The sequence below is a fragment of the Meles meles genome, chromosome 7 (assembly GCF_922984935.1).
Source record: "Meles meles chromosome 7, mMelMel3.1 paternal haplotype, whole genome shotgun sequence".
Taxonomy (NCBI): Eukaryota; Metazoa; Chordata; class Mammalia; order Carnivora; family Mustelidae; genus Meles; species Meles meles.
Window position 1 is genome coordinate 53,232,992 of NC_060072.1, and position 109,777 is coordinate 53,342,768.

The window sequence follows — 109,777 nt, forward strand, 5'->3', positions numbered from 1 at the left end:
ATAATTTTATTTAATATACTATTTTTATTCTTATCAGTTATAAGCCTAATTGATGTCTTAATTTAAAAATTAATTCCACATATATTAGATATTTCAAACAACTATTTCACAAAGGTTTGGTTAGTATCATTTAATAGATACTGAAATTGGAACCCATCAGGTTGAGTAATTTGCCCAAGGTTTCATCTGTAAGTGAGCAATTAAACCATTAAAATATTACTTAACCATGGATGTTTGCATTTCAAATATTTGCCTTTGTAGGAGTGACTAAATTTTGCAAATACTAAACAGATGACCTTTAATTTTCTCTTTTTCATGTTCCCCTGCCACCTCCATCTCTCTGAAGGCAAAGGAGTACAGTTACTGGGTCTTTCAGGCAATATTTCTCATTGATTGCATCGAGGGCTAATAATGTTGGAGGGATATGGGATGTTTTCTGCATAGTGAGAAGATACCTCTTCTGTTCATGACAACTAGACTGTGAAGTTTGTTGTTCTTTATCAAATGTTGGATGTGATGTAAAGTAATAAGTTTTCAGTGGGCAGGATGATCGTATGTTGTGTTGGACTGAAAACAGACTGCTTACCATTTCTAACCCTGATAAATGCCACTTGCTTCATCCATTCAGCCTTACTGAGAAATCTGACAGCCCCCACATATTTCCAGATGCTCTCTGGGTGGAATGCAGTGGGAGGTGCTACCATCCACAGCTGTACGTGAGGTAGAGGAATGATGGCAGAAACAGGTACCCCGACGGATTACTGGGAAATTGTGCACTGAAGAACTTTGAAGAAGAAAGGAAAGGAGTTGGTCAGAGTTCTGACTTCTGCTTCCTAGGCTCTGGCCTGAAGAGGGCCAATTGTATTTAAGTGGATTACGCTAACACAAAGAGAAAAGGATCCTTTGATCCCTCTGCACATTTAGGACTCTGGAGGCTGCCTGTACCTATCTGGAATGTAGCTCCATTCAAAGCAGGAGTGCACAGTGGGTAGGGGTCTGAATTACAAAGGCGAAAGATGACTCTGTAATACAGGTTGTATTGGAATAGTTGCAGGATTGGAGGCAGGATGCTGTGGCAAGTTGAGAGCTGAGGTGAATGGGAGTCAGCCTGAGAGGTCTTCTGGGACTATTGGTCAAGGGGCCGAGCTGAGACAAACCAGATGGCTGATGATTCAAATGATGAAGGCTGGTGGGTGAGAAGCCAGATTAACAGCGACCAAAGAAGACCAAGAACTCTCAGATGAAAGATTCTGAGTCTTTTGCTCCACCAGGAAGGAATGAAGATCACAACCTTCTAGATCCTGTCTTGGGGAGGAACTGGGGAGAGGTAGAAGAAAAGTCTTACTATTATTGGATTTCACCAACTTTACAACTGAATAGTTTTTAATTACTCCCTGCCTCCCTGCCAGACTGGCCAGTTACCGGGGTCTCTTGCTAAAGACTCAGTAAGTTGTCAAAAAACAAAGGAGCTCTTCTTCTACATGTGTGATCTACAATATGGATTAAACAATATGTACTGTAACTATTTTTATAGTCAATGCTTTCCATCCTAAAGGACCATTCTGTGAAGGGGGGATCTGAGGTTTCAGTGTCTTCTAGTCAAATCACGCGTTCTAGGGACTACTTATTCTGTTTATGATTATGATGACCCAATGGAAAAAAAAAGTAGAAAAAAGTGAAAGAAAAAACACTTACAATTCATCTCTTATGATTGCAATTTATCTTAAGAAATGGAAGGGTAGCATTTAATGGGAAAGTCAAGGCAAAGATATAAAGAGGAGACGGAGATAAGGTGCAGACAAGGGAGGAGGGGACTTCAAGTGAGACTTAGGTTCTGCATGGTCTAAAGCACTGGTGGAAAGCAGGGCAAGGAGAAGTAGCATGAAACATGAATGAGGAAGTCTGCCTTTCTCCATAGTGAGGGGCAAATCTCAGCCACTGTATTGTGCCCAACTCCCCACCTTCAGCTGGGTCCCTGAGACATCTAAAATGTACCAGGCTTTATGTGGCTGTTTTTTCGCAAACAAGCTCCATCCCCAAGGCCTCCAGATGGAGCTCAGAATTGGGCAGAGCTTCCTGGAAAAAGGTCATTGCTCTCAGTGATTGCCTCATTACTCTCAAGTCAACCTCTGACAGGCTCTGAGGCATTTCCAGAGGATAAAATTCATATTTTAATTAGAATGAACTTTCTTTTACTTTGACAGCAAAGCTCCTGGTGGACAGCTCCTTATAAGAGATTCATCCATGTGATTTGGTATATATTGAACCAGTTGTATTTTGTCACAGTATCACACTGCTAGGTCATCATCAACCAAATTTTATGTGTCCACTCACCCAGTGATAGAATCAAGATTACCTCCACCTTCCTGATACCACAAATAATGACTTGATAAATATCTTTTTAACATGTTTCATTGGACACTTAGACAAAACTCTTTGGAGGGCACATACACAGAGGTGGGCTTTCTAGATCTGAGGCATGTTACTCTCCCAGCATGGCTGTTAACACACTATGATTCCACCAAATCGTGCAGGAGGATTTTCATATCCTCACATTTCTAATGGCAGCTGGTCTTTACATTTTGCCAAACAAAAAGGTGTGAAGTGGTATTGTATCATTGTTTTAATTTGTATCTATCTCACTATCAATGACTTCGGTTTTTGTTTTGTTTTTTTTTAGTATGCCTTTAGTTTGTAAATTGCTCCATTTCCTTTTCTTATTTTTAAAATTACAGTTGCTATGTTAGTCTTGTTGATTTCCTGAATTTTTTTGGTATAAATCTAGATACAATTCATCATCAGTTTTAGATATTATAGATACTTTCTCATCTATAACTGTCCATATTATCCTTTATTTCTTAATGTTGACTGATAAACTTCAACTTCTTTTCCTTGTGAGTTAGGCTTTTGCAGTTTGCTTTAAGATATTTTTTCCCAGCCCAAATTTGATTCTTGTGTTAACTTTATAGTTTGACCTTTTATAAGTGTATCAGCAAACTATCTGTATTCTAACTTTGCATGTAGTTTTCTTTACAGATCCATGTTTTGCGTTTTTTTTAAACTTTAATTTTCCTAGCCCCTTCTACTAACAATCTTATTTTTTTTTATATTTTATTTATTTGACAGAGAGAAATCACAACTAGGCAGAGATGCATGCAGAGAGAGAGGAAGAAGTAGGCTCCCCACTGAGCAGAGAGCCTGATGTGGGGCTCGATCCCAGGACCCTGGGACCACAACCCGAGCCGAAGGCAGAGGCTTTAACCCACTGAGCCACCCAGGCGCCCCCTAACAATCTTATTAAACCCCCTTGATTTGTGGTGCTACTTAGATGGTCTGTTAAAGTCTCATATATACATTGATCCATATCTGAACTCTTAATTTCCTACCACTGGTCTTTTTGTTCATTCTTGCACTAGTATCCTTCTCCCCTGCATATATGTAATTTGAGCTTATTCATTTCACTGCACAAGTGTTTGATATTCTTGTTTTTTTTTCCCTCTGCTGCCCCTGTCAGTTAATATTTATTTTGCCTTGCAATTTATTTCCATTTCTGTTTGTATACTTTTAATGACTCTATATTGACAATGGATGTATCTTCCTGCTTTACATTTCTTTTACAATATATAATGTCCCTCACTGTCCCTTCTGATTTATTTTTCCTTAAATTTAATTTTGGCAGATATAAGATTGCTACCTGGGTGAGCTTTTCTTTGGTTCACATTGATTGCTTTATCTCATCTCAAGCTATACCTCATTTCAAATTTTCTTTTTTCAAACTTTTTCTTTAAGTGTAGGCAACACACGGCTAGATTTTTCTCTTTTATAAATCAGCTAGTTTAATAGTTCCTCTCATTTAATTTCTAAGTTTAATGCATTTACAGTTATTGTAATTTCTGAAATTTTTATTCATCTGAGTTAAAATATATACATTCTGTTTTGTCTTATGGTTGTTGCTTTAACCTAAGATATAATTGTATTTGTTTATTCCTATGATAGTTTAGACTTTCCACATCTTCAGTGTAATAAGGGAGATATTTTAGAAATTTCTTATATATGCTTAGACTCTCCTACATCTATCCTTTTTCCCATATACTTTTTTTTTTTAAGTAATGAGTTATAGAGCTTTGTGCCAGTTACCAATTCAGTACCTTCGAAATCTATCCTTCATTGCCGACTTTGCCTTGTGGAGCTGGTGTCTATGAATTTTTTATCCTTTGCCAGGATGTTAAGCTTTTCTAATAAAGAGTTCTAGAGGGGGCGCCTGGGTGGCTCAGTGGGTTAAGCCTCTGCCTTTGACTCAGGTCATGATCTCAGAGTCCTGGGATCGAGTCCCACATCGGGCTCTCTGCTCCGTGGAGAGCCTGCTTCCTCCTCTCTCTCTCTGCCTGCCTCTCTGACTACTTGTGATCTCTCTGTCAAATAAATAAATAAAATCTTTAAAAAAAAAAAAGAGTTCTAGAGGAACAACGGAGAAGGAACAAATTTCTCTTCTTGGTTCTAAGGTGCTCTATCTCCTTCAGCAGATGTGGTTTCCGCAGTCCCGGCCTCCTCTGGTGCCTGATTCCTGCAGTTTGCATGATCTGTTCAGCACCGATCTTCAGCAGTGTGTGTGTGTGGCTTCTGCACTGCTAGGCTTCTGTGGTGCCCCATAGCTAGCAGCAATGGGTGACTTCTTGTGGATGATTTTCCCCCGTACCTTCTGAGGTGCTTTCCAGCAAGAGTGCCACCAGCCCAGCACCTTCCCTTGTCACCTGGCTTCAAAGCCTTAGTGAACTTCTCTATCATCCAGTGATCCAGGACTGCTCCCTCTCCAACAAAGTTCAGTAGTCAGCATTCTTTGTTCCTTCTTTGGATGTACTTCTGTTCTGTCTTTTCCTTGGTGCACTATTTCAGCCCGTGGGTAGTGTCTGCTCCATAGTCCTGTTACTCTTACATTTTTTAAAAGTTCTTTTTATTCTATATTAACTAATCTCACTTGGGAGCCTGGATGGCTCAGTTGGTTAAGTGTCTGACTTTTGCTCAGGTCATGATCCTGGGGTCCTGGGGTGGAGCCCTGCATCAGGTTCCTTGCTCAGCAGGGAGCCTGGTTTTCCCTCTGCCACTCCCACTGCTTCTCTCCCTGCTTGTGCGTGGTCTCTCTATCTCAAATAAATAAACAAAATTTAAAAAAATTTTCTAAAATAAATAAATAAACAATATCTCATTATCCCAATCTCCTGTTTTTGTTTATAATACTTTATATTAAACTTTCCCTCTTCAAATTATAATGTGGTTTTGATCCCCTGAGTGTACCTTGCCTGATAGAAACTTATACTTTCTCTGTTTGATTTTGAACATTGTACTCAAAGAAATTCATAATTAGCACTAATGCTTTAAAGCATTCCTTCTTTCACATCTTTTATAGCATACCCTAGTTTATGTCTCTTTTTTGTTGCAAACTTTCTCTTGAATGGTTTTCAGTGTAGGGCTCTTGTCTAGCAAAACTTCTGAGGTTGTGTATACATACAAATATTTCTTATGTTCTCACATTTGAGTCATGATTATCTTGGATATAAAATTCTTTATTTTTTATGTTCTGATTTTTTATTTATTTTTTGGATATAAAATTCTTGATGTGAAATGTTTCCTTAGTGCCTCAAACTATTTTCCATTGTAGACTTGTATCCAGTGTTGTTCTTGAAAACTTGTACTTAGTCTTTGTCTCTGGAATCATTTAGAATTTTTCTTTATCTTATACATTTAAAAAAAGTTTAATGTGTGTCCAGGTTTGTGTTTTTTAAAATTTCTCTTATGTAGTTATTTATATTTGTTTTATGTTTTTTTCCTTTTCACTTTTACTTGCTTCTCACCTGGGAAATCTAAGATGTAGATGTTCATGCTTTTACTTCAGTCTTTCATATTACTTAGCTTTCCATTTACATTTTCCATGTATTTATCTCAACTTTTCTGCTGCTGTTTTGCAAAGTTCCTCGACTTCATCTTCAAGCTCATTATTTTGTTCTTCAGTTTATACATCAGAATATTAATCTTACAAATATCAAATAATGTATCCATATCTAATATTCCCACTTTTTTGTTATGGTTTCTAGTTTTTAATTTATATTTTGTATACCTTTTATTATCTATTTTAAAATATTAGGATTGTTTTATATTATGTTTATTCTGGTAATTCTTCTTTAGGTATTATATGTTGAACATATGTGTTGAACAAACACAGTTTACTGTGTTTCTTTTATAGGACTTGAACAGCTGACATGTGATTAGTTATTTTGGCTTATGAGCCCATTATTAATGGGCTACTTTGTCCAATATATATGTAGGGGAAGAGTCAAAGATCAGATCCTTGCCTGTAATCTTGCTAGTGACTTAAAATTATGGGGAGGTAAAGAGTCCAGGGAGGGAATCCCCAGTCACCAAGGGCCACTGGTGACCACTCTTACTTGCTACATTTTTATATCTTTAGGTGACAGCAGTGAAAAGAAATCGAATCCAGAGCTTGGAGGATTGATAGGGGGAGAGAATGGAAAAATGAAAGCCTCAGGCACTGGTTATTCCACACTGGATTTGGTCCACTCTTCATACTTGCAGAGCTTTTTGGTTAATAGAATTTTACTCTAGGCTTTTGCTGCTGATTTCTGTGGTGAAGAAATAGATTGTCCCAAACCAGCTTCGAAGAAAACCAGCCACAGAACTTAAATAATCTTTCAATTTACCAAGTCAGTCATTTCCCAAATTCCTTTCTCTTTGACTGCCAACTCCCCTGCCACTTCTGCATCAGCTCCAGATTGCTTTCATTTCCTCCAGCTTTTTTTCCTAATATTTTGTTGGTTCCTACAACCTCTGTTTCTCTCTTGCTTATATTGTTTCTCAAGGGTTATCTGAAAGAAGGAAGAAACAGTCTGTGCTGATTTTCCATTTTTTAAAAAAATTAATTTTCCATTTTGTCAGAAATAATTGTTGAGTCTATTCTGTGCTTTTTTTAAACTTGTTTTTGATATTTTGTATAACTTTTTAATTCTCTTTTGCATCATGAGTAATTTTTTCAGACCTTAGTACAAAACTTTTGATTTTCATTTTATCTCTGTTAGACCTACTGCTTAAAGGATTAGTTGATTGATTGATTGATTTTCTTTCTTTCTTTCTTCCCTTCTTTCTTCTTTCTTTCAGTAGGCTCCATGCTGAACCCAAAGACCAACATGGGGATGCTCAACCCAAAGACCAACATGGGGCCTGAACTTAGAACCCTGAGATTAAGACCTGAGCTGAAATCAAGAGTCAGTTGCTTAATCGACTGAGCCTACCAGGTTCCCCTGATTTCTTTTTTATTTCAATGAATCAATTTTTTATTTCTTGAATTATTTGTAATTGTTTTTATTCATATTAACCACATTTTTCTTGCCTTATGTTTTCTGTTTTTACAACTCTAACCTTTGAAAAGTTGTAAAAGGGATATGGGTGGCTGCAGAAAATTATAGTATGTGTATTCTTGAGAGCTGACACTGCTCAATGATCTCTCTTCCAGTCGTTTTTCTGTATATAGGGCTACAAGTTGTAATTATTTTTTTTTTTTGAAAGATTTTTTATTTATTTACTTGACAGAAAGAGGTCACAAGTAGGCAGAGAGGCAGGCAGAGAGAGAGAGAGGGAAGCAGGCCCCCTGCTGAGCAGAGAGCCCGATGCGGGACTCGATCCCAGAACCCTGAGATCATGACCTGAGCCGAAGGCAGCGGCTTAACCCACTGAGCCACCCAGGCGCCCCTACAAGTTGTAATTATGAATAAGGGGAGACTATAGTGGAAACAGAAAAACACAATTGTGCAAAGTAATGAGCTGAATGTTTTTCCAAGGGAAAAAAGAGAGTATTTTTGTTTTAAAATGACTTTATTAAAATAAAAGATAAAATATTATTTCAAAATATGAAACAGAACAGTGAAAGAGAAAACCTGAATGAATATAGAACAAGGTCTGCAGGAAAGGGACTCCCCCTCCCCCTTGCCTTCATTTGTAACACTGAATCTGGAAAGAAGCATTACAACTTTTCCCATAGATGGCACATTTTTGGGGTAATTTTTTATTTAGATGTAAGTCACATAATGCTAGAGTTCCTTTTCAAGTGTCCAGTTAAGTGACTTCAGTATATTCATGGTGTTAGGCAATCATTATCATTGTCTAATTGTTACATATTCCATTACTCCCCAAAGAAATGTTGTACCTGCTCCCAATTTTTTCCTCCTCAGTTTCTCACAACTTTTAATCTATTTCCTGTCTCTATGGATTTGTCTGGTTAGACATTTCATGTAAATAAATGGAATAATTCCTTATGTGACCATTTGTGTCTGGCTTCTTTCATTTAGCGCCATATTTTCAAGGTTCATCCCTACTGTTCTGTATCAGTGCTTTACTTTTTTTTATTTAAGATTTTATTTCTTTATTTGATAGAGAGAGACAAAGAGCATAGGAGAGAGTGAGGACAAGTGGGGTGGGGAGGGCAGGCATAGGGAGAAGGAGAAGCAGCCTCCCTGAGGAGCAGGGAGCCTGACAGGGGGCTCGGTCCCAGGCCCCTGGGATCATTACTTGAGCCAAAGGCAGACGCTTAACTGACTGAGCCACCTGGGCCCCTCAGTACTTTATTTTTTTATATGGATGAAAGATATTCAATTGTAAGGATGTACCATATTTTATTTATTGTTCAGGTGATAAGATATTTGGGCTCTTGCCACTGTTTGGCTACTATGAATAATGCTGGCATGAAGAGTTGTGTAAAAGTTTCTGTGTGAACGTATGTTTTCAAGTCTCTTTGGGATGTATGTGGGAGTAGAATTGCTGGGTCACACTGGAACTCTCTGTTCAGCATTTTGGGGGAACTGCCAGACTGTTTTCCAAACAGCTGCAGCTTTTCACATTGCTGCATTCCATAAATGAGTCTTCTCTTTTCTCCACATCCTTGCCAACACCTGTCATTCTCTATTGTGTTGTTGTTGTTGTTTTATTATCCCCATCCTACTGGGTGTGAAGAGGTGTCTCATTGTGGTTTTGATTTGCATTTCCCTTAAAATGAATGATGTTGAGCACATTTTCATGAGTTTATTGATTATTTGCATATCTTCTTTAGAGACTGTTCTATGCAATTCCTTTACCACATTTTAATTTGATTGTTTTCTTATGGTTGAGTTGTAAGAGGATTTTATGTGTTCTGGATCCTAGATCAAATTCTGAAAATAGTTTTAAAATAGGGAAATGTGAGTCTTCTTTGTTCCTTTTCAATATGGTTTTGGCTAATTTTGGTTTGTTGCATCTCCAAATGAATTTCAGGATCAACTTGCTCATTTTTGAAAGAAAAGTACTTGTCATTTTGGTTGAGATTACATTTAATTCAATTCAACTCAATTTGGGAGATATTGCCGTCTTAATAATATCAATATATTAGTATAGTAAAATTTATATATATTTCATTACTCTGTGTAATATATTTTATATTAATATATGTCTTTCAGTCCATGAGTATTTGATATTTTGAAGTTCCTTACTCTACCATTTTTGTTGATGTTCCTTTTTGGCTCAATTTTGATGGGTTTATTAATTTTAAAAAACATATAAAATGCTTACTGCAAAGTTTATATTAATGTAAAGCTGAAATTAGACTTTCTCTATAAATGGTATATTGCTCTTAGAAATTAAATTGTGGTTATTTACTTGGAATATAGTAGGTATGATTATAAAGACTGTGTTTTTAAAGAATATAAGAGGGGCACCTGGGCGCCTCAGTCCTTAAGCGTCTGCCTTCAGCTCAGTTCATGATCCCAGGATCCTGGTGTTGAGCCTTACATTGGTCTGTCTGCTCAGTGGGAAGCCTCCTTCTCCCTCTTTCACTCCCCCTGCTTGTGTTCCCTTTTTTGCTGTGTCTCTCTCTGTGAAATAAATTAATAAAAATCTTTAAAAAAAAGAATATGAGAAGTTCTTTTTATTTCTTTTTGTGCTATATCTAATGCTCAATTTAGTAGGTTTTGCTCTCAACAGTGGTTGAGATTATTACTTATTTTCTTTTGTAATGTGTCCAGATAGCAACGATTCAGTGTTGCACCAGAATATTTTTCTGGGCTTTGTGCTGACTTCACAATCATGTTATCTTTCTTCTCTTATGTTAGCTTTAAAATATTTTCACTTTGATTAAGTAATAGGTAACAAAGTATTACCTAATACTTTGATTAAGTAATAGGTAGCAAAGTATCATTTTCCCTTTTTAACCTAGTTACCAGGTACAATTGAGCTACTTTCTTTTGCTTCCCTTGGGTGGAATTCTAAATTTAAAAATATTATAAAGTCAGGATTTTTTCATTGTACTTATTATTTAGCTTATCAGTGTTGTAAGACCTAGTTGGTTAGAATGATCAAATTAGAAGATATAGTCAGCCTTCCCTAGTTTCAATCTGCACAGGCAAAATATCAGTATAAATATTTCAGAAATTATACCTTTTATGTGAAGACACTGGAGATTTGTCAATGTCTTCACTGTTCATAGCATAGTCTCACTCTAAAAAATATATTTATTTACTCATTGGAGAGAGAGAAGGAGAGGGAGCACTGAAGGAGAGGCAGAAGGAATCTCAAGCAGACTCTCAGCTGAGTGTGGAGCCTGATGCAGGACTCAGTATCACGACCCTGAGATCACAACCTGAGTTGAAACCAGGAATTGAATGCTTAACTGACTGGGCCATGCAGCCCTATTGTCACTTCTAGGAAAACACTGATCAACCTGTTGTAAAATAGCTATGTGCAGTATGCCTATAGAGAAATTTGTCCTCCTTCACTGTAATGTTATTGGTTATTGTTATAAATTAGCTAATTTCACTATCACGGAGGTGTCTACTTTTTTTCTTTTACTTTTAGAATTGGGGGGTGCAGAGGGAGAGGGAGAGAGACTCTCAAGCAGGCTCTGTGCTCCATGCAAGCCACAGGTGTGGCTGGATCTCACAACCCTGAGATCATGCCCTGAGCTGAAATCAAGACTGGGACACCCAACTGACTGAGCCACCCAGGTGCCCCAGATGTTTACTTCTGGATTTTTGCTGAATGCTTCTGGAAAGTCCTCTATTAGATACTATGAACATCAGTACTTCAAAGAACAGACTTTGAATTCAGGTTTCTGAGCCGTTCTTCCTTAGACAACTTTCAGGTGGTGCTAATGGATCAGTCAAGGTATGTAGGACTCTTTTTTAGTTTAGAAGCAAGTAGTGCAAGAATGCTTGGCCTAAGATCAAACAGAACAAGAATCACTAGGATTGAATAAACCAAGGAGGGAAATTAAAATGTGGTTATCTCTTTGAATGTGGTTAAGTATTATTTTAAATTTTGTGTTTTTAACAAAAATAGGACAAGTATTTTTCTTTCTTTTTACATTGTATCTAACCCCTAATTTAGTAGATTTTGTTTCTGTGGATGAAAATGAAACATTTAAAAATCATATCTGACTCCCACTGATTCCCTTGGAGTTCAAATACATACTGTCACTGAATTTTTACACTTTGCATGGCAAATGTTGCATGGTTTAATAAGAATCTGTTGTTTGCTTTTAACATGGATATAATTGGACAGATCAATTGTGTAATCAAGGTCTACAATTATTTGAAGATAATTCGCATTTATCATCGAGCATGTTAAGGTCACTATTGAGAAATATCAGTGGAGTCAATGCCTACAAAGTTCTCTCATGAAACTGACCTGGTGCCTAACTTACAGGGCCTCAGTCTCACAAGTATAAATAAGACCACTTTTGTGCAAGCCAAGGACCCTGGGATTTGGGGGACTTTTAGATAAGAGGCATTCATCTATCTTTGTGGCATTCATCTATCTTGTGAACCAAGATTCAGGCTTATGAAAGCTGCTGGACAGAAGTTAATTATGTTGCTTAATACTGAAGGCTCAAGATTTGCAGACAAAATCAAGGAGGGCTACATGGCTAATTAATCCTCCTACCACTTATGAAAACAATCATACAGACCTCACTCACGAGACTGTCACTTCTCTTTTTCAAAATTAAGAATAATATTTGCAGAGGGGAGACTGCCAGAAAAATGACCAGAAACTCAGTAATAAGGCAAAAATATGGAGTAGTACATTCTTTCAATACAACTTGGGGGCAAGGGCCACTTAAAGTTTATCAAGGGGAATATACTTAGTTCATCATAATTTACTACAACTGAAAGGCTCCAGACTCAGTGAAGTTACTTGTGGATTTTTCTCAGATAAACATGCAAATAATTTCTGTCCAGTGGAAAAGATAACCCCAAGGATTTTATGACATATTTTACATTATTTAGTTTTATACACAACCCATCCTTCTTATCTTAACAGTTTTGTTAAATTGTCTGTAAATATCCTAGATTTTTGGATGTTCTTTGAAGTGGTTATGACATCTTACTGGCTAGTTAATCAATAGGTCAAATAAAATCTTTGACATGTTTATGTTTTCTTGAGAATATAATTTTTGTATATGTGAATACATATTTTCTTTTTGAAAATTATACTTATATGAACAACTAGTTAAAATAAGAAGATCCCATATTTAATAATATTCATCTATGAGTCTTAGTACATATTATAAAAAATTTATAGAAGGGAGGAATCAGGATGGTGGAGAAGTAGCAGGCTGAGACTACATCAGGTAGCAGGAGATCAGCTAGATAGCTTGTCAAACCATTGCAAACACCTAAAAATTCAATGGGAAATCAAAGAGAAGAACAGCAATTCTAGAAATAGAAAATTGACCACTTTCTGAAAGGTAGGACCAGCAGAGAAGTGAATCCAAAGTGACGGGAAGGTAGACCGTGGGGGGAGGGGCCGGCTCCCAGCAAGCGGTGGAGCAATGGAGCACTAAATCAGGACTTTTAAAAGTCTGCTCCACTGAGGGACATCGCTCCAGAGGGTAAACCGGGGTGAAGCCCACATGGGGTCAGCGTGGCCCCAGGTCCCGCAGGGTCACAGATGGATCGGGGGTGTCTGAGTGTCACAGAGCTCTCAGGTATTAGACTGGGGAAGCCAGCTACAGAGAGAGAGCTGAGGAGTGAGCTCTCAGCTCGGGGTTACCTTGAACTGGTCGCAGGCTGGGTGAGCTCCGAGTGCGGCCGATGGCCAGGGAGTCGGGAGAGATTGAATGCTTTCCTCTGAGGGTGCACTGAGGAGTGGGGCCCCAAGCTCTCAGCTCCTCCAGGCCGGAGATTGGGAGGCCGCCATTTTCATTCCTGTCCTCCGGAACTCTACGGAAAGCGTTCAGGGAACAAAAGCTCCTGAAAGCGAAGCAGAGCGGATTACTTAGCCCAGCCCCTAGTAAGGGCGGTGCAATTCCTCCCCGAGCAAAGACGCTTGAGAGTCACTACAACAGGTCCCTCCCCCAGAAGATCAACAAGAAATCCAGGCAAGACCAAGTTCACTTACCAAGGAGAGCAGCGGAATTCCAGAGGAGGAGAAAGCAAAGCACGGAACTCATGGCTTTCTCCCTATGATTCTTTAGTCTTGCAGTTAATTTAATTTTTTTAAATTTTATTTTTTTCTTCTGCTAATTTTTTTTAACTTTTACCCTTTCCTTTTTTAACTTTTTAAAACTAGTTTATCTTAACAATACCTTTCATTAAAAAAAATATTTTTGAACCTTCATTATTATAGTCATATTTTATCCTTCATTGTATTTAACTTTATTTTTTGTATACACATAGGGTTTTTTCTTCTAAAAAATTTGGGGTACAACTTCTTCTAATAGATCAAAATATACCCTAAATCTAGCTCTGGGCTTGTTCTAGTCTCTAGCCTGAGCAAACTCTCTCCACTTTCTTTTTCTTTATTCTCCCAACCAACTTACTTTATCAACTCCTTTTTTAGAAATTAAAAAAATTTTTTTTCATCTTTATAGGTGTATTCCATATCTTCATTGTGTTTACCCTTATATACATTTTAAATTCTTTAAAATTTTGGGAGGTAGTTTCTTCTAAGAGACCAAAATACTCCCAAAATTAAGTGGGTGACCCTGTTCTAGTCACCAGTCTAATATATATATATATATATATTTTTTTTTCCTTTTTATATTTGCTTTATCTTTTTAATTTTTTTTTGCCTGAATTTCTTTTTATCCCCTTTCTCTCCCCCTCATGATTTGGGGTCTTCTCTGATTTGGTTAAAGTGCATTTTTCTGGGGTCTTTGCACCCTTTTAGTATTTTACTTGCTCCTTCATATACTCTTATCTGGACAAAATGACAAGGCAGAAAAATTCACCACAAAAAAAAAGAACAAGAGGCAGTACCAAAGGCTAGGGACCTAATCAATACAGACATTGGTAATATGTCAGATCTAGAGTTCAGAATGACAATTCTGAAGGTTCTAGCTGGGCTAGAAAAAGGCATGGAAGATATTAGAGAAACCCTCTCTTGAGAGATAAAAACCCTTTCTGGAGAAATAAAAGAACTAAACTCTAACCAAGTTGAAATAAAAAAGGTATTAATGAGGTGCAATAAAAAAATGGAGGCCCTTACTGCTAGGATAAATGAGGCAGAAGAAAGAATTAGTGATATAGAAGACCAAATGTCAGGGGCACATGGGTGGCTCAGTGGGTTAAAGCCTCTGCCTTCGGCTCAGGTCATGATCTCAGGGTCCTGGATTGAGCCCCACATCGGGCTCTCTGCTCAGCGGGGAGCCTGGTTCCTCCCCTCTCTCTCTGCCTGCCTCTCTGCCTACTTGTGATACCTCTCTCTCTGTCAAATAAATAAATAAAATCTTAAAAAAAAGAAGACCAAATGCCAGAGAATTAAGAAGCTGAGCAAAAGAGGGACAAACAGCTACTGGACCAAGAGAATTCGAGAGATAAGTGACACCATAAGACAAAACAACATTAGCATAATTGGGATTCCAGAAGAAGAAGAAAGAGAGAGGGGAGCAGAAGGTATATTGGAGAGAATTATTGGAGACAATTTCCCTAATATGGCAAAGGGAAGCAGCATCAAAATCTAGGAGGTGCAAAGAACCCCCCTCAAAATCAAAAAGAATAGGTCGACATCCCATCATCTAATAGTAAAATTTACAAGTCTCAGTGACAAAGAGAAAATCCTGAAAGCAGCCCGGGAAAAGAAGTCTGTAACATACAATGGTAAAAATATTAGATTGGCAGCAGACTTATCCACAGAGACCTGACAGGCCAGAAAGAACTGGCATGATACATTCAGAGCACTAAACGAGAAAAACATGCAGCCAAGAATCCTATATCCAGCTAGACTATCACTGAAAATAGAAGGAGAGATAAAAAGCTTCCAGGACAAACAAAAACTGAAAGAATTTGCAAACACCAAACCAGCTCTACAGGAAATATTGAAAGGGGTCCTCTAAGCAAAGAGGGAGCCTAAAAGTAGTAGATCAGAAAGGAACAGAGACAACATACAGTAACAGTCACCTTACAGGTAATACAATGGCACTAAATTCATATCTCTCAATAGTTACCCTGAATGTTAATAGGCTAAATGCTCCAATCAAAAGACACAGGGTATCAGAATGGATAAAAACCCAAAACCCATCAATATTTCCCTACATGAAACTCACTTTAGACTCGAAAACACCTCCAGATTTAAAGTGAGGGGATGGAAAACAATTTACCATGCTAATGGACATCAGAAGAAAGCTGGGGTGGCAATCTTTATATCAAATCAATTAGACTTTAAGCCAAAGAGTATAATAAGAGATGAGGAAGGACACTATATCATACTTTAAGGGTCTGTCCAACAAGAAGATCTAACAATTTTAAATATCTATGCCCCTAACATGGGAGCAGCCAACTATATAAACCAATTAATAACAAAATCAAAGAAACACATCGACAATAATGCAATAATAGTAAGGGACTTTAGCACTCCCCTCACTGAAATGGACAGATCATCCAAGCAAAAGACCAACAAGGAAATAAAGGCCTTAAATGACACACTGGACCAGATGGACATCACAGATATATTCAGAACATTTCATCGCAAAGCCACAGAATACACATTCTTCTCTAGTGCACATGGAACCTTCTCCAGAATAGATCACATCCTGGGTCACAAATCAGGTCTCAGCTGGTATCAAAAGACTGGGATCATTCCCTGCATATTTTCAGACCACAATGCTCTGAAGCGAGAACTCAATCACAAGAGGAAAGCTGGAAAGAACCCAAATACATGGAGACTAAACAGCATCCTCCTAAAGAATGAATGGGTCAACCAGGAAATTAAAGAAGAATTGAAAAAATTCATGGAAAAAAATGATAATGAAAACACAATGGTTCTAATTCTGTGGGACACAGCAAAGGCAGTCCTGCAAGGAAAATATATAGCAGTACAAGCCTTTCTCAAGACACGAGAAAGGTCTCAAATACACAACATAACCCTACACCTAAAAGAGCTAGAGAAAGAACAACAAAGAAAGCCTAAAACCAGCAGGAGAAGAGAAATCATAAAGATCAGGGCAGAAATCAATGAAATAGAAACCAAAAAAACAATACAGCAAATCAATGAAACTAGGAGCTGGTTCTTTGAAAGAATCAATAAGATTGATAAACCCCTGGCCAGACTTATCCAAAGGAAAAGAGAAAAAAACCCAAATAAATAAAATCATGAATGAAAGAGATCACAACCAACACCAAAGAAATACAAACAATTTTAAGAACATATTATGAACAACTCTATGCAAAGAAATTTGACAATCTGGAAGAAATGGATGCATTACTAAAGACACATAAACTACCACAACTGAACCAGGAAGAAATAGAAAACCTGAACAGACCTATAGCCAGTAAGGAGATTGAAACAGTCATCAAAAATCTCCAAACAACCAAAAGCCCAGGGCCAGATGGCTTCCCAGGGGAATTCTACCAAACATTTAAAGAAGAACTAATTCCTATTCTCCTGAAACTGTTCCAAAAAATAGAAATGGAAGGAAAACTTCCAAACTCATTTTATGAGGCCAGCATCACCTTGATCCCAAAACCAGACAAAGATCCCATCAAAAAAGAGAATTACAGACCAATACCCTTGATGAACACAGATGAGAAAATTCTCACCAAAATACTAGCCAATAGGATCCAACAGTACACTAAAAAGATTATTCACCACAACCAAGTGGGATTTATTCCAGGGCTGCAAGGTTGATTCAACATCCGCAAATCAATCAATGTGATACAACACATTAATAAAAGAAAGAACAAGAACCATATGATACTCTCAATAGATGCTGAAAAAGCATTTGACAAAGTACAGCATCCCTTCCTGATCAAAACTCTTCAAAGTGTAGGGATAGAGGGCACATACCTCAATATCATCAAAGCCATCTATGAAAAACCCACCGCAAATATCATTCTCAATGGAGAAAAACTGAAAGCTTTTCCGCTAAGGTCAGGAACACGGCAGGGATGTCCATTATCACCACTGCTATTCAACATAGTACTTGAAGTCCTAGATCCAGCAATTAGACAACAAAAGGAAATTAAAGGCATCCAAATCAGGAAAGAAGAAGTCAAACTATCACTCTTTGCAGATGAGATGATACTATGTGTGGAAAACCCAAAAGGCTCCACTCCAAAACTGCTAGAACTTGTACAGGAATTCAGTAAAGTGTCAGGATATAAAATCAATGCACAGAAATCAGTTGCATTTCTCTACACCAACAACAAGACAGAAGAAAGAGAAACTAAGGAGTCAATCTCATTTACAGTTGCACTCAATACCATAAGTTAGCTAGGAATAAACCTAACCAAAGAGGCAAAGAATCTATACTCAGGAAACTATAAAGTACTCATGAAAGAAATTGAGGAAGACACAAAGAAATAGAAAAATGTTCCATGTTCCTGGATTGGAAGAATAAATATTGTGAAAAATGTCTATGCTACCTAAAGCAATCTACACATTTAATGCAATCCTTATCAAAATCCCACCCATTTTTTTTCAAAGAAATGGAACAAATAATCCTAAAATTTATATGGAACCAGAAAAGACCTCGAATAGTCAAAGGAATATTGAAAAAGAAAGCCAAAGTTGGTGGCATCACAATTCCGGACTTCAAGCTCTATTACAAAGCTGTCATCATCAATACAGTTTGGTACTGGCACAAAAACAGACACATAGATCAATGGAACAGAATAGAGAGCCCAGAAATAGACCCTCAACTCTTTGGTTAACTAATCTTCGATAAAGCAGGAAAGAATGTCCAATGGAAAAAAGACAGTCTGTTCAACAAATGGTGCTGAGAAAATTGGACAGCCACGTGCAGAAAAATGAAACTGGACCATTTCCTTATACCACACAAGAAAATAGAATCCAAATGGATGAAGGACCTCAATGTGAGAAAGGAATCCATCAAAATCCTTGTGGAGAACACAGGCAGCAACCTCTTTGACCTCAGCCACAGCAACATCTTCCTAGGAACATCGCCAAAGGCAAGGGAAGCAAGGGCAAAAATGAACTATTGGGATTCCATCAAGATCAAAAGCTTTTGCACAGCAAAGGAAACAGTTAACAAAACCAAAAGACAACTGACAGAATGGGAGAAGATATTTGCAAATGACATATCAGATAAAGGTCTAGTATCCAAAATCTATAAAGAGCTTAGCAAACTCAACACCCAAAGAACAAATAATCCAATCAAGAAATGGGCAGAGGACATGAACAGACATTTCTGCAAAGAAGACATCCAGATGGCCAACAGACACATGAAAAAGTGCTCCACATCCCTCGGCATCAGAGAAATACAAATCAAAACCACAATGAGATACCACCTCACACCAATCAGAATGACTAAAATTAACAAGTCAGGAAATGACAGATGCTGGCGAGGATGTGGAGAAAGGGGTACCCTCCTACACTGATTTTTCCCCATTTCTATAATTCTTTCATTTCCAGACTGTTAGATAAAAGGAATCATACCGTGTGACCTTTTGAAATTGGCTTTATTTTTTACCAAGCATCATGCTCTTGAGATCCATTCAAATTGTTGTGTAGATTAATAGTTCGTTTCTTTTTACTGCTGAGTAGTATTCCACAGCATGAATGAGCCACAGTTAGTATAATCATTCACCTGAAATGGACATTTTGGTTGTTTCTAATATTTGGAAACATTGTTTTCTTTTGCCTAAATTTCTGTGGATTACTTGAACAGTATTTGGAATTCCATTTTGATTTATCTGTAGTGCATTTAGCTTAGCTTTTTAGATAACTTCTATAGTGTTTGTAAGAATGCTGCAGAGAATAGACACATACTTCAGAAAGGAAATCTTCTATAGATAAAGAACAAAATAAATGGTAGAAGTGTATATGTCATAAATTTATTCAACATACAAATTTCATATATTTCCAATTCCTGTCCCCTATTTCTCCTACTATTTTCTCTCTTCTGATAAGGCTTCGTTGCTGGAGAAGATCATCTAATGAGGTCCACAAGTTTCCATTTTCAAGCATTTCCGTGTTCAGATTCTAAACAGTAGAATAAATGACAGGAAAGTTAGGGAAATCCTGTCATCTACTGAAGGAATAACTTTTCATACTTCAAACATAAATATTTGATCTTAATAAATTTTAATTATTTTTAATGACAAGGCTATTTTTGTTTTTTGTTTCCTATTTTAGAATGGAGAATTGAAGGTGTCAGAGTGAGTGTTCTATTGTCAAAATGAATATTGTGGACTGGCCTAAAGGAAAATCTTGTAGATCACATCTCTCATGCTGTGCTATATAGAAAACTACAGGGAAAATTTTCCTGACCTCAACTAGTGTAAGTTTAGAAGTATCCTGAAAAGGTCATAGGTGATAAACATGTCACGACTGGGTACAGAATATAAACTAAATATTAGATGATTTAGTTTTTATATGTTGCAAATTCCTGGGCTCATCTACAAACAAGACTCCAGACCCAGTAATTATAATTTACATGCATTTTTAAACCGAGAAATTCTAGAATATATTTGAAATAGTTTAAATTCCTAAATAATACACCATGGACTTTATAATACGATAAGGATATACTCAAGAAGCAACCTTATATGGACAACTGATGTTTATTTATTTTCCTTATGTTGGCATTAGACTTCACTGTTTATACTTTACCAGCACTGCAGGGATCCCTGTATTCTTCAATAGTGAATTCCTCTGAAACAGAATATATAAGACAGAAGGAGTGAAGATATTCAGTAATAGGCATATGGGAAGTTAACTGTAAATAACCCGTGTAAACTAGGAAAGAAAGTATAAAGACAGTTATGGAGCCAATGGAAATGAATGACTTCTGTACTCACGCATCCAGGACTAGTGGAGGGGGCAGTGAGAGAGAATTGAGCTTGGATACAGAAGTCAAGGGCAGGTTTTAAAGATGGAAGTTTGTCTATTGATGGGATACTCTATGGCCCTCTTCACAGCTGTGTTCTCTTCATTGGAATTTAACTTCCTCTCTGAACTCTTTCTCACTCCAGGAAGGAGTAAAATTTTACATTACCAGCATCTTAGGATGCTGGCAAATTTCTAGTTCTAAGTCATGAGCAAATGGAAGAATTTCCTGCTATATTCCAGAGTTTCTCAAATTTTGTGAGACTACTCAAGGCATGAGTCAACAATGGATCAAATTTGGGGTACCTGGGTGGCTCAGTCATTTAAGCATCTGCCTTCTGCTGAGGTCCTGGGATCTTTATACTTTCTTTCCCAGTTTCCTCCTATCCAACTCCTTGCTCAGGGGAGATCCGCTTCACCCATTCCCTCCATCCCTCCTCCCAGATCATGCTCTCTCTTGTGCACACACACACTCTCTCTCTAATAAGTAAATAAAACATATTTTTTCCGATTTTATTTATTTTTTTTCAGCATAACAGTATTCATTGTTTTTGCACAACACCCAGTGCTCCATGCAAAATGTGCCCTCCCTATTACCCACCACCTATTCCCCCAACCTCCCACCCCTGACCCTTCAAAACCCTCAGGTTGTTTTTCAGAGTCCATAGTCTCTTATGGTTCGCCTCCCCTCCCCAATGTCCATAGCCCCCTCCCCCTCTCCCAATCCCACCTCCCCCCAGCAAAAGATCAAATTTTAGGTCTCATATCATAAATCAGTACTTATTTTTTTTAAGTTATTGCTACTCTACTTATATTTCTGGAATATTTCACTCCAGAACAAACAACTTTATAAGAGGATTTAGAAAGAACTGATCCTTTTATTGCTTTATAAGAACGGTTCAGGACTCATTTAGGGGGCACAAGATTATCTAATGACCACAAACTCATTTTTTCTTCTGGTGAAAGATTGTGGAATTTTGTTTGAGTTAGGGTCACCCTTTATCAGGTTCATCAGTTTTTCCCTTTCAAAGCTCAGCATGTCTGAATCTCACTCACCTGTCTCGTAATAATCATAGGCTTTTACAGTGGCTGGTTTTAAATTGTCAACTTGGATGTCTTGTTCCACTGAGAAGGAGAAACTCAGGGTTTGATTGGTTAGCTGGAGAGACAGGAAAACTGAATTGGAATCAAAGATTAACTTAGTTTTTATTTACCATTCTCTCTTCCTGTGGTATTATCCAACCTTATGGTTATGCTATTCAACTGTATCAAAACCTATGGAAAGAATGGGACATTTTGAGACTTGCAGAGTACACTCAATGGCAGATATAAGATACTTCTCCATATACCTAATCAATGAGATGATTCTATGGATAGACAAATGTAGTAAAATGAGCCTTGTTGATCAATCCAGGATTCATTTCCCTCTATCGCTATTTTCTTCTCCCTCACTTGTATGTGTGTGCAAAACTTTATCCAGAATCTGGATTGGTGTGTTGGAACCTCTAGTAGTTTCCCCAGATCTAGCAGAGTCACAGAATCTTACCTCTTCAAAGTAAATCAGGACATGGTTGGTGCTCACTTCAGTCCTTTGAATCTGAGGTTTTTGTTGGAGCTGTTGACCAAGAATATAAGCCAGATATAGGGGATGAAGAAATTCCAGGCTAAGAGCACTTTTCAGGTACTTATGATCTAACTGGCTGTTCAGAAACATCCAAATGGCTAATTGTGATTTCTTCGAGAATTACAGTAATATTTATTAAATACTTTCCTATTATGTATCATCTCTATCATCTATTTATACCTACATATCTCTGAATCTATCTGTCCATCTGTCTATCATCTACCTAATCTATCTCTAACATACACATTTTCCTTATTTTTTAAGGATTTTATTTATTTATTTGACAGACAGAGATCACAAGTAGGCAGAGACTCAGGCAGAGAGAGAGAGAAGCAGGCTCCCCAATTCAGAGAGCCCCATGTGCGACTTGATCCCATGACCCAGGGATCATGATCTGAGCTGAAGGCAGAGACTTTAACCCACTGAGCCATCCAGGCACCCCCACATTTACATGATATATGAGTCTCATCCTTTATATATAAAAAAGAAGAAAGGAAGACTATCACATATATCATATATATGTGTATATGTGAGATATATTTTTATATCCTACATATGTCTATATTTTCTCATCTTTAAAATATAGGATAATTGAATATCTCTCCATATACCTAATGTCTCAAGGGATGCTGGAGCATTATTAACCATATCTATGACTTATGTCTTACACTGCAGACCGCATAACAGCCACACCCACTATTGAAATGACTTAAACACTCTAGAGAAGAAGTGTGAGGGAGTAAACCCCTTGAAAACCCAATAAAACTGACAGGCATAAATGTCAGCTTTTATCATGATTTTGCTATCTGTAAGGGACTTAGGGTTTACCTTTTTCACTGATGATTTCACAGGTATGAAGCCTGATATCATCTTCACGTCAACGATGACCATGTTGGAGCTTGGTCGTTCCCCAGTGTAACTATGAAGACAAGGCACAGGAACAAGGCATTCAAACAAAATTCTTTAGCATTCATTCAAGACATAAACTCCCCCTTCTCTTTCATTTGTGCCATTCCCTATCTTTAACTACCACTCAATTCCCCATCTATTCTATTTGTGTTTGCTATGCTTGTTTGGAATTGTGAAGTCACACTCTGCAGGTATGGCAACACCATATGCTCAGTGTTAAGGTTTTTCAGTTTGGGTGAAGAAAATTTTCTGGTTAGTAAATATTGCAAGAATGCCATATTCATAGTTTGTGACATGCTCCCCTGCAAAAGAAAAACACTTTCTCCATGTTCTATAAAAGGTCTTACCAACAAAAGGATTTACCTAATGTTGATGTGAATCTGGAATTTCCTGTGAGCATGTACTCCATCACAACTCTTGGGGAGCATATCAACCTTCAGAGTGAAGGGGACTTTCCCTTCCTTCTTGGGCAGGATGTTATATCTCAAGGATGTCTAAAACGAATGGAAAAAAATCCTTTATCATTGCCCTCAAATAGTCTGTTCTCCTTAGCTCACACATCTTTTTCCATTTGGAGATTCATATCCAGTTCTTGAAGCTTTCTCCCCACATTTGTAGCACCCCCTAAACCCTGGAAGTCTCACCTGGAGGTACACACATCCTGACCCTGACACGGTCGTGCTGTACTCCCCTGGAATCTCTGGCAGCCCAACCTCCTGCAGCAACAGACGATTAGCATCGTGGACATGGAATTCTTCAGAGAACATCTCTGAAGACTTGACCGTGACTACAGAGGATTTCTCCCTTTTACTGAAAGTTGCCGCTCCATATTTGGACAGGGCTTGGAGAGCTACCACCGTATCCTGAAAAAAGATGGGGCAGAAGTCACGGGAGTGAAGGTAACAGAATCATACTGGATGTAGATCACATCAATACTACTCTCTCTTAGAGTGGTTTCATGACAAACACAGACCCGTTATTAACCACAAACTATTCTATGTACTTTAGGGGGGACATTAAAACATTTCCCCATTCAAGTAGTCTACACTATACATGTGGAAATTAGATCCAAACATTGACATAGAGCAGAGGCTATTTCAATAATTTAGAAATTTATATAATAATGTATAATAATAATAGAAATTTATATAATAATATTTGTTGTAAACATTCAGGGAAAGGGGAAGAAAGCAGAGCTAGATTAGTAAGAGAACACTTCCTAATGAGAAGGTAAGTAAGAAGACTTACTTGAAGAAGGTACTGTGAAGAAGAAATAAAATCATGTATGAATCTTGAGAAAGATTTATACAGACAGAAAGAGAGGCATCACACGCTACCAGGGTGAGAAATATGTGGAGACATAGAAAAAGGAGAGAGCCAATTCCCGAAAAAGTGAAGAGATTAACGTAATCAGAAGGGAGTATTTGTGTTTAGTGGGGAAGAGTAAATACTTTGAATAACATTAATAGATTGTTTCAGTCTCCTTATGGATGAGAAAAATAAAAAAGCTTTGCTTTACCAGGGAAGTCATTTTATGAAATATTGCTTTAGGAAGATTGATCTATTTTACATTTATGGGCTGACTAAGGAGAGAAGAGATGAGAGATTGTACAGAGGACAGAACAATAATGAATATATAAAATAATGAGGCTGGAACCTTTCTGGTGATGGAGAAACAGAGAATGCATGAATTAGAAATACTATCTGATTATTCAACTCCTAGAATATGCTTGTGTCTACATATGTATTAACATATTTATCTTTCTTCCTAGAGGCTCTCCACAGACCTGAGTAGAGGAAAAGCCCCCATTGGGGTTTTGTTGCTTCGTGATCCATTTCACAATACGTGAAGCCACAGACAGGTCTTCTGAAGATGGGACAGGCCAAGCAGTCAGATAGGCAAGGAGCACGTATGAAGTCATCTCCACTTCAACAGAAGGAGCCCGAGGTTGATAATAGAATGTTGTAACTTCTTCAACTTTTCCAGGACGCTGCCAGTGGATTGAGTCCTCTTTGAAATGGAAAAGGATATGATCTTAAGCTTAAAGAGTGATCTTATTTAATTAGTTGTCAAAGATTTTATTTTTTATTTGAGAGAGAGAGTGAGAGATCATGAGCAGGGGGAATTGGTAGAGGGCGTGGCAGACTCCCCACTGAACGGGGAGCCTGATGTGGGACCCGATCCCAGGACCTGGGGATCATTACCTGAGCTGAAGGCAGATACTTAATAACTGAGCCACCCAGGCACCCATCAATCACTGGTGATTCTGGAGGTAAATTTTGCAGTAGCAGCCCTTACCTTCTTTTATGGCATCTTTGTCCAGCGATTCAAGAAGCTCACTTCGCCTGGCCTGGTTTCCTGCTAGGGCAAAGGCATAGGCCAGTAAGGCCTTGGTGTAGACAGGATTTCCTTGGCCCTCTGAGATGGATCTCCAGGCATTTTCCAGGCAGAATAGAGCATTGCGGACAACAGGGTGCTATAAGGTAGATAAAAAATCTTTAGATAGCACAAGCAGGCTAATGAATTGTCCACAGGCTAACACCAGATTAAAAGGCACAATGTGTCATGTTACATCATGGTTCTGACCGGAGAATAATTTCCTTGGCAGCTTCCAAAGGGATTTAGTTTTTTATGGTCTAGTGGAATATACCAAAATTAAATAACAGGACAACCACAACTTATTTTCCTTACAGAGTCACAGCTACAGGATTAGTATTCCTTGTATCTGTGAGGGAGGTAGAGGGACTGTTCTGGTACATACAGTGACAGGCAGTGGCATCTCCAGCAGAGCAATGGTGATGTAGGCAGAGAGCGTCAGTTCATCATCTACCCCACCCTGTACAGAGCAGAAGCAGAGACACTCAAACACTCCAATAGTCATTAGGCAGAGCTGGATCATTCTACTCCCCCACCCTCCCTACTCCACACACTTTTCACTAGAAGCATCTTTTCTTGTGCAATATTGTTGATTTCCCCCCATTCCCCTCCACTCTCAAATTCTCGAATCAACTTTAAATTATTTCCCCTCACTTTTAGTAATATATTGGGTTTTTTTTGCACCCCATTTTATAATTCAGTAAAAAACGACTATTTTATTGTCAGATTTCAGAAGCTTTAGAGAGTACCATCCTTCCTTAAAGATATGTCACTAGGACAGGAGGAATCAACAGGAGTGTCTTTGCCCCTACATGTCTCTGTTTTCAGGGACCAGAACAAAATGAACAGCATCCACCTTAATGGCGTTGTTTAGAAGCGATCCGGAGCGTTGGAAACAACCATTTTCTTTTTGTCTCTGTGAGATCCAGGTGAGGGCACTCGTGATGTGTGACATCTCCACAAAAATGTGTGACTGGGCTTGAGCAAAGGACTTGAGCACAAATGCAGTGAGCCTGTCCAGTACAGGAGAGACAGACATGAGGATCATCTCACATTTAAAGCCCACTTTGGGCAACTGCATTCAGACATTCGTCTTTGCCATCCACGGGAGGAAACTGTTGGGGAGAATTGGTTGGGGTTGCGAGACTTGTGCACTACATATTCTTGTTTGTTCAGCAAGTATCTGGATTCTTTTTAAAATCTCAACTTTATTGGTTTCCTCCGAATTGATGCTTTTCACTTTTTCTTTTTTTCCTCTCACAAAATGTTTGCTGGAGCCTCCAAACCTTCCATCACCCATGCTGCCATTTCCTGGATGATTTTAAAAACATCACAGCCTCTTTCTGTCCTTTCCCTCTTCCTTTCCATTAGTGCACAGTATAGAACTTCTACTACCATTTCACTTTATATCACCTTCTGCCTTCTATTTCCTTTAGGGGGAATCTTTATTTTACTGCTATTTACTGTGCTATCACAGCTGGCATGCCTTCATACAAGAAATGATGCAGTCACATAGTAGTGATGACAGACATATGGATTTTTAAAGGATAACCCATTTCCCTGAAAGAACCCCATGTATCAGAGAATCATTATTTCTAGAATTTGAGAATAGAATGGATCTATAGCAAGCATATGAAAATAATGATCTTACCACGTGTTTCCTTGACTTCTACCACCATGATCCCCAAAGGTGCTATATGAACCATCTCTGTGCTTATAATTCAACTGCCTTTGGTACCCTGAAGAGGAAGTTTTTGTGGATTTATGAAATAGAAGAGATGTTGGAGAAGTAATTAGTTTTTTTCTTCAGAATGTGGTTGGGAATCATAGGAAAACTCCTATTTTGTTAAGATGTCTCCAAGGCTTGATATGCCATTGAATTGCCTGGTATCAGAGTGGGACATTTTATTGGATGTCACAGCAACAGTGATTATTAAATCTTAACCAAAGGGATGCTGATTTGAGTTCACTGACAGAGATATTTAGGGAATCAACTAAGATTTCTCCTTTTGGGATTATTGCTCACCACTGATGAGGTAACCGATGGCTTTGGACTTGATAGTCTCTGTCAGCTGTCGGGTCTCATTCAGATAGTTCAGAACATAGATGTTAGGGACAAAAAGGACCATATTTTGCTCTCCACAACCATACGGCATCTGGAGAAGATTCTGAAGATTTTGCATTGCAGAGCCTAATATGTCACCTGGGGAAAGAAAGACATTAAAAAAATCAGAGGAGGGGTGCCTGGGTGGCTCAGTCAGTTAAGTGTCCAACTCTTAGCTTCTGCTTAGGTCATGATCTATCTCATGGGTGGTGGGATTGAGCCCCGCCTTGGGCTCTGGGCTCAGGGGGGAGTCTTCCTAAGGATTCTCTTCCTCTGCCTCTGTTCCTCCACTTGCTTGTATGGGGGCTCTCTCTCTCTCAGATAAAGAAATAAACCTTTAAAAAAAACAGAGGAACTCAGAGCTGGTTTCTACTGGGATAAGAAGATAGATTACTAGCTAAACAAGAGATCAAATCATGTATGGAGAGTAGGACAAGAAAGCATAAGAGGTGAAGAAAAGAAACAGAAAGGAGAGAAAAAAGTGGGAGAAAAGTCGATGAATCCAGGATGGAAAAAAAAAAATGGGTGGGCATATCTTTTCTGATGAACCACATGCCTGGTAAAAACCAACTGTTTTCAAATCTATTAGGAAGCCTCACCACCTAGCCAATCTCTGAAGATAAGGGCACAGAGAGATGACACTTTTTACTCTTTTGAGTATGTCAAGGTATAAAAAGTAGCACAACATCTCTTTAACCCCATCCTGACTAATATACAATGCAATTCTTAGCTTAGCGCTCTTTCTCTCAACCCAGTGCTTACAGCCAAAGTCTTCACTAACCATGGATGGTGAGGCTGCATGCACTGGAGTAATGAGATGGACAGTGGCTTGCCTTGGGCTGGGAGACTCACCCAAAACCGAAAATGTCGCTCTGGCAGATCCTTTAACCACATCTGAAGGAATTTTCAGTGACAACTTTTCAGATACACCAGTTTCTAAGGAAAGAAGACAAATATATATATAAGGGAAGGGAAAAAAATGAGAGAAATATTCTAGCTTTTCTTTGAAATTTTTCCTCTTTGGATCAAATTTCAACCTGTCATGTCTTTTGATCATTCTATACTTTCTTTGATGCAATCATTAGTTTCTCCTAATGTTGTGATTCATCTCACAGTGAAATTCATATTATGTTTGTGCTAAATTTTTACAGATTTCCTTACAAGCATATACCTTATGTTATGCTTATTTCTTTCCCTTCATTGTTTATGTTAATATTTATTGTAGTGTTTTTGAAAGTAACATTCATGTCATAAATATGTGTTAAGTGCATGCTATGTGACGGGTTCTGTTTTAAGTGCAATGACAAAATGATACTCAAAAAAATTCCCTGATGTCCCAGAGTTTTCATACTAATGGGAATAATAAGATTCCAAATAAATATTTATTATGATAGATGCTAGTAAGTTCTTAGAGAAAATTAAAGTGGAGTGTTTGTATGGGTGAGCTAGGTAAGACAGAGCAAATCAGAAAGTGTAGGGTGAGGGAAGCGGGTTCCCCTCTCTGATAAGACAAAAGCATAGGTGACTGGAGACTTTAAGTATGTCAAGGTGTAAGATTTATAGATATCTGGGGAAAGAGACTTCCAGAAAGAAGGAACAAAAGCAAATAGAATCCAGAGATGAGAGCATGCTAGCTGTGTTACAAGACCAGACTAGGAGTCCTGTGTGACTGGAGGAGGGTAAGTGAGGGAGCTAGTAATAGGATATGAAGTCATGGTAGTAGCAAGGGTTTGGAGGAGACATTGGAGACATAGCCTTTAACTTTCAGGGACATGGGAAACTCTTGGAAGGTTTGGACAGAAGAGGCACATGATCTGAAACGTGCTTTAAATGATCCCTTTTGCTGTGGGATGTAGGGAAAGATGGCCAGGTGACCAAGTAGGAAGTTACTGAGATGATCCAAGAGAGAAAAGGCTAGAGTAGAAGTGGACATGGTGAGAAGTAGGAAGATTCTGGATATAATGTGAAGGTGGAGCCAACTACATTTGAAAGTAGATTGGGTGTGGAGTATAAGAGAAAGAACATACTAAAGGATGACCCCAAAGTTTTATTTCAAGCAGGTAGAATAATGGAATTTCCATCCTCTGAGATGGAGAAAACTGTAGGAGGTGTGGGTTTGTGGAGACCAACAGAAGAGAAGTTTTGATCATGCTAGGTTTGAGATGTCTATTTGTCTACAGGCCTGTAAGTGGAGATGATTCATGGGCAACAGAATACACAAGTTTGAGTGAGGAAAGCTGTGTGGACCCAAGTTGTTTATTTTGTGATCTCCATTACAAAGTTGTTATTTAAGTTCTGTGACTAAATGAGATTATCAAGGGATGCTTCTAGAGAGGAGAGATCTCACCCTGAGCATTGTCCTCAAGATGATTCTAGATGGTGCAGAGTTGAATATTTTAAAGGTAATTTTGATATGATTATATTAATGGTATTAGTAAAATATTGGTTTTCAATATATGTCAGTGACCTGAAGTTCTTCTTCAAATAATGGACACAAGTAAATTAACCTTGAGTACCTTTAAACTATTTATTGAATAATAAATATTACTATTTATTAGATATTTTACATGTAGATATTTTAATACTTTGAAAATTGTTTAAAAAGAAGTTTGAAAAACACAGGGGTATGGAAAAGAATCCTGTTCTATGGTCTTCGACTTTAGTTCTCATTATCAGCCAGGAGCTTCTAGGTAAGTCTTTTAACTTCTTTAAGCCTTCACCAGGAAAAGACTTCTGAATCAAATATCCTTAGATTTTCACACGGGAGAGTACACTAATTTTTTCCCCCAGAGGAATACATACCCCGAAGAGCATTCTAAAACTATATACTTTGGCAAGTGGCTTAACATGCAAATTTTGTCTCTTTTTGACATTTACCTGCACAGAGGAGTGTGTTGAAAGTTTCTTCCTGTTCTATTCCTTCAGGCTTTATATTGGGAAAAAAAAAGTGAAAAAGAAGGTCATACTGAGTGTATAGGAAAAAATCAATCACTTTAAAATAGAGGAGAAAACATTAGTAAGAAACTGAGTTGTGGCTACATCTATATTTTTGGGAGTGAAATGTCACCGTCACAAACATATTAGATCATGCTGTATAATATAATAAGTCTTCTGAGACACAGAGAAAGCTTACTAGCATACCTCAACTAATAAGGGCTTGATTACGGTATCCTTCTGTCCAAGTTCTGGAACTCTTGGCACCTCCTTGCCGCACAACTCCTGAGATTGCAGAGCTTCCACAGTAGCTGTGAAATTCATCTTTCCTGGGGAATAAGATTCTTACGGAGTTAAATAGTGATTCTATATTGCATGGTTTGTCTTTTCAAGTTTCTCCTACACTGCATATATTGCAACATATATATGTGTGTGTGTGTGTGTGTGTATACATAATCATATATATATGTATATATATGTGTATATATATACACATATATATATATCTTTCAAGGCTGACAGAATAAAATCACTGTTGGAGGAGGAGAAAAAGACATGTATCTGGATCCGAGTGTGGAAAGCAAATCATTACAACATAAGAAGTAGGATCTGTCAACAGATTTACCACTTACCCAGTGACTTTGGAGTCACAGCCCAGGACATGGTTTCCTGCTTATTTCCACAGATACAGGGAGTGTCTTCATTCTTTTTCACTAAGTCGGCTGACTTGTCAGGGAAGGCTTCCAGCTGCACACTGACCTATCCCCATAACCATGCATAAGTTTGAGAAAGAACACAGGTAGAGGGACAATAACAGGGGCAAGGAGCTTCAAGGGACAATGGGAACTAATTGAGAGGCTTTGAGAAATTGTTCAAACAAGGTAAATCCTGTCCAACACTTTGTAGTTAGATGTTGCCAATAGGGAGCTGAAAAACTGACAAGAACTGAGATAATTCCCAGGGTTTAGGATTGTGCCAGCACAACGAAGAGGTGTTTGCTTTAGTCAGAGCAGAAAAAAAAAAATCAGGTGGAAATGAGGTCTGAATTTAGGAATACACAGAAAATACAAAGTCCCAAATGAATATAACCTTTCCACCTTGGGCCAGTCAGGGAGCTTTGCTCTTAGCAACTATCCCATTGCCAAATTAGGTTACATCATTCTTCAGCTATGATTTGCTGGGACATTACCTAGAAGACCTGCCTATTAAACGGCGACTGGGTGTCTCCCTTCCACTTTTGCTCTCCTCCAGAGAAGTGTCCTTACCCGAATACAATGGGCCAAATAGTTGAACACGGTGGCTTTCAGTGTAAAGGCTTCTCCTCGCACCACAGAGTAGGGGAGAGTGAGTTCCAGGAAGAAGGGCTGGAACACTTGAAGAGAGATGATGGGGGAGAGGCCCAGCCCTGTGGTTCCAGACAAGCAGAGTGCGCTGGCCTTCCACTCCGTGATGGTGTCAGGGACCTTTACTGCCAACTCACTCCTACCTGATAAACTAGAGAAGGGAATAAGAGGAAGCTTTGCGAGGCAATCTTTTTTTTTTTTTTTCAGCACAGAGCCTAGCTGATAGTGTGCTAACCTAGTAACCCAGTATGGTTAACGCTAAACCTGATAACTAGGTTTGGCACTCCTAGCAAAGTCTCTGAAAGGTTTTCCTTTCCTTTTAGGGATAAGAGTAGTTTCCTACTTATGATTTTAGATATCTCAGGACCAAATTAGAAAAAAAATTGCATTGTTGAGCTATGAGATCAATGAACTATGAACCTAAAAGTTTATCAGGAAGAAGTGGAACAGAACTGCAAGGCTCAGGAACACCAGAATCATAGATGGTGAGCCACATCTTTTCCTCAACGAAATTCTGGGCAACACACAACTTACCTGAGTGGCACCAAGTCCCAGATCCAGGTCTCAGGGAAATATTTCCGGACCGTCTCTTTCACTTCCACAACTGGAGAGTTCTCTCTCGGGAGCACTGGAATAACTGGTCTTGCAGTACCACTTGCTAGAGGAAGGACTGTGGCAGGACAATATGAGGGCCCCGTGTAAACCTCATTTTTACATGAATTTCTTAGTGTTGCCTAGTTTCTTGAGTAAAATGAGGTCATTTGCTCAGGGAATGTTTATTATTGGAACGGCCTAATCTACCAGCTTGTGACTTTGTTCATTTATCTATTTGTCTTCTAGGAAAGTGAATCTTTTCTTCTTCAAAGAGTCTGGAAGTAAATGTATTTTTCTCTGGACATGAAAGCAAATGTAGCTCTCTAGAGGTTAAAGGGGTAAAGAGAAGAATAAAGAGTAATTTAACACACTAAATACTGCTTTGATGCTGAAAGGATGATCACATGTTCTCCATTTGCAGTGAGAATCAAACAAGAAGACTGAATAGTAGCTACAGCAAGAGGATTTCAGAAATGTTTTTGTTGTTGTTGTTGTTGTTTTACAGTGGTTGAGATACGGAAACTCTAGGATATAGTAAAGTATGTATTACAGACAGCAGAGACTCAATAAAGGGCAGAAAATGAACTTGATTGGCCAGAGAAGACTTCACTGAAGTAGACTTTTAGATGATCACTGAAGGATGAGAAACAGAGGAGAATGGAGGAGGTATTTGATGGAAATGGCTCTATGAACACACACGCAGAGGTCAGAAGGGATGCTCTGCAGGGAAAATGGAGGAAGAGTCTATTTTAGGGCTGTGTTGAGTAAATAGTAGGTGTATATAATGAAACACCATGAAGATTAGGACAAAAAATTAGATCTGTTAGGGTAGGAGTTAGCTTGATTTAAAAAAAAAAGGGATACTCTAGAGATCAGAAGATAGAGATCACAGGTATAAATATAGAAATAGAAATGTGATATATATATTTACATATATATATTTACATATATAAAAAATAATATCATGGGATATACTTTTTTAGAAACTTAAGGCAGTAATTCTAGAAATTCTGAAAATAGCAACCATCTATTTTGAACTAAGTGACATGATAAAAGTAGTATTTAAGGGTGATAATGCTTTTCACAGTATCCAAGACAGATTGAAATGGAGAAGGACTGGAGGCAAGAAGGCAATTTAGGATGGTTTTTAAATCATTTCCTTAGGAAATAAGGAGGCACAAGACTAAGGTGGAAATGAAAAAGAAAGGATGGATAGGTGACAAATACAAATGCAGAATTTGCATAGAGCCTTAGAGAATATGTGGGATAAGCATACAACGACTGGACCTCTGGTGGTGGGGAAGAATTGGTTAAGCATTCAAATCTTGGTCATCATTCTGCTCAGATTGTGATCTCAGGGTTGTGAGATCCAGCTGTGCTGGGCTCCACGCTCAGCAGGGAGTCTGCTTCTCCCTCCCCCACTGCCCCTCCCCCTGCTCCAGTGAGACCTTTCCCTCTCTCTCTCTCTGTCTTGCAAATAAATAGATCTTCTTTTAATGATGGTACTCTGCTTTCAGGTTTTCTGGATCATTGTAGGAATGCATTTTCTCTTAGGACTGGAAAGAAAATACACCCTTGGTATTAAGAGGGATATGAAAATAATGTAATAGTGCTTTCCAATTATTTTTTTTTAAAAACATACTATTCATGGAATCATAATTCTATTTTCTTCTTTTATGCTCACACATATGCTCAGTAACTTTGATGTTGTCACTCTGGTTTTAGATAGGAAGAAATTGAGCCTTTAGAAGTTTAAATGAGTCTGAATTTTCAAAGCTCCATATGCCCTACCACACAGGAATATGACGAGAACATGTCCTATTGCTCTCAGTACAGTGCTCTTTTTTCTGTACACAGAATTTTCTTTTCCTTTCTCTTTCTTTCTTTTTTTTTTTTTTTTTGTATGCAGAATTTTCTTTCTGTTGAGGGAGTATTCTTAGTTACTCCCCTGTTGTCAACTAGAACTTTATTCTTTGTCTTCTTAGGTAAATAATTCCTACTCTATTAAAGTATTTCTACTATACTACAGTATGTGTTTATTTTTTTTATTTATTTATTTTTTTTATTTATTTGACAGAGAGAGAGATCACAAGTAGGCAGAGAGGCAGGCAGAGAGAGAGGAGGAAGCAGTCTCCCTGCAGAGCAGAGAGCCCGATGCGGGGCTCGATCCCAGAACCCTGAGATCATGACCTGAGCCGAAGGCAGCAGCCTAATCCACTGAGCCACCCAGGCGCCCCAGTATGTGTTTATTTTTAAGAAACACTTTATACCAGCCCATTTCTCATTAAGAAGTAGGAGTAGTAGATATCCAAACATGCAGTGAGAAAATTCTCCAGGCCTGACAGCAATCAAAAAGATTACTCAGAATCTTTTCAACTTTCCCTCATTTCCAGATATACTTGAAACCCACAAGGAGACTTGTGGTATTTCTGCTGAAAGTTGGATTATTCTATTTTGTCCAATACATCAAAACCTCTTTGTTTTTTATAACAGAATATGACACAGACAATAAATGTCTGTAGGATCCTTCGCATTTTTCAGCTTCCCTTGCCATAAGGGAAGACGTGATATATGCCACTTCCACAGCTGGCCAAAAAAAGTCATGTGGAAACCAACTCCTTTCCCATGGTAATGACCTTAAGTGTCACATTGGAGATGGAGTCATAGGTGAAACCAGAATGGGTATCCCAGACTCACTGATTGGTAAGGAGCTGCTCCAGAGAGCCACCGGACTCAAAAAGCAGTTTTGTGTGAGCAGAAAATAAAACTGTCATATGCTTAGTCACTGAGATGTGTGGGTTTGTTTTACTGTGGTATAGTCTGTCTTACCCTGACCCATGTAGGTGCTGAAACCACCCTGGATAAGAAGGATTCGAAATAGCAAGACTGTTGAAGGCTGAGACAAAAAGACAGTCAATTTTGATTTCAGAGAGAGAGAGAGAGAGAGAGAGAGAGAGAGAACAATAATTGTTTTAAAATTCGTATTTTTGGGGGGGAGGGGATGTGATTTGGAGAAAACTTACCAAGAAGTTGCTCCAGAGTCACAACATTTATATTCAGAAAAACATCATTTCCCCCCCTATTATCGTAGCAGGCAAGTAAATCTCATCATTACCTTTTGGATAGGTCATAGGCATTCCTGGACGTGTCATAGGCATTCCTGGATACGGCAAAAATGACTGACAAAAATGCGGCTTGCGGATTTTTGAGTTGGTAAAAATATTTAATCCTGCGGACTGGACGAAAATGAATTATGAAAGCATACTGGCAAACCAATCTTGAGAGTGGAATATTGTCTTACATTTGGACCGTAGGGGCCAAGGGCAGTGTGCCCCAAGATATCCCACATGGCGTTTGATTATTTTGAGTTGAAGTTATTTGGGGGACAGCTGGTACAGGGACACTCAGTCCCTTCTCTGTCCCTCTCACAGCAGTAACCACATCTCCCACGTGAGAGCTACACTCCCTGTACTAAGAATGAAAAAAAAAATCCTTATCACCAGAGGTAGAACCTTTAAGCCAAGAAAGTCATAGAAACAAGCCCTGTTATTTTTGTTTTCTAATTTGTGACCTCAAGCCAAATTCCACTTAGAATCCTAAAGCTCTGTTTTCCTTATTCTGCCAATTTCTCACAAATAGATTATGTCTTTGTCTAAAAAGTGTAAGAACTGGGGGCTCCTTCATTTCTGTAGGCCTCGGTTTCATTATTGGACCTTCATAAACACACAATGACACTGTTTTTTGTTTTGTTTTTGTTTTTTATCTCCAGTTAATCTGTCACATGTAAATGTAATTCTTAGTTCAGCAGGAAGATCCTGAAGGAGGGTAGAGGAAGAATTTTTCCTTCCCTACACTATCACACTTTCATTATTATTATGCACAGAGCTTGTCCTCATGAAAATTCTGCACAATAGGGAACGGAGCTATTTTACAAGTAGGAAAACAGAGTCACGGAAAGTGGAGTTCATCCAGTTAGCAAACAGAAGTTGGGATCAGAACTCATGTCTTCTGATTCCTATTTCTGAATTTTGTGTGCTGTAAGCTGATGGCCCTTTAACTATCTTTTGCATCCAAGGAGCTAAATAAACACACTTGGATGTTTATCTTCCCTTTCTTTTCTCCCCCCAAACAAATATAACATAGGCAGATGCCTACAGGATAGCCGGATTCCTACAGTCCACCTGGTCCCAGACATCTTTCCCTTCAATACTAGTCACAGGCAAATACTACTTGCTGTCTTAGCTCAGAGTATCAGCAAATTGTGGGACACTGAGGCACAGCTGTCTGTGGTGGCGGCCACATGGAACAGGGAGAAAGATGTCAGAAATATGTGTTTAAAGATGAAACAATAGGCTAGTAGACCTAAAAAGTCCTCTTTCTATCTCTGCCACCAAAGGAGTGATGATTCTGGAGGCTCCAGAACAGGGAGATTCAAATTGCTGTCTGCCCGGCTGCAGAAGAATGACCTGTTTTCCTCAAAGTTTAAAGAGAGTTGTTCATCCTTTTGGTGGTTTGGTGATAAGATTTAATCTCACAAGCTGGATAAACTCTCCTTGCATAACATTGCCTCCTTACAGTTAATCTCAAAGACAAGCATTTTATCTAACAGACCTGTAAAATGAGCTTGATTACCCAAGTTTTGTCAATCTTTTCTTCCTGAAAGGCTGCTTTCAAGTTTTCCTCAAATTCTGCTGCACTGAAGATGATGAAAGGTATTAGACTTCATTTTCAGTCATTGATTCATTCAATACGTATTTATTGTGCTAAAGGCTGCTAAAATGGCTGCCCATAAGGTACTCACTCCCCTTACCTCAAAAATACTGTAAATGTCATCATCATCCAGGATCCTCCTTGGTGTGTACATGATTCCATTCTGCATGATGTCCTCTGCATTGATACACTGCTCGCCATCTTCGGGGGCAAGGGGATTCAGGGGATATCCATATCCAGGGCGGAGGACATTCTTTACTGGTAGCAACTTATAGACCTAAAAAATCAAGAGAAGAAAGGGAAAACTCTTGTTTTGTTTCTTAATTTTATTTTGAGTGATAATGTTCAATCTGGGACTTAAAAGATCATGGTGTTTCTTTAATACTCCCATGCCAACACTATTAAAAGGAACACAATCATGGGAAGATCATAAAAGTTATGGATCCTAATCCTCCTGTTGTACAAGGGAAATTTATACATACAGAAATCAAACTGATCGATCCAAGTCTCAGAGCCCATTTTGGTTGAGTAAGAATAAAACTCAGGTTTCCTGTGTCCCAGCCCAAATCCACCCTTTTTTTTTTTTTAATAAACATATAATGTATTTTTATCCCCAGGGGTACAGGTCTGTGAATCGCCAGGTTTACACACTTCACAGCACTCACGATAGCACTTACCCTCCCCAATGTCCATAGCCCCCTCCCCCTCTCCCAATCCCACCTCCCCCCAGCAACCCCCAGTTTGTTTTGTGAGATTAAGAGTCATTTACGGTTTGTCTCCCTCCCAATCCCATCTTGTTTCATTTATTCTTCTCCTATCCCCCTACCCCCCCATGTTGCTTCTCCATATCCTCATATCAGGGAGATCATATGATAGTTGTCTTTCTCCGATTGACTTATTTCACTAAGCATGATACGCTCTAGTTCCATCCACGTCGTCACAAATGGCATGATTTCATTTCTTTTGATGGCTGCATAGTATTCCATTGTGTATATATACCACATCTTCTTTATCCATTCATCTGTTGATGGACATCTAGGTTCTTTCCATAGTTTGGCTATTATAGACATTGCTGCTATAAACATTCAACAAAACCAAAAGACAACTGACAGAATGGGAGAAGATATTTGCAAACGACATATCAGATAAAGGGCTAGTATCCAAAATCTATAAGGAACTTAGCAAACTCAACACCCAAAGAACAAACAATCCAATCAAGAAATGGGCAGAGGACATGAACAGACATTTCTGCAAAGAAGACATCCAGATGGCCAACAGACACATGAAAAAGTGCTCCACGTCACTCGGCATCAGGGAAATACAAATCAAAACCACAATGAGATATCACCTCACACCAGTCAAGATGGCTAAAATTAACAAGTCAGGAAATGACAGATGCTGGAGAGGATGTGGAGAAAGGGGAACCCTCCTCCACTGTTGGTGGGAATGCAAGCTGGTGCAACCACTCTGGAAAACAGCATGGAGGTTCCTCAAAATGTTGAAAATAGAACTACCCTATGACCCAGCAATTGCACTACTGGGTATTTACCCTAAAGATACAAACATAGTGATCCGAAGGGGCACGTGTACCCAAATCCACCCTTTTAAAAAAGGAACTAAGGGGCTCCTGGGTGGCTCAGGTCATGATCATATCAGGGTCATGAATCTGCTTGAGATTCTCCCTTTCTCTCTGTTCTCCTCCCCTACTTGCATGTGCACTCTTTCTCTTGTAGTAAATAAATCTAGTAAAGAAAGGAAGTAGAAAATGTGAACAGTACAGAGAAGTGTGATGAGAGAACAAAAGCCACTCATAATCCCATCACTCAGAAATAATCACTGTAAATTCTTGATTCATTCCTTTTTTAAAAAGATTTTATTTATTCATTTGACAGAGAGAGATCACAAGTAGGCAGAGAGGCAGGTGGGGTGGGGAATTGGGGGAAGCAGGCTCTCTGCTGAGCAGAGAGCCAGATGTGGGACTTGATCCCAGGACCCCGAGATCATCACCTGAGCCAAAGGTAGGGGCTTAACCCACTGAACCACCCAGGCACCCCTCGTTCTTTTTTCCACTTTATAAAATGATTAAGTTGTTTTTAACTCTTACCAAGTGTTTTGTTTGTTTGTTTTAGTCTACTGTGTTAGGACCAGCTTTAGCTTGAGGAAAAAATAGGTGCACAGGCATCCTGGAAATCCGCTGCAGTTCAGTTTTTGCTCAGAGCCTAGTGTGGGGCCACCTGCTGGGTCACATAGCACCCGGGGGCATTAAGCAAACACTGCCTCCGTGCAGACCTCCTCATCTGGCTGCCTTGGTCTCTTATGTATGCTACTAAAATAATCTACTAACCATTTTCATCTTTCTTTCTTGCTCTCATCCTCTCAGCAGCAACAGAAGCTCCTTAACAGATGAATCTGAATTATCACTCTGCTGTTTGAAACGCTTTAGCTTTGGGACTCCTGGGTGGCTCAGTTGGTTAAGCATCTGTCCTGGGCTCAGGTCATGATCCCGGGGTCCTGGGATCGAGTCTCACATTGGGCTCCCTGCTCAGTGGGGAGTTGATTCTCCCTCTGCCTCTTCTACCCTGCTTGTGAGTTCTCTCTCTCTCTCTCTATCTTTCTGTTAAATAAATAAATAAAATCTTAAGAACAAACTCCTGAGGTTTACCATAGGTTTACTGTCAACTCCAAATTCTGTTCCACGCTAACAGAGCTAGTCACAATTTTCCTTACTTTCCATTTTGCTTGTGGCCTCTACCATCCTTTTCTCTCCCCACTACATATTAGGTCATTACCTTTTCCTTTTAGAGTGCTCCAGTCTTAGCCTGACCCCAAGACTTCGGGGATGTTGCTCTCATTCTTTGACATGCCTGCCCCTACCCATTCATTCCCCGACCATCTAAGAAGACACTCCTAATCACTATTTCAAAAAATGTCCAACTCCTTTTTTCTTTATGTCATCATTTTTTGTTCTTTTCATTATATTTAGCAAAATTTGGAACTATTCCATGTTTTTATGTTTCTGTTGCTTGTTTGTTTATTTTAATACTGCATAAGACTGTAAGTCCAAGATGGTCAAAGAACCACATCTGATTATTCACCAATAGACTCCTGTTCCCAGAGGAGGCTCCAGCCTCTAGTCAAGATGCAATGAACATTTGTTAAATGAATAAGGGACAATGAAAGTAAACTACAGGGCCTTTTGGAAAGTGCTTTGGTACAAGAGGCATCTCTAAAAGACGAGTTTGAATGAGAACTTTTTTGTCCATACTTCAAACCAGTGAGTGAGGGCCTAGATTTTTTGTTTTTTGCTTTTTTTTTTTTAAAGATTTTATTTATTTATTTGACAGAGGGAAATCACAAGAGAGGCAGGCAGAGAGAGAGGAAGGGAAGCAGGCTCTCCGCTGAGCAAAGAAGAGGGCCTAGATTTTAAGGAAAACTTAAAAATCAGGCATTTCACAGACTGTCTTGAAAATGTGGTGCATTAAAGGTGGCATCGAATGAGAAATTTGATTCCAATTCTACCCTTCAGTTTTATTTTTGGCCTGCTCTTCCTGTAGGGGCTTGATCTATCCATGTTATGTTTTCTTCATTCTTAAAATTAAGGTAATAATACCCACCTTCAAGAATTATTCTTCATGTATTCATTCATGGAGCATGTGTTGAGCATCTTTCATACATGAGGTACTGGGCTAGGCAGGGAACGTGGCAGGGAGCCATGTTGCTCCCTCACTGAGAACGTATTATAACAGAGCATGAAGCAAGATGAGACATGTGAAGCAGTCTGTGCAATGTCTTCTGTGGAAATGAAGTTAATTTCATCTCACACATAACTTAGTACAGTGTGCCCGACACTCAGAAGAGCGTGTCCTCTCAGTCACGACCTCCATTTTCTCAAACTGGTCTTCTCATGTGTGCATTTTCTGACAGGCAAGACTGAAAGGGGACTCACCGACTGAGGGGAGAGCTCAGCTTCAGGCTTCATCAGCAGAACGCTCTGGTCTACCGCACGGAGGGCACAGAGGGAGTGAGGACTGGCGGTGACCTCCAGGTTGTTGTGTGAGGCTGGCAGGCTCTGGGCTGAAGAGAAGCTCAAATTCACCTGTAAAGAGGATATGATTATGGCAGCAAATTTTCAAAGTATTGCAACCTCAAACATTCTCTTCTACTCCAGGCTAGGACTAGTTCTTTCTACACTCGGCTTCTCTTCTTCCAATTTAGGCCAGGCTTAAGAGGTGCTTACACCTTGGAACTATGTGGTTAACTCCCTCTGGAATAAATTGGAAATGTGGTTCCAGTTATCTCACGTTTCCTGCTCCTTTTATAACTGGTGAAATGTAAATTACTTTTGGTTACATTGAAACAGAAACCTGAATGGGAATAAGAACACGCATGCTAACGAAGTTACATACCTTGCTGTAGTTGACCTCTCTCTGTGCAGTGCTTTTGTGGTGAATGTGTGTAGTTTGCGTGGCGGTGTGAAGAGTCATGCTCTGCCTCTGAGACCAGCCACCTGAAGTCCTTTCCCGGCGGCAGTCTTAGTCATCTGACATTCTACAGGAGTGTGCTACTGTTTGTCGGGATTGGGGATTTATTGGGTCATTAAAATATTGAACATCTAGTATACATTCTAAGCAGTGACTGGTTGAGAAAATTCAAAGAACCATGAATAAAGAACAAGAACTACAAAACAATGGAAAACTGTGCCTAATTTCTTCAGAGATTTGATTCTGCTTTGGCCAGTAGAAATTCAGTGATAAGTGAATCGATCAGTTCCCGATGTTTGTGTAAACATTTCTTGAGTAGAATCTGAGTTTTATTTTATATTTGAAATATAAAATAAAATCATTTAGAATTTAGGTACTGTAGTAGCATCAGGTAACTTCCTAGTTCTTGATCTGCAAGTTGATTTGGATTGGAATGAAATGTCAGTATGTTTAATTAAATAACATTTGACTTGTATTGCTGAATTTAACTATGATAATCCTGCTGTGTGATCTGTGAATTAATGTAACAGTTGGATTCATGTATCATGAGACCTATATGAAAAATATTAATTGATTTACTCTCAAAATGAAAGAATATTCATCTCTAGGGGCTCTTGGGTGGCTTAGTCGGTTAAGCGTCTGATACTTGGTTTCAGCTCAGATCATGATCTCACAGGTCATGAGAGGAACACCTGTGCTCAGCAGGGAGTCTGCTTGAAGATTCTCTCCCTCTATCCTCCCTTCCCTCATGCCACTCTCTTTCTCTCTCAAAATACATAAATAAATCTTCAAAAAAATGAAGTAATATTCATCTCTAGAGTTCAATAAATTATGAAAACACTGCTTATGAAGAATTCTGTTTTAAGCATGTTTGTTTTTATTTTTAGAGAATTTAAGTTTGTTAAATATGTTTGTGAGTGCCTATTTCAAATGAACCCATGAGTTATTGGGGATTATGATCAACTGAAAATACTGTTCATCAAGAAGTGGCTGTGCTAGAAAGTGTGAAATGTTTTATTGATATGAGAACAAAAGAGAATTTGAAGATATACTTTGAGAGTCTTTGCTTACTCATATTTATCAATGTTATCCTTAATAAATAATCATATCTGGTCAAGAAGGACAGGCAATTCAAACCCTTACCTTGTATTTAACATGTATACTAAATCTGTTATTTTTAAAAATTTTTATAACTTTTTAATTAACATATAATGTATTATTAGCCCCAGGGGTACAGGTCTGTGAATTGCCAGGTTTACACACTTTACAGCACTCACTGTAGCACATACCTTCCCCAATGTCCGTATAAATCTGTTATTTTTAAAGTAAGAAAGAGGGATATGAATTTAGAATGGAAAATGGTTTAATAAACTAACTACACACGATTTTCAGGAAGAGCATGGAAGTTCAAGACAGGAATGTCTCCCAGGTTCCTAAGTAACACACAGAATATTAAAACAGAACAGAAACTATGCTCTTGGACACCTGTCCAGATTTAATAGCATTCTTACTAAGATGGAATGAAAAATTAAATCAACATCCATTGGGTATTTTTTGGATCATTATTTATGTGGATCATTAAATATTTACAAAGGATACTCTAATACAGTTTTCCCTACAGAAATGTTCACTTGCTATGAATGCATAATTTCGATCTCCAAAAAACTCATGTTAAAGAGTCTTTCTAGGTATATATATATATATATATATATATATATATATATACACACACACACACACACTATATATCATATATGTATATGATATTTATAATGTGTATATATATATATATATTAGCTTTAAAAAAAGATTTAGTTATTTATTTGACACAGAGAGAAATCACAAGTAGGGAGAGAGGCAGGCAGAGAAAGACGGGTAAGCAGGCTTCCTGTTGAGCAGAGAGCCTGATGCAGGGCTTGCTCCCAGGACCCTGAGGCCATGACCCCAGCTGAAGGCAGAGGCTTAAACCACTGAGCCACCCAAGCGCCCATTTAGGTATACTTTAAAAAATATATGTGAAGGTCAGTGAATGTCATCTGATTGTTAATGTTACAGTTACAGCACAAAATTCTCTTATTTATATTTCAGTGGGCTTCTTATTACAACTGTGTATTCTTTGGAAATACAAGATCCCATTTGAAAATATGTTTGATTTTTCTGCTGTGGTCCTTATTAGAGAGCCCAGGCTATTTTTCTCAACATGGGGCACATACATACATCTCTGTTCTGTATTACAGAATTTAACTCACAGTGAGTTACTGGCTTCTGTGATAGTACATGGACGTGTGTTGGGGGTGGATATGGTGGGGTAAAATGCCACATTCTTGGGAAGCATCATTTTTAATTGAAAATTTAGGGAACAAAACACTGCAAAATTAAGCTTTATAACAGAATGTAGTCTGGATTCCACATGAATTTCAAGATAAAACAAGAAATTTTTACAACATTGTGCTTATGACTTTGCTTTGGATGTCTTCACTAGCCCTCTCAGGCTGGGTATGGCATCACTGTCTGCCTTTGGAGGACATCAGAGGATGTTTTAGGAACCCTATGCAAGTAGTTTAAAAAACAGACATAATTTCCTTCTTTTCCATACTTCAAAAGGGAAGATGAATAAAAGAACTGCTTGCACAAAAGACCCACCTTATTGGCAAAACAGTTTTCAATCTTGAGTTTCTCAGTATCGGCAATAATTTCTCCATTGGGTAAAATGGCATAAACCAGCAACTGGGCGGCAGGAGCGATGTCTGAGTCCACTCGAAAGGAGAAGGAAAATACCCCTTTCCCTGGAGAATAAAGAAAGTCCAAGATAATTGGTTAGGAAGAGGGAAGAGTTCTCAACTTTAGGAAGAAGAGGCTCTCCAATTATTTAACTTACTCACATTTGGAGCACACTAAAGTAAGAGAAGATGTGCATGTCTACCATTGTGCATGTACACTGACGTGCTGAACCAATGACAGTTTTCCTTAAGGATGTAAGATAAATTGTTCATTTCTTTTGCTTAAGTAGAGAAAAACATTTAAGGCACATTTTTGTTTTAAAATTAAAAAAGAAAGATCTCTTAAGAAAGAAGTCAAGAGAGAAGAATGTCTAGACATCTTTAATTATCTCTATTTATGATCCAGATCAACACAATTCCTGTCATAGGCATGAGGATAACTCAGAGAACGCAGCCCAGGGTCTACCTTCAGGCCGTTCTCAATACTGCAGAGATTCAAGTACAAATAAACCCATACAAATCCAGCTGTGTCTCTGATTTTTTTTAAAGATTTTATTTATTTATTCGACAGAGAGAGATCACAAGTAGGCAGAGAGGCAGGCAGAGAGAGAGAGGAGGAAGCAGGTTCCCTGCCGAGCAGAGAGCCCAATGCAGGACTCAATCCCAGGACCCTGAGATCATGAACTGAGCTGAAGGCAGAGGCTTAAACCACTGAGCCACCCAGGCGCCCTGTGTCTCTGATTTTTATCAGAGAGGTCCCTGTATTTATCTCAGTGGTTTCTCTCTGTGTGAGTACATAGTGCTTATAGGAATACCCACTTAATTTTCTCATAAATGTTCTAAATTCTGTGTAGCATAAAATGCTTTAAAAATTGTAGCAGTCCTCTATATTTAGAAAATTTGAGGACAGCTTGTGGTGAAAATATGCAGGAACCACAGGGTCAAAATATATTTGAAACTTCTGACTTATGTCATTTAGCGTAATACCCTCTAGGTCCATCCATGTTGTCGCAAGTGGTATGATCTCATGCTTTTTTCCTTTATGACTGAGTAGTACTGGGTAGGGAAAACAGTAAATTAATAAGTAATAATGTTGTATGGTGATAGATGTGACTATATCTTTCATGGTAGCACTGAGTAATGTATAGAATTGTCAAGTCAATATATTGTACACCTGAAACTAATATAACATTGTGTTAATTATACTTCAATAAAATAATTTGAAATGATAGTACTAAAACCATACAAAGAGCACATAAGAAGTGTAACATCTTGAGGGCATGGGCCATATTTTATTAATGCTTTTATCCAAAAGTCTTAATATTGAGCTATATGAAAACAGGAAAATATATTATCTTCAAATTCAGTTTTCGTCAAGGATAGTTCAAATACATAAACCTCAAATGAAGTTTAGCTATCACAAATTATAAACAAAGAGATATTCTATCCTTCATTTATGAATTAGTTTAAAAATATTTAGTGTGTACCCAGTGTGTGCCAAGGACTAACAGAAAAAATGGGGTTTTGAAGACAAAAGACAAACACTTTTTAATCTTTGCAACATGTATTCTTCATTTTTCCTGGATATTCTGACGCATTTCAGGTAAATGAGGTTTTTTGATCTGTCTAAAAATACACTGTCAAGAAAACATTTTTATTTTATTTTTATTTTGTCTTAGTAAAATGATAGCTTGTCAAATAATGACATTGTCATTATTCAAATGAATAGAAAAAAGGGAAGCTACTTATGAGATTTAGACTGGGGACATGTAACCAATAAATAGACTAAATGTACTCATCTTTTTGTATCAGACCCTTTTTTGAAAAGTTAATTATTCTTTCATCAAGAGATGTAGATGATTCAAGAAAATCCAAAAGGAAAGCATGCTCTAAGTTATAGAAATGCTGTGAACCAACTTGACTTAAATGACATTTAGAACACACTCCACTTCTGAGCAAAGAACAGAAATGCTAACATTTACCAAAGTAGATCATATTTGGGGCCATAAAATGTGTCTCATAAATTTATCTTTTTTAATTTTTAAAAGATGGTATTTATTTATTTGTTTGTTTGTTCGTGTAGAGCATGCCAGAACAGGGGATTTGAGGGAGAGAATCTCAAGCAGACTTCACACTGAGTCTGGAACTGACTTGGGGCTTGATCTCATGACCACGAGATCATGACCTGAGCTGAAATCAAGAGTCAGACACTTAACTGCCTGAGCAACCCAAGCTCCCCAAGTCTCAGTAAATTTATAGCAAATGATCATAATGGCATTAAATGAGAAATCAATAAGAAAAATTCTGAAAAAATCTCAATATTTAGAAACTAAATAACATATTTATTTTATGAATCCCCTGTAGTCCAAAGTAGACATTCAAAGGGAAATTTGAAAAAAAATTATTTTTTTAAAAGATTTTATTTATTTATTTGACAGAGAGAGCGAGAGAGAGAGATCACAAGTAAGCAGAGAGGCAGGCAGAAAGAGAGGGGAAAGCAGGCTCCCTGCTGAGCAGAGAGCCCAGTATGGGTCTCAATCCCAGGACCCTGAGATCATGACCTGAGCTGAAGGCGGGGGCTTAACCCGCTGAGCCACCCAGACATCCCTGAAAAGGTTTTGAACCAAGCATAAATGAAAATGTCATGCAGATACTGGTAAGATGCAGAAAAAGCAGTATCTTGAAACCTAATGTTATTTTCCCAGCCCCTTTCAAAATTTCTTTGTCATCCTGGGAAGGACTATACCCAAGGCCCCACCAGTACCTAATTTAGATAATTGAGATGATGATATTTGGGCCTTTTGAGCTGATGAAACTTACATGAGACATTTGGACTTGAGTGAATGCTATAAAAGATTGAGTCTTTTAGGGTTGTTGGAATGGGGTGGATGGATCCTGTTGTATATGGGATGGATGTGACTCTTTGGGGCAGAGGGCAGTTTGGATATGTAGACTAATGTTTCCGAAAGGCAGCCTAATCTCAAAAACATCTATGTGTCATGTTATTAGCAAAAGGGACTTGGCAAATGTGAATTAGTTAAGGACCTTGAGATGCGAAGATTATCCTGGGTTATCCAAGTGAGCCCAATGTAATCACAGAGATCTTTAGAGAGGGGGCAGAAAAGCAAGAGAGAGTTTGAAGATGATGTACTTCTGGCATTGAAGACAGAAACCGAGGAAAGCAAGAGGTCCTTGGGCAAGGAAACAGATAATTAATTCCTTAGAGCCAGAAGGCATGCAGTCCTACCGACAGCCCGATATTAGCCTAGGGAGACGTCTGACCAAAGACATAAACTGATAAATTTGTGTGGTTTTAAGCCAGAAAGTGGGTGGCAATCTAATACAACAACAATAGGAAATGAATACAAAGACCTACACAGTAAGATTATTCTTTCGTGATTCTCTTTTTTTTTCTTTCATGATTTTCTGTGCTTCCAAATTATTTTATGTGTTTTAAAACATTTAATTATAAAATGAATATATTTTACTTTAGGAATAAAATTTAAAATATAGAAATGCTATAAAATGAAGAAAGAATACTAAATGGACTAAAGTGAACCTAGTATGCTTTCTTTTCATATTAGTTTCCTCATCTTTGGTTGATGGGAGAAGGTTGGTGACCATCATCTCCATAAAATGTACATGTAAAATATAAGATGTAAAAATAACTCCATCTTGCTACAATGTTCAGGATTGAGTATATGAGAGAAAAAAATTCAGAAACCCTGGAAGTACTCACTGTCTCCTTGTTCAATGAACAACACGTGGGTTCCTGATTGAGAGATTCTTCCTCTTGCTTTGATCTGAAGAGAGAAATGCATCCTCTATCATTCTAAAGGGTACACACATACTAAACTTACATAAGCATATTTAAAAGAGATAAGTAAATTGTCACACTACTCCAACCCTGAAGTTTCAAATACTCAAGTTCTCTTTACACATTTAGGAAGAGCTGCAGTGGTTTCCATTCTTACCAAATAATAGAAGGTTAATTCTTTTTCATCCTTCAGAATCTGTCCATTCAGGATGTAGTGTGCCCGGATATCCTGGATTTGTCCACAGGGCATGGTACCAGCGATAAGTTCAAGGTGAACATAACTCTTGCTCGGGGAGAAAATACGCTTTACAGTGTGCTGTGCTTCTGTATGAACTTCTTCAAGCCACCAGTTATCAAAACAGCGGTTACTTTGTTTGTAAGTGACCTGGTGGAAAGAATAAAGGTCTTAAAAAGGCTATTGGTTAATGTACATTATGTATACATTCGTCACTCTGAAAAGTCATTTACTGAAGATTTTACGTGAACCATGCTTATTTGGTTCCATCATAATCTGCTTTCCCAAATAAAGCATAATCTGTGTGTGACTTTTCCTTAACTTTATTTAAGGTTGTTCTATACTATTTTGGTAGATCATATTCACTCACAGTCAAGATCAGTTATTTTCCTTAATGCCCTTATGCCTATAAACTGCATAAAGATATTTTAATTTTTTACAGAAAACAAAAAATGGCGGTACACCAAAGAAACCAAACAAAATCTAATCTGTAATAAAATTGTAAAAATATAGAATTTTACAAGGGAATATCAAGATGATCTAATACGTGTTTTCTGAAACTAGACCACGCCACAAATGGAGTCTATCTAAAGCCAAAGTTTTTTGGGAAATAATGTTTTCTTATAATTTAGGTCTCCGAATTGCTTAATTTCTATTTTACTCTTTATTGCCATTTCTTTTCTCCTTAGAATTTACATGCTTCCCATATATCCTTAAATTACGTGACCTCAGCAATCTCTCTGTAGACCTGGATGCCCCTTCCCACTTACCCTAACTGTAAAAAGAGATGTGAAGTTGGTGGTATCAATGGAAATGTTCACCAGACCGTGCTCATCTGTGGTAAGGCTGGAATGGTATGCAGTTACATCCACACTGACGCTTACTGTTTTATTGGGGATTGGTTGATCCTTCTCATCCACAAGAAGAACCTAGAAATGTGGAAAGGATAGCTCGTGTTACATATCAATGGCATCTTACCCTTTCAGTTGCGTTCACCTCTTAACCTCATGGTCACTGTCATTGACTGAAGATTTTAGAATCAGTCTGAAAATAAGATTTGTTTTCTGGGCTCTAAACTATTTTTCTTTTTGACATTCCTATATAAGTATTCTGTGAGCACAAAACAATTGAGAATATCCAAGAAATGGACTCAGGATATCACCCTTCCCTATTTTCTTCATTCCCAGGGTTCTCTGTCTCAGTATATGGTGCTTTTATCCATCCCATAGATTATGCAGCAATATCAAGGGCCTTTTAAAAAATCATTTTCTCTCTTTCACTGACTCATGCTAACCCATGTCCAAGTGCTATCTATTACTCTGTTAAGCACACTTCATTGATTTCTATCCCAGTTAAACCTGTTTCAGGTGAAATAAAATGCGATCACTTATCAAGGGGTTTCCAATGGAGCCGGGAGGCCATTAAGGAGATGGGCCTTCTGACATCCTCACTGGAGGACCCACAAACTTTTGAACTGGGCCCAAACTCACAGAAACACCTGCAACCTGCTGCAGAAGCTTTTACCTGGTGGTAGCCTTAGCAACCAATTATATTCAGTTGAGATTAGTTTTCTGCCAACAGCACCAATCAAAATTCCTTATGAATAACGTGTCCAAGAATTCTCTTTTGTCTTCAAAAACCCTTGTTATTTGTTCTTGGCGACAGGGGCCACTATTTGAAATGCTACCCAAATCCATGTTTTCTGAATTGCAAGTCTGAGGGCCCAAATAAAGGCTTTGTTTTTATCTTAGCTCTACCTCTTTTCTCAGCTGACAAAACACAATATTTTTTCCCTACCTGATTTGCAATAGCTTTTTATTTAACCTTACACAGTTCACCCTTTTGCTGCTTCAGGCTTACTTCAAACCATTCTCTCTACAGCCTGAGTTAAACGGATCATGTTATTCTCCTTCAATCCTTCAGTAACTTCTAAGTCCAAAATTCTGAACTTAACCTAAAAGGCCCTCAAGATCTGCTCTGGCTTACCTATAGCTCTCCAGCCAATCCAGTTAGCTCTATCTTCTACCTCAGTCAGTCACACTCTTAGTTCTCTGCTCTTTAAAAGCTGTTTAATACCTAGGGCCTTGGCTATTCTCCCCTCTTTCTTAAATTTCTGGCCAAGTCATATTCATCTTTAAGTCGTCAGTTCTCTCAGGTTCTTCTCTTGATCCAAAATGGCCCTGCCCCAACATATCTATACATTTATTAATCTCTTGCTTATTTGATACAAAATGCTGTAATAAATGAAGAAGATAGAAAATTCATAATGTCATCAACTGTGAAATACTTAGGAATGTCCCAGTTGACAAAGAGATTTTGCCTATTGTCTGCCAATTGCTTATCAGCTGTCAATTGCCTATCAACTGTCAATTCAATGATACTAAAAAAGGAAATTTAAAATGGCTGGAAATCTATATCTCTTATACAACAGAAAACTGGGAGTTCACTAAGTTGGATATCAGTCTGGAAACATCAATAGTTACCAATATTGAGCTTTGAAGCTAAGAAAAACTTTTAAAAACTATCAATATAAAAAATCATCTAGATGAGGAAGCATCTTTAAAAATTATATTACAAAATCATTGTTTATAAAGAGGCAGTAAAAAAGTATGCAGCTAAACTACACAGGAAAAATGTATTTTAGAGGTGTGTTAGGAAGTGAATTAATAAAAGCGTGCTTTGATTTTCTGGATGTGATGGTATTTGCCCTTTAAGTTTGTCATTGGCTATAATTTCTTTCCTCATTCTAAATAAATATTTTTATAATCAATTGTACTTTTGTGGTATAAAAATTTGTTTTCTTAAAGTCCACATCCCCTAAATTATAGAAATTATGATTCTGTTGAGAAATTATTTTACCTGCCCAAAAAAAGGGAGCCCAGGCCTATAATGTGCATCCGCTTTTGTAAATTTCAGTTTGCTTAAAGTATTTGTGATTTCACACGATCCATGCCCAGTTAATTCCAACTCTGAAAAAGAAATAAGTGAAGTTGAATTGTTCTTTAGATTCTACTCGCCTCCCACACCCACCTCAGCCTCACTTCCTCCTGGCAAAGTACTACCCCTATTCTATTTCTTATCCTTTTCAGAATTTTTCACACCTAGAAAATACAATCGACTTGACATTAGCTTCATTTTCATACAAAAGTTGTTATACCTAATTCCCCAGTTCCCCTGGTTTCACAAGTATCTTACTGGTTCCATCTATGTTCTTAGGTTCTTCCCATGTCCTCCATGAGCTTGCTCCATTTTCGTTTCTGTGTCTCCCAGATCCCTCCCCTCTCCCCATGACTTTTTGCATACAACATGAGTTTTCACATTGGCTTCAAAATATACTTAAATGTCTATCACAAACTACTTCCCCAGCAAGACACTTCTTTTCACTGTATGGCTCTTCCAGTGTGTTTGGGCTTCATCATCTAAAGCTTTATTGTTTCCCCCATCTCTATGACTTCTAATTTTATTATTGCTGTTTTATTTGACACTCTGTCCTAAATGTAGTTGTTTCTGTCCTTGGGTCTCTCCTTGTCTGTCTCTAGTCCCTAACTGGCAATGTTAAGTGAGTTCACTTTCAGAATAAATGCATTTACTCTTAGAAGGATATAGATATGGTGGGAATTGTTTCAGATTTATATTTCTGGTCTTGATTTTGCTCTGGTTTTCCTTTAAAATTATTTTTAAAGCAGAATGAGTCAACTTATATCTGGATATTCCAGATTACAGTTGATTATCTTTGACACATTCTCATCATAATACTTCTTTCTCATCTACTCTTAATCTTGGTTACTGGCATTTCCCTTTCCCAGGTCCCAGATTCGTAATCTTTGGAACCATTTTGAACAGGAATCTGATGTATCACATTGTAACCTCTTAAAATCGCTTCATGTAGCCTGTCCTCTTTATGTCTGCTAGAATTGTATTTTCAAAAATCAGTTTATTTAGAACATCTCCTTGAATCTATCTGCTGATATACAAGGTTTTTCATAATAAAGTCTAATCTTTGTAGCACACGATTTACTTTTTTACACACCTTAGCTCCAACTTACACTTTCAGATTCTTCTGAGACCAAACACATTTGCTTTATGTGAATCATGTGTCCTCAGTCCATCACGAGCTTTCAGAATTTTAGCCATTCTACATAAATCAGCTCATGTGGTACTTTATAAACTTTCTTTGTCTCTATAGAAGAATTAATTCTCTCTCTTCATACTCATTTGGACTTTGGTTTTTCCATTGCTCATGGAAATTTTGTTATGGTTATAAACATATATATATATATATATACACACACACACACATACAAGCGTATATCCATATACACATACACATACATCTAAGTAATTTCTTTTTAGATTTCTAGATCCTTGATAGAAGAACTGTGTTATTTTATAGTCCCCAGAAACTACGAAGTGTTTCACATGAAATGGGCATTTGATAAATGCTTAACATATTGGTGAATTAATGAAATAATAAATATTTCAAAATAACATGAACCTGTTCCATCTTCTTTGACTTTGGCTTCCACTTGTATCCTCATGTCATACCCCTTCTGTCTCAGCTGGAATACTTTAGTCTTCACAAGTTGTGTGAAACAGCCTTCACTGTCTGCCTGAAGAGGAAGAAAGAGAGTTCCTGGGTTCTCTGGTTTGCCATCAAAAAAGTCATTTATCAACCTGTGAATGTTTTTCATTGGCCAAAGGAAATTTTACAAAGTTCTGACCATCTTGTAGGTGCTGATCCTTTCCCAAGCCAAAAATGACATCAGATGTCTTCATTAACCATTGAGTTACTCATTGCCAACCTCTCCCTTCCTCCTTCTCTTCTGAAAGTCTATCCCGTCTCTTCCAAATTAAACTAACTAGTTTCCAAATGTGCCATCGTACTCTCTCTGCATACATAGTTCCTCAAGTTATAACATTCTTTTTCTTCCATTCTTATCATGTCTTACAGTTATTGCTCTTCTAAACACAGCTCAGACACAACACCTCGTCTGTGATCACCTTCATCTTCATCTACACATGAACTAAAGATTACATTTTCTTAACTGTATTTCTCTATGCCTAGGACATTAATAAAAACATATATATTCTTTGAGTAGATGAATCATTATAGTCATTAGATTTCCAAACTAAACATTGGGAACCACATCTTAAGAAAGATTTTTTTTCATTTTTTTAACTTATTTACATGAAAATATGCATTGCATAATAAAGCTTAAGCATATTTAATGTACTTATATTTACTTATAATTTACTTACTCATTTTTTAATTTTTTCACTTGAAAATAAAAATTAATTCCCGTGTCCTTGATATATTAGAGTTTTGGCAACTAATTTCTCTCATGTTCATCCTTCTTATTGATGTTTATTTTGACATTCATCATCATATTTGCCACCCTTGCCTTTCATTCATTTGCTCTCTGCAGGTTTTTGTTAGTTTGTTTTAAGAGAAAGCGGGCAGGCAGATATGAGTCTGGGAGGAGGTGTGGGGAGGGTTGGGGAAGAGGCAGAAGAGAAAATCTTATGCAGGCTCCACACCCAGCACGGTGCCCAAAGTGGGGCTCCATTCCACCATCCCAAGATGATGACCCAAGCTGAAAGCAGGAGTTGGGTGCTTAACTGACTGAGCCACCCAGGCGATCCTCTCTGAAACTTTGGTCACTTTTCTTTTCCATACCTTTATAGTCTCCACTCACTGCCACTCCCTGGGCTTTTATGTTATATTTTTATTCTTCCATATGAAGTTTAGATTCCATAGCATGTCATTTGATTCTTCCACTAACCAAAAAAAAATTTTAAGTAAGCTCTTCACCCAACAGGGGGCTGGAACTCATGAACCTGCATTCAAGAGTCGTAGGCTCTACCAGCTGAGCCTGTCAGTTGCCCCCTCCCACTAACCAAATTCCTAACATCTGTCACATTCTTTTTCTATTATCGTTTGAGAAAGGCCAACTTTGGATACTTCCATATTATTTTATGCCTTTACACCTGGCATGCTGATTGCTCTCAGAAAGAAGTTACAAAACTGGCCAAATAAATACCACTATAAATTCACGAACCCAACTCTCCAGTGGGCTCCAAACATTACCAGGCAATCTTACAATGTTTCCCTTACTCCACACTACTTTCTGTTGTACTGTTTCCACCATACAATATTATAATTTTTTGTATGATATTCTTTATTGCATTATAATCCATGAAAAAACAAGATCTGGTGTTAGTGTCTGGGGAGAACTGTTTCCACATACCTGTTGACTGAATTTTTCACAGATACTTTGTGAATGTCTTCCATGGCAGGTCGAATGGAATTGTGAGTGTTTTCTGCATACATTAATTGTCACCAGACCAGAGACAGGCTTTCCATATGTGTATCTATAACAGTAAAGCAGTTACACAAAAGGATATTTGATATAAACAACTCCTATATTTTTTTACATGATTTGATCCATTCATATATCCATCTTGTTCATATAACAATCATATTTCCTTCCGTACCATTTGTACTTGAGGAGCACTTATTCTGAAACTAAGTCTTAATTATCTAAGTGGACCTACATCTACAACTCTAAGAGAAAATACTTACTGAATCTCCTTTAAACACCTCTAAAGAGAAAATTAACAATGTAGTATTTCTCAGATCTTTCTTCCCTTTCAGTTGAGGTTTTACTATAAGACTATCTTATTTCCTTCTTTCCCTGCCATCAGATGATCTAGGTTATAATTCCAGCTTTGACATGACCTAAGTTGTTTTAGGGAAAAATGTAAGGATATGCAGACAGGGTATTTTTAAATCTTTCCTAATTTGTATGTATTTTAATAGGATAAATGAGAACTTAAATGGGAATTTAAATATTCAAAAACACTACTTACATATCATTTAACATATCTGTTATAAATAAAGAGAATCAAAATGACTTAGTCCGATTCTGCCAAATCTAATGGAGGGATATGCTATGGTATGGTCTGAATGTTTGTATCCCCCCCAAATGTATATGTGAAAGTCCTAAACCCCAAGGATGATAGTGTTAGGGGATGAGGTCTTTGGGAGGTGCTTAGATAGTGAGGCTGGAGCCTTCATGAATGTGATTGGTGCCTTTATAAAAGAGGCTCCTTTTATGTCCTCTTATGGCCCCTTCTGCCCTAAGAGGATATGCCAAGAGGGCACCAGCTATGAACCAGAGAGAATCTTCACCAGAACGTAACCATGCTGGCACCTTGATCTTGGATGTTTCAGCTTCTAGAACTAAGAGTAAGAAATTTCTGTTGTTTATAAACTAACCATTCTGTGGTATTTTGTCATAGCAGGCTGAGTGAAGTAAGACATGATGGGAAGCCAAACTTCACCGGTTGTTTCTCAGAGTATGCTTAACGGACCACCTACATTGAGATTACCTGACATATGTATTAAGATTCAGAGTCCTGAATCCTTCCTCAGATTTATGATTGGAATCTTTAGATGTGGGGGTCAAGGAATCTACATTTTAATCAATCACCTCCACAGATTCTGATGTTTACCTAAGTTTGAGACCTATTGCTTTGGTCCAAACTGTGAGGTAGATGAGTTTTGGCTTTGATGACCCTGATCCTCCCCTTTTTAAGGTTTCTCCCAGCTAATTTCTAGGAGGGCTGATAAAGCAATAAGTCACTACCTGTATTTCACTTCGTTGAATGTTATCTTTAAGTGTCACTCAAAGGGCTCTCCCTTCTGAGAGAAAAATCTAAAGCATCAAAACTGGTAAGAAAGATGAAAATATGATCCTCACATTGTTTTCAAAAGCAAGAGATAAGGTGTCCTCAGGGCATATGGAGAATGTTCGACTGAACTAAAAAGCAATCAGGGAAGAAGTAACTATGACACGTCTTTTAAATTCTGCATTATATATCTATATATCTATTTAAGAAGGTCTGCTTCATTTCCCCCCCAATTTTCCATAGTTTATTAAATTGAGAGCAATAAGAAAATGGGGATCATAGGAGACACAGAAGTTATGAACATGAGCATGAGCTTGAGCTGGATGTCCTGTGTTCAGTTTGGCACAGTGTTGGGCATGTACAATGTTTCATGAAACTAGATTTTCTTTTTTTAGTTGCAGAGGCAATTGTAGGGTAGTGGTGAAGAGTTGAGGGTCTGGAGCCAGACAGCTGGAGTTAAATTCTAGTCTCCCATTTACTTGAACAAGTTTTTTATCCCCCATGTGTTATAGTTTCCTCATTTGCAAACTAAGGATAACTATCTCCATCTCACAAGGCACTTAAAACATTTTCTGGCACATTTTAAGTGTTCAGTAAATGCTTTTGTTTGTAGTAGTAAGAATGTCCTATGCTGCTACCCCTGCTCTCTAGCTGGAGCTCAGGTGTGCTGGAGAGAAGTTATTCTCTAATTAAAATACTTTGAAGTCCACTAATGATTAATTGCAATGAACATAGAGTAGGAGACAAAAATGGATGAAAAAATGTAACTCACAGGCCACAGGCAGATACCGTAAATTCTTCATCTAGAAAACTGATAGTCTTGGGCATTTTCACTTGGACCTCGAACTTGGGCAAAACTGTTGTCAACAGAAGGAAGAAAGAGGTGAAGGTGGGTGGGCAGGATATCTTGTAAGTATTTGTAATGATTCTATTACAGAACCTTATAACATTGAAACACATGAAATGATTTCAATTACATTAAGAAGCTGCAGGGTCTCTACCAACCACAAAAATGTGATTATGACCGTGGGTATTTGTACCATGTTTATTTATACGGTGGTACTACATTTCCTAGAATCCCTTTTGAACTTGGTTGAGACTTAAAGATGGAAAGAAAGAAGCATCGTTAGATGCTGAAGATTAGAATCATGAAGATCATCATGATAGTTTGATGTGGTGGCAGGTACAGAGAGATGAGGAAATTCCAATTTGTCCTTCTTCTTTCCCTCTGTGTCCAATTCTTCCCAACTTCTTGTCCTGCTGACTAAAAGAGGCCCCAGACCCACCACCAGACACTTATTACAGAAATAGAGAAGTGGTAGATACGAAGATCCGATACATCCAGTCTTCCATAGATTCTTCTGTCCATTTCCCTTTGTGGTCCACCTTGGGATCTGAAGGTACCCTCGAAGGTGCTAATTTATTCCTCCCCACCCACGGTTCAGGAGAACTGGTTGGTAATTTCCTATGATTTAGCTCCCCCTCCTGGACCCATACTTTCCCATTCTCTCTCACAGTTGTGTAAGGCTCGCTGTTCCTGTAATATATCCCTGTTCTATAATCCTCAGAGCAGTTCAGGTGAATTTAGGGAATGATGTTTTTGTGAGCAGTCTCTTCATCCATGGCATGAAATACTTCATTTTCATGAGAAAATCCACATGGCTAATAACTAATAAGATGGCTTCAATGTCTGACCATTTTGAATAGAGTAGTCTAGGTGTCGATCATAGACAGCCAGGAGATATAAGATACAGATCAACAGATGCGTGCAGATATTTGTTGCGTTGGTTAACAGTTTTGGTTTGAATAAGGTAATGGACTTATTAAAATCTCTCTTACCTCTTACTGGCTCTGTGATTTTGGTAAATTCCTAACTGTTCTAGTATTGATGTACTCATTTGTAAAATGGAGACCGTAGAGTATCTGCCTCAGATGGTTGATACGAGGATTAAATAAGATAGTACATGAAAGATTCTTAGTGAATATTTGGACAAATAAAAAAAAAACTTGCTAATTTCCAACTATTATCTGTTAGATTTTTGCTTATATCTATGTGTCAAAACTCCTAAACTCTTAAGTAATGTCATAAATGTCTTGGAGAAAGGCAAAATTCTTACCATATTCATTCACTTCAAAGGGGTGCTCTATTTTTTCCCCTGACTCCCTCTGAAGCTTGACCTTATAAGCACCCAGAGTGGGCTCCACTGAGAGTGGGAAGGACAGCTGGCTGAGTCCTCCTTGCAGTCTGAGACTTTGCCATTGGAAAATTCGGTTCCTCTTGGGATTCTATAGATAAAAATACTATGAGTTCATAGAAACAACTGAAATACATAATCTGAGTAGAGGAAAAGCTTTTTAGGGAGGGCACATTGAGAGTTGGGTAAGAGATGGTTATGAAGTTGACACCAAAAGTACTGAGCCAAGTTTTCTAGGAATTCCACACTGAGGAAAGGGCAGCAAGTTTACCAGCAATGAGATATTACAGATCAGAGTACCTCTTTTTGAAATTATGCATATCCAGTTTGGTCAGAAATATTGGAAGGGTCATGAACTTGTATCATCTCAGGGGATTTTTTCCCCTTCATTTACATCTTTTCCACTCTCCAAAGGATTGAAGATAGACAGGGAAAACTGTTTAGTTTTGGTGAAGTGCTAGTGGGGATGGCGGGGAGAGGTGGCAAGGGACAATGGAACTTAACTTGTAGTAAGTCTTCATCCCAACTGAGATGCATAAGATATTACTTACCTCAATATAAACCAATGGGAACTGGAAAGAAAAAAAAATAGAATGAGTATGGGACAGAGGTCAGACTAAGAAAGACATTTCATCAGCATTGATACGTTATCCAGATGAGAGGAAGTGAGTCTGTATATTTCTTGTCCAAACAAGGAAATGTGCCCCAGTTTGGTTTACATGTTTAGTTTGGGACATATAGCTCTTGAGAAGTCATGACTTTATGAAATATTGTACAATTGAGGAAAGTTATGCTAAGGTAAAAAGGTCCAAATAAAATTATTTTGCAGATGAAATTTATCTCTGAGAAATTCTGCATTTCTCTTAGGGAGAAATCAAATGCACTTACTTTCTTTTGTTCAATAAAAATTATTGTGATCTTTAAAAGCATAATTTCAACTGAATATTTTATTTTAATAATACGGTTGGTGAACTGATTTCTCTATTCTCTAGCAGTGGTACCCTTAGGAGATCGTACTGGTCTCAGGTTCTGCAAAAAATGGGCTTGACATTATTCCTATTTCTCCCAGACTCATCCACTGTAATGAGACTTACCGTGTCATTCAAAGGGCGAAAACTTACATCCACAGAGACAATGCGGAATCTCACTGAAACATAGAGATTTTCCCCATTAAACTACCCAGTGGGAGATTAAGAGTCATTTATGGTTTGTCTCCCTCCCAATCCCATCTTGTTTCATTTATTCTTCTCCTATCCCCCTAACCCCCCATGTTGCTTCTCCATGTCCTCATATCAGGGAGATCATATGATAGTTGTCTTTCTCCGATTGACTTATTTCACTAAGCATGGCGGGTCAGGGGTGGGAGGTTGGGGGAACAGGTGGTGGGTGATGGGGAGGGCATGTTTTGCATGGAGCACTGGGTGTTGTGCAAAAAGAATGAATACTGTTACGCTGAAAAAAAAATAAATAAAAAGGGGAAAAAAAAAGAAATTGGAAAGACTGGGAAAGAACACTTGAGATCTGGGATTCTGGCAGTGTTCTGTTTCTTGAACTGGGTGGTATTCACATCAGTGTTCAGTTTTTTAAAACTACACACTAACATTTTGTACTTTTACATGTATTTTATAATAAAATAGACAAAAGCTGTCAGTAAAAAAACAAACAAACAAACAAACAAACAAAAAAAAAACTACCCAGTGGGAATCGAGGGTAAATAACACAGATAACAAAAAAAAAAAAATAACACAGATAACAACATGCTGGATTTTCATGACTGCAAAATAAGGTAATAGGGAACCACACACCTGCCCTGTAACGTGGCCCTTGCTGATTTGGTTCCTGATACCTGTTTGTCCCGGTTTGTAGATAGGTTTGTCTGTTTGGACAAAGACAAGGCTGTTTACTTTCGTGATGTGCACTGTCTTCCTCTTTATGAACTGCAGGGTTGGCCCCTTCACCTCCACAGTAATCAACCCTGAGGAAGACGGGAACTCCGGAAGCTGTAAGGTAGAAAAGAGCTGAAAAATCTGTGCAGACCCACTTCTGAATGTCTCAGCCTTTATGACTTTCTTATTTCTCTGGTCAGTTCCAGAGAACGAGTGAGGAATAAATCGAATATTATGTCCCTGGATTTATAGATTCTTGGGTTTAATGTAACATGACAGTAACACTTTGTTGATTTAAAGGGGAAATGTCACTGCAATGAAAGGAACTAGTTCTTCACACAGTCATGGGGGTGAAGGAAATAACATGCTCTTAAAATGATTATCAAATGTTATTTTCCAGTGGTCAACATCAACATTATGTGTTATCATTGGTAGTAAGCCAGTATCATTAACTATTTCATTCCTTATGTAATAAAAGTTTACAAGGACAAGACATTAACCAATGACCACTTGTGAGATTTTAAGTAAGTCGCTTAAATTTATGACTTTTAGTGTTTTTATGGTTAATGGCATGAACTTTATTTCCCTCACAAGTTTAAGGGCAAATGAAACCTTTCCTATCACTACTATTATGTTTTGCATATCACACTGGAATTGTTTATAAATATTATGAAAGTATATTCAGTAGAATCTAATTTGAATCTAAATTGAAAGCCCACTTTGTACTTCTCATGTTTTCATTATGCTTTTTTATTGTCAGGGGTCAGGACTCAAGGCATCAGCTAATATGCTCTTCCTCTAACGAGCTTCTGTATCCCAAGGAGTCATACTGACAGTGAACGGGCTGCAGTAGAAGGAGTTCTTCTCTGTCACCACGTCTGCAAGGAGGGTTCTGGTCTGCAATCCATACTCCAGAATTATGTTGAGTGTCACCGTCTCATTCAGGTGATTAAGCATGACACAAGCTTTCTCGGGAACTCCAGCATACAGCTGTGATGGGACCAGCACCAGATACTGCCTGTGGAGAAGAGGCATCTGGATCAATCATGGAGAAGTTAAAAAGACATCATTATTGTGGCTGTATTCTAGATCATCTTTTCTGGAATCTCCAATCATAGAACAGAACCAGATTTCAGCAAGAAGGTAATGTATTCTTCAAAGGCCAATCCAAAAGACCTTAGAAACCTCCAACCAGTTAAACATTAATATGCTTCCATTATGCTGTGGAGATATTCACCCTCACAATATTTGTAAAACTCTCCATAAGCTATGGATAAACAATCCATGAGTCATTTTGTATTTTGGATAGAAATTATTTTCTATAATTTCTATAATTTCTGCCTGGGTGACTCAGTCAGTTAAGTGTCTGCCTTCAGCTCAGGTCATGATCTTGCGGTCCTGAGATAAAGCCCCACGTTCGGCTCCATGTTCAGCAGAGAATCTGCTTCTCCCTTTCCCTCTGCCCTGCTCCTTTGCTTGTGCTCTCTCTCTCTCTCTCTAATAAATAAGATATTTTTAAAAAAAGAAGTCATTTTCAAATTTAGAAATGGGATACTGTTCAGCTTTAACAAAAGGAAATCTTGTCATTTGCAACAACATGGAGATGGGCTTTGATATCATTATTAATGAAATATGTCAGAGAAAGATAGTATTGCATGCTGTCACTTATATGTGGAGTCTTTAAAAAAAAGTCAAATTCATAGAGACAGAGAATAGAAGGTGGTTGCCAGGGCCTGGGGTGGAGGGTGTTCAAGGAAATGTGGAAAGGTTGGTAAAAGGCTACAAACTTTCAGTTATAATAAGATGAATGAAGTCTGGGGATATAATGTAAGATATGGTGACTATAGTTGACAACTCTGCATTGTATAAACGAAATTTGCTGGAAGTAGAATTTATATGTTCTCAGAAAAATAAAAGTAGAGTAAATATGCATGCGATGTATGTGTTAATTCACCCAGTGGGAGGCATCCTTCCATATATGTGTATGTGGTACAGTTGAAATATTTTGTAATTTTATTTGTTAATTATATGTCCATAAAGATGAAAAAACTTTTTTTTTTTTTTTTTAGCAACCACAAAATGTGATGAACCCATTGATTATCATGAAAGCATTAAGAACCTGCCCACCGGTGGTCTTGGGTTTCATGTGGATGATATGAATGTCGTTATTCCAGGACACTAAAGTGATAACAATTAATAGGTAAGGAGGAATTGAATTGCTTTGCAGTATTTTTCCAGGAGCAATTTTAGCTCTTTTCTCTCTTACAGTCGCTGATGTTGGAAGACAAGCCAAGCTAGGCAAGGCTAATCACCAAATACATTACCATGTCCCCCCAGAAGAAAATACCACTTTCCTGCTGTTCTTTGCCCATCCTTTGCAACCACTCAAACGCGCTGTATTTGCAATGCTCTGGTTTGCCCAGGCCTCTCTCTCCTTCTGAAGTGACCTTGTCTATCTAGATACATCCTATTTACTTCATAGGACTTTTCTCAAGAACAGCTGTCTCTCTGCACACTTAGGTGATACCCCTTCTCTTATATTGCTTAAAGGTTCCAGGAGGAGGGAGGTTTTCTCTGTGGGCATTCTCACAAAATCTTGCAGTGCTTGCTTCTGGTTTTGCACTGTATTCCTTTCTCTGTGCACTATCTCCTCCTATTTTCTATACTGGGAGGTATTGAAGGCAGAGCCCACATTCTGTTAATCTGTATCTGTATATTCCCAAGCTGTATCTGTATATTCTAATGCCAGCCTCTACAGGTTTGCTGATGAATTGAGTGATCTCACACACAAAGCCTGGCTTGTGTGAAAGTCATGCATCCATCCTGGGGATCCCTGACTGGGGGAAAATAGGGCCACTGAGCCATTTCACAGTGGATGAGACACAGCAGCCCTTTTCATGAGACAATTATAAAAGTATGCTTTTTCCCCCCCTTTTGGCGGGAATTTTATATTATTATTAAATGAATGTTGTATAATTCTGTATTCTTATTTGGTGAATGTCTCATAAATGTTACCGCCTTATATCTCTGTGTTTTCTAGAACTGGAGTATGCTCCCATTTCCACATGAGCCATAACAATTTACTGACCTTTCCAAACCCCTTCAACAGCAGATAACTTCACAGGAAATCAGAAAATAAGTAAGAGAGACATAGCAAGAGGCAGATAGCACAATGAGATAGAGAATGACAGTAGAATTTTCTGGAAATGTTGCTTACGGTTTTGAAGCAGTGGAAGCATCTCTGGGAAGGAGCAGGAAAAATGCAATCAAGACTGGATTGGGCAGTTGATTTCCCCTCATGGTGGGGAAAGAACAAGGAAATAATAGAAAGCTGAGTCTTGATTCCTTGAACTCTGTACTTGTAATCTCTGGTTTTTATTTTACCTGATGGGCAGTGAAAGGAAACTGTTAACCATTTGTTTTTGTAACATATTAACTAATGGCAGTATAAAAAAATCAATTCCAGATTATTTCTACAACCATCAGTATTCTTTAATCCACCTTCTCAAATTTTCTAAGTCTTTGAGAAATAGGACTTTTAGACTACACTGGCTTTGATTATTAATCAGCAACTTAAATATTTTTAAGAAGAAACAAAATAAATTATATGACTTGATGAAATCAATCAATATTCTTGACTTTCAATTTCTTTTTTAAGAGAAGTATTAATGTCAATACATATCCCATATCAGTTTTTAATAGTCGAGGGAACATCACATAATCCCCTTGGCTTCATCCTATCTGGTTCTTTAATGAAACAAAGAAGTAAAATTTATCACAGGGATTTTAAAGAAAATAAATCTGAAGACAATCTCTCCCTTGGTTAGCAGCTTAACGTGTTCAATTTATAGCTCTCTTTTTGTTTTTTTGTAAAGAAAATGATAGTTCATTTGGATACAACTGATGAAATGCATACTTATGATTTCTAAGTTCATTGAACATGTAGAATTAAAGCCAATTCATTCATTTTATTCCCTAAGGAAATGACCTTTATTTGATGAACATTCTTATTTAATTCTATTTTGAGCAATATAAAAATGTTTATCAGGGTGCCTGCGTGGCTCAGACAGTTAAGCGTCTGCCTTCAGTTCAGGTCAGGATCCTGGGATCCTGCGATCAAGCCCCACGTTGTGGGTCCTTGCTCGTGTGGAGTCTGCTTCTCCTTCTCCCTCTGCCTGTTGCTCTGCCTGCTTGTGTTCCCTCTCTCTGTCAAATAAATAAATAATAAAATCTTTTAAAAAATGTTATCAATTGTGATTCATCATCCTATTTGCTTTCCAAGGGAGATTGGGGTGTTAGAATCTATTTTCATGGAATCCTGAAAATAAGAAAAACAACCTGAGGGTTTTGAAGGGTCAGGGGTGGGAGGTTGGGGCAACCTGAGGGTTTTGAAGGGTCAGGGGTGGGAGGTTGGGGGAACAGGTGGTGGGTAATGGGGAGGGCACGTTTTGCATGGAGCACTGGGTGTTGTGCAAAAAGAATGAATACTGTTACACTGAAAAAATAAATAAAATGAAAAAAAAGAAAAAAAAAAAAAAAAAAAAAAAAAAAAAAAAAAAAAAGAAAGATCCACACTGTTACATTAATTTAACTGGCACCCCCAAAAATGAAGTGGGCATATTTTGAGTATAGAACCAGTTTAATATAGGATGTGGTGAGAGAGAGGAATTTCTGTAGATGAAGTACATTTTGTTTTTAACATACTTTTTTTTTTTAGATCTATTTATTTATTTGAGAGTGAGAGAGAGCACGAATGAAGGGAGGAGCAGAGGGAGAGAGAGAATTTTAAGCAGGATCCACGCCCAGTGGGGAGCTAGAGGCGGGGCTCAATGTCACTACCCCGAGATTACGACCTGAATGAAATGAAGAATCGCTTGCTTAAGCGACTGAGCCACCCTGGCGCCGCTTTGTCTGCATTTGGTAAATGATCTGAGAGAGTGAGAAGTGATGCTTGTGTACGCGGCCACCCTTGTGAACTGTAAAACTATAGGTACGTAAGATATTTCAATTCCCGGGAGGATAATAAACTATGGAGGACATAAAGCCCGGCCCTTAGTAGTTGGCAAATGTTTGCTGAATGAATATAAAACTCTTCTATTTTATTTTGGGTCCTCCCCTCACTAGAATAAGCTCTCCTGTGCTCTCCCTCTCCACTCCCGCACTTCCATAAATAACACACTTTCCACCTGGTTAATGTGGGATAAATTAACTCATAACAAGTAATACATGACTTATAAGAGGTCCTATATTACTTTTCCCAGGCAAAAATAAACTTACTGGATGTGCAAAGAAACCTGTATTTTCGCCAAATGTCTAATGACTAAAAATAAAAATCCATATTTGGATGAAGCAAAAATCATCACTGCAGCTTGAACTTTAGGCTTGCAAGAATAAATTGAGTGTCATCAAAACTTTTCCATCTTGATTTTTAATTACAAATTTTATTAGGCATATTTAATATACATATTATGTGGCATAAATAATACTTTTCTCAGCATTCTCAACTAAAACTTTTATGTTCTTTGGTCTTAAATCTTTTTTCTTATATTCCCTGAAAAAATTTTATTAAAGTGTAACTCATCACACTTCCTTAACTTAAATTTTTTTGTCAGGTGCAAGATGATAAATAAGTTTATTATAAATACTGCTATTTAAAAAATAAAACTATAATGCCACTTTTTAAATATATCCAATGAAATGTACATACTGTCAGTAATTTATTGCCTATCATCATCCATTTGCTGGATTCTTTTGTTGCTTGTTGGAAATTTTACATCATTCTTGCTTCTTCTTGATCTTAGATTTCCATTGTACTTCCCCACATAATTTTATCCTGGTGTTTTATTCTTCAATATTATTTATTTATTTAAAAATTTTAAAAAGGTTTTTATTTATTTGTTTGACAGAGAGAAAAAGAGAGAGAGAAAGCACACAAGCAGGGGTAGCTGCAGGCAGAAGGTGAGGGAGAAGCAGACTCCCTGCTGAGGAAGGAGCTGGATGTAGGGTTCGATCCCAGGATACCTAGACCATGACCTTTGCCGAAGGCAGGCGCTCAACCCACTGAACCAGCCAGGTGCCCGTACTCTTCAATATATTTTAATGAACACCTTATCATTTATTTCTGTAACTAAAGATAATCAAAATCATTAAAAAAAGGTTTTGTATCTATAAGGTTCTGAGTAGTAATGCAATTTTTCTGAATTGAATTCTCATTACAAGTGTTGTCAGTATATTACATATCAAGACCATATATATCTACTACAGTCTTATTAAATATAAAACACAAGAGATAATGTTGTTTGAAAATAATTTCTTAAGGAAATAAATTGTACATTTCATCCATCTGGTTTCTGCCGTCAGATTTTTATCTTTGAATGAATATTACTTCTTGCTCTATTAAGGCAAGTTTCCACTATCTATTTACCTCCCATTTTTTCTATTCTATTCTATTTCTTGGAATATTCCTGTTCTGTTTCTTATCACATAGGTCTGAGCACCAAGAAATCTTGTTCACATAGAGAAGAGTGAAATGAGAGGTTCAATTAGAACAATATCATTTAAGTATTTAGGCGTCTCAGGTATAAGCCAAAGGTCACATTATAATTATCATTAAATATAATTGTAGTTATATAATTATAATTCTCAGATGAAAAAAATAGCCTCCTTAATTTTGTTGAAAGCAAAGCACTGGTAGCTAGGTCAATTGCACAAGAGTTTGGAACTCAGTCATTAGAGTCAATCTCATTCTCAGTTTCTAGGAAATGCATGAAAATAGACTTACCCATACTTATAAAGGGTTACTGATTGTTACTTTCTTACCTAAAGACAACTAATATACTTTTAAAAATTTGGAAAATTAAAACATTTCTAAATCAATTATTGTTTTGTAAATAAAAACCACATGAAATTCTTTACTTATTTACTAAATCATGACTCACACATTTAACTGATAAAATTTCTAGAAAATGTTCACCAATAACCTAATTTTGCAAAGCCAGTTCTCATTGTCAAAATAATTGGTCAGATAAAACATTTCTGATAGGACAAGTAATGCTTCATTTTTTTATTCTAATAAACCCATAAATACACATCCATATGATAATTGTTTGACTTCTAAATTCTAGGGTAAGGTAGAGTTTTGCTGGGTACTTGTTACCCAGAGGCAGGAGGACATTTCCACTTCAGAATTTCTTTTTTCTTTTAAATTTTATTTTATTTTTTCAGTGTTCCAAGATTCATTGCTTATGCACCACACCCAGTGCTCCATGCAATACATACCCTTCTTAATACCTACCATCTGACTCACCCATTCCCTACCCCCCCGCCCCTCCAAAACCCTCAGTTTTTTTCTCAGAGTCCACAGTCTCTAATGTTTCATCTCCCCCTCAGATTTACCCCAATTCATTTTTCCTTTCCTTCTCCTAATGTCTTCCATGTCATTCCTTATGGTCCACAAGTAAGTGAAACCCTAGGATAATTGACCTACTCTGCTTGGCTTCTTTCACTCAGCATAATCTCCTCCAGTCCTGTCCACATTGACCCTTCTGATGGCTGCGTAATATTCCATTGTATATATGGACCATATCTTCTTTATCCCCTCGTCTGTTGAAGGGCGTCTTGGCTTTTTCCACAGTTTGGTGATTGTGGGCATTGCTGCTATGAACACTGGGGTACAGATGGCCCGCTTCAGTATTTCTTCCCACTCTCTCTGCTTTATTCTTATGGAACTCTCGGTGGAAATAGACATTGTCAATGGCTGGGGAAAAGAGGAGGCGCTTTAAATGAAAGTTTTCATTATTTCTGCCACCCACTGCTGCAATATGTATGAGTATAGAAAATTTCAAAATGAGCCCAAATTACCCATTTATAATGTTATTTTTTTTAATTCCGGGAATATGTTTAGGACAGATGGATGAATAAGGCCAATAATGGGCTTTGATGTCTTAAAGGAGTTTTTGCAAAGGTCACATTTTAAAAAAGATTTTGTTTATTTATTTCAGAGAGAGAGAGAGAGAGAGCACAGGTAGAGGGAACTGCGGGCAGAAGGAGAAGCAGGCTTCCCACTGAGCAAGAAGTCCAATGCGGGACTCGATTCCAGGATCTTGGGATCATGACCTGAGCCAAAGGCAGATGCTTAACTGACTGAACCACCCAGGTGTCCCCAAAATATCAATTTTTTGAGTTGTCTTTTTGGAAGAGGCTGGCAAGTAGTTTCTGACTCCAAGATAGATCCAAAATACATATAACTGTAAGTGAATATTCATATATTAAAATAGATCTGCAAATTATATCTAAATTATATTCGTAACATTATGATAGTGATTTTGTATAATTATTACCTATGAAGATCAGAGGATTATTGATTGTACACAATATCAGGGATCCAAAAATGATGTTGAAATCAGTTGAGGCCAAAGCTGAACCTGAATGGTAGATTTGAGCCAAATGTCAAAGTCAGAGGTCAAAATCACAGCATTCCAATTTTTAATAGTAACGAAAATTTAATGAAATTCCAGTGATCAGTTAAATATTCATTCAATAAATATTTGTGGAATGAAGTAATAAGTAAAATAATTTGATATCATTTCCTGGCTAAAATAATGTTCATATAAGCAATAAAAGTATCTAGAAAGGAATAAATCTGAAATACAGTGTGAGAATATTTTTTTTAAGGTTTTATTTAGGGCCCCTGGGTCTCAGTCAGTTAAGTGTCTGCGTTTGGTTCAGGTCATAATCCTGGGGTCCTGGGATGAAGCCCTGCAGAGGCTTCACTGCTCAGCAGGGAACCTGCTTCTCCTCCTCCCTCTGCCCTTTCTCCTGCTCATGCACACACTCTCTCTCTTTTTCTTGCACTGTCTCAAATAAATAAAATCTTTAAAAAATTATTTGTTTATTAGAGAGAGAGAGAGAGAAAGAGAGAGCAGGGAGAGGAGCAAAGGCAGAGGGACAAGCAGACTTCACGCTGAGCACAGAACTGGACGCAGGGCTCTATCTCACAACCCTAAGATCATGAGCTGAGTGGAAATCAAGAGTTGGACACAACCGACTGACATCCAGGTGCCCCTGGGAATATTTCAACTGGACTTAAGTTTGGACAACACAGCGGTTAACGGAATAGACTCACTCTTACATATTGTGCCATCTTGGGCCAATTATACAACTTCTCAGTGCTTCTGCTTCCCCAGCTGTAAAATTGGCTTAATAATAGTAATAATTCCTGTATGACTGGATTACATTAATTAACATAGGTAAATCATTACTGTTATTTATTGACACATGAAAAAGAGAACCAAAGCTAAGCGATGGTTCTAATAGTAGCATTAAATATTTGCATAAACAAGACTAGAGGAGAGTAAGTAACCATGAAAAGAGTTGACTTTGTGTCATTGATAATCTGATGTATTAATTATATAAAAAAATTTTTTAAATTCTTAAAATAAAGCTGTTTTAAAAAGCTCTACAGAAGACATCATTACCTTTGGACATACTTCTAAACCAATGTTATTTTCAAAGAACGATGTGTTTACAGAACATTGAGCAACTGTGAGTGGGTGAGAATCAGTGTCCTTGCTGTGCTAGTGTATGTAGAATGGGGGGGTAGAGTTATAAGTATTTCCAGGTGTAGAATAAAACTGGACTTCAGATTTTGAGAAAACACAATGTCGCAAAGTTTTAAGTTTGAAATAAATTCCTGACGTTTTTTATGCATTTCATTTCACATCTTGCCCAAGTAATCAATCCAACATTATCATTATTGTTATTATTATTATTTCTCATCAAATCAAAAGCAGAAAGAAGTACTTCTATTTGCCAAAAATGTGGAGTAACAGAAGTAATAGAAATTTCTCTTAATTACCTGTTCGCAAATCAACTGATGAATTTATTACAAAAAGCAGGAGAGAACAGTCCTTGAGACACTACTGGAAGCAAGCTGGTTACTATTAACAAATAGTCGTGGAGCTTATATTTAAGATTTCTCTGTAATTGATAATTACAGAGAGTTACAGGTAATTGCATATTTAAGATGTCTCTGTAAATTGCAATCTCTCTCTCCGATTATGCAGTAATACCTCTTCAGGATGTAGTCATCACTGACTGTATGTTAAATATTATGTATTTTATATTTCATTTTTTTTCTTGGAAGAATTGGACTATCTATGGAGTGATCACCGTGTAAGTGTTATGGGATGGTGGTGGAGATTTGGCGTTATAAACCTTTATAATGACTCATTTCAAATTTTTAGCATTGGGATTGTGAAGGGGAAGCTACAAGTGAAATAACAGAGTGGTTGTTTAGGAAATTAGAACTTCCTCAAGGCTGTGAGAAAAGTCCAGAAACTGAAACAATTGTATCTTTAGAATAATGCTTTCTAATATAAAACACAGATAATTCCATGAAAAGGATAAGTACATAAAAGACATGGTTGAAATGCTATAAAAGCTATGAAAATAGTGAACAAGTTGGAGTGTCTAGGTGGCAGTTGGCTGAGGGTCTGACTTCTGGTTTTGGCTCAGGTGGTGATCTCAGGGTCCTGAGATGGAGCCAGCAGGGAGTTTGTTTGGGTTTTTTTTCTCCCTCTCCCTCTGCAGAGAGTTCTTTCTCTCTCTCTCTCTCTCTCTCAAATCAATCAATCTTGAAAAAATAAAATAAGCTAAAAATGGAAAGTGAAAAATATAAAAATAAATGCATGTTAAGAAAAATGTCAAATATGAAAAATAAGATGAAGCAGTAAAAAGAAGAAAGAAATTGTCAACTGAATAAAGAGTTAAACTGGGGCAAGCTCAAAGTTGTTCAAAAAAGATGAATTCACTTGGGAATAGAAAAGGAGTTGCCATTAGGGGCATAGAAACTGTAACGAGCTGCAGGTGTGTGTGTTGAGGGTTTGGGGTGGGCTGTTTTTATATGCAGGGACAGTGAAGAGGGGAGAGTTCAATTAGACACTGTGAAAATGAAACACAGAAAACAGCTTTGAAAATTCCCTGAGCAGACTAAACCAGTCCAATTGTACATATAAAGCTCGTCAGCTTTTTTTCCCCTTAAGTTTATTTATTTGCCAGAGAGACATAGAGAGAGCAAGTAGGGGGAGTGGCATGCAGAGGCAGAGGGAGAAGCAAGCTCCCCGCCGAGCAGTGAGCCTGATGTGGGACTTGATCCCTGGACTCTGGCTTTATGATCTGCGCTGAAGGCAGACGCTTAACCAACTGAGCCACCCAGGTGTCCCTCAAGTCAGCTTTTTGTGAGGTTGACCTGATGTGCTCATTGTTCACATCTCTGGAATCCACAGGCAAAAATTCCCCAAGGTTCATGTGAGGGAACCCCTGACCAATTCCCCATCATTTAAGAAAATTCCAACATTATCAGTTTTCTGTAAATAAGGCATTTATGGGAAATCATCCCTTTCTCATGTTTTCTTATATTTTTCCTCTCTTTTCCCTCATTGACTTTTGCCTGAGATTTTCCATTTTAGATTGAAATTCTTTTACATGCTTCCCCTTTTTTCACATTTCCCCCTTTGATCAAAGTGCTTCAAGAAAACAATGCTGGTCAATTCTGTCATTCAGGTGTTGTTAATTTTTGTCAAAGTCATAGTTCTTTATAGATTGTATTGTACAGTGTAGAGCAGAGAAGGGTTGTCCTCAAGTGTGTTTTTCCATGAAGCTGGGGACCATCTCATGTGTCTTGTTCCACAGAGGCGGGACATGGTATAGAATATCACTGGCCTTCAAGAGGGTTGAAATTCAAGAATCTCAGTTATATCCTTTTAAGAGGGTTGGTTTAGTTTCCGTGGTCAGTTGAGTTTCAGGAAAACCCTTTGAAAGGAAAAGAATTTTATTTTGAACCTGAAAGGTTTTACAGGTGAGATAAACATGACACCAGGTGAGATAGGCACTAAGCAAGGATTATTAAAGGCACGTTTGGGCGAAGTTCCGCAACTCAGGAGAGGGAAGTCTCAAGGAGTAAGGGAAGCTTTATTAAAGGCGCCCTTGGGCGAGGTTCCCTGACTGAGGAGAGGAGAGACCTGAATCCTGGAAGTCGCATGTGCGAGGGCTTGAGTAGGTCTCTTATCTGGGTTAAGACAGGGCATAGATTCACAGCCATATAAGGTAAGGTATTGGAGGGTTGGGGGAGTCCTGATGTTCCTGTTTCCTGCATAGGTATCGGGTTACTAATGGTGACGTGTCCTCATGTCCTCAGCATACATCCTTCTGGCAGGAGAGTCATGGGTTAAGAAAGAGGGTGGCCTGGAAGATGATGGCCCGGTGGCCATTTTTATTGTTCCTCCTGCATTCCCGGAACTGCTGACCTAACATTCCGACCTTTTTGTTGTAATAGGGGTGGTGGCTCAGATCTGGCTACTTCCTGGGGCATCATTATGGGGTTCCTCGAATGTGGGCAGGTAGGAGGAGGGAAGCTAGAGGAGCTGGTTGACAGTGACCCTGGAAACCTCACTTATGCGATCCTGAATGAAGTGAAGAACACAAGGGGCGATTAGTAATAGTGGGCAAAGGAGAATAAGAGGGTTAAAGATCTGATAAAACAGAACATAGAAACTAGTTTTTCTGGGCAGGCTAACAGGTTTGGCCTAATTATTTACATAAGCTCAGCAAGACCAGTGAGGGATCGTGTAGATCTTTTAGAATGTGCTTTGCTGGAACTCCTATAAGGAACCTCTAGGTGGAAGTTTTAGTAGCCTCTCCAGACCAGAAGCCACGCCACGTACTTGCCATCAGACATGCCTGCAATACCAGTCAATTTGGGCGAATTCCTCTTCCTGAGGTCTCCAAAGTCAGGAAGTGACATTCTTTACTCCCCTGGTGAGGCTGCTGGGAACTCTGTAACCAAGGTATTAGACCAACAGTTCCAAGGGGCTTTATGGCTCCAGGTTTTATAAAGTCAACCTTAGTTCCTTTAAGCTGTCAGGTCATATCTGAGTTTTTCTCAAATATGATATTCCAGTCAAAGCCTTGGTGAAATAACCAGTGTTTCCAATGGTGTCCTGTTACATGAACAGATTATTATTGAACTTACGCAAATGACTGATTGCCATGGAAGAAAGAATCCTTGCTGAGACTTTTTGAGTTTCAGAGGGTTCAGATAGAGAGAAAAGTTGAATGCCTTGATTGGCTTATACATGAATATTATCATTTAAGTAAAATCTTCTTTAGTGTGGAAGAGCAAACATTACAGATCCAGCAACGTTTAAAATAAGAGACACAACACTAAAATCTTTTTGTTTATTTCATCCCATGTTATTAATTCTGGTTTAGTTTAAATGCAGCTTTTACTTCTGGAAATTCTTACCCATTTCAGTTTTAGGATTTTTAACATATCAAATACCTGTATTTGTCCTGAAAGTCCTTTATATGAATAGGCGAAATGTGGAAGATGTTTTTTTCTGGACAGGCAAAGAGGAAACAACTGTTTACATTTTCTTTTTTTAAATTTTTTTATTTCAATCTTCGTCCATCCTGACCATACCTAAAATTCCATTCCAAACATTTCTCTTCACAAACCGTTTACAACTTTCCTTTGCATTCAGGTTTTGTCCCAAGCCATTTCCTTCCAAACAACCATCTCATTTAGGACAAACTACCTTCTCTTACCTTCAACAAAATGTATTTCCATTCCTTAAATCTTTCTTATATATCTTCTACTTTTCCACATACAGAGTTGTTTCCCATATTTTCATCAGTCTTAGTTACACTTGGCAGAATTTTGTACTCTTAGAAATAGCTTCATCTCTAGCAAAGAGTAAGTATTAACCAATTGTGAACTGTTACAACAGAATTCTTTAGATGGCAAATTTATGAATCAGTTAAGCACAAAACATGTTTACCAACAGATTTAAATATTCTTAGTTTCTTTGCAGTAAGAAGGAAAAAGCATAAACCTACATCCAGTACTCAATGCTTTAGTACTTTATCCTATTTGGAAAAGACCTAGATGTCCAAGAAATTTAATGTTATTTGTCATCCAAGCAAAACTTTAAGCTTTCAGGTTACCAAAGACTTTGAAAGCCATCTCAGCAATTACCCTTAAAAGCTTGAGACAGACAATTAACCATCAGTTTAGTCATCTCTTTGCTAACAGATTTTTAAAAAATTTTGTTTATTTTTTATTTTTTTAATTTTATTTTTTTAATGATTTTTATTTATTTATTTGACAGACAGAGATCACAAATAGGCAGAGAGGCAGGCAGAGAGAGAAGAAGGGAAGCAGGCTTTCCTCTGGGCAGAGAGCCCGATGTGGGGCTCGATCCCAGGACTCTGGGATCATGACCTGAGCTGAAGGCAGAGGCTTTAACCCACTGAGCCACCCAGGTGCCCCTTGCTAACAGATTTTAACAAATAACACAAGCTTATTTGACCTTCAGTAAACTTTGAAGTTTCATGTTTACTGCTGATAAATTTTTCTGGAGTTGGGATAGGAGTGGGGAGGTGGAGGAGTAAATGAGGGCGCTGGTTCAGAAAGCCTGAACATAAGAGACCTTGGCCCATTTGCCTTGGTGTCTGCCGAGGTTATCAAGGTCTATGAGAATTTGGTAATCAAAAGTACCTTCCGGAGGCCATGATTGTCTAATCAGTATTGTGGTCAAGCGACACTATAGTAATGTATGAAATGTTGCTTTCGCAGTCCTGGTCCAGTTCTAGGATCTTAAGGTCAGCCAGTAGACATCCTAGGGGTGTTTTGGGGTCGAATTTGGGTTGGGAGGTCCCCATGATCCCTTGCCGGGCAATCTGAGGCATGGAGGAAGGCGTCCCCTAGTCCAACATTGGATTGCAGACAGAAGTGTTGACTGCCATGAAATTAGGATGTCTCCCAATTCCCAGAGTCACGGAGGTCAACTGGTGACCGGCGGGGTCAGCTCTGATGCGCCTGCGATTACGGCAGGGCTTTCCCGATGGAGGCGCAGGATCAGGAGAAACTCACCACGGTCTCGGAAGGGGCGCTCGGAAAGGCAGGTCCAGGTCCAGATAGGGAGAGGAGAGAGCCTCCCCACCAGGGTGGGGGCTCGATCTCCTCTCGGTTTGGCACCAAATGTAAGGTTTTACAGGTGAGATAAACATGACACCAGGTGAGAAAGGCGCAAGGCAAGATTTATTAGAGGCGCCCTTAGGTGAAGTTCTGAGACTCAGGCGAGGGGAGTTGGGGAAGTCGTGAGGCGCAAGGCAAGGTTTATTCAAGGTGCCCTCGGGAGAGGTTCCTCGTCCGAGGAGAGGAGGGTCCGGAGTCGGGGAAGTCGCACACGGGAGGGATCGAGTGGGTCTCTTATCTGGGTTAAGACAGGGCATAGGTTCACAGCCATATAAGGTAAGGTATTCGGTGATTGGAGGGTTGGGGGAGTCCTGATGTTCCTGTTTCCTGCATAGGTATCGGGTTACTCATGTCCTCAGCATACGTCCTTCTGGTGGGAGAGTCATGGGTTAAGGAAGAGGACGGCCTGGAAGATGATGGCCCCAGGGGCCATTTTTATTGTTCTTCCTGCATTCCCAGAGCCACCGATCTAAGAGAACCTACATTTGGGAAGAAAATATTTGCTAATACAGGATATTAGAAATTTAGTAAAACAATCAATGTGATGACCCAAAGCCCAATGGTCGCTATTTGTTATAACACTTCTCAGCCAATTTCCCCAGTTGCTCATTTTTAATAGATCAAAACTGTCCCAAGTTCCAGGGGTTTGGTCAACTTCTGTTAGCTCCTTGCTACTGTCTTTCATTATTTTTAGTTCTTGTGTTATTTTTCTCAAATTCTGACATAAAAACATTTTTTTTCCCAAGTTGGACCCAGGAGCCCCTCTGCTAAGCAGTATGCAGGTTTAGGGCTCAGCAGTTTTCTAGCACTATTCCAACAAGGCTACATATTTGGGCTTGTGGATATTCAAAAGCTCAGTCAGCAGCATTGAAAGTGGTAGACATGACAGTCAAAAGACTGCAGATTGTGTTTTCAAGGTCTGCTACTGAATTCCAAGCTAAAAAGTCTCTGGAGAAAACATGTCCAAACCCTTTCTATCTACTGTTAGATTACTTGTAGACAGCTCCTCAAAATTATATTATATTATATTATATTATATTATATTATATTATATTATATTATACAATATGATATAATGCATCAAGAGTGCTGAGATGGGGGTGCCTGGGTGGCTCAGTCATTAAGCGTTTGCCTTCGGCTCAGGTCATGATCACAGGGTCCTGAGATTGAGCCCCGCATCAGGCTCTCTGCTCAGCAGGGAGCCTGCTTCTCCCTCTCCCACTCCCCCTGCATGTATTCCTTCTCTCCCTCTGCCTCTCTCTCTTTCTCTCTCTGTCAAGATGAATAAATAAAACCTTCAAAAAAAATAAAAGAGTGCTGAGTTTCACATCTGGGCAGCCAAGGCCTCCTTGGAAGTCCAACGGCAGGGACCGGTACCTGGAGAAGTCAGATCTGGCAAGGAGGTGTTGACCAAGAAGAAGAAATAGTAAAGAAACCAAAAACATTTATTTGGAGTCAATGGATTTAAATCCTGGAGACAGAGTGGACCAAAATCAAAAGTGAGTAGTATAGGCTTGTAAAGGCAAAACCACAAGGTTACATAGTCTGTTTAGAAGGAATGGGTGCTGATAGAGTTAAAAAGACTATCTAATACACAATTGTTATTCAGTTAACAGACGCTACATTATCTCTATTTCACTGCAAAGTAGTAAGATGTATTCCATAAGATGGTGCAGGTGCAACTGACAGAAGCCAGAAGTTCATGGTGTTCCAGAAATTGAAACAGGAGACATGCATAAGTTCTGCTTCCTCAATATCCTCCTGACCCTATTCTTCCAGACTCTTTTACCCACGTTTACTTCACTTTGGAATCTTCTTCCACATATATCCTTGCAAGAGGCTGAGCCTGACTTCCCTTACCAGAGATTGTCCCCACCTTTCTCCGTCAATTCGGAGTACCACCTGTGGTACTACATATTTCACAGTTGAGAAAACTGAAGCAAAAGACGTTACAAAACGTGCCTAGATTGCAACCTTGACATTTTAGCCAAGGTAGTGTGCTTCCTGAGTCTATGCTTTTACTACTGTACCATATGCTTCTACAATGAAGTAATTACATAATTCATAGGAAGTAATTCAGAAATAATATCAAATACAATTACCACACAACATGAATTGACTGAATTCTCTCATTAAAACACAGACTACCAGATTGGGCTAAAAAAAAAAAAAAAGAACTTTCAACTTAAAACAATTTACAAAAACATTTAAAACAAGGATGTTATAGAAAGTCTAAAGTAAAGAAATGGGAGAATGGAAAATGTACCCAAATCAGGAGCTGGTATATCATCAGCATGCAAGATGTTATTTAATGTTGAAAATAGTAAATTGGTTTATGACCAGCATTACATAATAGACAGTAATAAAAGATAATTTGTCAAGAAGATACTAAATCAGAGAACATAAATCTACAAACATTAGATGAGAATTAGAAACACAGGAAGTTGCTAAAAATAGTAACAGCATTGAGTAAGCACAGAGAAGTCAACAATATGAGCAAAACACTTTAAAGCAAGTTTAAAGACTCGTATGCTTTAAAGAGTCTATATTAGTAAAACATGGTCATTTATGTTGTCACAAATAAAATTTTAACAGATTTTACTAAGTATTGATTTTACTGTCCACAGTCTCTGATCATAACATAATAGAAAAAAGGATCAAAGTGTTGCAGGATTGCAAGGTTCTTGTCTCGCGGAGTCAAAGAATAAATCTTGTGGACACAAAGGTGAGAAGTGAAGTGAAAGTTTATTAAGTGAAGGTGAGAACAGAAAGGAAAAAAAAACCCCAAGAACCTCTCTAGAGTGAGAGGGGTTCCTGAATGGATTGTCACTGAGGGCTTTTTTGGTTGGTCTTTTATAGGGAACTTGGTAAATATCTCATCTATATTATTTAAGACAAACAAGGTGGATTTGTTCCTTTTATGAAAATATCTCATCTATATTTAGAATAAACAAGGTGGATTTGTTATACTTTTTCTCTCTGGTAAATATCTCATCTATAACATTTCTACACAGTTGGATTTCTGTGAGCTTTGTCACCTAGCCCCCTGAGTGAGCCTAGTCTCTTAGCCGTCTACCTATCTCTTCCTACCCACCCCTACCTTTCCTTACTCAGAAGGATTTCATTCTCTCATCCAAAACCAAACAAGTAAACCACCAAACCCCAGACTAACTGGCTGGCATTTGTTATAGAAATTAAAAAATGCATTCATGGATAGCCCTCGGGAAAGTAATGATCAAAACGGTGTTATAAAATATTTAAAATGCAATAAAAATCACTAACATTTTATGTAAAAATATACAGGGAAGGACACCAAAACAATACTCCAGGGAATTCTCATAAATTTTAAAAGTGCTCATCAAGAAAAACTACTAATAAAACTATTCACAGTCCATTTTAAGGAATTAAAAATATTAAATATGAACTTTGAGATTTAATATACATAATTCTTTATCTAAGGAAAGCAAGGTGTTGTAGTACAGAGAAATTTCCATTTCAAGTCAGAATACCCAATCTGGAGCCCTTGCTCTGTCGTTTATGTGTTTTGTGATTTAAGTAAGAAATCATTGTTGTTGAGCTTTGGCTAAAACAAACAACATGATTAAAAATTTGGTTAAAGAAGAAAACGGAAACACCAAATTACTTAGCAAAGTAGCTCTGGTTATAGAAATATTTTATTTTACTTGAAAAATCTCACTGTCCTGGGAAGTATCTGGATAAATGGATAATAGCCTCTTATACAGACAACCAGACTAATTTGTTGAAGGATCAGAGGCCAGAGTAAGTTACTTCAGCCAACAGTCAGCTCTTCTCCAGCCAAGAGCCTGCCACCAGCTGGACACTTGAATAGTGTCACCCTAGATCATTTAGCCAGACTGACCTCAGAACAGTTGAGCCAGCCCGGCCCAGTTAGCCGGGCTGATCCATGGTTGTAAGTTTTAAAAATATGATTTGTCAAATTATTTTTTACTAAGATATCTCTATCATCTCTAACAATCTATGTGTCTTTCTCTATACAAATAAATATAATTTCTGTGTCCTCTAATTGACACTAATTCATTAAAAACCTATAAATCAACTTTCATAGCCATTAAGTTAGTTTTGCCTGAATCTACAATTTACTCAGATAGGTAATCTGCTTTACATTTATTCTCCTTGAATTTAACTAAATATTTTAGTGCAAAGTCTGATTAAGAAGAAACATGTCAGTTGTGTCCAGATAGACAAATCTAAAACTTACTTGCTATTTAAACTCTGAAATGTCTTGCATTAAGTGGCATGAAGAATTACAAGATAACAAAGGAAAGTGATTGTAAATAGGAACTATAACATGAGTAGAGAAAATGAGAACTGGTTTATATTTACTGTAGTCTAGAATGTAAACAGCACCGAAACGAAATAAAAGTCTCACAGTAGCAAAGTAATCATAGGGTTCAAAGGAGGTAGCCTGAATGTTGGCTCTATTGGGCATCTTGTTCAATGAATGAGAATTGAATTTCCTTTTGAGCAATCAAGTAATAAATCAATACTCTTTTGCATGTTGAAATCTATTTCTTCAATTTCCCTTCATTTCAAATATTCAAAATCATTTTAACAATGTTATTTTGAGGGGCACCTGGGTGGCTCAGTCGTTAAATGTCTGCCTTTGGCTCAGGTCAGGTCATGATCCCAGGGTCCTGTGATCTAGCCCCACATTGGACTTCCTGTTCGGCTGGAAGCCTGCTTCTCCCTCTCCCTCTCCCTCTCCCTCTCCCCTTGCATGTGTTACCTTTCTTGCTGTGTCTTTCTCTGTCAAATAAATAAATAAAATCTTAAAAAAAAAACCCAATATTATTTTGACACTTACATCCTTAGGAAATTTTTTAAAAAATTAAATAACTCACAATATGCCTCAAGCTAGATACACCAACACACAAACCTGATTATGACAATAAACTTATATTTTCCAGATAGAAAAAGGCATGGCTGGTTTTGATTTCTACTTTGCCATCTTCCTGAAGCTAAAATGAGGAGGATAAATGTGTTGAAATTTGAGGGAACAAGTTTAGTTTCAAGTTGGTGGTTTTTCTGCATCATTATAAATACTTGCAGTGTTTCCATATTACCTCAATACAAATATTAATCTGTGAGACTCGCTCATTTAACATTTTTGAGAGATATCATTTTGAGAGATGGGTAAATATTAGTTTCTAATTTTTAGTAGATTGGATAATAAAAAAGGATAGAATAATACTGAACACCAACTCACGTACCTGTTTTATTTTTTCGTGACTGTCTCAACAGTGTAAGAATATAAATTTGAGAAGTTCAATGTTGTACTACTAGAGACATATGAGACTTGAGTTTTATTCCTTAAGAATAGAAAACGTGTCCTTTTAAAATCAACTTGGGGCAAATGAACAGCACAGGACCTAAGGCATTATATCTATCTTTGAAGTTATTTTAATTAAGAAATGTTTAATTCTTTCCCTTCTTAACAGATGATTTATTAGGTACAAAGGCTGAAGCATCAGGGACTGCCATGTTAGAAGTGCTGCACCTTTCATAACTTTTTAAAAAAGGTACAAAATGTAACATTGAAAAAATGTGCTCATTATTTATGAAAACAAATTAACAATAAAAATACATTTTTTCTGCAAAGAAATTTATCATGACCTTTGTAGTTTTCATGGTTCTGATATTGGAATAATTTAATAATAAACTGAAATTTGTTGTGATGCAGTGCCCACACAATCCAAGACATTTAGAAACCTCACTTGGAAGGTGGACACCAATATAATCATTTTGCCAATCTCTTACTGGTTGGGAACTCTGGTGAATGTCCCTGACTCCTTTGGCAGTTACCTTGGGCATTGTTTAGAACACACAGGACATGTTATTTCATGAACCAAGTTACTGTACTTCAAGGACAACCTGGCATCCTTGGCTATATGCCACCTCACTTGGGCAGGATTGCAGGGGTCCCTTCTTCTATGACCTACTGAAGGATCAGTTGCTAGGGTTCACCCCTGAGCTAGGACATCAGCTTTTTGAATGCCAGGGGGTGCCAGTGACTTATGAGGCAGGATGTGGAAGACAATGAGGACGGTTTCAGGCTTTTGCAGGTGGACCCACACACATCCTGACCCCATAAGGGGCCATTCATGGTCATCCACTTCTTGGCATCCCATTGTCCAAGACATTGGGTTAATCTCTTTAGACCAGCCCATTCGTCAGTACAAGAGGCTAATGGCCAGGGTTTATGAGTGATCACCAGCCAGATCATGCTGAGCTCACCTACTGGCTGCTGTGGTTTGTTCCTATTTCCAACCAAATGGTGTCAGTGTTGTGCTGAACAGTGTCCACAGTCCATGTGGGCAGATTTTCTTGACTAGATCCTGCTGTATACCAGGCATCAGAGGAAATTTATCCTGCTCCCTCTTTATAGGACTAGAGTGGGGGTGGGGGAATCTCCGGTATCTACATATTAGTAGCACCCACCTGTCTGGAGACAGCACTCCTCTGCTGCAAAGAGACATGTCCTCTAGTCAAAGTGGGGTTTTGAGCCATGACAGGTGAATCGATGAAACATATTGTCAACCCATTCCTTGCTAGGCAGGAAAGTTACCATAACGTGCTGTCCTTCAGTGAGCAGCTCTACTTGATGGGGGGCGGGAGAGGGGTGCTGTATACACTGCTAGAAATGATTACGTTATGGGGGTATATCAGGTTCCTGGCCTCTTCTAGAGCTGAGACCAGAACCTAAGAGTAGTCATTCCTGTTTTTTCTGCCACAGAGTCCAACCCATACTTTATGGAGTCATGGAAATGAACTCAAACAGCAGCCCTACTTGGGAGATGCCCAAAGCTTTAATCTGTTTTACCAGTACTTTTGCCTTTTCAAAGGCAGCTTGTTGCTGATCTTCGGTCCCACAGGTGCCCTTTCTTTACTAGGCAGTATAAGGGATGTGTGCCAGGTAGGGAATAAAAGTCCTCCAAAGCCTCCAAATCCCTACAAAGGTTTATACCTTGTTCACATGCTTAGGAGTTGGATAGGTTTGCACCTTATCAATCACACTTTCTTAAACAACACAAGTCTCACCCAACCAAAAAATTCCCCAAAGATTGACAGTAGTGTCTGGCTCTTGACTTTTCTTTGGGTTAGTTGTCCATCTTCTCCTTCACAGATGTTCCAGCAAAACCAGCAGAGCGTCCTGCAGCAGAAGCAAGTGTTCCCATGTTAACATTATAACATCAATGGAAGGGGCCTATTTTACTTATGTGGGGACAACAGGGACAGATCTTGGGGTTCCATCCCATGACATGAGGTGGTGTTGTGCAGATAAATTTGGGGGAAGCACATGAAAGGATCATTGCTGCCTCTCCTACAGGAAGGCAAATTAATCCTGAGACTCAGTGGTCAGGGGTATCCTGAAAAAGACATTTACTAAGTCCATCAGAGTGTGATATACTCCTAGGACCTTGACCAAGATATCTAAGATGGCACAATGTTGGGCAAAGCCACAAGGATGGGCGCAGGGGTGGGGAATACCCAATATTCAGGGTCCAGAAGCCCTTCCTGACTATAATTATGTGCCCTTCATACCTATCAAGGGCCTCAAGGGGGGCAGAAACCTTCTGAGGGTTGCCATGCATTAAAGGATCAGCTCTACTGTCCACCAGAACTACCCTTTGTGTATTTCTGGAGAACCAGCGCATTATGTGCTCAACGTGAGGCTTCTGGTCACTCTCAGTGGCCCTTACCTGGAGGCAATCTTGACCTGCAGTTTATACCCAGGGCACAGGAGGCACACACCCTAAATAGCACTGTATCCCTGAGGCCCCTGCAGGAGCAGATGGTGCATCCAGGATGACAGGGGCAGGTGTGGCGGGTTTGAACTGTTGTTCAGACTTTAGGGCTTTCCACAGGGCATTCAACTTGGTGTTAGGTTGTCCGTGTATTCAGATGGGGTCCCCACAGCAAAGAGGTCAAGCCATATGTGCTTCTGGGTTACTTTATCTGACCCTTTACAGTCAATTAGGATAGCCTCTTGCCTTTCCAAGCTCCTTCTCTGCCTTGGGTCTTTCCCAGGATTGTATCTGTTCCCAGGATTTATTAGTCTCCCCCAAATAAGCAATGGATTGCCCATCATCATAAGGTCTTGTCCTACAACTGGACTCAGCATGGATATCAGTGTACCATGCCAGCAAATGGTATTCTCAAGGGGTCCTTGTACTCACACTGCAGTCCAGTATCACCAGTGGGCTATGTACTGAGATTGGGTGACAAGTTTCTAGCAGTTGCATTAATAACAAATGCAGTGAGAAAGACTTCACTATCCTCTTCCCCTTGAACAAAACATAGGATCGACATGTCAGGCCCATGGAATTCAGAGGAGGGAACACATTTCTTTTTAATAAAAGAAAAATAGTGAAAACTCAGATTGGTTTCTTTTCTTTCCACGTTGCTTTTGGGGTGAGGATTTTATGTCTTCCAAAAGTACTGTTTATAACATTAGAAACTATAACTTATTTATTAAAATATTTTAAAATTTATTTTTATTTCTTAAAGAAAGGAAAGTCCTGGGAATTTATAGGAGAAGGGACACAATTTGTAAAATTACTATGTGCCTGAGGAGGTATTTAGAATCAAAGGACTCACAGAACGCTCTGCAAAGCTCCCATTAAACCTCATCCTCATCCTAGAAATAACATAGAAAGTTGCATGGAAAATGCATGCTATATTATTAAAGTGATCAAAAGAGTATAGTATAAAATAGAAAGGTAGATCAAGCTACAGAATAAGTAGAGAAGTCAGCAAGCAATATAATAAAGTTGGTGTCAGAATTCAGTTGGCACAGTCAACATTAACAAACAAGACATTTCTGGTAAGTGGTAACCTATTTAGTAATTAATCATATACAGATCTTACAATATACTGACATAAATTCTAGGTCGATAACATTAGTTGTAGGTAAAATTAAAATAGACCAGAAAGTTTCAAGGGCAGTTACAAGGGTGAAAATAAACACTGAAAATAATCATATACAAAATATTTCTCTTCTGGACTCATTGTACTAGAAACGGGAAGGAACATGAAGCATCATCTTTGTTGCTCTTCTATTTGTGAAGATTTTTGTGATATTAGTAACACAGACACTGTATGTGTAAGGTAGTACTTTCGTGCATAACTTTACTATAAACATCAACCTGGTGACATTATAATGACTTTAAAATTTCACCTACAAATATCCATCCGAAGTCAGTAATAACCTCGGGATACATATTTATGTATGAGAATGTTTATACAACATTATTCTGAGTTCTGAATTTAACATTAATGAAAGTTCAGCACGTGTACAAAGTTGTGGTGTATCTATATGATGGTCTATCATGAAGCTACTAATTTCATGTTATTCAATTATTCTAATGATATGGCAAAGTCACTATAGATAATGTTAGGTTTCAAAAACGGCAGACTAAAAACCCGGTAGAGCACAATCTCAATTATGAGACCTGAGGAAAATAAGCCAAATTGAATCATGGTTATCTGTGAGATGTTGATATAACGCAATTTTGGTTAATTTCTTATTTTAAATTCTCTGAGCTACTTTTTTTTTTATATTTTATTTATTTGACAGAGAGAAATCACAACTAGGCAGAGAGGCAGGCAGAGAGAGGAGGAAGCAGGCTCCCTGCGGAGCAGAGAGCCCGATGCGGGGCTTGATCCCAGGACCCTGGGATCATGACCTGAGCCGAAGGCAGAGGCTTTAACCTACTGAGCCACCCAGGCGCCCCTCTGAGCTACTTTCAATAAGAAGTCGATTCCTTGCACACAGTAAGCTGAATGTTTCCTTCTATAGGTTTGCCATATGCATACCTAATAAAATAAAACAATAAAATTACAGAGATTATTGTCATTATTAATCTGTGAGGCTGTCTCTAAACCTTTCTTTAGTGGGTAAAACCATTAGTGCACCTACATTTATTTTTTTTATTTTTTATTATTATTATTTTTTATTAATTTTTATTTTATTTTTATTTTTTAAAAGATTTTATTTATTTATTTGACAGACAGATCACAAGTAGGCAGAGAGAAGCAGAGAGAGAGAGAGAGAGGAGGAAGCAGGCTCCCACTGAGCAGACAGCCCAGGACCCTGGGATCATGACCCAAGCCGAAGGCAGAGGCCTTAACCCACTGAGCCATCCAGGTGCCCCAGTGCACCTACATTTAAATAGCTACTTTAAATTTTAGTTTCTAGAGGGAATCTATAACAATGTGATTCTAATTGCATTAAATACTTTAGGCAGGGGCGCCTGGGTGGCTCAGTGGGTTAAAGCCTCTGCCTTTGGCTCATGTCATGATCCCAATCGAGCCCCACATGGGGCTCTCTGCTCAGCAGGGAGCCTTCTTCCTCTTCTCTCTCTGCCTGCTTCTCTGCCTAGTTGTGATCTCTGTCTAATAAAAAAATAAAATCTTTAAAAAAATAGGCAAAGATAGATTTTAATTAAAGAGTTGGAAATAAACAACATGTAGAAGTCATATATCTAAATCACTAAGACAATATAAACAAAGAAAGAGATTAATAAAAGAGAAAGAGAATGATTGTTGGCTTTAATTTCTTGGGATATTATTTTGCATCTTTTAACTTTTCTGCATTTCCAAAATATGCCATAATGAGCATACACTATTTTTTATTTTTAAATATAAATTATCTTTATTTTTAGTTACACAGAGTATATATATATATAGTTTCCATGTTAAAAAAAATTAAAGCAATAGGTAGAAAAGGTGAAGAACAAAACTGTGTTTAAGGAATATCAGGAGATTCCTCAGGGCTGAGTTCTGTGACAATTCATGAATTTCATCTTCCATTTAGTGACTCTCTCTTCAGTGTTCTCCATTCTCCTAATCAATCCATCTACATATTCTTGTTTTAAAAATCAGTATCCTGAATTCCAAGACCTTTCATTGATTATTTAAAAAAGATAATCGACCACTTTCTGAAATGTTGGACCAGCGGAAAAGTGCATCCAATGTGATGGGAAGATAGACCGCGGGGGGAGGGGCCAGCTCCCGGAAAGTAGCCGAACAATGGAGCACAAAATCAGAACTTTTAAAAGTCTGCTCCACTGAGGGACATCGCTCCAGAGGCTAAGCCGGGGTAAAGCCCATGCGGGGATAGCATGGTCTCAGGTCCTGCACATCACAGAAGGATCGGGGGTGTCTGAGTGTTGCAGAGCTCACAGGTATCAGAGTGGGGAAGCCAGCTACAGAGATGGAGCCAAGGAGTGAGCTCTCAAACTGGGGTTACCTTAAATTGTGATCCGTGGCTCAGGCCACTGCTCTGTGAGCGGGGACCCCACAAGATCCAGGAAGACCTCCCTGGAAGAGTGCAGGGATCTGTGAGGGTTTGGAGACTCCAGGCGGGGCTGTGTGCCAGAGACAGAGATGCTTGGTCATAGACTGGGTGAACTTGGAGTGCAGGAGGAGGCCAGGGAGATGGGAGTGAATGAGGGCTTTTCTCCAAGGGCACACTGAGGAGTGGGGCCCTGAGCTCTCGGCTCCTCTGGGCCGGAGATTGGGAGGTCACCATTTTCATTCCATTCCTCCAGAACTCTATGAACAGTGTTCAGGGAACAAAAGCACCCAAAAGTGAACCCAAGCGGATTACTTACCCTGGCCCCTGGCAAGTTAGAACTAATAAACCAATCCGATAAAGTTGCAGGATACAAAATCAACATACAAACCCAGCTGTGTTTTTGTACACTAACAATGGACTATACAAAAAAGAAATGAAGAAAACAATCCTATTTACAATAGCAACAAAAAGAATAAAAGTCGGGGGAGGAGTGAAGATGGCAGAGAAGTAGCAGCCTGAGACTACATCAGGTAGCAGGAGATCAGCTCGATAGCTTATCTAAACATTGCAAACACCTACAAATCCAACGGGAGAGCCAAGAGAAGAAGAACAGCAACTCTAGAAACAGAAAATCAACCACTTTCTGAAAGGTAGGACTGGCGGAGAAGTGAATCTAAAATGACGGGAAGATAGACCGCGGGGGGAGGGGCCGGCTCCGGGCAAGCGGCTGAGGAACGGAGCACAAAATCAGGACTTTTAAAAGTCTGTTCCACTGAGGGACATTGCTCCAGAGGCTAAACCAGGGTGAAGCCCACGCGGGGTCAGCGTGGCCCCAGGCCCCGCAGGGTCACAGAAGGATCGGGGGTGTCAGAGTGTCGGAGAGCTCGCAGGTATTAGAACGGAGAAGCTGGCTGCAGAGACAGAGCCGAGGACTGAACTCTCAGCTCGGGGTTGCCTTGAACTGGTCGCGGGCTGGGTGAGCTCGGAGCGCGGCTAGAGGCTGGGGATACGGGAGTGATTGGGTGCTGTCCTCTGGGGGCGCACTGAGGAGTGGGGCCCCAGGCTCTCGGCTCCTCCGGGCCGGAGACTAGGAGGCCGCCATTTTCATTCCCGTCCTCCGGAACTCTACGGAAAGCGTTCAGGGAACAGAAGCTCCCAAAAGCGAACCCGAGCTGATTACTTAGTCCGGCCACCGGTAAGGGAGGTGCAATCCCACCTCGGGCAAAGACACTTGAGAGTCACTACAACAGGCCTCTCCCCCAGAAGATCAATAAAATATCCAGCCAGGACGAAGTTCATCTATCAAGGAGAAAGTAGGCTCAATTCCTAAGACAGCAGAGCAATTCCAGAGGAGGAGAAAGCAAAGCACGGAACTCATGGCTTTCTCCCCATGATTCTTTAGTCTTGCGGCTACTTCAATTTTTTTTTTTCTCTTGTTTTTCAATTTTTTAAAATTTTTTCTTTTTTCTTCTTCTGCTAAATTTTTTAAAACTTTTACCCTTTTCTTTTTTAACGTTTTTTGACTAGTTCATCTAAATATATATATTTTTTCTTTCTTTTTTATATTCTTTTTATTTGTTTTATTTTTTTAATTTTTTTTTCCTTTTTTTTCTTTTTCTTTTTTTTTTTCCAGAACCTGTTTTTATCCCCTTTCTCCCCCCCACAATTAGGGATCTCTTCTGATTTGGTTACAGCGCATTTTTCTGGGGTCTTTGCCACCCTTTTAGTAGTTTATTTGCTCCTTCATATCCTCTTATCTGGACAAAATGACAAGGCAGAAAAAATCACCACAAACAAAAGAACAAGAGACAGTACCGAAGGCTAGGGACCTAATCAACACAGACATTGGTAATATGTCAGATCAAGAGTTCAGAATGACGATTCTGAACATTCTAGCCGGGCTCGAAAAAGGCATGGAAGATATTAGAGAAACCCTCTCTGGAGATATTAAAGCCCTTTCTGGAGAAATTAAAGAACTAAAATCTAACCAAGTTGAAATAAAAAAAGCTATTAATGAGGTGCAATAAAAAATGGAGGCTCTCACTGCTAGGATAAATGAGACAGAAGAAAGAATTAGTGATATAGAAGACCAAATGACAGAGAACAAGGAAGCCGAGCAAAAGAGGGACAAACAGCTACTGGACCATGAGGGGAGAATTCGAGAGATAAGTGACACCATAAGACGAAACAACATTAGAATAATTGGGATTCCAGAAGAAGAAGAAACAGAGAGGGGAGCAGAAGGTCTATTGGAGAGAATCATTGGAGAGAATTTCCCTAATATGGCAAAGGGAACAAGCATCAAAATCCAGGAGATGCAGAGAACCCCCCTCAAAGTCAACAAGAATAGGTCCACACCCCGTCACCTAATAGTAAAATTGACAAGTCTTAGTGACAAAGAGAAAATCCTGAAAGCAGCCCGAGAAAAGAAGTCTGTTAACATACAATGGTAAAAATATTAGATTGGCGGCAGACTTATCCACAGAGACCTGGCAGGCCAGAAAGAGCTGGCATGATATATTCAGAGCACTCAACGAGAAAAACATGCAGCCAAGAATACTCTATCCAGCTAGGCTATCATTGATAATAGAAGGAGAGATCAAAAGCTTCCAGGACAAACAAAAACTGAAAGAATTTGCAAATACCAAACCAGCTCTCCAGGAAATATTGAAAGGGGTCTTCTAAGCAAAGAGAGAGCCTAAAAGTAGTAGATCAGAAAGGTACAGAGACAATATACAGTAACAGTCACCTTACAGGCTAATAATGGCACTAAATTCATATCTCTCAATAGTTACCCTGAATGTTAATGGGCTAAATGCCCCAATCAAAAGACACAGGGTATCAGAATGGATAAAAAAACAAAACCCATCAGTATGTTGCCTACAAGAAACTCATTTTAGATGCGAAGACACCTCCAGATTTAAAGTGAGGGGGTGGAAAACAATTTACCATGCTAATGGGCATCAGAAGAAAGCTGGGGTGGCAATCCTTATATCAGATCAATTAGATTTTAAGCCAAAGACTATAATAAGAGATGAGGAAGGACACTATATCCTATTCAAAGGGTCTGTCCAACAAGAAGATCTAACAATTTTAAATATCTATGCCCCTAACGTGGGAGCAGCCAACTATATCAACCAATTAATAACAAAATCAAAGAAACACATCCATAATAATACAATAATAGTAGGGGACTTGAACACTCCCCTCACTGAAATGGACAGATCATCCAAGCCAAAGATCAACAAGGAAATAAAGGCCTTAAATGACACACTGGACCAGATGGACATCACAGATATATTCAGAACATTTCATCCCAAAGCCACAGAATACACATTCTTCTCTAGTGCACATGGAACCTTCTCCAGAATAGATCACATCCTGGGTCACAAATCAGGTCTCAACCGGTATCAAAAGATTAGGATTATTCCCTGCATATTTTCAGACCACAATGCTCTGAAGCTAGAACTCAATCACAAGAGGAAAGCTGGAAAGAACCCAAATACATGGAGACTAAACAGCATCCTTCTAAAGAATGAATGGGTTAACCAGGAAATTAAAGAAGAATTGAAAAAATTCATGGAAACAAATGATAATGAAAACACAACAGTTCAAAATCTGTGGGACACAGCAAAGGCAGTCCTGAGAGGAAAATATATAGCGGTACAAGCCTTTCTCAAGAAACAAGAAAGGTCGCAAGTACACAACCTAACCCTACACGTAAAGGAGCTGGAGAAAGAACAAGAAAGAAACCCTAAACCCAGCAGGAGAAGAGAAATCATAAAGATCAGAGCAGAAATCAATGAAATAGAAACCAAAAAAACAATAGAAAAAATCAATGAAACTAGGAGCTGGTTCTTTGAAAGAATCAATAAGATTGATAAACCCCTGGCCAGACTCATCAAAAAGAAAAGAGAAAGGACCCAAATAAATAAAATCATGAATGAAAGAGGAGAGATCACAACTAACACCAAAGAAATACAGACAATTATAAGAACATACTATGAGCAACTCTACGCCAACAAATTGGACAATCTGGAAGAAATGGATGCATTCCTAGAGACATATAAACTACCACAACTGAACCAGGAAGAAATAGAAAACCTGAACAGGCCCATAACCAGTAAGGAGATTGAAACAGTCATCAAAAATCTCCAAACAAACAAAAGCCCTGGGCCAGACGGCTTCCCAGGGGAATTCTTCCAAACATTTAAAGAAGAACTAATTCCTATTCTCCTGAAACTGTTCCAAAAAATAGAAATGGAAGGAAAACTTCCAAACTCATTTTATGAGGCCAGCATCACCTTGATCCCAAAACCAGACAAGGATCCCACCAAAAAAGAGAACTACAGAACAATATCCTTGATGAACACAGATGCAAAAATTCTCGCCAAAATACTAGCCAATAGGATTCAACAGTACATTAAAAGGATTATTCACCACGATCAAGTGGGATTTATTCCAGGGCTGCAGGGTTGGTTCAACATCTGCAAATCAATCAATGTGATAGAACACATTAATAAAAGAAAGAACAAGAACCATATGATACTCTCAATAGATGCTGAAAAAGCATTTGACAAAGTACAGCATCCCTTCCTGATCAAAACTCTTCAAAGTGTAGGGATAGAGGGCACATACCTCAATATTATCAAAGCCATCTATGAAAAACCCACCGCAAATATCATTCTCAATGGAGAAAAACTGAAAGCTTTTCCGTTAAGGTCAGGAACACGGCAGGGATGTCCATTATCACCACTGCTATTCAACATAGTACTACAAGTCCTAGCCTCAGCAATCAGACAACAAAAAGAAATTAAAGGCATCCAAATTGGTAAAGAAGAAGTCAAACTATCACTCTTTGCAGATGATATGATACTATATGTAGAAAACCCAAAAGACTCCACTCCAAAACTGCTAGAACTTGTACAGGAATTCAGTAAAGTGTCAGGATATAAAATCAATGCACAGAAATCAGTTGCATTTCTGTACACCAACAACAAGACTGAAGAAAGAGAAATTAAGGAGTCAATCCCATTTACAATTGTACCCAAAACTATAAGATACCTAGGAATAAACCTAACCAAAGAGACTAAGAATCTATACACAGAAAATTATAAATACTCATGAAAGAAATTGAGGAAGACACAAAAAAATGGAAAAATGTTCCATGCTCCTGGATTGGAAGAATAAATATTGTGAAAATGTCTATGCTACCTAAAGCAATCTACACATTTAATGCAATCCCTATCAAAATACCATCCATTTTTTTCAAAGAAATGGAACAAATCATCCTCAAATTTATATGGAACCAGAAAAGACCTCGAATAGCCAAAGGAATATTGAAAAAGAAAGCCAAAGTTGGTGGCATCACAATTCCGGACTTCAAGCTCTGTTACAAAGCTGTCATCATCAAGACAGCATGGTACTGGCACAAAAACAGACACATAGATCAGTGGAACAGAATAGAGAGCCCAGAAATCGACCCTCAACTCTATGGTCAACTAATCTTCGACAAAGCAGGAAAGAATGTCCAATGGAAAAAAGACAGCCTCTTCAATAAATGGTGCTGGGAAAATTGGACAGCCACATGCAGAAAAATGAAATTGGACCACTTCCTTACACCACACATGAAAATAGACTCAAAATGGATGAAGGACCTCAATGTGAGAAAGGAATCCATCAAAATCCTTGAGGAGAACGCCGGCAGCAACCTCTTCGACCTCAGCCGTAGCAACATCTTCCTAGGAACAACGGCAAAGGCAAGGGAAGCAAGGGCAAAAATGAACTATTGGGATTTCATCAAGATCAAAAGCTTTTGCACAGCAAAGGAAACAGTTAACAAAACCAAAAGACAACTGACAGAATGGGAGAAGATATTTGCAAACGACATATCAGATAAAGGGCTAGTATCCAAAATCTATAAGGAACTTAGCAAACTCAACACCCAAAGAACAAACAATCCAATCAAGAAATGGGCAGAGGACATGAACAGACATTTCTGCAAAGAAGACATCCAGATGGCCAACAGACACATGAAAAAGTGCTCCACGTCACTCGCCATCAGGGAAATACAAATCAAAACCACAATGAGATATCACCTCACACCAGTCAGAATGGCTAAAATGAACAAGTCAGGAAATGACAGATGCTGGAGAGGATGTGGAGAAAGGGGAACCCTCCTCCACTGTTGGTGGGAATGCAAGCTGGTGCAACCACTCTGGAAAACAGCATGGAGGTTCCTCAAAATGTTGAAAATAGAACTACCCTATGACCCAGCAATTGCACTACTGGGTATTTACCCTAAAGATACAAACATAGTGATCCAAAGGGGCACGTGTACCCGAATGTTTATAGCAGCAATGTCTACAATAGCCAAACTATGGAAAGAACCTAGATGTCCATCAACAGATGAATGGATAAAGAAGAGGTGGTATATATACACAATGGAATACTATGAAGCCATCAAAAGAAATGAAATCATGCCATTTGCGATGACGTGGATGGAACTAGAGCATATCATGCTTAGTGAAATAAGTCAATCGGAGAAAGACAACTATCATATGATCTCCCTGATATGAGGACATGGAGAAGCAACATGGGGGGGTAGGGGGATAGGAGAAGAATAAATGAAACAAGATGGGATTGGGAGGGAGACAAACCATAAATGACTCTTAATCTCACAAAACAAACTGGGGGTTGCTGGGGGGAGGTGGGATTGGGAGAGGAGGAGGGGGCTGTGGACATTGGGGAGGGTATGTGCTATCGTGAGTGCTGTGAAGTGTGTAAACCTGGCGATTCACAGACCTGTACCCCTGGGGATAAAAATACATTATATGTTTATTTAAAAAAAAATTTGGAAGGGGAGGTGAACCATAAGAGACTATGGACTCTGAAAAACAACCTGAGGGTTTTGAAGGGTCAGGGGTGGGAGGTTGAGGGAACAGGTGGTGGGTTATGGGGAGGGCACGTTTTGCATGGAGCACTGGGTGTTGTGCAAAAAGAATGAATACTGTTACGCTGAAAAAATAAATAAAATGGAAAAAAAAAGAATAAAAGTCTTAGTAATACACTTAACCAAGAAGGTGAAAGACTCCCTGATGGCTAGTGATGATGAGCATTTTTTCATGTGTCTGATAGCCATTTGTATGTCTTCATTGGAGAAGTGTCTGCTCATATCTTCTGCCCATTTCTTGATATGATTATCTGTTTTGTGTGTGTTGAGTTTGAGGAGTTCTTTATAGATCCTGGATATCAACCTTTTGTCTGTGCTGTCAATTGCAAATATCTTCTCCCATTCCATGGGTAGTCTTTTTGTTTTGTTGACTGTTTCCTTTGCTGTGCAGAGGCTTTTGATCTTGATGAAGTCCCAAAAGTTCATTTTTGCTTTTGTTTCCTTTGCCTTTGGAGACACATCTTGAAAGAAGTTGCTGTGGCTGATATCGAAGAGGTTACTGCCTATGTTATCCTCTAGGATTCTGATCAGGGAGATTTGAATTAAAACCACATTGAGATATCACCTTATACCAGTTAGAATGGCCATATTTGTCAAGACAGGAAACAACGTGTGTTGGAGAGGATGTGGAGAAAGGGGAACCCTCTTACACTGTTGGTGGGAATGCAAGTTGGTGCAGCCACTTTGGAGAACAGTGTGGAGATTCCTCAAGAAATTAAAAATAGAGCTTCCCTATGACCCTGCAATTGCACTGCTGGGTATTTACCCCAAAGATACTGATGTAAAAAGAAGAGCCATCTGTACCCCAATGTTTATAGCAGCCATGGCCATGGTGACCAAACTGTGGAAAGAACCAAGATGCCCTTCAATGGACGAATGGATAAAGAAAATGTGGTCCATATACACGATGGAGTATTATGCCTCCATCAGAAAGGATGAATACCCAACTTTTGTAGCAACATGGACGGGACTGGAAGAGATTATGCTGAGCGAAATAAGTCAAGCAGAGAGAGTCAATTATCATATAGTTTCCCTTATTTGTGGAGCATAACAAAGAACATGGAGGACATGGGGAGATGGAGAGGAGAAGGGAGTTGAGGGAAATTGGAAGGGGAGATGAACCATGAGAGAGTATGGACTCTGAAAAACAACCTGAGGGTTTTGAAGGGGCAGGGGGTGGGAGGTTGAGGAACCAGGTGGTGGGTAATAGGGAGGGCACATATTGCATGGAGCACTGGGTGAGGTGCAAAAACAATGAATACTGTTACACTGAAAATAAATAAATAAATAAAAAAGAAGGTGAAAGACTTGTACACTGAAAAACTACAATACATCAATGAAAGAAAGTAGTCACAAATAAATGGAAAGGCATCCTATGTTCATGGATTGGAAGACAATATTAAGATATCCATACTACCCAAGGTAATTTCCAGATTCAATGCAGTTCCGATCAAAATCATAATGGCATTATTTATAGAATAGGAAAAAAATTATAATGCATATAGAACAACAAAGGACCCTAAATACTCAAAACAGTCCTGAGAAAAAAGGAAAAGCTTTTTCCCTTTTCAATGGATCAAAGCCCAGAAGTAAATTCATTTATATATATTCTGTTGGTCTTTGAAAAGGGTGCCAAAAATTCATAGGGAGAATACTATCTTCAACAAAATTGTCAGGAAAACTGGATATCCACAAGCAAAAGAATGAAATTAAACCCTTATGTTATACCATACACAAATATCGACTCAAAACAGATTAAAGACTTAAATGTAAGACCTGAAATTATAAAATTTCTATCAAAAATATAGGGAGAAACTTTATGATACTGGTCATTATGCACATTGTTGATGAAAATGTAAAATGGTGCAGTAACAATGAAAAAAAAAATGGAGGTTTCTCAAAAAATTAAAAACAGAGATTATTTCAGATTTTAAAAATCTGTCCTTATGCTGCACCAAGAGGATCTATGACCTATCTATGCAAAATACTCCAGGTATCCTCTTGAAGTTGGCCAGAGGAGAAATTAAAATTAATCAATTCAATGTACCATGAGGAAGCAATCAGGCAAATCCAGCAAGTGGGGCTTTGGCAACCCAACTGACCTATGCTTTTCAATAAATTAACATCCTGGGGAGAAAAGTAGGTTAAAGATCTATGTTTTTACTTATTTATTTGTTTGACAGAGAGAGAGAGAGAAAATACAGGTAGGCAGAGCAGCAGACAGAGTGAGAGGGAGAAGCAGGCTCCCTATGAGCAGGGAACCCAATGCAGCACTCAATCCCAGGTCCCTGGAATCATAACCTGAGCTGGAGACAGACGCTTAATGGACTGAGTCACCCAGGCACCCTGAGGATAAGGACTCTTAAAGCTTTAATATATTTACAGATTCCCATGGCTTTTAAAAAACGTTGGAGAAAAAAATTGGAAGAGGGGAGAATAAATGGAACAAAATTGACAAAATTTTCATAATTTTTATCATGGTTGATGGGTACATGGATTTTCATTTTACTATTTTGTTAACTTTGGCATTCAGTTGAAAATTTCCATTGTAGAGAGTTGGAACAAAAGGGTACACTTGAGTCATAAAAACTAAAAGCAATGGGTAAACAGCATATTTAGAAAGATTGAGGGAACTTGATTGTAAAATAAGACTTAGTATTGAAAAATTACTTTTAATGTTGTAAAGTGTCATAATGGCATCATGACTATGTTGGGAAAAAATGTCAGTAATTTTTAGAGGAACCTAGTACTGCATCTAGGGCACAATGTCATGATCTTTGTAATTTATTCTGAAATATTAAAGCAAATATTGAAGAAAGTAGTGCAGCAAATATAGAATGATGCCAATTGTTAAAATCATGATTATGGTGGGTCTTCTATTCCTTTGTATATTTGAAAATTTTAGTAAAGAGCAGTTGAAATAAATCATTGAAATAATCTTTTAATTTTTTAATTCTGTAGAAAGATATATATGTAATGACTCAAAATTGAGGTAAAATATGAAATTTCAGACAAAAGCAATTTAACTCACATCCCACATACTGATAAGTTCACTTTTTCATCCAGGATACTGATTATCTTTGGCACCTGAACTTTGACCTCAAACTTGGGAAGCACTGTTGATAGAGATAATGGAACTAGGGAGACTGGTGAATATTTAATGGAAACAAATATTTCATGTCTCTAACTTTTCCCAAAATAATAACCCTGAGAAATACAAATCAAAACCACAATGAGATATCACCTCACACCAGTAGGAATGGCTAAAATTAACAAGTCAGGAAATGACAGATGCTGGCGAGGATGCAGAGAAAGGGGATCCCTCCTACACTGTTGTGGGAATGCAAGCTGGTGCAACCACTCTGGAAAACAACATGGAGGTTCCTCAAAATGTTGAAAATAGAACTACCCTATGACCCAGCAATTGCACTACTGGGTATTTACCCTAAAGATACAAACATAGTGATCCGAAGGGGCACGTGTACCCGAATGTTTATAGCAACAATGTCCACAATAGCCAAACTATGGAAAGAACCTAGATGTCCATCAACAGATGAATGGATAAAGAAGATGTGGTATACAACTGAACCAGGAAGAAATAGAAAACCTGAACAGGCCCATAACCAGTAAGGAGATTGAAACAGTCATCAAAAATCTCCAAACAAACAAAAGCCCAGGGCCAGACGGCTTCCCAGGGGAATTCTACCAAACATTTAAAGAAGAACTCATTCCTATTCTCCTGAAACTGTTCCAAAAAATAGAAATGGAAGGAAAACTTCCAAACTCATTCTATGAGGCCAGCATCACCTTGATCCCAAAACCAGACAAGGATCCCACCAAAAAAGAGAACTACAGACCAATATCCTTGATGAACACAGACGCAAAAATTCTCGCCAAAATACTAGCCAATAGGATTCAACAGTACATTAAAAGGATTATTCACCACGATCAAGTGGGATTTATTCCAGGGCTGCAGGGTTGATTCAACATCCGCAAATCAATCAATGTGATAGAACACATTAATAAAAGAAAGAACAAGAACCATATGATACTCTCAATAGATGCTGAAAAAGCATTTGACAAAGTACAGCATCCCTTCCTGATCAAAACTCTTCAAAGTGTAGGGATAGAGGGCACATACCTCAATATTATCAAAGCCATCTATGAAAAACCCACCGCAAATATCATTCTCAATGGAGAAAAACTGAAAGCTTTTCCATTAAGGTCAGGAACACGGCAGGGATGTCCATTATCACCACTGCTATTCAACATAGTATTAGAAGTCCTAGCCTCAGCAATCAGACAACAAAAAGAAATTAAAGGCATCCAAATTGGTAAAGAAGAAGTCAAACTATCACTCTTCGCAGATGATATGATACTATATGTGGAAAACCCAAAAGACTCCACTCCAAAACTGCTAGAACTTGTACAGGAATTCAGTAAAGTGTCAGGATATAAAATCAATGCACAGAAATCAGTTGCATTTCTGTACACCAACAACAAGACTGAAGAAAGAGAAATTAAGGAGTCAATCCCATTCACAATTGTACCCAAAACTATAAGATACCTAGGAATAAACCTAACCAAAGAGACTAAGAATCTATACACAGAAAATTATAAAGTACTCATGAAAGAAATTGAGGAAGACACAAAAAAATGGAAAAATGTTCCATGCTCCTGGATTGGAAGAATAAATATTGTGAAAATGTCTATGCTACCTAAAGCAATCTACACATTTAATGCAATCCCTATCAAAATACCATCCATTTTTTTCAAAGAAATGGAACAAATCATCCTCAAATTTATATGGAACCAGAAAAGACCTCGAATAGCCAAAGGAATATTGAAAAAGAAAGCCAAAGTTGGTGGCATCACAATTCCGGACTTCAAGCTCTATTACAAAGCTGTCATCATCAAGACAGCATGGTACTGGCACAAAAACAGACACATAGACCAGTGGAACAGAATAGAGAGCCCAGAAATCGACCCTCAACTCTATGGTCAACTAATCTTCGACAAAGCAGGAAAGAATGTCCAATGGAAAAAAGACAGCCTCTTCAATAAATGGTGCTGGGAAAATTGGACAGCCACATGCAGAAAAATGAAATTGGACCACTTCCTTACACCACACACGAAAATAGACCCAAAATGGATGAAGGACCTCAATGTGAGAAAGGAATCCATCAAAATCCTTGAGGAGAATGCAGGCAGCAACCTCTTCGACCTCAGCTGCAGCAACATCTTCCTAGGAACAACGGCAAAGGCAAGGGAAGCAAGGGCAAAAATGAACTATTGGGATTTCATCAAGATCAAAAGCTTTTGCACAGCAAAGGAAACAGTTAACAAAACCAAAAGACAGCTGACAGAATGGGAGAAGATATTTGCAAACGACATATCAGATAAAGGGCTAGTATCCAAAATCTATAAGGAACTTAGCAAACTCAACACCCAAAGAACAAACAATCCAATCAAGAAATGGGCAGAGGACATGAACAGACATTTCTGCAAGGAAGACATCCAGATGGCCAACAGACACATGAAAAAGTGCTCCACGTCACTCGGCATCAGGGAAATACAAATCAAAACCACAATGAGATATCACCTCACACCAGTCAGAATGGCTAAAATGAACAAGTCAGGAAATGACAGATGCTGGAGAGGATGTGGAGAAAGGGGAACCCTCCTCCACTGTTGGTGGGAATGCAAGCTGGTCCAACCACTCTGGAAAACAGCATGGAGGTTCCTCAAAATGTTGAAAATAGAACTACCCTATGACCCAGCAATTGCACTACTGGGTATTTACCCTAAAGATACAAACATAGTGATCCGAAGGGGCACGTGTACCCGAATGTTTATAGCAGCAATGTCTACAATAGCCAGACTATGGAAAGAACCTAGATGTCCATCAACAGATGAATGGATCAAGAAGAAGTGGTATATATACACAATGGAATACTATGCAGCCATCAAAAGAAATGAAATCTTGCCATTTGCGACGACGTGGATGGAACTAGAGCATATCATGCTTAGTGAAATAAGTCAATCGGAGAAAGACAACTATCATATGATCTCCCTGATATGAGGACATGGAGAAGCAACATGGGGGGGTAGGGGGATAGGAGAAGAATAAATGAAACAAGATGGGATTGGGAGGGAGACAAACCATAAATGACTCTTAATCTCACAAAACAAACTGGGGGTTGCTTGGGGGAGGTGGGATTGGGAGAGGGGGAGCGGGCTATGGACATTGGGGAGGGGAGGCGAACCATAAGAGACTATGGACTCTGAAAAACAACCTGAGGGTTTTGAAGGGTCAGGGGTGGGAGGTTGGGGGAACAGGTGGTGGGTGATGGGGAGGGCACGTTTTGCATGGAGCACTGGGTGTTGTGCAAAAAGAATGAATACTGTTACACTGAAAAAATTAATAAAAAGGGAAAAAAAAAAGAAGATGTGGTATATATACACAACAGAATACTATGCAGCCATCAAAAGAAATGAAATCTTGCCATTTGCGACGACGTGGATGGTACTAGAGGGTATCATGCTTAGTGAAATAAGTCAATCGGAGAAAGACAACTATCATATGATCTCCCTGATATGAGGACATGGAGATGCAACATGGGGGGTTTGGGGGGGAGGAGAAGAATAAATGAAACAAGATGGGATTGGGAGGGAGACAAAACATAAGTGACTTTTAATCTCACAAAACAAACTGAGGGTTGCTGGAGGTCAGGGGGGTTGGGAGAGGGTGGTGGGGTTATGGACATTGAGGAGGATATGTGCTATGGTGAGTGCTGTGAAGTGTGTAAACCTGGCGATTCACAGACCTGTAACCCTGGGGATAAAAATACATTTTATGTTCATAAAAAATAAAAAAAATTAAATGGAAAAAAATACTACTCTTAAATGCTAGATCAATGTTTCAATTGCCAGCTTTAAGATGATAAGTTTTAACAATTCATGCAAAATTTAAATGACTTTATGATCACAGCAGATCTCAATGACACTATCAAGGGATGTTGGCTCCACCGCAATAAGAATTTTTATTTTCGGCAATGTATAACTTGCTACTGAAAATCAAGCTCTTGTGAGTTTCTGGTGCACAGAATTATGACGGCTTTACAAACCGCTCAAGTTGATTCTAACCCAAGTTCAACATACCTATGGGAGATTCAGAAAGTCTAAGCGAGAGCATGGTATGAACCAAAAAGTTATGTCCTTTTCAGTTTTCAGAATGCATACCAAATTCTTCTACAGTGAAGGGGTGCTCTATCCTCTCACCTGATTCCTTCTGTACGACCAGCTTGTAAGAACCCTGAATTGGCTCAGACGAGAGAGGAAAGGCCAGCTGTTGGAGGCCACTCTCCAACCTGAGACTCTGCCATTGTCAAATTCAATTTTTTTTTGGGTCCTAGAGATAAACAAGGGTCAAGGGGAGTAATTATGTAGCCATGATAGTCCTTGAACCAAACAAATGACTTTCGGGTTGGTAACTGGCCTTGCCTTCAGAAGAGATAAACATAGAAGAAAGATAAAATATAATAAACTTGACATTTGGGAGTAGGAAATTTTAGATCTGAAAGGACTTTTTTTCTAATAGTAATTCATCTGTACGGAATATCAGAACTTCTAACTTTAAAGGTGTTGATTTCCTTATATGAGACTCTTTCTGTTGCTTACTTCAAAGTATACCAGGGGAATCGATATGAAAAAAGGAAAGAAGCAATGTGATTAAAATTTCACCAAAGGCTGTGATTTCAGACTCATGATTCAATAGCTTACTTAGGAAAAATAGTATCTGTAGTAAATATAACAAAATTTAACCTGAAACATTAAAGAACTAGAATTACTTAGGGAAACCGAGGAAATAGTTCTAAGAAAAGCATAAGTATCCACAACAATAAATAGTTCTAAGAAAAGCATACGTATTTCCACAACAATCATTGTGTTGCCATTTCCTTGAAAAATATTATTGGTGAATAAATTTTTTTTAATATTTATTAATTTAATATTGGTGAATAAGTTTTCTTAATATTTACTAATTTATTAACATTATTTACTAGTAATTAGTTACTGAGGTAAAGAATATGATTATACTATTTAGTTGTATAAATTTAGGAAATGGATATTAATAGAGTGATGTATTATTACAATTAAGACCAAATAGGAATAGAGTTCTCAGAATGATTTGGTTAACAGTTAACCACGAGTATTTTTTCTAATTTAAAAATTGTGTTTATTTTATTTTATGTTATTTTTTCAGTGTTTTTATTTTTTTTAAAGATTTTATTTATTTATTTGACAGAGATCACAAGTAGGCAGAGTGGCAGGCAGAGAGAGAGAGGGGGGGAAACAGGCTCCTTGATGAGCAGAGAGCCCAATGCGGGGCTCGATCTCAGGACCCTGGGATCATGAGCTGAGCTGAAGGCAGAGGCTTTAACCCACTGAGCCACCCAGGTGCCCCTTTTCAGTATTTTTAATGTTGCTTTATTTCTTTGCCTTGTTGAAAGCTAGTTAGAAGAAGGGACACCCAATTAGCAAAAACAAAATCTTTGTATATAATATATATTCTATATTATATCTATGCTACATTGTGTATTAATATATATTATTGAAAAATATATATAAAATATACATATAGGTATTTACTACCTATTACAATATTGTCTACTACAGATAGATGGAGAGAGATATTCAGAATCAATGAAGCTCTTCATGTTTTAATTAATCATAAGCTCCTTGAAATTATGGCTATGGATAGCACCTAACTTTTTTATTGTGTCTCTTCATTATGTTTAATGTATTGTGTTCAGAGCAATACAATAGCTATTGTCAAATGATTAATTACTGTACAAGAGAAATAGCTTCCTCACCTCTCACCCTTCAGTTAGGCCTTCCACAAGGGTCTAGTTCTGTGGTGTGGCTGGAGCCCAGGTTCCAAAAGGAATGTTTTTTGTCTTCTTGCTTTTCCTGGGCCTTTCAGCTCCCACTTGGATGACCACTCCCACCCAATCCCCCACCAAAACCATAACTCTTGAGATACCAGTTCATTCAGGGGGTGAAAATTCTCATCCACAGAGACAATATGGAATTTTACTGAAAAAGAAATTCCCTGGTAAGACTCAGGCATGATAAAGCAGGGAATGTGAGTGATAAGGCAGGAAGAGGCTAAGACATGGGAATTTTGCAAGTTTCCTCTGCAAAACCTGCTGAGGGGAGTCCTCTCCTTGTCAGCACTGCCCCCAACTGAGGGAAATAGAGGAATTTCCTGACATAGCTGTCTGTCCTCGTTTATAGATGGGTTTGTCTGTCTGGGCAAAGACCAGACTTTGAGCATTCTTTACCGGCACTGTGTTCCTCTTCCTAAAGTCTTGTGTTGATCCCTTTATCTGGACAGTGAGGAATGCCACCTGTGAAGAGGATGAGATCCTTGGGAACTACGGAACAAAGAACAATCTTCTTCCTCCCAATCCTTCATCCATGACTGTTTTCTGTCTCTCAGCCACACAAAGTGCTAAGTAAGTAGAAATATTTCTGTAGAAATGCTTGGAGATAATAATATAAGATATAGGGGAAATAGATCAGTAAGAGCAAACATCAGTGGGACCCAAATCTCCATATAGCTTACCAGGAACACTCGTTCTTAAATCATTCTCTTATTAACAGAGTGTATACATTGTGGAGGAATGGAAAGAAGTCTCTCTGTAAAAGGTGGGAGAATATGATAGCTGAGTATCCCAAGCTGGGCAAACTTGAAGAGGTACTGGAGGTTTGCTTTGAGTATCTTGCACCATTTACACATTCAGAGGACAGAGATGTCTAACATCTCACCACAGGGGAAACGTTCTGCTACATGCTGTCCTACCTTGTGATTTTTGTATAACCTCTTTCTAGGCACTGTCCTACTCTGGCCTTAAAGAGATGGTTATATATCTAAGCTAAAAAATCTCTCTGACCAAGTCATATGTTTTCTATGGTTAATAGGATTTTCTTTAAGAACTTAAATTGGATTTTAATATATAAAAAAGTTTCTCTCTTATGCTGGTGGAAGATCCATACTTTGTTCTTGGAGGCTGAAAATCCACTCTCTTTAGTCCTTTATGAAGTCCTCACTAACAGTAAAGTCATTCTTTGGGATTCAGCACCATTTCCCCATCACCATGACTCAATATGCTGTATCAAACAAGGACAGGCAGATAGTACTCACAGTGAGGGAGATGCAGTGATATAAGTCCTTCTCCACCACTGGGTCAGTGAAGAGGCTCTGGTTGCCCCCTGTGGACTCCAAGGAAGCACTTACAGACACTGTCTCGTTCAGGTAGCCCTTCTCAGGGGTCCAGTGTGGAGCAGGGAGGGGCCCAGGACCACATACTGCCTGGGAAGAGAAGAAGGTTAAAATCAGGGAAAAATGGAGGATGGCAAGCATTTTCAACCATAAATGTGTTTTCCATAACATATATATATATCTTGCTACATTTGGTTCTATAGCAGATGTCAATGGACTAAAAGCATTAAGATGGACAGTCTAGGGATGCCTGGGTGGCTCAGTGGGTTAAGCCACTGCCTTCGGCTCAGGTCACGATCCCAGGGTCCTGGGATCGAGTACCACAGCGGGCTCCTTGCTTGGCGGGGAACCTGCCTCTCTCTCCGCCTCTGCCTGCCTCTCTGCCTGCTTGTGTGCTTTTTCTCTCTCTCTTTCTGACAAATAAATAAAAATAAATAAAATCTTAAAAAAAAAAGATGGACATTCTATCACTGCCTGGTGTAAGAATTATATTTTTTACTCTTTAGTAGTGCCTCACCCACACAGTCAGTCTGCTGGAAGTTGCTTCAAGGATGTTATAGTTTTATAGGCATTCTTTGTGTTATAGAGCATTAATATCTGAATTTCTGAATATATAGCCAGAAACATACATATCTATAATGAATTGCTGGTGATTATTCACTGTATAAAAAGATTTACATTAGGGAGGAGCACGATGGCAGTGGAACAGGAGACCTAAATTTCATCTGGTCAGGAATTCAGCTAGATAGTTATCAAAGCATTCTGAACACCTACAATCTTAACAGGAGTTCAAAGAAAAGAACAGTAACAATTCTATGAACAGAAAAGTGACTATTTTCTGGAAGGTAGAACAGGCAGAGGAGTGAATCTGAGGTGATATATGGGAAGCGAGACCACGGGTGGGGGAGGGAACCTCCATTTGCTGGGTCCGGCAAGTGAGAGAGCAGTGGAGCACAGGGTCAGAACTTTTAGGAGTCTGGGCCATGGAGGGACATTGCTCCAGTGGCTAAGTGTGGCAGGGGGTGGGGGAGGGAGTGGAAAGCTGGCTGGGACCATGTGGTCTCAGAATCCGGGAGGTCATAGAAAGACCAGGGAGAGCTCCCAGGTATCAGAGTGGGGAAGCCAGTTACAGAGATAGAGGCAAGAAGTGAGCTTTCTGAGCCGAGAAGTGAGCTTTCCGCTCGGGGTTACCTTAAACTGTGATCCGAGGCACAGTGGGGCCTGCTCTTTGAGTAGGGCCCCACAGGAGGCAGATCTGGGGAGACCCCCTCTTTCTTCCTCTGGAGGGAGCCGCACGGGAGCGCACTACAGGAATCGGCTGGGTTTGGAGACTTCAAACGGAGCCATGCACCAGAGACAGAACCCCTTGGTCACAGCCTCGTGAGCTCAAAGTGCAGCTGGAGATCAGGGAGATGGGAGGAAGTGACTGCTTTTCTCTGAGGGCGCACTGAGGAGTGCGGCCCTGAGCTCTGGGCTCCTCCAGGTCAGAGATTGGCAGACTGCTATCTTCATTCCCACCCTCCAAAATGGTATGGAAAGCGTTCAGGGAACAAAGGATCCCGAGAGCGAATGAACCCGAGCAGATTGCTTAGCCTGGCCCCTGGCAAGGGCGGTGCAATTCCACCTCGGGCAAAGACATTTGAGAATCACAGCAACAGGCCCCTCCCCCAGAAGATTAGCAAGAACGTCGAGCTGAGACCAAGTTTACTGATCAATGAGAACTGAGGAACTCCAAAGCTAGGGGATACAGCACATAGAATTCATGGCTTTTCCCCCATGATTCTTTAGTCTTCCAAAGTTAAATTATCAAAAATTTTCTTCTTTAAAATTTTGGGATGCAGTTTCTTCTAACAGACCAAAATATACCCTAAATCTAGTGTATTGTGTAAGACTGATGCATCACAGACCTGTACCCCTGAAACAAATAATACATTCTATGTTAAAAAAACAGACTTACATTAAAATTTGCTTAAATAAACATCACTAACACATGAACACCATGACTGAATTTATATAAATTCAACTGAAAAATTTCTGTAAACATCTAACCATTATGTAAAATAACTCATATCTATATTGTAAAATTATTTTCTATATAACAGCAAAACTGAAAACACAATATAGTTCCTGTTTTCTATGGTTCCTCAGATATTAGCCAAAATCAGTAGTTTTTTAATCAACAAATTTTTCAATTAGCAATAATCGCGCCTCGGATAAACCTCATTGGCTACGATACTGCCACTGCGCAAAGCTTAATCAACAAATTTTTATTTCTGTCAATAATGTGTAAGCACACACAAGTACAGAGTGCATTTGATTAACATTCTCCTTCATTCTCACCCTCTTGAGGTAATCAATATCAATATATTAATATTAATACTTCCAGGTCCAAAAATATATGCTTATGTCAAACCTATATAGGTGGATAATTTATCTTTACTTACCAAAAAACCAAGTTCATATAAAATGTGTTATACTGCAGTCTTTTGAGTTCTAGTTATTGAATATAATTACTCAGATGTACATGCAATCTTTTGTTTCCTTTTTCCTTCTTTTCTTTAAAATTTTATTTTTATGTGATCTCTACACCAAACGTGGGGCTTGAACTTAAAGCCCCAAGATCAAGAGTTGCATGCTCTACCAACTGAGCCAGTCAGGTGTCCCTGTGTGTTTACTCTCTTGACTTTATTGTTACTTTATCTACTTGACTTTATCCTACTCCCCCCCACCCCCTCGCCACCGCATATTTCCAGGCACAATTCTACCCATTCTTTGGGAATTATCCCAAGTGACATGTTTGACATAAAACTTTCCTGAAGCCGAGAGCTCAGTATAATCTCTCCATACTCTGAATCCCTATGAGCTGAAAGAGAATGTGTGTTTCCTACATATTTACTACTTGCAAGGAATTGTGTTAAGCAGTCTCTTATTAATCTTCCTCACAATCTTGTATGATACATACATCATATTCTTCATGTTCATGACAACTAAAACATGAGGTCCTTGCCAGTCCCCAAATTTGAATATATAACAGTAAGATAAAATCCCTGCCTACTCACTAATCAGTAAATCATACATAAAATGTGACTCCTCAAGACTTTAATGATTCAATAGCTGCAGGTTTAAGTCATTATGTATAGAGTTGATTTACAATTAAGCAAAAGAGAGTTATTATTTTCTTATATTGTTTTACTATCCTTTCCCTTCTACTTCCAACATGGACTCTTACACTAAAAACCAAACCAAAAAAAAAAAAAACCCAAAAAACAAAAAACCAGGCAATCTGACACATGGAAAACTATTTTATTGCTTTTCAAAGTTAATAGGTATGAGACTAGGAGCAGAGAGTAACAGAGACAGTTTAGTTGTGGCATCTGGAAGTCAAGTTTGGTTCTCTCTCCAAGTGGTCTGCTCTAGTCCAGTCATCATGTTGTATGTATTTTAAATTATTTCTCAGCAAAACTATATGCCATATATCTTTAGATCCAGTCTTCAGAAATGAAAATCTCAAGATTTTAAAATTGCATAAATGCTAAGGTTTTGTTCTAAAGCAGAGAATCTCAGAACAGTTCAATAACCTACCCATAGGGGTGCCTGGGTGTCTCAGTGGGTTAAAGCCTCAGCCTTTGGCTCAGGTCATGATCCCAGAGTCCTGGGGCAGAGTTCCCCTGTTGGGTTCTCTGCTCAGCAGGGAGCCCACCTCTCTCTGCCTGCTTCTCTGCCTACTTGTGATCTCTGTCTGTCATATAAATAAGTAAAAATCTTAAAAAAAAATAACCTACCCATAATCATAATCATTTAATACCTTTCTGGCATCTGGATACTTTTTATCTATCACCTAGTCTTTCAAACATAGATTAGTGACAAAAGTTATCATTTTTTTAAACCTTCCCATCTATACCTTTTGTCCCTCTATTTCTTTGATCTTCAGAGGAAAGAAGGCATCAGTGTAGTATAATTTTATTCAATATACTAATTTTATTCTTATTAGCTATAAGCCTAATTGATGTCTCAATTTAAAAATTAATTCCACATATATTAGATATTTCAAACAACTATTTCATAAAGGTTTGGTTAGTATCATTTAATAGATACTGAAATTGGAACCCATCAGGTTGAGTAATTTGCCCAAGGTTTCATCTGTAAGTGAGCAATTAAACCATTAAAATATTACTTAACCATGGATGTTTGCATTTCAAATATTTGCCTTTGTAGGAGTGACGAAATTTTGCAAATACTAAACAGATGACCTTTAATTTTCTCTTTTTCATGTTCCCCTGCCACCTCCATCTCTCTGAAGGCAAAGGAGTACAGTTACTGGGTCTTTCAGGCAATATTTCTCATTGATTGCATCGAGGGCTAATAATGTTGGAGGGATATGGGATGTTTTCTGCATAGTGAGAAGATACCTCTTCTGTTCATGACAACTAGACTGTGAAGTTTGTTGTTCTTTATCAAATGTTGGATGTGATGTAAAGTAATAAGTTTTTAGTGGGCAGGATGATCGTATGTTGTGTTGGACTGAAAACAGACTGCTTACCATTTCTAACCCTGATAAATGACACTTGCTTCATCCATTCAGCCTTACTGAGAAATCTGACAGCCCCCACATATTTCCAGATGCTCTCTGGGTGGAATGCAGTGGGAGGTGCTACCATCCACAGCTGTACGTGAGGTAGAGGAATGATGGCAGAAACAGGTACCCCGATGGATTACTGGGAAATTGTGCACTGAAGAACTTTGAAGAAGAAAGGAAAGGAGTTGGTCAGAGTTCTGACTTCTGCTTCCTAGGCTCTGGCCTGAAGAGGGCCAATTGTATTTAAGTGGATTACGCTAACACAAAGAGAAAAGGATCCTTTGATCCCTCTGCACGTTTAGGACTCTGGAGGCTGCCTGTATCCATCTGGAATGTAGCTCCATTCAAGGCAGGAGTGCACAGTGGGTAGAGGTCTGAATTACAAAGGCGAAAGGTGACTCTGTAATACAGGTTGTATTGGAATAGTCGCAGGATTGGAGGCAGGACACTGTGGCAAGTTGGGGGCTCTATAGGATAAAAAAGAGCTGAGGTGAATGGGAGTCAGCCTGAGAGGTCTTCTGGGACTATTGGTCAAGGGGCCGAGCTGAGACAAACCAGATGACTGAAGATTCAAATGATGAAGGCTGGCGGGTGAGAAGCCAGATTAACAGCGACCAAAGAAGACCAAGAACTCTCAGACCAAAGATTCTGAGTCTTTTGCTCCACCAGGAAGGAATGAAGATCACAGCCTTCTAGATCCTGTCTTGGAGAGGAACTGGGGAAAGGTAGAAGAAAAGTCTTACTATTATTGGATTTCACCAACTTTACAACTGAATAGTTTTTAATTACTCCCTGCCTCCCTGCCAGACTGGCCAGTTACCGGGGTCTCTTGCTAAAGACTCAGTAAGTTGTCAAAAAACAAAGGAGCTCTTCTTCTACATGTGTGATCTACAATATGGATTAAACAATATGTACTGTAACTATTTTTATAGTCAATGCTTTCCATTCTAAAGGACCATTCTGTGAAGGGGGGATCTGAGGTTTCAGTGTCTTCTAGTCAAATCACGCCTTCTAGGGACTACTTATTCTGTTTATGATTATGATGACTCAATGGAAAAAAAAAGTGTAGAAAAAAGTGAAAGAAAAAACACTTACAATTCATCTCTTATGATTGCAAGATATCTTAAGAAATGGAAGGGTAGCATTTAAAGGGAAAGTCAAGGCAAAGTTATAAAGAGGAGATGGAGATAAGGTGCAGACAAGGGAGGAGGGGACTTCAAGTGAGAATTAGGTTCTGCATGGTCTGAAGCACTGGTGGAAAGAAGGGCAAGGAGAAGTAGCATGAAACATGAATGAGAAAGTCTGCCTTTCTCCATAGTGAGGGGCAAATCTCAGCCACTGTATTATGCCCAACTCCCCACCTTCTGCTGGATCCCTGAGACGTCTAAAATGTACCAGGCTTTATGTGGCTGTTTTTCGCAAACAAGCTCCATCCCCAAGGCCTCCAGATGGAGCTCAGAGCTGGATAGAGCTTCCTGGAAAAATGTCATTGCTCTCAGTGATTGCCTCATTTCCCTCAAGTCAACCTCTGACAGGCTCTGAGGCATTTCCAGAGGATAAAATTCATATTTTAATTAGAATGAACTTTCTTTTACTTTGACAGCAAAGCTCCTGGTGGACAGCTCCTTATAAGAGATTCATCCATG

General features: G+C 38.6%; 1 protein-coding gene, 1 long non-coding RNA gene and 1 other non-coding gene across 3 annotated transcripts; all 3 read right to left on the minus strand.

Annotated features, from left to right (window-relative positions):
* Positions 1–19,314: 19,314 nt before the first annotated feature.
* LOC123947276 (pregnancy zone protein-like) lies at positions 19,315–63,296 on the minus strand. The gene is made up of 36 exons (XM_046013391.1): positions 63,158–63,296; positions 60,775–60,958; positions 59,901–60,054; positions 59,149–59,201; positions 58,606–58,626; positions 57,977–58,145; positions 56,632–56,716; positions 54,416–54,539; positions 52,663–52,777; positions 51,027–51,136; positions 48,938–49,096; positions 48,090–48,317; positions 47,855–47,918; positions 44,039–44,181; positions 40,861–41,010; positions 37,015–37,191; positions 35,320–35,440; positions 32,145–32,280; positions 31,533–31,761; positions 30,900–31,026; positions 30,475–30,596; positions 30,211–30,259; positions 28,186–28,269; positions 27,256–27,432; positions 26,881–26,968; positions 26,086–26,242; positions 25,615–25,689; positions 25,152–25,329; positions 24,640–24,863; positions 23,497–23,715; positions 23,216–23,346; positions 22,772–22,862; positions 21,866–21,934; positions 21,376–21,478; positions 20,104–20,145; positions 19,315–19,473 (listed from the first exon to the last, which is right to left on the minus strand). Exons 1-36 carry the CDS (start codon positions 63,238–63,240, stop codon positions 19,451–19,453), a joined length of 4,464 nt encoding a protein of 1,487 aa, XP_045869347.1. The 5' UTR covers positions 63,241–63,296; the 3' UTR covers positions 19,315–19,450.
* A 39,327-nt stretch (positions 63,297–102,623) lies between these two features.
* On the minus strand, positions 102,624–104,986 carry LOC123947277. The gene is made up of 3 exons (XR_006819734.1): positions 104,747–104,986; positions 103,478–103,645; positions 102,624–102,680 (listed from the first exon to the last, which is right to left on the minus strand). It is a non-coding gene; the product is annotated as an uncharacterized LOC123947277 (long non-coding RNA).
* A 684-nt stretch (positions 104,987–105,670) lies between these two features.
* Positions 105,671–105,808, minus strand: LOC123947710. The gene has a single exon (XR_006819787.1). It is a non-coding gene; the product is annotated as a U4 spliceosomal RNA (small nuclear RNA).
* Between the last annotated feature and the right edge of the window lie 3,969 nt (positions 105,809–109,777).

Bases quoted from the DNA above. Each gene is read 5' to 3' on its own strand.
- LOC123947276 (XM_046013391.1), bottom strand. From the start codon at position 63,240: ATGAGGGGAAATCAACTGCCCAATCCAGTCTTGATTGCATTTTTCCTG. The intron at 28,270-30,210 runs GTAAATGTCAAA...TTCTTTCCTTAG, and splicing joins CAACACACTCCTCTGTGCAG to AAACTGGTGTATCTGAAAAG. The intron at 22,863-23,215 runs GTAAATCCTTTT...TTGTCTTCATAG, and splicing joins CAGATTCACATCAACATTAG to TTACACTGGGGAACGACCAA.